Genomic DNA, 144,179 nt, shown 5'->3' with positions numbered 1-144,179 from the left:
GACTTACTAACTATAATGCATCTATCTAAAAAGATGATCAGTACTGGTCACTGCGGAGAGCTAACTATGCACTCATAAGAATGTGTTTATATGCTGTAGAAAGAAGTGAAGGTGATGATCACTTTTCGGAGACTGAGAGTGTGAATCAGTGGATGTTGACCAGCATCTGGGGTTGACCAAATGGAGTGGCTCAGCAATTGCTACAGTAAACCAGAGACACTAGAATACAATCAAATTGAAGTAGATTGCATTTCCTCCGTAGACTCATGAGCATTGTTGAGAAAGATGACAGGGGCAGTGTAAGCATGTGTTCCCAGGAAAGCTGAGGGAGTAACTTCTTGTAAGACAGGAACTTTGGGAAAATGGCGTAGGATATATACTCCAGTGAGTGCTGAGTCTATGGCAAGTTGCTCAGCAGCAGCAAGGCTGGCAGCAGCTAGACACACAGCATGTGGGCTTGCAGCAGGTGGTCCTGCAGCAGGTGGTGTGACAGCACGTTGGGCGGCAGCAGCAAGGCTGGCAGCAGCTGGACCCACAGCAGCTGGGCTGGCAGCAGCTGGACACACAGCATGTGGGCTTGCAGCACGTGGTCCTGCAGCAGGTGGTGTGACAGCACGTTGGGCGGCAGCAGCAAGGCTGGCAGCAGCTGGACCCGCAGCCACTGGACCCACAGCAGCTGGGCTGGCAGCAGCTGGACACACAGCATGTGGGCTTGCAGCATGTGGTCCTGCAGCAGGTGGTGTGACAGCACGTTGGGAGGCAGCAGCAAGGCTCACAGCAGCTGGATCCACAGCAGCTGGGCTCGCAGCAGGTGGTCCTGCAGCACGTGGTCCTGCAGCACGTGGGCTGGCAGCACGGGGAGCAGCACGATTCACTCATGGTGTCGCCGGGGGAGGCGTGGGCTTCTGTTCTGAGGTGACGTTCTCAGATTCTGACTGATGCCTCCTTCCATTCTGGGGCTTTTATACACTGGACCCCCTCAACCCCAACGTATGGACCAATGGGCAGGACTTCCCTTGTTTATACCGTTTTCCATAGTCACTGGCGGCTGGTAGAAGAGGAAGTTCCCTAAGTGTTAGGAATCCCTAGAGAATAGGTGCTTAACAGGTTTTAATTGAGAGTAACTCATAGGAACATTGTCAGAGGGAAGCAAGATGGTCACATTAGCAGCCTCGTTCTTGCTTCCGGGGCCATGGGATCACGTGATGCAGTTCCTGGGAAGTGGTTGGTGAGTCAGTTTCGTGGTCCTTGCCCAGTTAGTTTGGTTGCATGCAGACTGGGAATATCCCTGAGGTGAAGGGAGCTTGATGGTGATATGTTCATAGTGATGAATTGCAATTATGCTGGAGCCCGAGTCTGTTTCCCCAAAGTGCCTCATTCCAGACGCCCGCAGGCATCTGTCTCTTGGAGCACCCTACCTCGTTTGAATAGGGCAGTGCATTCAAAGACACTTGGGTGGAGGACATCTGGCATCATGTCTTCCATATGTCAAGGCCGAATCGAGCAGGTGGATAGAAACAGGACTAAACCAGCATCCATGAACATACTTCCTGAGTGACCAGCAGTCCTGCTCTGATTTACCCAGAAATGGGTGTTTTCCCAGGCCGTGGGCCGTTCAGTGGTATAAGTGGGGCAGTTTGGGATGAGTCGGTGACCCTCGTCCTAACCTTGTTAACCAGCAGAGTGAGTTATTTAATGACACTGACTCCACAGTTACTGTTTTCTCTTCCTCCCTCCCGCCCCCTCCCCCCGTGCCATCCCTTCTCCTCCTCTTTTCCCTCGTCTTTCTCCTCTGTCTTCCTTTTACACAAATTGTGCCTGCCTGCCTGCCTGCCTGCCATCGAGAAGGAGAAAATGTGGGGTCTGAGTTGAGAAAATCGTACTGTAGATGATGCTTACACATGCCAGCCATACATCTGAGATCTTCCTGTGTTCAGGACAATTTCTATGCAGCAGCAGATCTGCATCTCTATGCCTCAGGCTGGCTGTTTTCATGCAACAGCAGGATATCATGTTGCCTGGGTGTGTGCCGCACTGACTGAAACGCTCAACCAATGCTTCTGGAGAGTTGGTTTATGTGACTACAGGGCTGTCCTTGCTCCTGAAATAGGAGAATCCTGACATGGCTGTTTCTTTGTTTTTTCTGATATATTTCTCAGGATTGAGCCAGTTGAAAACTGTGACGCTGGCCTCCATCCTGTATCACTTCCCCACCTTCCAACCAGTGGGATCTGCCCTCCCTCCCGCAAGAAACCACATGCCTGAATGCCGTTCTTCAGAGTAGCTTCTGGGCAAAACCAAACTCAGACATTACCTATCTCTGTGCTGATTTCCTCACTTCTACCATGGGAACCTTAGGATGTAGTTTAAGAATTCCTTCAAGGATTAGGAGGGAGGAGTTAAGTGGCAGAGAAGGAGGGGGCCATGGGCTTTCCTGATCCCTCCAACACAGCTCTGTTGAGGTCAGGTCACTTGGAACACCCAGGAAATTGATAGGAAGGTGGGAAGAAGGATCTGTGTGTTTGGGGGCACATGGCCCCTGCAGGTATGAAGTGTGTTTAAGTGAATTGGGGGAGAGGAAAACTGTTGTGCCACAGAGGGGAGGGGGGCCGTTTCTGTGGGGAGAGAAAAGGGAGACAAAGAGAGAGGGGTTGAGAGAGTCCGGTGTTGGGTACACACAAGAGGAAAAGTCCCTGGGGCACGTGTGTGGCTCAGTTTGTTCAGAGTCTGACTTTGGCTCAGGTCATGATCTCTGGGTCCTGGGGCTGAGGCCAGCATCAGGCCCTCTCAGTGGGAGCTCAGTGGGAGTCCGCTAGTCTCCTCCTTCATTCTCTGTCCCAGACACCTCTAATGCTCGCTTTCTCCCTCTCTCTCTCTCTCTCCGTCCCTCTCTCTCTCTGTGTGTGAAAAAAAAAAAAAAAAGACGGATGACACGAAATGTAGGAGAAAGTTGCATGAGGGAGCGTAAATACAGCTTATATTTTGCCCAACACATGTAGCTGGTGAGTAGCAGAACAGGTATTTAAATAGTCTTCTAAACGATTCCAATTCTCATAACCAAGATCTATCGTCGTCTAGGATAGAGAACCTAGTGATTGAAGATAAAATTGCAGATGAAGAGTTGCACAATCACTGAAGGGGAGTAGTACAGAAAACGGATAATGCAAGCTCGCAGCATCCTCCGAAGTTGGCACAAACAGAAGTAGGCCCCATAATGGGGTGGGGGTGGAAGCTAGGAGCTCTGTAGAACCTTTCCCTAGATTTCTGTCTGGAAGTTTTGTAGTTTTGGGCTTTACATTTGGGGCTATAATCTATTTGAGTCGGATGTTCTCTATGAGATGAGGTATGGGTTGAAGTTTATTTTGAGGTGTGGGGGGACATGTCTGTTTAATTGTACCAACACCATCTGTTTAAAAGACTACACTTTCTCTGCCTATAAACTTGGCACCTTTCTGCAAAATTCAATGCCTAATCAACGTGTGTCTATTTGTGGACTCTCGGTTTTGTTGCACTGATTTCTATGTTCATCATTTCATGTGTAGCCCACCAAACAGCTCTGTTTTTGAAACCAAGATGGAGTTTCAGTGCACATGCTATTTTGAACAAGTTACTTTCGTCAACACTGGTTTCCTCAGCTCCAGTATGGAAGTAGTGATGCTCACTTTCCAGGATTGTATGACAAATAAAGACTGTGCAGGTAAAGCATCTCTCTGAGTGCCCAGTGTGTGGCAGGTCCTCAGGAAATGTCAGGAATTCTTCCCATACGTTCTCTGCCTTGGAAACGGAAGTACTCTGGCAGAGAATTCCAGATACGTCCTCTAGGAAGAGGATACTCTCTGTCACATGTAGTGTGTTAACTATTCCAAAGCATTTTTATATCTCTTGAGAAGGCGGCCATGATCAAAACCTCTTATTTTCTGCCCAGAGCCTTCCTAATCCTTGTCCTGCTGGGTGCCTTGGCAGTTGTCTTTATTATTCAGCTTTGCACCCAAAGATCCAGGTTTCCTCCTTTGGGGAGGTCACCTAACTAACATCCGTCTTGATTTGGAAGAGTGCATCCTTTCTGCTCCGTTTTTGTTTTCATTCTCCTTTATCCTCCTTTTCTTGAAAATTCGGATGTGAATTTCCTCTAGAAAATGTGTCTTTATCTGACAGAACACAGGAAGTTGGGGAAGCCTGGTGGCTCAGTGGTTGAGCATCTGCCTTCAGCTCAGGTGGTGATCCTGGAGTCCTTTAATGGAGTCCCACATCGGCCCCCTAACAGGGAGCCTGTTCTCCCTCTGCCTATGTCTCAGCCTCTCTCCCGGTGTCTCTCACGAAGAAAGAAAGAAAGGAAAGAAAGAAAGAAAGAAAGAAAGAAAGAAAGAAAGAAAGAAAGAAAGAAAGAAAGAAAGAGAAAGAGAGAAAGAATCTTAAAAGAAAAGAACACAGGAAATCGTTCTCTTTTTGTTTAGCGCCTAAAGACTGTGATCGGATCAAAGCAGTCTATGCCTACTGCATGGATACCTCAACTATCAGGACTCTACAAACTTCTCTTCTCTGAACAATGTCCAGGTCAGGAGATCAAATTGCCTCAAAGTTTGAGAGCCCAGGAATTGTGGCCTGAGCTTATGTGCTTGCAAGGCTGATTCTTCCCACCAATTTCTTTAAGAGAAATGAAATGAGGGGCACTGGGGTGGCGCATTCAGAGAAGCATCCACTCTTGGTTTTGGCTCAGATCATGATCTCATAGTTGTGAGACTGAGCCCTGGGCCAGGCTCTATGCTCATGGGGGGAGTCTGTTTGAGATTCTCTCTCCACCTCCATCTGCCACTCCCACTCATGCACTCTCTCAAGTGAATAAATAAATAAATAAATAAATAAATAAATAAATAAATAAATAACTCTTAAAAAAAAGAGATAAATGTAATGATACCAGCATGCCAATCCATGACAACAAAGAACAGGTTCTTCTCGTCAAGAATAGGGCCAGGAACACTATATGTGCCAATGAACCTCATGTCAGAGAAGATTTAAAGCCCCTTCTCATTAACCATAAACTCTTAAAGGCATATTGGTCATAAAGGTCGAAGAATATTTAGGAAGAGGTTTGTAGACTGAAATGGTTCTCTATAGGAAACATATAATACTTTCCTTTGTTATTGAATCAACTCAAAATGTCTACCTCCCTTATGCCCCATCACCAGGATTATTTCTATTTTTAGAAAGATGTAACTAAAAATGTCCTTGACCTGAAATCAAAGGACCTGCTTCTGTCAATTATTTGCTGTATGGTCAAACATTTCCTGCTCTCGGAGAATGAAAATGGAATGATAATCTTGGCTCTGCCTGATTTGTGGGACAATTGCGATAACTGAATGAGACAATAAATATATTGAAGCTTCCATTTACTTTTGGGCATCATGTCTACGGATGTATATACATGTACTTAAAGTAAAAGGTGAAGAAGGACTTCATAAAGGAAGTGCTGTAATAACACACACACACACACACACACACATACACACACACACAGACAGGAAAAACGACATGAACATACAAACATTGGATGCAGGATGACACAGATTTTATTAGGAAAGAACGGAAGGAAGAAAGTTCAAAGCCATTGCAAGGAGTTTAGTAACCTGGCAGGACTTACTAACTATAATGCATCTATCTAAAAAGATGATCAGTACTGGTCACTGCGGAGAGCTAACTATGCACTCATAAGAATGTGTTTATATGCTGTAGAAAGAAGTGAAGGTGATGATCACTTTTCGGAGACTGAGAGTGTGAATCAGTGGATGTTGACCAGCATCTGGGGTTGACCAAATGGAGTGGCTCAGCAATTGCTACAGTAAACCAGAGACACTAGAATACAATCAAATTGAAGTAGATTGCATTTCCTCCGTAGACTCATGAGCATTGTTGAGAAAGATGACAGGGGCAGTGTAAGCATGTGTTCCCAGGAAAGCTGAGGGAGTAACTTCTTGTAAGACAGGAACTTTGGGAAAATGGCGTAGGATATATACTCCAGTGAGTGCTGAGTCTATGGCAAGTTGCTCAGCAGCAGCAAGGCTGGCAGCAGCTAGACACACAGCATGTGGGCTTGCAGCAGGTGGTCCTGCAGCAGGTGGTGTGACAGCACGTTGGGCGGCAGCAGCAAGGCTGGCAGCAGCTGGACCCACAGCAGCTGGGCTGGCAGCAGCTGGACACACAGCATGTGGGCTTGCAGCACGTGGTCCTGCAGCAGGTGGTGTGACAGCACGTTGGGCGGCAGCAGCAAGGCTGGCAGCAGCTGGACCCGCAGCCACTGGACCCACAGCAGCTGGGCTGGCAGCAGCTGGACACACAGCATGTGGGCTTGCAGCATGTGGTCCTGCAGCAGGTGGTGTGACAGCACGTTGGGAGGCAGCAGCAAGGCTCACAGCAGCTGGATCCACAGCAGCTGGGCTCGCAGCAGGTGGTCCTGCAGCACGTGGTCCTGCAGCACGTGGGCTGGCAGCACGGGGAGCAGCACGATTCACTCATGGTGTCGCCAGGGGAGGCGTGGGCTTCTGTTCTGAGGTGACGTTCTCAGATTCTGACTGATGCCTCCTTCCATTCTGGGGCTTTTATACACTGGACCCCCTCAACCCCAACGTATGGACCAATGGGCAGGACTTCCCTTGTTTATACCGTTTTCCATAGTCACTGGCGGCTGGTAGAAGAGGAAGTTCCCTAAGTGTTAGGAATCCCTAGAGAATAGGTGCTTAACAGGTTTTAATTGAGAGTAACTCATAGGAACATTGTCAGAGGGAAGCAAGATGGTCACATTAGCAGCCTCGTTCTTGCTTCCGGGGCCATGGGATCACGTGATGCAGTTCCTGGGAAGTGGTTGGTGAGTCAGTTTCGTGGTCCTTGCCCAGTTAGTTTGGTTGCATGCAGACTGGGAATATCCCTGAGGTGAAGGGAGCTTGATGGTGATATGTTCATAGTGATGAATTGCAATCATGCTGGAGCCCGAGTCTGTTTCCCAAAAGTGCCTCATTCCAGACGCCCGCAGGCATCTGTCTCTTGGAGCACCCTACCCCGTTTGCATAGGGCAGTGCATTCAAAGACACTTGGGTGGAGGACATCTGGCATCATGTCTTCCATATGTCAAGGCCGAATCGAGCAGGTGGATAGAAACAGGACTAAACCAGCATCCATGAACATACTTCCTGAGTGACCAGCAGTCCTGCTCTGATTTACCCAGAAATGGGTGTTTTCCCAGGCCGTGGGCCGTTCAGTGGTATAAGTGGGGCAGTTTGGGATGAGTCGGTGACCCTCGTCCTAACCTTGTTAACCAGCAGAGTGAGTTATTTAATGACACTGACTCCACAGTTACTGTTTTCTCTTCCTCCCTGCCCCCCCCCGTGCCATCCCTTCTCCTCCTCTTTTCCCTCGTCTTTCTCCTCTGTCTTCCTTTTACACAAATTGTGCCTGCCTGCCTGCCTGCCTGCCATCGAGAAGGAGAAAATGTGGGGTCTGAGTTGAGAAAATCGTACTGTAGATGATGCTTACACATGCCAGCCATACATCTGAGATCTTCCGTGTTCAGGACAATTTCTATGCAGCAGCAAATCTGCATCTCTATGCCTCAGGGTGGCTGTTTTCATGCAACAGCAGGATATCATGTTGCCTGGGTGTGTGCCGCACTGACTGAAACGCTCAACCAATGCTTCTGGAGAGTTGGTTTATGTGACTACAGGGCTGTCCTTGCTCCTGAAATAGGAGAATCCCGACATGGCTGTTTCTTTGTTTTTTCTGATATATTTCTCAGGATTGAGCCAGTTGAAAACTGTGACGCTGGCCTCCATCCTGTATCACTTCCCCACCTTCCAACCAGTGGGATCTGCCCTCCCTCCCGCAAGAAACCACATGCCTGAATGCTGTTCTTCAGAGTAGCTTCTGGGCAAAACCAAACTCAGACATTACCTATCTCTGTGCTGATTTCCTCACTTCTACCATGGGAATCTTAGGATGTACTTTAAGAATTCCTTCAAGGATTAGGAGGGAGGAGTTAAGTGGCAGAGAAGGAGGGGGCCATAGGCTTTCCTGATCCCTCCAACACAGCTCTGTTGAGGTCAGGTCACTTGGAACACCCAGGAAATTGATAGGAAGGTGGGAAGAAGGATCTGTGTGTTTGGGGGCACATGGCCCCTGCAGGTATGAAGTGTGTTTAAGTGAATTGGGGGAGAGGAAAACTGTTGTGCCACAGAGGGGAGGGGGGCCGTTTCTGTGGGGAGAGAAAAGGGAGACAAAGAGAGAGGGGTTGAGAGAGTCCGGTGTTGGGTACACACAAGAGGAAAAGTCCCTGGGGCACGTGTGTGGCTCAGTTTGTTCAGAGTCTGACTTTGGCTCAGGTCATGATCTCTGGGTCCTGGGGCTGAGGCCAGCATCAGGCCCTCTCAGTGGGAGCTCAGTGGGAGTCCGCTAGTCCCCTCCTTCATTCTCTGTCCCAGACACCTCTAATGCTCGCTTTCTCCCTCTCTCTCTCTCTCTCTCCGTCCCTCTCTCTCTCTCTGTGTGAAAAAAAAAAAGACGGATGACACGAAATGTAGGAGAAAGTTGCATGAGGGAGCGTAAATACAGCTTATATTTTGCCCAACACATGTAGCTGGTGAGTAGCAGAACAGGTATTTAAATAGTCTTCTAAACGATTCCAATTCTCATAACCAAGATCTATCGTCGTCTAGGATAGAGAACCTAGTGATTGAAGATAAAATTGCAGATGAAGAGATGCACAATCACTGAAGGGGAGTAGTACAGAAAACGGATAATGCAAGCTCGCAGCATCCTCCGAAGTTGGCACAAACAGAAGTAGGCCCCATAATGGGGTGGGGGTGGAAGCTAGGAGCTCTGTAGAACCTTTCCCTAGATTTCTGTCTGGAAGTTTTGTAGTTTTGGGCTTTACATTTGGGGCTATAATCTATTTGAGTCGGATGTTCTCTATGAGATGAGGTATGGGTTGAAGTTTATTTTGAGGTGTGGGGGGACATGTCTGTTTAATTGTACCAACACCATCTGTTTAAAAGACTACACTTTCTCTGCCTATAAACTTGGCACCTTTCTGCAAAATTCAATGCCTAATCAACGTGTGTCTATTTGTGGACTCTCGGTTTTGTTGCACTGATTTCTATGTTCATCATTTCATGTGTAGCCCACCAAACAGCTCTGTTTTTGAAACCAAGATGGAGTTTCAGTGCACATGCTATTTTGAACAAGTTACTTTCGTCAACACTGGTTTCCTCAGCTCCAGTATGGAAGTAGTGATGCTCACTTTCCAGGATTGTATGACAAATAAAGACTGTGCAGGTAAAGCATCTCTCTGAGTGCCCAGTGTGTGGCAGGTCCTCAGGAAATGTCAGGAATTCTTCCCATACGTTCTCTGCCTTGGAAACGGAAGTACTCTGGCAGAGAATTCCAGATACGTCCTCTAGGAAGAGGATACTCTCTGTCACATGTAGTGTGTTAACTATTCCAAAGCATTTTTATATCTCTTGAGAAGGCGGCCATGATCAAAACCTCTTATTTTCTGCCCAGAGCCTTCCTAATCCTTGTCCTGCTGGGTGCCTTGGCAGTTGTCTTTATTATTCAGCTTTGCACCCAAAGATCCAGGTTTCCTCCTTTGGGGAGGTCACCTAACTAACATCCGTCTTGATTTGGAAGAGTGCATCCTTTCTACTCCGTTTTTGTTTTCATTCTCCTTTATCCTCCTTTTCTTGAAAATTCGGATGTGAATTTCCTCTAGAAAATGTGTCTTTATCTGACAGAACACAGGAAGTTGGGGAAGCCTGGTGGCTCAGTGGTTGAGCATCTGCCTTCAGCTCAGGTGGTGATCCTGGAGTCCTTTAATGGAGTCCCACATCGGCCCCCTAACAGGGAGCCTGTTCTCCCTCTGCCTATGTCTCAGCCTCTCTCCCGGTGTCTCTCACGAAGAAAGAAAGAAAGAAAGAAAGAAAGAAAGAAAGAAAGAAAGAAAGAAAGAAAGAAAGAAAGAAAGAAAGAAAGAAAGAAAGAGAAAGAAAGAATCTTAAAAGAAAAGAACACAGGAAATCGTTCTCTTTTTGTTTAGCGCCTAAAGACTGTGATCGGATTAAAGCAGTCTATGCCTACTGCATGGATACCTCAACTATCAGGACTCTACAAACTTCTCTTCTCTGAACAATGTCCAGGTCAGGAGATCAAATTGCCTCAAAGTTTGAGAGCCCAGGAATTGTGGCCTGAGCTTATGTGCTTGCAAGGCTGATTCTTCCCACCAATTTCTTTAAGAGAAATGAAATGAGGGGCACTGGGGTGGCGCATTCAGAGAAGCATCCACTCTTGGTTTTGGCTCAGATCATGATCTCATAGTTGTGAGACTGAGCCCTGGGTCAGGCTCTATGCTCATGGGGGGAGTCTGTTTGAGATTCTCTCTCCACCTCCATCTGCCACTCCCACTCATGCACTCTCTCAAGTGAATAAATAAATAAATAAATAAATAACTCTTAAAAAAAAGAGATAAATGTAATGATACCAGCATGCCAATCCATGACAACAAAGAACAGGTTCTTCTCGTCAAGAATAGGGCCAGGAACACTATATGTGCCAATGAACCTCATGTCAGAGAAGATTTAAAGCCCCTTCTCATTAACCATAAACTCTTAAAGGCATAAAGGTCATAAAGGTCGAAGAATATTTAGGAAGAGGTTTGTAGACTGAAATGGTTCTCTATAGGAAACATATAATACTTTCCTTTGTTATTGAATCAACTCAAAATGTCTACCTCCCTTATGCCCCATCACCAGGATTATTTCTATTTTTAGAAAGATGTAACTAAAAATGTCCTTGACCTGAAATCAAAGGACCTGCTTCTGTCAATTATTTGCTGTATGGTCAAACATTTCCTGCTCTCTGAGAATGAAAATGGAATGATAATCTTGGCTCTGCCTGATTTGTGGGACAATTGCGATAACTGAATGAGACAATAAATATATTGAAGCTTCCATTTACTTTTGGGCGTCATATCTACGGATGTATATACATGTACTTAAAGTAAAAGGTGAAGAAGGACTTCATAAAGGAAGTGCTGTAATAACACACACACACACACACACACATACACACACACACAGACAGGAAAAACGACATGAACATACAAACATTGGATGCAGGATGACACAGATTTTATTAGGAAAGAACGGAAGGAAGAAAGTTCAAAGCCATTGCAAGGAGTTTAGTAACCTGGCAGGACTTACTAACTATAATGCATCTATCTAAAAAGATGATCAGTACTGGTCACTGCGGAGAGCTAACTATGCACTCATAAGAATGTGTTTATATGCTGTAGAAAGAAGTGAAGGTGATGATCACTTTTCGGAGACTGAGAGTGTGAATCAGTGGATGTTGACCAGCATCTGGGGTTGACCAAATGGAGTGGCTCAGCAATTGCTACAGTAAACCAGAGACACTAGAATACAATCAAATTGAAGTAGATTGCATTTCCTCCGTAGACTCATGAGCATTGTTGAGAAAGATGACAGGGGCAGTGTAAGCATGTGTTCCCAGGAAAGCTGAGGGAGTAACTTCTTGTAAGACAGGAACTTTGGGAAAATGGCGTAGGATATATACTCCAGTGAGTGCTGAGTCTATGGCAAGTTGCTCAGCAGCAGCAAGGCTGGCAGCAGCTAGACACACAGCATGTGGGCTTGCAGCAGGTGGTCCTGCAGCAGGTGGTGTGACAGCACGTTGGGCGGCAGCAGCAAGGCTGGCAGCAGCTGGACCCACAGCAGCTGGGCTGGCAGCAGCTGGACACACAGCATGTGGGCTTGCAGCACGTGGTCCTGCAGCAGGTGGTGTGACAGCACGTTGGGCGGCAGCAGCAAGGCTGGCAGCAGCTGGACCCGCAGCCACTGGACCCACAGCAGCTGGGCTGGCAGCAGCTGGACACACAGCATGTGGGCTTGCAGCATGTGGTCCTGCAGCAGGTGGTGTGACAGCACGTTGGGAGGCAGCAGCAAGGCTCACAGCAGCTGGATCCACAGCAGCTGGGCTCGCAGCAGGTGGTCCTGCAGCACGTGGTCCTGCAGCACGTGGGCTGGCAGCACGGGGAGCAGCACGATTCACTCATGGTGTCGCCGGGGGAGGCGTGGGCTTCTGTTCTGAGGTGACGTTCTCAGATTCTGACTGATGCCTCCTTCCATTCTGGGGCTTTTATACACTGGACCCCCTCAACCCCAACGTATGGACCAATGGGCAGGACTTCCCTTGTTTATACCGTTTTCCATAGTCACTGGCGGCTGGTAGAAGAGGAAGTTCCCTAAGTGTTAGGAATCCCTAGAGAATAGGTGCTTAACAGGTTTTAATTGAGAGTAACTCATAGGAACATTGTCAGAGGGAAGCAAGATGGTCACATTAGCAGCCTCGTTCTTGCTTCCAGGGCCATGGGATCACGTGATGCAGTTCCTGGGAAGTGGTTGGTGAGTCAGTTTCATGGTCCTTGCCCAGTTAGTTTGGTTGCATGCAGACTGGGAATATCCCTGAGGTGAAGGGAGCTTGATGGTGATGTGTTCATAGTGATGAATTGCAATCATGCTGGAGCCCGAGTCTGTTTCCCCAAAGTGCCTCATTCCAGACGCCCTCAGGCATCTGTCTCTTGGAGCACCCTACCTCGTTTGCATAGGGCAGTGCATTCAAAGACACTTGGGTGGAGGACATCTGGCATCATGTCTTCCATATGTCAAGGCCGAATCGAGCAGGTGGATAGAAACAGGACTAAACCAGCATCCATGAACATACTTCCTGAGTGACCAGCAGTCCTGCTCTGATTTACCCAGAAATGGGTGTTTTCCCAGGCAGTGGGCCGTTCAGTGGTATAAGTGGGGCAGTTTGGGATGAGTCGGTGACCCTCGTCCTAACCTTGTTAACCAGCAGAGTGAGTTATTTAATGACACTGACTCCACAGTTACTGTTTTCTCTTCCTCCCTCCCGCCTCCCCCCCCCCGTGCCATGCCTTCTCCTCCTCTTTTCCCTCGTCTTTCTCCTCTGTCTTCCTTTTACACAAATTGTGCCTGTCTGCCTGCCTGCCTGCCATCGAGAAGGAGAAAATGTGGGGTCTGAGTTGAGAAAATCGTACTGTAGATGATGCTTACACATGCCAGCCATACATCTGAGATCTTCCTGTGTTCAGGACAATTTCTATGCAGCAGCAGATCTGCATCTCTATGCCTCAGGGTGGCTGTTTTCATGCAACAGCAGGATATCATGTTGCCTGGGTGTGTGCCGCACTGACTGAAACGCTCAACCAATGCTTCTGGACAGTTGGTTTATGTGACTACAGGGCTGTCCTTGCTCCTGAAATAGGAGAATCCCGACATGGCTGTTTCTTTGTTTTTTCGATTATATTTCTCAGGATTGAGCCAGTTGAAAACTGTGACACTGGCCTCCATCCTGTATCACTTCCCCACCTTCCAACCAGTGGGATCTGCCCTCCCTCCCGCAAGAAACCACATGCCTGAATGCTGTTCTTCAGAGTGGCTTCTGGGAAAAACCAAACTCTGACATTACCTATCTCTGTCCTGATTTCCTCACTTCTACCATGGGAACCTTAGGATGTACTTTAAGAATTCCTTCAAGGATTAGGAGGGAGGAGTTAAGTGGCAGAGAAGGAGGGGGCCATGGGCTTTCCTGATCCCTCCAACACAGCTCTGTTGAGGTCAGGTCACTTGGAACACCCAGGAAATTGATAGGAATGTGGGAAGAAGGACCTGTGTGGTTGGGGGCACATGGCCCCTGCAGGTGTGAGGTGTGTTTAAGTGAATTGGGGGAGAGGAAAACTGTTGTGCCACGGAGGGGAGGGGGGCCGTTTCTGTGGGGAGAGGAAAGGGAGAGAAAGAGAGAGGGGTTGAGAGAGTCCGGTGTTGGGTGCACACAAGAGGAAAAGTCCCTGGGGCACGTGTGTGGCTCAGTTCGTTCAGAGTCTGACTTTGGCTCAGGTCATGATCTCTGGGTCCTGGGGCTGAGGCCAGCATCAGGCTCTCTCAGTGGGAGCTCAGTGAGAGACCTCTCGTCCCTTCCTTCTTTGTCCCACACCCCTGCAATGCTCCCTTTCTCTCTCTTTCTCTGTCTCTCTGTCTCTCAAAAAAAATATAGATGGATGACACAAAATGTAGGAGAGATTTTCATGAGGCAACGTAAATACAGCTTATGTTTTGCCCAACACATGTAGCTAGTGAGTAGCAGAAGAGGAATTTGAATAGTGTTCTTAACGATTCCAATTCTCATAACCAAGATCTACCGTCTTCTCTGATAGAGAAACTAATGATTGAACATAAAATTGGAGATGAAGAGTTGCACAATTATTGAAGGAGAGTAGTACAGAAAACGGATAATGCAAGCTAGCATCATCCTCTGAAGTTGGCACAAACAGACGTAGGCCCCAAAATGGGGTGGGGGTGGAAGCTAGAAGCTCTATAGAACCTTTCCCTAGATTTCTGTCTGGAAGTTTTATAGGTTTAGGCTTTACATTTGGGGCTATAATCTATTTGAGTCGGATGTTGTATATGATATGAGGGTTGGGTTGAAGTTTATTTTGAGGAGTGGGGGGACATGTCTGTTTAATTGTTCCAACACCATCTGTTTAAAAGACTACACTTTCTCTGCCTATAAACTTGGCACCTTTCTGCAAAATTCAATGCCTAATCAACGTGTGTCTATTTGTGGACTCTCGGTTTTGTTGCACTGATTTCTATGTTCATCATTTCATGTGTAGCCCACCAAACAGCTCTGTTTTTGAAAGCAAGATGGAGTTTCAGTGCACATGCAATTTTGAACAAGTTACTTTCCTCAACACTGGTTTCCTCAGCTCCAATATGGAAGTAGTGATGCTCACTTTCCAGGATTGTATGACAAATAAAGACTGTGCAGGTAAAGCATCTCTCTGAGTGCCCAGTGTGTGGCAGGTCCTCAGGAAATGTCAGGAATTCTTCCCATACGTTCTCTGCCTTGGAAACGGAAGTACTCTGGCAGAGAATTCCAGATACGTCCTCTAGGAAGAGGATACTCTCTGTCACATGTAGTGTGTTAACTATTCCAAAGCATTTTTATATCTCTTGAGAAGGTGGCCATGATCAAAACCTCTTATTTTCTGCCCAGAGCCTTCCTAATCCTTGTCCTGCTGGGTGCCTTGGCAGTTGTCTTTATTATTCAGCTTTTCACCCAAAGATCAAGGTTTCAACCTTTGGGGAGGTCATCTAAATAACATCCGTCTTGATTTGGAAGAGTGCATCCTTTCTGCTCCGTTTTTGTTTTCATTCTCCTTTATCCTCCTTTTCTTGAAAATTCGGATGTGAATTTCCTGTAGCCTATGTGTCTTTATCTGACAGAACACAGGAAGTTGGGGAAGCCTGGTGGCTCAGTGGTTGAGCATCTGCCTTCAGCTCAGGTGGTGATCCTGGGGTCCTGGAATGGAGTCCCACATCGACCCCCCAACAGGGAGCCTGTGCTCCCTCTGCCTATGTCTCAGCCTCTCTCCCGGTGTCTCTCACGAAGAAAGACAGAAAATCTTAAAAGAAAGGAACACAGGAAATCGTTGTCTTTTTGTTTACAGCCTGAGGACTGTGATTGGTCAAAGCTGTCTATGCCTACTGCATAGGTACCTCAAGTATCAGGACTCTACAAACTTCTCTTCTCTGAACAATGTCCAGGTCAGGAGATCAAATTGCCTCAAAGTTTGAGAGCCTTGGATTGTGGCCTGAGCTTGTGTGCTTGCAAGGCCGATTCTTCCTACCAATTTCTTTAAGATGAATGAAATGAGGGGCACTTGGGTGGCGCAGTCAGTGAAGCATCCACTCTTGGTTTTGGCTCCGATCATGATCTCAGGGTTGTGAGACTGAGTCCTGGGTCAGGCTCTATGCTCATGGGGGGAGTCTGTTTGAGATTCTCTCTCCAGCTCCCTCTGCCTTTCCCACTCATGCTCTCTCTCAAAATATAAATGAATAAATGAATGAATGAATGAATTAATGAATAAATAAATAAATAAATAACTCTTAAAAAAAGAGATAAATGCAATGATACCAGTACGCCAATCCATGACAACAAAGAACAGGTTCCCCTCGGCAAGAATGGGGCCAGGAACACTATATGTGCCAATGAACCTCATGTCAGAGAAGATGCAAAGCCCCTTTTCATTAGCCAGAACTCTTAAAGGCATAGTGGTCATAAAGCTGAGAAGAATGTTTAGGAAGAGGTTTGTAGACTGAAATGGTTCTCTATAGGAAAGATATAATAATTTCCTTTGTTATTGAAACAACTCAAAATGTATGCCCCATCACCAGGATTATTTCTATTTTTAGAAAGATGTAACTAAAAATGTCCTTGACCTGAAATCAAAGGACCTGCTTCTGTCAATTATTTGCTGTATGGTCAAGCATTTCCTGCTCTCTAAGTGAGAATGAAAATGGAATGATAATCTTGGCTCTGCCTGATTTGTGGGACAATTGTGATGACTGAATGAGATAATAAATATATTGAAGCTACAATTTACTTTTGGGCGTCATATCTACGTATACATATATATATATACACATATATATGTATATATACATATATACATATACTTAAAGTAAAACTTCAAGAAGGACTTCATAAAGGAAGTGCTGTAATAACACACACACACGTACACACACACACACACACACACAGACAGGAAAAACGACATGAACATACAAACATTGGATGCAGGATGACACAGATTTTATTAGGAAAGAACGGAAGGAAGAAAGTTCAAAGCCATTGCAAAGGGCTTAGTAACCTGGCAGGACTTACTAACTATAATGCATCTATCTAAAAAGATGATCAGTACTGATCACTGCGGAGAGCTAACTATGCACTCATAAGAATGTGTTTCTATGCCGTAGAAGTGAAAGGTGATGATCACTTTTCGGAGACTGAGAGTGTGAATCAGTGGATGTTGACCAGCATCTGGGGTTGACCAAATGTTGTGGCTCAGCAATTGCTACAGTAAACCAGAGACACTAGAATACAATCAAATTGAAGTAGATTGCATTCCCTCCATAGACTCATAAGCATTGCTGAGAAAGATGACAGGGGCAGTGTAAGCATGTGTTCCCAGGAAAGCCGAGGGAGCAACTTCTTGTAAGACAGGAACTTTGGCAAAATGGCGTAGGATATATATTCCGGTGAGTGCTGAGTCCATAGCAAGTTGCTCAGCAGCAGCAAGGCTGGCAGCAGCTGGATCCACAGCCCTGGGCTAGGCACCCGGGCAGGCAGCAGCAGGTGGGCTGGTAGCAGGTTCTCCTGCAGATAACGGGGGTGCAGCAAGCTGGCTGGGAGCAGGGAGTGCAGCAGCAACTGGGGTGGCAGCAAGGCTGGCAGCAGCTGGACACACAGCATGTGGGCTTGCAGCAGGTGGTCCTACAGCAGGTGGTTTGACAGCAAGTTGGGCGGCAGCAGCAAGGCTGGCAGCAGCTGGACCCGCAGCCACTGGACCCACAGCAGCTGGGCTGGCAGCAGCTGGACACACAGCATGCGGGCTTGCAGCACGTGGTCCTACAGCAGGTGGTCTGACAGCACGTTGGGCGGCAGCAGCAAGGCTGGCAGCAGCTGGACACACAGCATGCGGGCTTGCAGCAGGTGGTCCTACAGCAGGTGGTCTGACAGCACGTTGGGCGGCAGCAGCAAGGCTGGCAGCAGCTGGCCCCGCAGCCGCTGGACCCACAGCAGCCGGGCTGGCAGCAGCTGGACACAGAGCATGCGGGCTTGCAGCACGTGGTCCTGCAGCAGGTGGTGTGACAGCACGTTGGGCGGCAGCAGCAAGGCTCGCAGCAGCTGGATCCACAGCAGCTGGGCTCGCAGCAGGTGGACCTGCAGCACGTGGGCTGGCAGCACGATTCACTCATGGTGTCGCAGGTGGAGGCGTGGGCTTCTGTTCTGAGGTTCGTTCTCAGATTCTGACTGATGCCTCCTTCCATTCTGGGGCTTTTATACACTGGACCCCCTCAACCCCAACGTATGGACCAATGGGCAGGACTTCCCTTGTTTATACCGTTTTCATAGTCACTGGCGGCTGGTAGAAGAGGAAGTTCCCTAAGTGTTAGGAATCCCTAGAGAATAGGTGCTTAACAGGTTTTAATTGAGAGTAACTCATAGGAAGATTGTCAGAGGGAAGCAAGGTGGTCACGTTAGCAGCCTCGTTCTTGCTTCCGGGGCCGTGGGATCACGTGATGCAGTTCCTGGGAAGTGGTTGGTGAGTCAGTTTCGTGCTCCTGCCCAGCATTGGTAGTTTGGTTGCATGCAGACTGGGAGTATCCCTGAGGTGAAGGGAGCTTGATGGTTATATGTTCATAGTGATGAATTGCAATCATGCTGGAGCCCGAGTCTGTTTCCCCAAAGTGCCTCATTCCAGACGCCCGCAGGCATCTGTCTCTTGGAGCACCCTACCCCGTTTGCATAGGGCAGTGCATTCAAAGACACTTGGGTGGAGGACATCTGGCATCATGTCTTCCATATGTCAAGGCCGAATCGAGCAGGTGGATAGAAACAGGACTAAACCAGCATCCATGAACATACTTCCTGAGTGACCAGCAGTCCTGCTCTGATTTACCCAGAAATGAGTGTTTTCCCAGGCTGTGGGTATAAGCGGGGCATTTTGGGGTGAGTCGGTGACCCTAGTCCTAACCTTGTTAACCAGCAGAGTGAGATATTTAATGGCACTGACTCCACAGTTACTGTTTTCTCTTCCTCCCTCCCCCCGTGCCATCCCTTCTCCTCCTCTTTTCCCTCGTCTTTCTCCTCTGTCTTCTTTAACACAAATTGTGCCCGCCTGCCTGCCTGCCATCGAGAAGGAGAAAATGTGGGGTCTGAGTGGAGAAAATCGTGGACTGTAGATGATGCCTTACACACGCCAGCCATAGAACTCAGATCTTCCTGTGTTCAGGACAATTTCTATGCAGCAGCAGATCCGCATCTCTATGCCTCGGGGCTGGCTGTTTTCATGCAACAGCAGGATGTCGTGTTGCCTGGGTGTGTGCCGCACTGACAGAAACGCTCAACCAATGCTTCTGCAGAGTTGGTTTATGTGACTACAGGGCTGTCCTTGCTCCTGAAATAGGAGAATCCTGACATGGCTGTTTCTTTTTTTTTTTTTTTTTTTTTTTCTGATATATTTCTCAGGATTGAGCCAGTTGAAAACTGTGACGCTGGCCTCCATCCTGTATCACTTCCCCACCTTCCAACCAGTGGGATCTGCCCTCCCTCCCGCAAGAAACCACATGCCTGAATGCTGTTCTTCAGAGTAGCTTCTGGGAAAAACCAAACTCTGACATTACCTATCTCTGTCCTGATTTCCTCACTTCTACCATGGGAACCTTAGGATGTACTTTAAGAATTCCTTCAAGGATTAGGAGGGAGGAGTTAAGTGGCAGAGAAGGAGGGGGCCATGGGCTTTCCTGATCCCTCCAACACAGCTCTGTTGAGGTCAGGTCACTTGGAACACCCAGGAAATTGATAGGAATGTGGGAAGAAGGACCTGTGTGGTTGGGGGCACATGGCCCCTGCAGGTATGAGGTGTGTTTAAGTGAATTGGGGGAGAGGAAAACTGTTGTGCCACGGAGGGGAGGGGTGCCGTTTCTGTGGGGAGAGAAAAGGGAGAGAAAGAGAGAGGGGTTGAGAGAGTCCGGTGTTGGGTGCACACAAGAGGAAAAGTCCCTGGGGCACGTGTGTGGCTCAGTTTGTTCAGAGTCTGACTTTGGCTCCGGTCATGATCTCTGGGTCCTGGGGCTGAGGCCAGCATCAGGCTCTCTCAGTGGGAGCTCAGTGAGAGACCTCTCGTCCCTTCCTTCTTTGTCCCACACCCCTGCAATGCTCGCTTTCTCTCTCTTTCTCTGTCTCTCTGTCTCTCAAAAAAAAAAAATAGATGGATGACACAAAATGTAGGAGAGATTTTCATGAGGCAACGTAAATACAGCTTATGTTTTGCCCAACACATGTAGCTAGTGAGTAGCAGAAGAGGAATTTGAATAGTGTTCTTAACGATTCCAATTCTCATAACCAAGATCTACCATCTTCTCTGATAGAGAAACTAATGATTGAACATAAAATTGGAGATGAAGAGTTGCACAATTATTGAAGGAGAGTAGTACAGAAAACGGATAATGCAAGCTAGCATCATCCTCTGAAGTTGGCACAAACAGACGTAGGCCCCAAAATGGGGTGGGGGTGGAAGCTAGAAGCTCTATAGAACCTTTCCCTAGATTTCTGTCTGGAAGTTTTATAGGTTTAGGCTTTACATTTGGGGCTATAATCTATTTGAGTCGGATGTTGTATATGATATGAGGGTTGGGTTGAAGTTTATTTTGAGGAGTGGGGGGACATGTCTGTTTAATTGTTCCAACACCATCTGTTTAAAAGACTACACTTTCTCTGCCTATAAACTTGGCACCTTTCTGCAAAATTCAATGCCTAATCAACGTGTGTCTATTTGTGGACTCTCGGTTTTGTTGCACTGATTTCTATGTTCATCATTTCATGTGTAGCCCACCAAACAGCTCTGTTTTTGAAAGCAAGATGGAGTTTCAGTGCACATGCAATTTTGAACAAGTTACTTTCCTCAACACTGGTTTCCTCAGCTCCAATATGGAAGTAGTGATGCTCACTTTCCAGGATTGTATGACAAATAAAGACTGTGCAGGTAAAGCATCTCTCTGAGTGCCCAGTGTGTGGCAGGTCCTCAGGAAATGTCAGGAATTCTTCCCATACGTTCTCTGCCTTGGAAACGGAAGTACTCTGGCAGAGAATTCCAGATACGTCCTCTAGGAAGAGGATACTCTCTGTCACATGTAGTGTGTTAACTATTCCAAAGCATTTTTATATCTCTTGAGAAGGTGGCCATGATCAAAACCTCTTATTTTCTGCCCAGAGCCTTCCTAATCCTTGTCCTGCTGGGTGCCTTGGCAGTTGTCTTTATTATTCAGCTTTTCACCCAAAGATCAAGGTTTCAACCTTTGGGGAGGTCACCTAAATAACATCCGTCTTGATTTGGAAGAGTGCATCCTTTCTGCTCCGTTTTTGTTTTCATTCTCCTTTATCCTCCTTTTCTTGAAAATTCGGATGTGAATTTCCTGTAGCCTATGTGTCTTTATCTGACAGAACACAGGAAGTTGGGGAAGCCTGGTGGCTCAGTGGTTGAGCATCTGCCTTCAGCTCAGGTGGTGATCCTGGGGTCCTGGAATGGAGTCCCACATCGACCCCCCAACAGGGAGCCTGTGCTCCCTCTGCCTATGTCTCAGCCTCTCTCCCGGTGTCTCTCACGAAGAAAGACAGAAAATCTTAAAAGAAAGGAACACAGGAAATCGTTCTCTTTTTGTTTACAGCCTGAGGACTGTGATTGGTCAAAGCTGTCTATGCCTACTGCATAGGTACCTCAACTATCAGGACTCTACAAACTTCTCTTCTTTGAACACTGTCCAGGTCAGGAGATCAAATTGCCTCAAATTTGAGAGCCTTGGATTGTGGCCTGAGCTTGTGTGCTTGCAAGGCCGATTCTTCCTACCAATTTCTTTAAGATGAATGAAATGAGGGGCACTTGGGTGGCGCAGTCAGTGAAGCATCCACTCTTGGTTTTGGCTCCGATCATGATCTCAGGGTTGTGAGACTGAGTCCTGGGTCAGGCTCTATGCTCATGGGGGGAGTCTGTTTGAGATTCTCTCTCCAGCTCCCTCTGCCTTTCCCACTCATGCTCTCTCTCAAAATATAAATGAATAAATGAATAAATGAATGAATGAATGAATGAATGAATGAATAAATAAATAAATAAATAAATAACTCTTAAAAAAAGAGATAAATGCAATGATACCAGTACGCCAATCCATGACAACAAAGAACAGGTTCCCCTCGGCAAGAATGGGGCCAGGAACACTATATGTGCCAATGAACCTCATGTCAGAGAAGATGCAAAGCCCCTTTTCATTAGCCAGAACTCTTAAAGGCATAGTGGTCATAAAGCTGAGAAGAATGTTTAGGAAGAGGTTTGTAGACTGAAATGGTTCTCTATAGGAAAGATATAATAATTTCCTTTGTTATTGAAACAACTCAAAATGTATGCCCCATCACCAGGATTATTTCTATTTTTAGAAAGATGTAACTAAAAATGTCCTTGACCTGAAATCAAAGGACCTGCTTCTGTCAATTATTTGCTGTATGGTCAAGCATTTCCTGCTCTCTAAGTGAGAATGAAAATGGAATGATAATCTTGGCTCTGCCTGATTTGTGGGACAATTGTGATGACTGAATGAGATAATAAATATATTGAAGCTACAATTTACTTTTGGGCGTCATATCTACGTATACATATATATATACACATATATATGTATATATACATATATACATATACTTAAAGTAAAACTTCAAGAAGGACTTCATAAAGGAAGTGCTGTAATAACACACACACACGTACACACACACACAGACAGGAAAAACGACATGAACATACAAACATTGGATGCAGGATGACACAGATTTTATTAGGAAAGAACGGAAGGAAGAAAGTTCAAAGCCATTGCAAAGGGCTTAGTAACCTGGCAGGACTTACTAACTATAATGCATCTATCTAAAAAGATGATCAGTACTGATCACTGCGGAGAGCTAACTATGCACTCATAAGAATGTGTTTCTATGCCGTAGAAGTGAAAGGTGATGATCACTTTTCGGAGACTGAGAGTGTGAATCAGTGGATGTTGACCAGCATCTGGGGTTGACCAAATGTTGTGGCTCAGCAATTGCTACAGTAAACCAGAGACACTAGAATACAATCAAATTGAAGTAGATTGCATTCCCTCCATAGACTCATAAGCATTGCTGAGAAAGATGACAGGGGCAGTGTAAGCATGTGTTCCCAGGAAAGCCGAGGGAGCAACTTCTTGTAAGACAGGAACTTTGGCAAAATGGCGTAGGATATATATTCCGGTGAGTGCTGAGTCTATAGCAAGTTGCTCAGCAGCAGCAAGGCTGGCAGCAGCTGGATCCACAGCCCTGGGCTAGGCACCCGGGCAGGCAGCAGCAGGTGGGCTGGTAGCAGGTTCTCCTGCAGATAACGGGGGTGCAGCAAGCTGGCTGGGAGCAGGGAGTGCAGCAGCAACTGGGGTGGCAGCAAGGCTGGCAGCAGCTGGACACACAGCATGTGGGCTTGCAGCAGGTGGTCCTACAGCAGGTGGTTTGACAGCAAGTTGGGCGGCAGCAGCAAGGCTGGCAGCAGCTGGACCCGCAGCCACTGGACCCACAGCAGCTGGGCTGGCAGCAGCTGGACACACAGCATGCGGGCTTGCAGCACGTGGTCCTACAGCAGGTGGTCTGACAGCACGTTGGGCGGCAGCAGCAAGGCTGGCAGCAGCTGGACACACAGCATGCGGGCTTGAAGCACGTGGTCCTACAGCAGGTGGTCTGACAGCACGTTGGGCGGCAGCAGCAAGGCTGGCAGCAGCTGGACCCGCAGCCGCTGGACCCACAGCAGCCGGGCTGGCAGCAGCTGGACACAGAGCATGCGGGCTTGCAGCACGTGGTCCTGCAGCAGGTGGTGTGACAGCACGTTGGGCGGCAGCAGCAAGGCTCGCAGCAGCTGGATCCACAGCAGCTGGGCTCACAGCAGGTGGTCCTGCAGCACGTGGGCTGGCAGCACGATTCACTCATGGTGTCGCAGGTGGAGGCGTGGGCTTCTGTTCTGAGGTTCGTTCTCAGATTCTGACTGATGCCTCCTTCCATTCTGGGGCTTTTATACACTGGACCCCCTCAACCCCAACGTATGGACCAATGGGCAGGACTTCCCTTGTTTATACCGTTTTCATAGTCACTGGCGGCTGGTAGAAGAGGAAGTTCCCTAAGTGTTAGGAATCCCTAGAGAATAGGTGCTTAACAGGTTTTAATTGAGAGTAACTCATAGGAAGATTGTCAGAGGGAAGCAAGGTGGTCACGTTAGCAGCCTCGTTCTTGCTTCCGGGGCCGTGGGATCACGTGATGCAGTTCCTGGGAAGTGGTTGGTGAGTCAGTTTCGTGCTCCTGCCCAGCATTGGTAGTTTGGTTGCATGCAGACTGGGAGTATCCCTGAGGTGAAGGGAGCTTGATGGTTATATGTTCATAGTGATGAATTGCAATCATGCTGGAGCCCGAGTCTGTTTCCCCAAAGTGCCTCATTCCAGACGCCCGCAGGCATCTGTCTCTTGGAGCACCCTACCCCGTTTGCATAGGGCAGTGCATTCAAAGACACTTGGGTGGAGGACATCTGGCATCATGTCTTCCATATGTCAAGGCCGAATCGAGCAGGTGGATAGAAACAGGACTAAACCAGCATCCATGAACATACTTCCTGAGTGACCAGCAGTCCTGCTCTGATTTACCCAGAAATGAGTGTTTTCCCAGGCTGTGGGTATAAGCGGGGCATTTTGGGGTGAGTCGGTGACCCTAGTCCTAACCTTGTTAACCAGCAGAGTGAGATATTTAATGGCACTGACTCCACAGTTACTGTTTTCTCTTCCTCCCTCCCCCCGTGCCATCCCTTCTCCTCCTCTTTTCCCTCGTCTTTCTCCTCTGTCTTCTTTAACACAAATTGTGCCCGCCTGCCTGCCTGCCATCGAGAAGGAGAAAATGTGGGGTCTGAGTGGAGAAAATCGTGGACTGTAGATGATGCCTTACACACGCCAGCCATAGAACTCAGATCTTCCTGTGTTCAGGACAATTTCTATGCAGCAGCAGATCCGCATCTCTATGCCTCGGGGCTGGCTGTTTTCATGCAACAGCAGGATGTCGTGTTGCCTGGGTGTGTGCCGCACTGACAGAAACGCTCAACCAATGCTTCTGCAGAGTTGGTTTATGTGACTACAGGGCTGTCCTTGCTCCTGAAATAGGAGAATCCTGACATGGCTGTTTCTTTTTTTTTTTTTTTTTTTTTTTCTGATATATTTCTCAGGATTGAGCCAGTTGAAAACTGTGACGCTGGCCTCCATCCTGTATCACTTCCCCACCTTCCAACCAGTGGGATCTGCCCTCCCTCCCGCAAGAAACCACATGCCTGAATGCTGTTCTTCAGAGTAGCTTCTGGGAAAAACCAAACTCTGACATTACCTATCTCTGTCCTGATTTCCTCACTTCTACCATGGGAACCTTAGGATGTACTTTAAGAATTCCTTCAAGGATTAGGAGGGAGGAGTTAAGTGGCAGAGAAGGAGGGGGCCATGGGCTTTCCTGATCCCTCCAACACAGCTCTGTTGAGGTCAGGTCACTTGGAACACCCAGGAAATTGATAGGAATGTGGGAAGAAGGACCTGTGTGGTTGGGGGCACATGGCCCCTGCAGGTATGAGGTGTGTTTAAGTGAATTGGGGGAGAGGAAAACTGTTGTGCCACGGAGGGGAGGGGTGCCGTTTCTGTGGGGAGAGAAAAGGGAGAGAAAGAGAGAGGGGTTGAGAGAGTCCGGTGTTGGGTGCACACAAGAGGAAAAGTCCCTGGGGCACGTGTGTGGCTCAGTTTGTTCAGAGTCTGACTTTGGCTCCGGTCATGATCTCTGGGTCCTGGGGCTGAGGCCAGCATCAGGCTCTCTCAGTGGGAGCTCAGTGAGAGACCTCTCGTCCCTTCCTTCTTTGTCCCACACCCCTGCAATGCTCGCTTTCTCTCTCTTTCTCTGTCTCTCTGTCTCTCAAAAAAAAAAAATAGATGGATGACACAAAATGTAGGAGAGATTTTCATGAGGCAACGTAAATACAGCTTATGTTTTGCCCAACACATGTAGCTAGTGAGTAGCAGAAGAGGAATTTGAATAGTGTTCTTAACGATTCCAATTCTCATAACCAAGATCTACCATCTTCTCTGATAGAGAAACTAATGATTGAACATAAAATTGGAGATGAAGAGTTGCACAATTATTGAAGGAGAGTAGTACAGAAAACGGATAATGCAAGCTAGCATCATCCTCTGAAGTTGGCACAAACAGACGTAGGCCCCAAAATGGGGTGGGGGTGGAAGCTAGAAGCTCTATAGAACCTTTCCCTAGATTTCTGTCTGGAAGTTTTATAGGTTTAGGCTTTACATTTGGGGCTATAATCTATTTGAGTCGGATGTTGTATATGATATGAGGGTTGGGTTGAAGTTTATTTTGAGGAGTGGGGGGACATGTCTGTTTAATTGTTCCAACACCATCTGTTTAAAAGACTACACTTTCTCTGCCTATAAACTTGGCACCTTTCTGCAAAATTCAATGCCTAATCAACGTGTGTCTATTTGTGGACTCTCGGTTTTGTTGCACTGATTTCTATGTTCATCATTTCATGTGTAGCCCACCAAACAGCTCTGTTTTTGAAAGCAAGATGGAGTTTCAGTGCACATGCAATTTTGAACAAGTTACTTTCCTCAACACTGGTTTCCTCAGCTCCAATATGGAAGTAGTGATGCTCACTTTCCAGGATTGTATGACAAATAAAGACTGTGCAGGTAAAGCATCTCTCTGAGTGCCCAGTGTGTGGCAGGTCCTCAGGAAATGTCAGAATTCTTCCCATACGTTCTCTGCCTTGGAAACTTAAGTACTCTGGCAGAGAATTCCAGATACGTCCTCTAGGAAGAGGATACTCTCTGTCACATGTAGTGTGTTAACTATTCCAAAGCATTTTTATATCTCTTGAGAAGGCGGCCATGATCAAAACCTCTTATTTTCTGCCCAGAGCCTTCCTAATCCTTGTCCTGCTGGGTGCCTTGGCAGTTGTCTTTATTATTCAGCTTTGCACCCAAAGATCCAGGTTTCCTCCTTTGGGGAGGTCACCTAACTAACATCCGTCTTGATTTGGAAGAGTGCATCCTTTCTGCTCCGTTTTTGTTTTCATTCTCCTTTATCCTCCTTTTCTTGAAAATTCGGATGTGAATTTCCTGTAGCCTATGTGTCTTTATCTGACAGAACACAGGAAGTTGGGGAAGCCTGGTGGCTCAGTGGTTGAGCATCTGCCTTCAGCTCAGGTGGTGATCCTGGGGTCCTGGAATGGAGTCCCACATCGACCCCCCAACAGGGAGCCTGTGCTCCCTCTGCCTATGTCTCAGCCTCTCTCCCAGTGTCTCTCACGAAGAAAGACAGAAAATCTTAAAAGAAAGGAACACAGGAAATCGTTGTCTTTTTGTTTACAGCCTGAGGACTGTGATTGGTCAAAGCTGTCTATGCCTACTGCATAGGTACCTCAAGTATCAGGACTCTACAAACTTCTCTTCTCTGAACAATGTCCAGGTCAGGAGATCAAATTGCCTCAAAGTTTGAGAGCCTTGGATTGTGGCCTGAGCTTGTGTGCTTGCAAGGCCGATTCTTCCTACCAATTTCTTTAAGATGAATGAAATGAGGGGCACTTGGGTGGTGCAGTCAGTGAAGCATCCACTCTTGGTTTTGGCTCCGATCATGATCTCAGGGTTGTGAGACTGAGTCCTGGGTCATGCTCTATGCTCATGGGGGGAGTCTGTTTGAGATTCTCTCTCCAGCTCCCTCTGCCTTTCCCACTCATGCTCTCTCTCAAAATATAAATGAATAAATGAATGAATGAATGAATGAATGAATAAATAAATAACTCTTAAAAAAAGAGATAAATGCAATGATACCAGTACGCCAATCCATGACAACAAAGAACAGGTTCCCCTCGGCAAGAATGGGGCCAGGAACACTATATGTGCCAATGAACCTCATGTCAGAGAAGATGCAAAGCCCCTTTTCATTAGCCAGAACTCTTAAAGGCATATTGGTCATAAAGCTGAGAAGAATGTTTAGGAAGAGGTTTGTAGACTGAAATGGTTCTCTATAGGAAAGATATAATAATTTCCTTTGTTATTGAAACAACTCAAAATGTATGCCCCATCACCAGGATTATTTCTATTTTTAGAAAGATGTAACTAAAAATGTCCTTGACCTGAAATCAAAGGACCTGCTTCTGTCAATTATTTGCTGTATGGTCAAGCATTTCCTGCTCTCTAAGTGAGAATGAAAATGGAATGATAATCTTGGCTCTGCCTGATTTGTGGGACAATTGTGATGACTGAATGAGATAATAAATATATTGAAGCTACAATTTACTTTTGGGCGTCATATCTACGTATACATATATATATACACATATATATGTATATATACATATATACATATACTTAAAGTAAAACTTCAAGAAGGACTTCATAAAGGAAGTGCTGTAATAACACACACACACGTACACACACACACACACACACACAGACAGGAAAAACGACATGAACATACAAACATTGGATGCAGGATGACACAGATTTTATTAGGAAAGAACGGAAGGAAGAAAGTTCAAAGCCATTGCAAAGGGCTTAGTAACCTGGCAGGACTTACTAACTATAATGCATCTATCTAAAAAGATGATCAGTACTGATCACTGCGGAGAGCTAACTATGCACTCATAAGAATGTGTTTCTATGCCGTAGAAGTGAAAGGTGATGATCACTTTTCGGAGACTGAGAGTGTGAATCAGTGGATGTTGACCAGCATCTGGGGTTGACCAAATGTTGTGGCTCAGCAATTGCTACAGTAAACCAGAGACACTAGAATACAATCAAATTGAAGTAGATTGCATTCCCTCCATAGACTCATAAGCATTGCTGAGAAAGATGACAGGGGCAGTGTAAGCATGTGTTCCCAGGAAAGCCGAGGGAGCAACTTCTTGTAAGACAGGAACTTTGGCAAAATGGCGTAGGATATATATTCCGGTGAGTGCTGAGTCTATAGCAAGTTGCTCAGCAGCAGCAAGGCTGGCAGCAGCTGGATCCACAGCCCTGGGCTAGGCACCCGGGCAGGCAGCAGCAGGTGGGCTGGTAGCAGGTTCTCCTGCAGTTAACGGGGGTGCAGCAAGCTGGCTGGGAGCAGGGAGTGCAGCAGCAACTGGGGTGGCAGCAAGGCTGGCAGCAGCTGGACACACAGCATGTGGGCTTGCAGCAGGTGGTCCTACAGCAGGTGGTTTGACAGCAAGTTGGGCGGCAGCAGCAAGGCTGGCAGCAGCTGGACCCGCAGCCACTGGACCCACAGCAGCTGGGCTGGCAGCAGCTGGACACACAGCATGCGGGCTTGCAGCACGTGGTCCTACAGCAGGTGGTCTGACAGCACGTTGGGCGGCAGCAGCAAGGCTGGCAGCAGCTGGACACACAGCATGCGGGCTTGAAGCACGTGGTCCTACAGCAGGTGGTCTGACAGCACGTTGGGCGGCAGCAGCAAGGCTGGCAGCAGCTGGACCCGCAGCCGCTGGACCCACAGCAGCCGGGCTGGCAGCAGCTGGACACAGAGCATGCGGGCTTGCAGCACGTGGTCCTGCAGCAGGTGGTGTGACAGCACGTTGGGCGGTAGCAGCAAGGCTCGCAGCAGCTGGATCCACAGCAGCTGGGCTCGCAGCAGGTGGTCCTGCAGCTCGTGGGCTGGCAGCACGATTCACTCATGGTGTCGCAGGTGGAGGCGTGGGCTTCTGTTCTGAGGTGACGTTCTCAGATTCTGACTGATGCCTCCTTCCATTCTGGGGCTTTTATACACTGGACCCCCTCAACCCCAACGTATGGACCAATGGGCAGGACTTCCCTTGTTTATACCGTTTTCCATAGTCACTGGCGGCTGGTAGAAGAGGAAGTTCCCTAAGTGTTAGGAATCCCTAGAGAATGGGTGCTTAACATGTTTTAATTGAGAGTAACTCATAGGAAGATTGTCAGAGGGAAGCAAGGTGGTCACGTTAGCAGCCTCGTTCTTGCTTCCGGGGCCGTGGGATCACGTGATGCAGTTCCTGGGAAGTGGTTGGTGAGTCAGTTTCGTGCTCCTTGCCCAGCATTGGTAGTTTGGTTGCATGCAGACTGGGAGTATCCCTGAGGTGAAGGGAGCTTGATGGTTATATGTTCATAGTGATGAATTGCAATCATGCTGGAGCCCGAGTCTGTTTCCCCAAAGTGCCTCATTCCAGACGCCCGCAGGCATCTGTCTCTTGGAGCACCCTACCCCGTTTGCATAGGGCAGTGCATTCAAAGACACTTGGGTGGAGGACATCTGGCATCATGTCTTCCATATGTCAAGGCCGAATCGAGCAGGTGGATAGAAACAGGACTAAACCAGCATCCATGAACATACTTCCTGAGTGACCAGCAGTCCTGCTCTGATTTACCCAGAAATGAGTGTTTTCCCAGGCTGTGGGTATAAGCGGGGCATTTTGGGGTGAGTCGGTGACCCTAGTCCTAACCTTGTTAACCAGCAGAGTGAGATATTTAATGGCATTGACTCCACAGTTACTGTTTTCTCTTCCTCCCTCCCCCCGTGCCATCCCTTCTCCTCCTCTTTTCCCTCGTCTTTCTCCTCTGTCTTCCTTTAACACAAATTGTGCCCGCCTGCCTGCCTGCCATCGTGAAGGAGAAAATGTGGGGTCTGAGTGGAGAAAATCGTGGACTGCAGATGATGCCTTACACACGCCAGCCATAGAACTCAGATCTTCCTGTGTTCAGGACAATTTCTATGCAGCAGCAGATCCGCATCTCTATGCCTCGGGGCTGGCTGTTTTCATGCAACAGCAGGATGTCGTGTTGCCTGGGTGTGTGCCGCACTGATAGAAACGCTCAACCAATGCTTCTGCAGAGTTGGTTTATGTGACTACAGGGCTGTCCTTGCTCCTGAAATAGGAGAATCCTGACATGGTTGTTTCTTTTTTTTTTTTTTTTTCTGATATATTTCTCAGGATTGAGCCAGTTGAAAACTGTGACGCTGGCCTCCATCCTGTATCACTTCCCCACCTTCCAACCAGTGGGATCTGCCCTCCCTCCCGCAAGAAACCACATGCCTGAATGCTGTTCTTCAGAGTAGCTTCTGGGAAAAACCAAACTCTGACATTACCTATCTCTGTCCTGATTTCCTCACTCCTACCATGGGAACCTTAGGATGTACTTTAAGAATTCCTTCAAGGATTAGGAGGGAGGAGTTAAGTGGCAGAGAAGGAGGGGGCCATGGGCTTTCCTGATCCCTCCAACACAGCTCTGTTGAGGTCAGGTCACTTGGAACACCCAGGAAATTGATAGGAATGTGGGAAGAAGGACCTGTGTGGTTGGGGGCACATGGCCCTGCAGGTATGAGGTGTGTTTAAGTGAATTGGGGGAGAGGAAAACTGTTGTGCCATGGAGGGTTGGGGGGCCATTTCTGTGGGGAGAGGAAAGGGAGAGAAAGAGAGAGGGGTTGAGAGAGTCCGGTGTTGGGTGCACACAAGAGGAAAAATCCCTGGGGCACGTGTGTGGCTCAGTTTGTTCAGAGTCTGACTTTGGCTCAGGTTATGTCTCTGGGGTCTGGGGCTGAGGCCAGCATCAGGCTCCCTCAGTGTTTGCTCTATGGGGAGTCTGCTATTGCCCTCCTCTCCCTCTGTCCCTTCTTCTTTCTTCTTTTACTCTGTGTCAAATAAATAAATAGGATTTAACTATAAAAAATGATGTAATCTTCGTGGACTCTCAACTTTCGGAACCAAGTTGTCTTTGTGTCACAGTGTTTTTCAGTTGTGCATCTCATTCTCCGATGTTATGGGAGTCTACTTTTGGATCTTTGTCATATCCTTTTGGGGAAAAGGAAGGCACCAGCCGTAGAGGCCTAAAGTGTTGTCGGGATCTCCCGAGTCTCAGTGGGCTTGTTTCCCTTCTGCAATACATGTGAAAGAGGCTATATTGCCTCTCTAAGGACAAATGATCCTGCAGGTGGTAGCTAGTAGCCTGTCTCTCACTGGTGATGAGATGTACACACAGGGTAGATAACCTGGTGATGCTTTTTCAGCTGCTACTCACAGATTTCACACACTGTGCAGGAATGCGACTGCTTTTCTGGCACCGAGGGAGCTAGATACAGCCTGGTAGGGAGCTCTTCTTCAGTGGAGGCAGTGGATCTATGCAGAGGAGATGTGAAGATTTGAATCCCTGCCACGTGCCAAAGAGAAAATGTAGGAGGCTGATGGTCCTTGGTTTTCTGTGAGGGCTTCCTGAACAGCATGGGATATGAGACACCCTGTCTAATGACAACAGAGTGGGGTGATCCCATATTCCCCTCACCACCAACAGGGTCAGACTTCAAAGAACAATGCAGTGGGCCCCAATGGAGGTAGCAGCTGCTTACTTCAAAGCCTGTCCTCATGCCCCGTGCTTCGCAAGTGCATATTCCCTGGTTAGCACTGATTGAGCCAGTACAATGGGCCTCTCCCTCAAACAGCAGCACAGATAGCACCCCACTTGCGCCAAGCCTACTGATCATACAGTGCTTCAAAGCATCATGTTCAGTTCTGTTGGAAATACCATCAGATGTTTGTTTTCTTTTCCTTCTTCTTTTTTTCCCCTTTAGAATCAGGCTTATAATTATTTGTTTGTTTCATTCCTTTTTCCATTTTCCTTCCAATAAAGCTTTTGTTTTTACTTTTTTTTTCTTTGAAATCAGGCTTATAGTCTTTGGGTTTTTTATCTTACCTTTTCCTTTTCTGTATCTTTTTTTGATCAGACGTTTTCTTTTCTTATTTCTTTTTTCTTAGGCTTATTTTAACAAATCAAAGCATACCTAGTTAAAGGCCCAAACTATCCCCACTGCAAGCAAGGAGGAACTCTGCAGAGGACAACTCATGGGAAATAAGACCCAAAATGCAACAGCAAAGTGCAAAGAGTATATACCAAAAGCATTTGCTGAAGTGCCAGGCCCTGGAAAGTATATGACCCCTTTTTAATATAGTATTACTCTCTGGTGCAGAAAATATAACAAGCTTCCATAATATGCAAAAGACAGAAACTTAGCCAAAATGACAAGATGGAAGAACTCTCCTCAAAAGAAAGTTAAAGAAGAAATCAGAGGCAGGGAACTTGCTCAAAACAGATATAAGCAATATATCTGAATAAGAATTTAGAACAGCAGCCATAAGAATATTAGATGTGCTTGAAAAAAGAGCACAGAAGACACCAGGGATTTCTCTGGTTTCTCTGGAAGCCCCTGCTACAGAGATAAAGGACCTAAAAATAGGCTGAAATTAAAAAATGCTATAACTGAGATGCAAAAACAACTGGATATAATCACGAGGACTGAAGAAGCAGAGAATAGGTGATATAGAAGATAAAATTATGGAAAATAATAAAGCTGAGAAGAGGGAAAGGAAACTATTATATCATGAAGGTAGACTTAGGGAACTCAGCAATTCCATAAACAAACAAAAAACTTGTATCATAGAAGTCCTAGAAGAAGAGGAGGAAAAAGGGGCCGAAGGTATATTTGAACAAATTATAGCTGAGGATTTCCCTAATCTGAGTAAGAAAATAGGCATTCAAGTCCAAGATGCATAAAGAACTCCCCTCAAAATCAACAAAAACAGGTCAACACCATAATATATTATAGTAAAACTTGCAAAACACAAAGATAGGGAATTCAGAAAGCCACTAGGGACAAAAGGTCCTTAACTTACAAGAATAGACACATAAAGTTAGCAGCTGACACGTCCACTGAGACCTGGCAGGCCATAAAGGAGTGGATGGAAGTATTCAAAGTGCTAAATGGGAACAATATGCAGCCAAGAATACTTTATCCAGCAAAGCTGTCATTCAAAATACAAGGAGAGATAAAGAGTTTCCAAGACAAGCAGAAACTATAAGAGTTTGTGAATGTTAAACCAGCTTTGCAAGAAATATTAAAGGGGACACTGGGAAAAAGAGAACAAAAGCAATACAGACTAAAAAGGAACACAGACAATCTACAGGAACAGTAACTTTATAGGTAATACAATAACACTAAATTCATATTTTTCAATAATTACTCTGAATATAAAAGGCCTAGATGCTCTAATAAAAAGACAAAGGGCATCAGAATGGGTAATAAAAGGACCCATCAATCTGCTGCTTACAAGAGATTCATTTTAGACCCAAAGACACCTCCACATTGAAAGTGACAGGGTGGAGAACCATTTAATGTCCATCTAATGGACATCAAAAGAAAGCTGGAATTACTATCTGAGAAGAAGATCTAACAATTGTAAATATTTATGGCCCTAACTTGGGATCAGCCAAATATATAAATCAATTAATAATAAACTTAAAGAAATTCATTGATAATAATGCAATAATATTAGGGGACTTTAACATCTCACTCACAGCAAGGGATGTATAATCTAAGCAGAAAATAAACAAGGAAACAAGGGCTCTGAATGACACACTAGACCAGATGGACTTAACAGATATATTCAGAGCTTTTCATCTTAAGACAGTAGAATCTTTCTTTTCAAGTGCACAGGGAAAATTATCCAGAATAGATCACAGACTGGGTCACAAATCAGGCCTCAACTGGTACAGAAAGATTGAAATCATACCATGCATACTTTCAGACCACAATGCTATGAAACATCAAGTCAATCACAAGAAAAAAATTGGAAAAGACCAAAATACATGGAGATTAAAGAACATTCAACTAAAGAATGAATGGGTTAACCAGGAAATTAAGAAGAATTTAAAAATGTATGGAAGTAAATGAAAATAAAAGCAAACAGTCCAAAATCTTTGGGATGTAACAAAGGCAGTCTTAAGAGGGAAGTAGATAGCAATACAGGCCTTCTGCAAGAGGCAAGAAAAGTTTCAAATAAAAACCTAACCTTACACCTAGGTGAGCTGGAAAAAGAATAGCAAATAGAGCCTAAGTCCAGCCAGAGAAGGGAAATAATAAAGATTAGAGCAGAAATCAATGATACAGAAATTAAAAATAAGAGAGAACAGATCAATGAAACCAGGAGTTGGTTCTTTGAAAGAATTAACAAAATGGGTAAATATCAGAAAGGGAGACAGAACGTAAAGACTGCTAACTCTTGGAAACGAACTAGGGGTGGTAGAAGGGGAGGAGGGTGGGGGTGGGAGTGAATGGGTGATGGGCACTGGGGGTTATTCTGTATGTTGGTAAATTGAACACCAATAAAAAATAAATTAAAAAAAATTAAAAAATGGGTAAATCCCTAGCCAGGCTTATCAAAAATAAAAGATAAAGGATCCAAATAAGTAAAATCATAAAGGAAAGAGGAGATTCCCACCAACAGTGCAAGAGCATTCCCCTTTCTCCACATCCACTCCAATATTTGTTATTTCTTGTCTTGTTAATTTTCCCCATTCTCACTGGTGTGAGGTGGTATCTCATTGTGGTTTTGATTTGTATTTCCCTGATGGCAAGTGATGCAGAGTATTTTCTCATGTGCTTGTTGGCCATACTATGCCTTCTTTGGTGAAATTTCTGTTCATGTCTTTTGCCCATTTCATTATTGGATTGTTTGTCTTGGGTGTTGAGTTTAATAAGTTCTTTATAGATCTTGGATACTAGCCCTTTATCTGATAGGTCATTTGCAAATATCTTCTCCCATTCTGTAGGTTGTCTTTTAGTTTTGTTGACTGTTTCTTTGCCATACAGAAGTCTTTTTAACTTGATCAAGTCCCAATAGTTCATTTTTGATTTTGTTTCCCTTGCCTTCATAGATGTATCTTGTAAGAAGTTGCTGTGGCCAAGATAAAAAAGGGTGTTGCCCTTGTTCTCCTCCACGATTTTGATGGATTCTTGTCTCACATTTAGATCTTTCATCCATTTTGAGTTTATCTTTGTGTATGGTGCAAGAGAGTGGTCTAGTATCCTTCTTCTGCATGTGGCTGTCCAATTTTCCCAGCACCATTTATTGAAGAGACTGTCTTTTTTCCAGTGGATAGTCTTATCTGCTTTGTTAAAGACAAGTTGACCATAGAGTTGAGGGCCCGTTTCTGAGTTCTCTATTCTGTTCCATTGATCTATGTGTCTGTTTTTGTGCCAGGACCACACTGTCTTGATGATCACAGCTTTGTAATACACCTTAAAATCCATCATTGTGATGCCCCTGGCATTAGTTTTCTTCTTCAATATTCCCCTGGCTATTCAAGGTCCTTTCTGATTCCACACAAATCTTAAGATGATTTGTTCCAACTCTGTGAAGAAATTCTGTGGTATTGGATGCCTGACTGGCTTAGCAGTTGAGTGTCTGCCTTTGGCTTGAGGTGTGATCCTTGCATCTTGGGATCAAGTCCTGCATTGGGCTCCCTGCATGGAGCCTGCTTCTCCCTCGGCCTGTGTCTCTGCCTCTCTCTCTCTCTCTTTCTCTTTCTCTCTCTCTCTCTGTCTCATGAATAAATAAATAAAATCTTAAAAAAAGGAAGTCCATGATATTTTGATAGGGATTGCATTGAACATGTAAATTTTCCTGGGTAGCATTGACATTTTCACAATATTGATTCTTCCAATCCATGAGCATGGAATATTTTTCCATCTCTTTGTGTCTTCCTCAATTTCTTTCAGAAGTGTTCTGTAGTTTTTAGGGTAGAGATCCTTTACCTCTTTGGTTAGGTTTATTCCTAGCTATCTTATGCTTTTGGGTGCAATTGTAAATGGAATTGACTCCTTAATTTCTCTTTCTTCAGTCTCATTGTTAGTGTATAGAAATGCCACTGAAATCTGGGCATTGATTTTGTATCCTGCCACACTGCCGAATTGCTGTATAAGTTCTAACAATCTTGGAGTGGAGTCTTTTGGGTTTCTATGTCATCTGCAAAGAGGGAGAGTTTGACTTCTCTGCCAATGTGAATGCCTTTTATTTCTTTTGTTGCCTTATTGCTGAGGCTAGGAATTCTAGTACTATGTTGAATAACAGTGGTGAGAGTGGACATCCCTGTTATGTTCCTGATCTTAAGGGAAAGGCTTTCAGAATGTGAACTGGTACAGCCACTCTGGAAAATTGTGGAGGTTCCTCAAAGAGTTCAAAGTAGAGCTACCCTACAACTCAGCAATTGTACTACTGGGGATTTACCCCAAATATATAGATGCAGTGAAATGCTGGGACACCTGCACCCCAATGTTTATAGTAGCAGTGTCCACAATAGCCAAAGTGTGTAAGGAGCCTCAATGTCCATTGACAGATGAATGAATAAAGAATATGTGGTCTATATATACAATCAAATATTACTCAGCCATTTGAAATGACAAATGCCCACCATTTGCTTAGATGTGGATGGAATCAGAGGATGTTATGCTGAGTGAAGTAAATCAATCAGAGAAGGACAATCATTATGTGGTTTCCCTCATATGGGGAATATAAGAAATAGTGAAAGGGATTATAAGGGAAAGGAGGGAAAATGAGTGGGAAAAATTAGGGTGACAAAACATGAGAGACTTCTAACTCTGGGAAACAAACAAGGGGTATTGGAAGGGGAGGTGGGCGGGGGCATGGGGTGACTGGGTGACAAGCACTGAGGGGGGCACTTTGTGGGATGAGCACTGGTGTTACACTATATGTTGGCAAATTGAACTCCAATAAATAATATACAAAAAATACATGTAACCAAAGAGGTAAAAGATTTATACTCTGAAAACTATATAACACTTAAGAATGAAATTGAGGGGAGGCAGGGCAAGATGGCAGAAGAGTCGGGTCCCCAAGTCACCTGTCCCCACCAAGTTACCTAAATAACTTTCAAATCATCTTGAAAACCTACGAATTCGGCCTGAGATTTAAAGAGAGAACAGCTGGAATGCTACAGTGAGAAGAGTTCACACTTCTATCAAGGTAGGAAGACGGAAAAAAATAAAGAAATAAAAATAGCATCCAAGGGAGAGGGGCCCCCGCGAGGAGTCGGGCTAAGGCAGAGAGGCGAGAGCCTCTGGGCAGGAAAGTCCAGGCCCAGAGAAGCGGGAAGATATTCTTCCTGGTCGGAAAGGCACTTGCAGGGAACTCGGGCAGGATCCCAGGAGGGGCAGTGGTGCCCCCGGCTCCCAGGGTCACTAACAGAGGGACTGTTCCCGGGGAAGAGCACGCCACACACGTGCTAAGCTCCCTAAAGGGCTGGAGCGTGTGTCTTGCGAGGCCCCGGGACCAGCTCAGGCGATGGCTCAGGTGGCAGCTCCACGCGGAGGGGGCTGCGCAGCGCCGGGAGCGCAATTCCAGTGGTGCAGGCCCCGGAACCCAAGGTGCTGGGGGACACAGCCCAGGATCCGGTGTTCCCCCCAGGACAGGCAGAGGCTGGGAGGTCACAGGACGGCAGGGACGCTCCTGCTGCCCGGCGGCCCCGAGCTGTGCAGAGCAGTGCCCCACGCCCGCCCCCAGAGGGTCAGGCCCCTGTGGACTGGGAGACTGTGGTAGTTACTGCGGGAGCTGACTCTAGAGCTGGACGGCTGGCCGCCGCCACTGTTGTTGTTCCTCCTGGTGTCACCTTGTGCCTGGGACTGAGCAGGGCCGCCAGGGAACAGGGGCCTCACAGGATAAATGGCTCCCACTGAACCGTGCACCTGGCAGGGGGCAGGGCAGCGCCCTCGGGGGCACACACCTGATAATCAGCACAGCAGCCCCTCCCCAAGAAGACCAGCTGGAAGGACAGGGGAAGAGCAAGTTCTTGACAGAGCAGCAATGGAAAGCTCCAGGGGAAGTCGAGGGACTTACAATATAGAATGAGAGGATACCCCTCCTTGTTTTTTAGTTTGCCCTCCTTTTTCTCTTTTTCCAGTACAACTTGTTTTTAGCCATTCTACACTGAGCAAAATGATTAGAAGGAAGAACTCACCACAAAAGAATCAGAAGCAGTAATCTCTCCCACAGAGTTACAGAATTTGGATTACAATTCAATGTCAGAAAGCCAATTCAGAAGCACAATTATAAAGCTACTGGTGGCTCTGGAAAAAAGCATAAAGGATTCAAGAGACTTTATGACTGCAGAATTTAGATCTAATCAGGCCGAAATTAAAAATCAATTAAATGAGATGCAATCCAAACTGGAGGTCCTAACCATGAGGGTTAATGAGTCAGAAGAAGAGTGAGTGACATAGAAGACAAGTCGATGGCAAGGAAGGAAACTGAGGAAAAAAGAGAAAAACAATTAAAAGATCATGAGGAAAGTTGAGGGAAATAAATGACAGCCTCAAAGGACAAATCTACGTTTAATTGCGGTTCCAGAGGGTGCTGAAAAGGAAGAAGGACCAGAAAGCGTATTTGAACAAATCATAGCTGAGAACTTCCCTAACTTGGGAAGGGAAACAGACATTCAGATCCAGGAGATAGAGAGATCCCCCTAAAATCAATAAAAAACATTCAACACCCCGACATTTAATAGTAAAACTTGCAAATTCCAAAGATAAAGTGAAAATCCTTAAAGCAGCAAGAGACAAGAGATCCCTAACCTTTATGGGGAGAAGTATTAGGTTAACAGCAGACCTCTCCACAGAGGCCTCGCAGGCCAGAAAGGGCTGGCAGGATATATTCAGGGTCCTAAATGAGAAGAATTTATCCAGCAAGGCTCTCATTCAGAATAGAAGGAGAGATAAAGAGCTTCCAACATAAGTAGAAACTGAAGGAATATGTGACCACCAAACCAGTACTGCAAGAAATATTAAGGGGGACTCTGTAAAAGAAGAGGAAGTCCAAAGAAATAATCCACAAAAAACAGGGACTGAATAGGTATTATGACGACACTAAACTCATATCTTTCAATAGTAACTCTGAATGTGAAGGGGCTTAATGACCCCATCAAAAGGTGCAGGGTTTCAGGCTGCATAAAAAAGCAAGACCTATCTATTTGCTGTCTACAAGAGACTCATTTTAGACCTAAGGACACCTACAGCCTGAAAATAAAAGGTTGGAAACCATTTACCATTCAAATGGTCCTCAAAGAAAGCAGGGGTAGCCATCCTCATATCAGATAAACTAAAGTTTATCCCAAAGATTGTTGTAAGAGATGAAGAGGGACACAATATCATACTTAAAGGATCTATCCAACAAGAGGACCTAACAATCATGAATATTTATGCCCCTAATGTGGGAGCTGCCAAGTATATCAATCAATTAATAACCAAAGTTAAGACATACTTAGATAATACTACACTTACACTGGGAGACTTGAACACAGTGCTTTCTTCAATAGATAGATCTTCTAAGCACAACATCTCCAAAGAAACAAGAGCTTTAAATGATACTCTGGACCAGATGGATTTCACAGATATTTACAGAAGCTTACATCCAAATGCAACTGAATACACATTCTTCTCAAGTGCACATGGAGCTGTCTCCAGAATAGACCACATACTGGGTCACAAATCAGTTCTTAACCGATACCAAAAGATTGGGATTGTTCCCTGCATTTTTTCAGAACATATGCTTTGAAACCAGAACTAAACTACAAGAAGAAGTTTGGAAGGAATTCAAACACGTGGAGATTAAATACCATCCTGCTAAATGATGAAAGAGTCGGGGATCCCTGGGTGGCTCAGCGGTTTAGCACCTGCCTTCGGCCCAGGGCATGATCCTGGAGACCCGGGATCGAGTCCCACATCGGGCTCCCTGCATGGAGCCTGCTTCTCCCTCTGCCTGTGTCTCTGCCTCTCTCTCTCTCTCTCTGTCTCTCTCTGTGTCTCTCAATAAATAAATAAATAAAATCTTTAAAAAAAATAAAAGATGAAAGTGTCAACCATGAAATCAGAGAAGAATTATAAGGATCATGGAAACTAATGAGAATGAAGATACAACAATTCAAAATATTTGGGATACAGCAAATGCAGGCCTAAGAGGGAAATACATCACAATACAAGCATCCCTCAAAAATTGGAAAAAACTCAAACACAAGCTAACCTAGCACCTAAAGAAATGGGAGAAAGAACAGCAGGTAAATCCTACACCAGTCATAAGAAGAGAGTTAATAAAGATTAGAGCAGAACTCAATGCAATAGGGACCAGAAGAACTATAGAACAGATCAACAAAACCAGGAGTTGGCTCTTGAAAGAATTAATAAGATAGATAAACCATTAGGCAGCCTTATTAAAAACAAAAGAGAAAAGACTCAAATTAATAAAATCATGAATGAAAAAGGAGAGATCATCACCAATACCAAGGAAATACAAACGATTTTAAAAACTTATTATGAGCAGCTATATGCCAATAAATTAGGCAATCTAGAAAAAATGAACATATTTCTGCAAGACTACAAACTACCAAAACTGGGACAGGAAGAAATAGAAAACCTGAACGGGCTGATAACCAGGGAGGAAACTGAAGCAATCATCAGAAACCTCCCAAGTCACAAAAGTCCAGGGCCAGATGGTTTCCCAGGGGAATTCTAACAAACGTTTAAAGAAGAAACAATACTATTCTACCAAAGCTATTCCGAAAGATAGAAAGAGATGGAATACTTCCAAACTTCTATGAGGCCAGCATTACCTTAATTCCAAAACCAGACAAAGACCCCACCAAAAAAGAGAATTATAGACCAATATCCCTGATGAACACAGAAGCAAACATTCTCTCTCTCTTTTTTTTTAAAGATTTTATTTATTTATTCATGACACACACACACACACACACACACACACGGGGAGAGAGAGAGAGAGAGAGAGAGAGAGAGAGAGAGAGAGAGATTGGCAGAGACACAGGGAGAGGGAGAAGCAGGCTCCATACAGAGAGCCCGATGTGGGACTCGATCCCGGGTCTCCAGGATCACAAACTGGGCTAAAGGTGGCGCTAAACTGCTGAGCCACCCGGGGCTGCCCAGGTGCAAAAATTCTCAACAAGATACTAGCCAATAGGATCCAACAGTATATTAAGAAGATTATTCACCATAATCAAGTGGGATTTATCCCCGGGATGCAAGGCTGGTTCAACACTCGTAAAACAATCAACGTGATAGATCTTATCAACAAGAGAAAAAACAAGAACTATAGATCCTATCAATAGATGCAGAGAAAGCATTTGACAAAATACAGCATCCATTCCTGATCAAAACTCTTCAGAGTGTAGGGATAGAGGGAATATAACTCAGTTTCTTAAAAGCCATCTACAAAATGCCCACCGCAAATATCATTCTCAATGAGGAAACACTGGGAGCCTTTCCCCTAAGAGCAGGAACATGACAAGGATGTCCACTCTCACGGCTGCTATTCAACATAGTACTAGAAGTCCTAGCCTCAGCAATCAGGCGACAAAAAGAAATAAAAGGCATTCAAATTGGCAAAGAAGAAGTCAAACTCTCCCTCTTCACAGATGGCATGATAGTGTACCTAGAAAACCCAAAAGACTCCACCCCAAGATTGTTAGAACTCAAACAGCAATTTGGTAGCATGGTAGGATACAAAATCAATGCCCAGAAGTCAGTGGCATTTCTATACACTAACAATGAAACTGAAGAAAGAGAAATTAAGGAGTCAATTCCATTTACAATTGCACCCAAAAGCATAAGATAGCTAGGAATAAACCTAACCAAAGAGGTAAAGGATCTCTACCCTAAAAACTACAGAACACTTCTGAAAGAAATTGAGGAAGACACAAAGAGATGGAAAAATATTCCATGCTCATGGATTGGAAGAACTAATATTGTGAAAATGTCAATGCTACCCAGGGCAATTTACACATTTAATGCAATCCCTATCAAAATACCATGGACTTTCTTCAAAGAGTTGGAACAAATCATCTTAAGATTTGTGTGGAATCAGAAAAGACCCCGAATAGCCAGGGGAATTTTAAAAAAGAAAACCATATCTGGGGGCATCACAATGCCAGATTTCAGGTTGTACTACAAAGCTGTGGTCATGAAGACGGTGTGGTACTGGCACAAAAACAGACACATAGATCAATGGAACAGAATAGAGAACTCAGAAATGGGCCCTGAACTCTATGGTCAACTGATATTCGACAAAGCAGGAAAGACTATCCACTGGAAAAAAGTCTCTTCAGTAAATGGTGCTGGGAAAATTGGACATCCACATGCAGAAGAATGAAACTGGACCATTCTTTACACCATACACAAAGATAAACTCAAGATGGATGAAAGATCTAAATGTGAGACAAGAATCCATCAAAATCCTAGAGGAGAACACAGGCAACACCCTTTTTGAACTTGGCCACAGAAACTTCTTGCAAGATACATCCATGAAGGCAAGGGAAACAAAAGCAAAAATAAATTATTGGGACTTAAGATAAAAAGCTTCTGCACAGCTAAAGAAACAGTGCACAAAACTGAAAGACAACCTACGTAATGGGAGAAGATAATTGCCAATGACGTATCAGATAAAAGGCTAGTATCCAAGATCTATAAAGAACTTATTAAACTCAACAGCAAACAAACAATCCAATCATGAAATGGGCAAAAGACATGGACAGAAATCTCACAGAGGAAGACATAGACACAGCCAACAAGCACATGAGGAAATTCTCCGCATCACCTGCCATCAAGGAAATACAAATCAAAACCACAATGAGATACCACCTCACACCAGTGAAAATTAACAAGACAGGAAACAACAACTGTTGGAGAGGTTGTGGAGAAAGGGGAACCCTCCTGCACTGTTGTTAGGAATGTGAACTGGTACAGCTACTCTAGAAAACACATGTGTGGAGGTTCCTCAAAAAGCTAAAAATAGATCTGCCCTAAGACCCAGTAATTGCACTGCTCGGGATTTACCCCAAAGATACAGATGCAGTGAGACACCGGAACACCTGCACCCCAATGTTTATAGCAGCAATGTCCACAATAGCCAAACTGTGGAAGGAGCTTTGTTGTCCATCAAAGATGAATGGATAAAGAAGATGTGGTCTATGTATACAATGGAATATTACTCAGCCATTAGAAATGACAAATACCCACCATTTGCTTCGACATGGGTGGAACTGGAGTATATTATGCTGAGTGAAATACCTCACTTTGGAGAAGGACAAAGATTATATGGTCTCATTCATTTGGGGAATATAAAGAATAATGAAAGGGAATAAAGGGAAAGGAGAGAAAATGAGTGAAAGTATCAGCGAGGGTGATATAACATGAGAGACACCTAACTCTGGGAAGCAAACATGGGGTAATGGAAAGGGAGGTGGGCGATGGGTTCTGTGACTTTTCATGGGCACTGAGGGGGGCACTTCGTGGGATGAGCACTGGGTGTTATGCTATATGTTGTCAAATTTAACTCCAATAAGAAAATATATTTTTATAAAAGGAATGAAATTGAGGAAGACACAAAGAATTGGAGAATACTCCATGCTCATGTATTGGAAGAACAAATATTGTTAAAATGTCTACATTTCCCAGAGCAATCTACATATTCAATTCAATGTCTATCAAAATAACACAGAACTAGAACAAACAATTCTAATTTTTTCTATGGAGCCAATAAAATCCCAAATAGTCAGATTAATGTTGAAAAAGAAAAGTGAAGCAGGAGCCATCACAATTCCAGACTTCAAGCTATATTACAAAGCCATAATCATCAAGACAGTATGATACTGGCACAAAACAGACACAAAGATCAATGGAACAGAACAGAAAACCCAGAAGTGGACCATCAACTCTATGGTCAACTAATCTTCAAAAAGCAGGAAAAAATATACAATGGAAAAAAGACAATCTCTTAAAGAAATAGTGTTGGGAAACTGAACAGCAACATGCAGAATAATGAAACAGGACTGGTTTCTTACACCATACATAAAAATAAACTCAAAATGGATGAAGGACCTAAATGTGCCACAGGAATCCATCAAAATCCTAGAGCAGCAAGCTCTTTGACCTTCGACATAGCAACTTCTTACCTGATGTCTCTGGAGAAAAAAGAAACAAAAGCAAAAAATAACTATTGGGATGGAACGGGAGAAGTTATTTGCAAATGACATATGGATAAAGGGTTAGTATCCAAAATCTGTAAAGAACTTATCAAATTCAACACCCGAAAAACAAAGAAGCTCATCAAGAAATGTGCAGAAGACATGAACAGACATTTCTCCAAAGAAGACATACAAATGGCCAACAGAAATATGAATAAATGTTCAACATTACTCAGAAATCAGGGAAATACAAATCAAAAAAACAATGAGATACCATCTCACACTTGCCAGAACGGCTAAAATTAACAACTTAGGAAACAACAGATGTTGGAGAGGATGCAGAAAAAAAAGAACCCTCTTACATTGTTGGTGGGAACATAAACTGTTGTGGCCACTCTAGAAAAGGGAGTTCCTCAATAAGTTAAAAATAGAACTACCTTGGGACCCATCAATTGCACTATTAGATATTTATCCAAAGGATACAAAAATAGTGATTTGAAGAGCAAATACACCCAAATGTTAATAGCAGCATGATCCACAATAGCCAAAACCTGGAAAGAGCCCAAATGTCTAGCAACTGACGAATGGATATATATATATATATATTTTGGTGGCTGAGTTTTATATATATATTATATATATATATATATTATATATTTAATATATATATTTAATTCAAAAAGAATTGAATCTTGCCATTTGCAATGACATGGATGGAACTAGAGTGTATTATGCTAAGTGAGGTAAGTCAGTCAGGGAAAGACAAATACCATATTATTTCACTCATATGTGGAATTTAAGAAACAAAACATATGAACATAGGGGAAGAGAGAGGAAAATAAAATAAGATGAAGACAGAGAGGGAGGCAAGCCATAAGAGACTCAAGTATAGGGAATAAACTGAAGGTTGCTGGAGGGGAGGTGGATGGGTAGATGGGGTAACTGGGTGATGGGCATTAAGGAGGGCACATGATGGAATAAGCACTGGGTATTATATGCAACTGATAAATCACTAAATTCTGCCCCTGAAACTAATACTACACTGTTTGTGAACTAACTTGAATTAATTTTATTTTATTTATTTCTTTATTTTACTGAAGTTCAATTTGCCAACATATAGTATCATACCCAGTGTTCATCCCATCAAGTGCCCTCCTCAGTGCCCATCACCCAGTTACCCCATCCCTCCACCTGTCTCCCCTACCACTACACTTGAATTTAAATAAAATCTTGAAAGAAAAAGAAATTGCTTCAAGAATGAAAGAAAATGTATATGAAGCATTAAGTCAACATCCAGCAAATGGTAGAAAACATAGGTCATGTAGTTTTTCATCTGGTCATCCAAACATGCTTGACAGTCTGTCTGGTCTCGGCAGTCTGTCCAGAGCCTCCTGGAGAGCAAGTCTCCAATGTTGGAGTGTGCCTGGGGCAGGAGCCTTCCTAGCTCTACAAAGGTCCCTCTAGGGCTCCCAGGAGGTGACCCAGGGCCTAGGTCTCCTCTTCCTCTCAAAGCCTGAATCAAACCTCAGATACCTTAGTATCAAGGCAGCACCATTAGTTCAGGAGCAGAAGTGCCAGCCCTTTGTCTATCATGACTCCTATGAATGCCCACATTCTTTTCTCTTTCTTCTTCCTCATATTTGTCCCATCCCCCTAGAACAGGCAGCTTTCTTTCCCTCCAATGCTTCACAGTTCCTGCACCAAATGCCAGAGATTGTTTTGTTCCCTTCTATGATTCAGAGGTCCTGCATTACTCCAAGTCATCATACATGCCCACTGCACAGGCACTTGGTCCGAGATCTTCCCCTTCCTTCCTTTTCTTGGGGACATGTTGATCATAATGCCAAATTACATTCCAGCTGGGGAGCAGGATGTGTTTGGCAGAAAGTTGCCTGATGCCTCTGGACAATGCCAAGAGGTCCTGAGCACCAGGAAGGCATACCAGAAGGGGTCTTCCATGTCCCTCAATGTGTGTGTTCATCTGCAGCCCTCAGTCATGAGGACACCGTAGGCTCACCTATCTTTGATGCGGAGGGGTGCATGAGGGACTGGATGGGGCCCAAGGCAACCAAAGGGCTCCTGTGCACAGGAACTCTACAAGGAAGGGCCCACTGCCCTCACACAGGGATTCTGGTCACTGAGGTGTAGGACACAATGTCTACAACTTTGTCCCAGATGTTCCCCACATATGTAGGGGAGACCAGTTCCATGGTCAATGAAGACACTCAACTGAATAGCTTGCTGGAGCTCAGGGCCAGGGTGTTTCCTAACTGGTCTGCAGATGGGAATGTGAGCGCCCTTCAGCCATGGCAGGAGATACAGCCTGGCATCTGATTCTGCCCCTGTCAGCTCTGTGACATGATGTCATGGGATTTTATCATCTCCAAGTGGAGATACAAATTTGTGGGGGATTATAGGAGGCTCTAAATGGATAATGCACGTGGTATGGAACTTGTGTATACATCGTGATGTTGTGAGCACTGAAGAAGACATGGACACCATATGGGATGCAGAATGATACACGGTTTATTAAAAGGTATAGGTGAGACCTCCCCCCTGCATGGAGGGAGCCCTTTGATGTGTTCATGCAAGGATGAGAAAAGGATACAAGGACTGTGAGGACACGGAAAGAGAAAACATGATGCCAAGACTTTCATTAGTGGCAGACCTCTGTACAATAGGCATAAGGACTTGTGTCTCTAATTTAGTGATACAGATAGGATGAAGATCTTGACTATGAAGGAGTCAAGGCAAAGGTCGTGATTCCAAATCAGGATGCATGAGTGGCACATGATCCATAAGATGAAAGAAGAAGAGAATAATAATCCATAAGATTAAGGAAGAAGGGATAAATGGTCCACATTTCATCAAGCTTACTCATTAGCTTGTAAATAGGCAGATGAGTGACAAAAACATTGGCAATTGTATGCTGGCTTTGAGAAACGTTTGACAGTAACTTTGTTTCCCAAACAGCAATTTTTTTTTTCCGATGATGGCTCTAGGCATGGCAATCAACAGCAGGAAGGCTGGCAGCAGGGGTCCTACAATAGGTAGGTGTTGCAGTATGGTGGAGGAAGCAAGGATGGCAGCAGCTGGATCTGCAGCCCTGGGCTAGGCATCCAGGCAGGTAAAAGCAGGTAGGCTGTAAGAGGTTCTACTATAGTACACAGGTGCACAGCAAGCTGGCTGGCAACAGCTGGACCCACAGTACATTGGTTCATAGCTACTGGACTCACAGCAGCTGAGAGCAGGTAGACCTTCAGCAAGTGGTTTGACTTCATGTTGGAGGTAAGCAAGGCTGATAATAGCTGGACCCATAGCATGTTTGTCCACAGCTACTGGTTCCAAAGCAGGTAGGCTGGCAGCAGATGGTCCCATGACACATAAGCTGGTACCAAGGAAAGCAACAGAGTGGCTCATGGTCTCAGGTATAGGGCATTGAGTTTCTGTGGAGAGTCCATTTTTATAAAGATTTTATTTATTTATTCATGAGAGACACAAAGAGAGAGAGGAGAGAGAGACAGAGAGAGAGAGAGAGAGAGAGAGAGAGAGAGGCAGAGACACAGACAGAGGGAGAAGCAGGCTCCATGCTGGGAACTCAATGTGGGACTCAATCTCAGGACCCCAGGATCACGCCCTGGGCCAAAGGCAGGTGCTAAACCGCTGAGCCACCCAGGGATTCCCAAACTTGAAGATTTGAAATCATCTTCTCCACTAGGCCTTTCATACACTGGTTGTGAAATATGGGACCAATGATTAAAATTTTCCTGGTATTATTTATGATTTTTTTCTTTTAGATCCATGGAGAATTATCCAAGGAGAAAGAATTCCTTAAAGAATATGAACTTTGGAACATAAATGATAGGATTGTTCTACTAGTTAATAGATAACTCTTAGGTACTTATTTCCAGAATGCAAGAGGTAATGGACAGTAATAGCATCATTTAGGGAAGTCTGGATGGCTCAGTGGTTGAGCATCTGCCTTTGGCTCAGGTTGTGATCCTGAGGTCCTGGGATTGAGTCCTGCATCAGGCTCCCTGCATCAGGCTCCCTGTCTCTCCTGTCTCTGCCTCTCTCTCTGTGTCTCTCATGAATAAACAAAATCTTTTTTAAAAAGCATCATTTAACTATGAATCATCATTTTCAAGATAGAATACATCCTCTAGTTACCTGACAATTCAAGCAAATTTGGAGAAGTCAGAACCACTATCACCATCTACTTTTTTCTTTGACACTACTTATTTTATTTTTAAAATATTTTATTTATTTATTTGAGAGAGATAGAGGGTAAGCAAGAGAGAGTGAGCACAAGCAGGGTGAGGGGCAGAGAGTGAAGCAGACTCCCTGCTGGCAGGGAGCCCAATGTGGGGCTTAATCCTGGAACTCTGGGATCATGACCTGAGCCAAAGGCAGATGCTTTAATCAACTGAGCTACCCAGGTGCCCTGGCATTACCTATTATACTACACTTCTGATGATAGATGAAACAAAGGTGATTAATTCAAAACATATTTTAACACATTTGTAACTAAAGCCATATGTTCACAACGTGTTCCTATGTGTCACAAAATTCAATAATCAATAAAGATATTTGCAATAACAAGATATGGTAGCATCCCAAGTGTCCATCATTAGATGGATGGACAAGAAGCTGTGGTATATATATATATATAAAATCGAGTATTACTCAGCCATAAAAAAGAGCAAGATCTTGCCATTTGCAGCAATATGAATGGACCTAGAAGGTATAATGTTAAGGAAAGTAAGTCAGATAAAGACAAATACCATATGGTTTCACTGATATATGGAATAAAAGAAACAAAACAAATGAACAAACAAAGAAACAAATGACAAAACAGACTCTAAAATATAGAGAACAAACTGGTGGTTACTGGGGTGGGGGGGAGGGAACGGATGAAACAGATGAAGTGTATTAAGAGCACATTTACTATGATTAGCACTGGATAATGTATAGAATTGTTGAATCATTATATTGTACACTTGAAACTAATATAACACTGTATGTTAATCATGCTTCAATTAAAAAAATAAAATAAACATACAAACATATTCATGCAGGAACAAAAGGGACAATTATTTCATCTTGTGTATCAATGGAGCAAAGCAGAGCAAGTGCATAATATTTTGGATACTTAGCAATTACTACATTTGTAAGCTTTGAAAGAAAGAGCCTTTTCCTTTCAGTGGCAAGCAATAATGAGGCTCCTAATGCAGCTTCATTTACTCTGACTTAACTGTGGCTAGTGTTTCTGGTGACTCTGCTGCTGAAGTGTCCTGATCTGGGCACTGGATGGGTAAATACTCTGTTTGCAGACCCAGCATATGGGTAATGGCTTTACCAATTCATCCTATCAAACAATCAGCTACTGTTCATTGAATCAAAATGGAGTCATAGTAGCAAAAGGATGGGATGGATATTATTTGTTTCTGTGTCTGCATCCTGAGAATGGCTCTCGCACAGAGTAAGAATCAATACACAATCATTTGAATAAAGGAGAACTTGAAGTTTATTAGCTTGAAAACTTGGACTAACAATAATTTGTATTGGACTGGATAATTGGGGTTTGGTTTAGATAAGTGACAGAATGACCAATTCAATTTTGAACAAGGTAAATTTGAAGTCGCACACCTTAAATACAATTATATTTCTTAGCTTCTTCATTCAGTTTTAAATGTGTTGTGCTGGGGATCCCTGAGTGGCTCAGCGGTTTAGCGCCTGCCTTTGGCCCAGGGCACGATCCTGGAGTCCCGGGATAGAGTCCCATGTCGGGCTCCCGGCATGGAGCCTGCTTCTCCCTCCTCCTATGTCTCTGCCTCTCTCTTTCTCTGTCTATCGTAAATAAATAATCTTTAAAAAAAATAAAATAAATGTGTTGTGCTGATTTTATCGCTAGCCATGGTGCTATAGTGGATTGAGGTCTGATTTTTTGTGCAATAGCATACCCATGCTTGTGTCTATATTAAGAGTTGTTCCAATAGGAGGAAATGTAGCTCTATGTCTCTTTTGGATGCAAGAGGCTAAATGGTTGGAAGGCCAAAGAATGACTCTAACTATGTTCAGAATATCAAATGACATTTATGAAAAGTAGACAAACAAATGAGACAATGGGACAATATTTTTCAAATGAAAGGAAAGGGAAATGATGCTTTTAGGGATAAAGAAACACTTTTATGGAAATTGTGTAAGCAGAGGTGCCTGGATGGCTCAGTTGATTGAGCGTCCAACTCTTGGTTTTGGCTCAGGTCATGGTCTTAGGGCCCTGGGGTAGAGCCCTGCACTGGGTTCTATGCTCAGTGCAGAGCCTGCTGAAGATGATCTCTCCCTCTCCCTCTTCTCCTCTCCTGCTTACTCTCTGTCTCTCTCTCTCTCTCTCTAAAATAAATAAGTAAAATATTAAGAAAAAAACTGTAAGCATCCATTTTAAATGTGAAGATGACCTCTGCATCTGAATCATGCCACAATCACAATATCTGATAAGTTCTCTTTAAACATGACAAACAATACAAAGAAAATAATCTTGGACATCAGAATTCTCATCAGAATTTGGGAGACTTTTACTCGAGAATCCCAATCTCCTGGAAACCTACCCAGAACCCCCACTCTTTTGCACTATGGTCACCTCCTTTTGTGGCTCTTTCTGCTCTGACCATGGCCTCTGATAGAATTGCTGCTGCCTCAGCTGCTATGTGTCCAGCTGCTGCCACCTTTCTTGCTATGGCTCCAGCTGCTTCTGCCCAGCATGCTATCATATCCCCTGCTGCCATACCACCTTCTGTTGCCAAATATGCTGTGGATCCTCTTATTGTTGAACTTTGCTCTTCACCACCAGCCCTGAGTTAAACACCATCATGCCAATATATTGGTATTGTTCTCATTTCTTTTGTCCACAGCATCTGGCCCTGTTCTGATTTGTCACTATATTTATTTATCCCATTGGTTATGCCACCAACCAACTATTTAAAGAGCAACAATCTAAACTAAATACCACACAGACCCTCCAAGTTCTATGCCTATTTCTTTGGCATTCAGTCAAATGTCTACACTACTTCATGGGGACAGGCTCCTAATCTTATGATTGCTGTGCATGGCTTGGCCTTTACAATGAATCATGTGTGACAGAATAACTATGTCTCAATAAATACTTACTCTCTTGGTGTCAGAAACATTTGTGGTCCTTAATTATTTTTTAATGTTGGTTATGAACTGGAGATAAGTTTGAGCTTCTCTCAGGCAAACAAAGAAAACTAATTTTGCACATATCAATCAAAGCCTATGTTAAAGAAAATGCAAATAATTAAATTTCCCCCAAAATCATATTATCCACCTTGCCTGTCAACAAGTTTATGGAGAGAAAACAAGAATGTCTTTTTATTAGAAATTGAATTATAGACCACCTAGCAAGGTTTTTGTGTGCTATTGGGCTCTGGGAAGTACACATGCTATATGAGATCCAGTTCCCATCCCTCATGTAGTTCACAATGGAATCTTGAATTTAACAGGAAGAGAAATGTCAGGTACAGTGTGTTGATAATACTGGAGAAGAGTAACAGTTAAGGACTGATTCCTAGAAATGAAATGTGTCAGGTTTGAAAACTCAGGGGTAGGTATTCAGCTAACAGACACATAAGACAAAGTGAAGGAGAGAATTGGGTAAAGTGGAGTGTTTATATTTTTGTGAAGGCAATCTTTATTTAAAAAGTACCAAGAAAACATAATAACCAGTTAAGGAGTAGAAGTACATCAATAATTAATTCACAGATTGGAACAATGAGAAGACAAGAGCCAGAGATTCTCAGTTGAAACTACAGATGCAGTAGGAGATAAGTTAGTACGGTGGGTGACACATGTTTATGGGAAGGAAAGTTAGTTGGAGATTATGGTTGCGTTTCATTTTTGCAGAGCACCATCTCGGCTGAGTGCAAAAGGGACAATATGGAAGGAGATAGCCAAACTCAGGAACTCATTCATCTGGAAACCTACCCAGAACTTCCACCATCTGACCCCATGGTCAGCTCCTGTCCTTGTTCCATCTACTCTGAACAGGGCTGTGGCACAGCCTCTGCTGGGAGATGTGTTGGTGCCCCAGCTGCTACCAGCCCAGATGTGATATGTCCAGTTGCTGCCACACTAGCTGCTGAGTACCCAGCTGTTGCAGCCCCACCTGCCACCAGATCACTTGTTTCTGTACTACCTGCTGCTATCTGCTGAGATCAAGCCTCAACTGCGATGAATCTTCTTGTTGTTGAGTGCCTCATCCCACACTTCCATCTTCCCCATCAACGTTCTTACAGAATCAAGAGTTTATTTTCTTTAAGGCACCGTGACAGAGTCCTCGGTGATGTTTATTCAAATCAGTCCCAATGGTTGTGTGTCTAGTCCCTGATTTCTCTCCCACATTGGTCCTAAGACTCTGTCTGAGTCACTCTGTAAGTGACAAATAAGAGTCCCAGATTGTTGCCTTCCTCCCAGGCATTTGACATCGTCTCCCATTACTCGTCTCCCATTACTCAATAAGAAAGAAGTCATTGGCCAGGCTTATATGACTATGGGTATCTCATCTGAATTCTGTTTTTATTGATAACATTTTCTCAGATTGTTCCCTTCTACTGATTATCCCATTTTTCAAATTTTATGTTCACTTTTTTCACTATAGAAATAAAATAGATGTACTTATTCATTCCTTCTCCTGCGTTTATAACTCGTTCCTGAATAAATGATTTTATATACAGATACAGACAGGAATTTAGACCTGTGCCACTACATAACAGAATTTACAACTTATTTTGATAACAAAAAGGCACCAGATAACACAAACCAAACTCATCTCTTTGATTCTCTAGTGAACCAGCAATGCTCCATTTTTTTACTCTTCCTAGCTTCAAGAGAATGGCAACCAGAAGGACAAGAGCTGTAGAAAATTTTTTGCAAGAGTTATTCTCCGTTCATTTACCAAAAGCAGATTTAATTCACATTTCATGATTCAAGTAAAGAGAAAAATCTACATCTCCTGCCCCATCAGTGTTGCTCTGTGACATCTCCCAAAGCATAGATCACTTGGGGCAAAAAGAAAACTCACTTGTCTTCCATTACTCTTGATAATGAAGTTTTTGCTGGGCTCAACTCTTTCCACCTTGCCCATTCCCACCACAGGCGTTTTCTCTCATAGAGATCATCCAACCCAAGATATTGCACTTCACAAAGGCAATCCTTCCTCAGAACAGTATATGTGGGGAACTGATATTCATCAAACTAACTTACTGGCACTTCTTTTTTCACAGAAACATGGAATAAAGGCTCACATAAATTACTGTACCCAGTAATTTACTATGCCTAGCTCTTTTGGCTAGAACAGTAGCTTTCCAAATGAGCTACCTGGATTTTGTCAGAAGTGTCTCATATAGTGACAGACTGTGGGCTGAGAGATGGACTGTCTCCGTCAAACTGAAGTGGCTCCATTTTATCAGATTTATAGTTAGTGAACTTCCAGGTAAGAAAGCATCTTTTAAAAAACTTTAAAGGAAAAAAAAAACTTTAAAGGTTTGAAAATAATTGGGGTGCCTGGGTGGCTCAGCAGGTTAAGTGTCTGACTTGATTTCAGCTCAGGTCATGATCTCAAGGTCCTGGGATCAAGCCCTGTGTTGGGGACTCTTAGGTCAGCAGGGAGCCTACTTGAGGTTCTCTCTCCCTCCTTCCTCCCACTACACAAGCACATGATCATACATACTCTCTCATAAATAAATCAATCTTTTGGGATGCCTGGGTGCCTCAGTGGTTGAGCATCTGCCTTCGGCTCAGGGTGTGATCCTGGGATCCAGGGATCGAGTCCTGCATTGGGCTCCCTACAAGGAGCCTGTTTCACTCTCTGCCTATGTCTCTGCCTCTCTCTGTGTGTCTCTCATGAGTAAATAAATAAAATATTTAAAAAAATAAATCAATCTTTTTAAAAAAAAAAGGTTTGAAAATCATTAGATTAAAACAAGAAATTCATACCAGTATGAATAACATGAATAAAATAGTAAGAAATCAGCATAAGTGGGAAAAAGTAGATCAGAAATGTTATATTTAAAGTACTAGGGATGCCTGGATGGCTCAGTGGTTGAGCGTCTGCCTTTGGCTCAAGGTGTGATCCCGGAGTACTGGCATGGAGTCCCACAGCGGCCTCCCTGCATGAAGCCTGCTTCTCCCTCTGCCTGTGTCTCTGCCTCTCTATCTGTGTGTCTCTCATGAATAAATAAATTAAATCTCAGAAAAAAAATTAAGTACTAGAACACTGAACTGGCAAATTCTCGAATTCTTCCTTAATTTATGGATTTTCATTTAATTCTACTGAAGTGAGCATTAAAACTCATTGTAATCTGATTTTTCTGATACCACTTTATTATCTAGATCCTAAATGATGAATGTCCAGGGACCACCTGTTATCAGAATGATCTGGAATTGTTCACTTAAGATGCAAATCCTGTGGCCTAATATTTTCTACATCTTTGAGGGGGGGGCAGGGTAGAAATATAGCATGATTATCAAGTTTCTAAGGTGATTTTGAAATACAGGAATGCTAGAGAACCTCTGTAAACTCTAGCCCTCCAAAATCACTTCCCTCTCCATAAACACACCATGTTCTCCCATGCCTTTATGCCTTTGTACATGTCAGCATTTCTGGCTCAGATTCATTCTCCATGTATCCTCCTTTTCACCTTAAGGTCCATGTCTAATGTCCCTTTTCTGGATCACTCTTAAACAATTATTACTCCTTCTACTATTAGAGAGTCTATAGCACTTGGTTCTCCATAAGGAAATTTTCTTTGTACAATAACTATCTGTTTATGCATCTCTTTCTCTAACAACACTGGTTTATCAAAGGTGGGGACTATATGATTTATTTAACAAACATGTATATGGAGCTAGCTCTTGGCCATGCTGTGAGCTAGGCATGGGAGTTATAAAAAAGGACCCATTAGTATCTTAAGAAGCTTAAGAAAAGTGCTGATAAAACAATGTAAAACACACAAGGAATATACTCCAGAATATTAGAAGAGGGAGAGGTAGTTTGGGTGGAGACTATCAGGAAGGGTTTGTTGGAGGAGGTATTAACACCAGAGTCTTAAAGAACAAGTACTATGGAGGTTCATGCATAGAGCCTGCAAGAGAATAGGGAAGCTTTCAACTGCTGTTTGAAAATATAACAATGAGTGACAATCTACAACTCTATAGGACTCTAGTTTTATGATTCTATCAAACCCAATAAAGACCTTTCAAGAAGAATATTTCTAACTAACATGTAGCTTATCTGCAAACATGGGCCTATTAATTGTGATCCCAACTGTGAATCACTTGGGGGCTTTTAAGGCTGCAACACAATCCCTACATGATATTGTGCATATTCTAAACATTTAAGACTGTGAAATCAGTGACTCACTTTCACTCCCAGGACAGTAATTCAATTCTAAGGACATTATACATTCCTGGGAGTGTCATGTATTGGGGCAATAATCCATCAGTTGGCTGACACATTACCTGAACCATCCCTCAGAAAAGGATTAGGACAATGTCCTGAATGTCTCCTACATCCTTTAGATCTCTTGCTATGACATTTGCACAATAAAATATCATTAATTTGGACACATTCCATCAGGGACATGTGTAGGGTAATTTTTCCTGGCCTGCACCCACATGAAATCTGGCATCTTCAATAAAATTATTGTTTGTAAGGCAAATTGAGATGGTGAATATAATTACAGAAGTTATATTTAACTAAAAGTGGACCTACTTAACGCTAATTGCAAGTGAATCAGGTATTATTCTGTACCTATGCCTTGAAGTTATCACTTAGAAGCATTCTTTAGTTATGATTCTTAATTATGCTTTAAATGTGTTGGAAAGAAGCTAAAAGGCAATATTTTTAAAAGGCGTAGCCAAACAAATTAGGCCAGTTCACCTTCTTGTTTTTGAATTAGTGAAATTTCATTATATTTTTTTCTATGGAGACATTTTATAACTTAGTATCATAATATACTTTTAAATCTTTTAAAGATTTCTAACATTATTTAAACATTTTCTTAAGCTCCAGACACTTTTATTGAGTATCTACTATGTGCCAAGGACTTTGCCAGATGTGGAGGATTCAAAGAACAACATGGTTGTAGCTTCATAGCCCAGATGTATGGTGCTCTATGGGAATGCAGGGGACTAACATCAAATAACTGTTTGAAGGAATAAGAGAAGGTATCAGAGAGTGGCATCTGATCTAGGTTCTTGCTAGGTAGAAAATAAAGAGTAGGTTTTCCAGGGCGTTGGATAGAACTGCAAAGGGTGGAATCTGAAAACTGTGGACTAGAGCTTAGGGCAATGAGGACAATGATAGAGTGACTAGAGATGGGGTTGGAGAAGTAGGTATGTGAAGGGTGTTGAAGCCATGTTAAGAAGTTTGCCATACATCCTAAGGGTACCAGGGAGTCAACAGCCTTTTATTGTGAGGCCTTGCCCCAAGCCTGGCAGTGTCATACAAAATCTGGCAGAGGTCATAACAATATACCATAGTTCATAAGCTATGTTTCTTGGCTAAGCCAAATCTCCTGTTTGTTTTAAAACTTGATTTTATTTGAAACATATTAGGAAGAAGACAAAAGTATCTACAATAACCCCAACATTCAAAAATATTATAAAGTACTAAGTAAAAGTCTCCCTAATGACTTTCCTCCTATCCCTAAATTAAATTAATAGATATTGTTCCTGACCTTTTCCCATGTTTACACGAATATTTCTATGTCTGAATATGTATACAAACATACCATGGCCCCATTCCCATGTAATCATGTGCTAAATTTATTCATTCACTCAATAAGTACTTACTGAAGGCTTACTATATACCATGTACTGTTCAAACAAATGAGCATGTAACACCAAGAGCTGACATTCTAAAAGGATAACACAATATGCACAAGAATGAACATGGTGATTTCAAATAAAAATAAGTGATAGGAAGACAATTAAAAAACAAAGAGTACAGTATGGTAAGAGAGAAGAGATTGGGACATTCTTGAGACTGTGAGGTTGGGGGTGGCTTCTGTGGAGGAGATGATTTGAGCTGAGACTTGGACAATGCTGAGAAGTACAGATGCTAAGGGTCAGCTGCCCCAAAATGGGCCATTTTGGCATGAACATTAGTTTCAGTTAAAGGCAATCAAAACCCAGCAAATTTGGGAAAAGTTCTTTATCTTCCTTTCAATTGTCTGCTTGTACCAGAAAGAAAGCTTTTAATGGTGATTCCTCTTCACCTAAGAAATTTATCTACATAATAGGGCAACCTTTGTTTTCTAAACATCTCCTCTCACCTTCCTGCTAGTGGTCTGTCTCTCCTTATGGTCTTCAGACCCCCACCCTTCTCCTTAGCTCACATAAACATCACGTTGTTTTATGGTCTTTGGAATTTCAATGTGTGTGTGGATTCCCCCAATGTATGCTACTAAAATTTATTTTCTTCTGTTAATCTGTTTCACATCAATTTGTTTCCAATTCCAGCTAGAAGGACCTTAAAGGGAAAAGGAAATTCTTTCTCACTGACAGCGCCATCCTGGTCTGCTACCTTCCAGCCCCCAGCCCCAAAGGGTCACATTTAGAGATTTCTAAATAGTGGTATAGTTATATGACAAAGTTTTCGTTATTTCTTTTTTTGTTTGTTTACAAAAGAAAAACAAGTCATCAAGAAAGAGAAGATAAAAGTGTTAAAAAGAAAAATAACAGTTTATATAAGTTCATCAAACAGAAATAATTATTATTAATATGTCAATATTTTTAATTTTTATAATTAAATGTCAATATAATATTTGTAATTATTTCATTTTTAAAAGATTTTATTTATTTATTCATTAGGGACACAGAGAGAGGCAGAGACAAGGCAGAGGGAGAAGCAGGCTTCATGTAGGGAACTTGATGTAAGACTCGATTCTAGGTCTCCAGGATCAGGCTCTGGGCTGAAGGTGGCGCTAAACTGCCGGGCTGCCCTATTTCATTTTTTTTTTACATAATTGGGGCTACACTGTATATTCTTTTTGTATATAAGTATAAATTTTTTACATGTAAAGCTCTGTTATCAATTCCAGTGGTGATTCCTGAAGGTCTATATCCATTCCAGATATATGTTTGTTCTTTAAAAACAGGAAATCTACCAATATTTTCAAGTCCAGGTAATGGGATGAGAACACAGTCTGAGTGTCTTGAGGATTCCGTCTGTGCCCACAATCATTTTTGCCAACAACTGATCATAATTCCCAGGTTAAGATTCCATTCTTCTGAGATTTTTGTGTATCTGAACTACCCAAGCACCCATTGTGTGGAACTTCTTGAGATTCCCAAATAAAACTTTTTAGCATTGGAAGGTGCTAATATTGCTCATCTCTCATTATTTCTTATTAATGAAATGTTCAATGCATATTGCTGTCTTTTTCATGCAACACATTAGTACATGTTCTCAGGGAACCCTACAACAGAAAAATTAAATTGGCACTTACCAATGAGATTTTTATCTAGACCATAATTCAGTCTCAGCAGAAACAAGAAAAGGCTTAAAGGGAGGTATTTCTGACCCTAAAATGTATAATATGAGAGTTATAGATTACAGCTGCTACCAAAAAAGAGAGCCCTTAGTAAACTATAATCCAATTGAATTGACTTAAACCAATTTATTTTATTTTTTTAAAAAAATTTAAAAAGATTTTATTTATTTATTCATGAGAGACACAGAGACAGAGACACAGGCAGAGGGAGAAGCAGGCTCCATGCAGGGAGCTGGACGTGGGACTCGATCCTGGGTCTCCAGGATCACACCCTGGGCTGAAGGTGGCACTAAACTGCTGAGCCACTGGGACTGCCCTTAAACCAATTTAAATAAAGGGAGTTCAGTGTAGAGGATAGCCCATAAACTTAAGAATTAGACTTAGGTCTGAATTCTGACTGTACCACCCACATACCAGCTGTGATCTTGGACTTGTTACTTAAACTCACAACCGAGGATTGTTTTTCTCTAAAGAAAGGATCACAATATACACCTATTAAAATTGACATACACTATTAATCATCAGGGAAATGCAAATCAAAATCATAATGAGATATCACCTGATACTTAATTAGTATGGCTGTTATTTTAAAAAAAGACTAATGTTGATGGGCATGTTGAGAAAAGGGAACTCTGGTATATTGTTGGTGGGAATGTTAAATTGGTACAGCTATAATGGAAAACAATATTAAGGTTCCTCAAACATTAAAGATAGAACTACCATAGCATCCGTTTCTGGGTATTTATCCAAAGTAATTGAAATCAGGATCTCAAAGGATACCTGCACTCCCACGTTTATGGCAACATTACTAATAGCCCAGATACAGAAACAAAGTGTTTATTGCCAGATGAATGGATAAAGAAAATGTGGTATATATATACAATGGAATATGATAGACTTTAAAAAGAAAGATTCTGCCATTTGCATTATGGATGGACTTGGAGGACCTTAAGTGAAATAAGCCAGACACAGAAAAACGAATACTGCATGATCTTACTTACATGTAGAATCTAAAATAATCAAACTCATAGAAACAGGGAGTGGAATGATGATGCCAGGAGTTAAGGGAAGGAGGAAACAGGAAGATATTGGTCAAAGAGTACAGTTTCAGTCATGCAAGATAAATAAGTTCTGGAGATCTAATATATAGTGTAGTATTTGGAGCTAACAATACTGTTTTATATACTTTAAATTTCCTAAGAAAGTATATCTTATGTTAAATGTTCTTACACTTTACAAAAAAATAAAAATACATTTTTAAAACTTGTATGTGTCTGACTTCAACGCAACAGACTAGAATCTTCCAATTTTACCTCATATCTACAATGATCTCTTCATTTCTCAAATACAAATTTGATTGAAGTGGAAAATAAAGTTGTGATAATGATTCATTGAGATAAAGGTGCATGGTAAACAAATAAAAGCATGTTTCCCTTTACCTCCAGTTGGCCTTATTTTATATTTTATTTTGAAATAACTATAGATTCACGGGAAGTTGAAAAAAGAGTACAGCAAAGTCCTGGATACCTTCCACCCAATTTCCTCCAATGGTCATTTCTAATATAATTACAATACATGTTGGGCAGCCCCGGTGGCTCCGCAGTTTAGCGCCGCAATCAGCCTGGGGCGTGATCCTGGAGACCCCGAGGTTGAGTCCCACGTCGGGCTCCCTGCTTGGAACCTGCTTCTCCCTCTGCCTGTGTCTCTGTCTCTCTCTCCTTCTATGTCTCTCATGAATAAATAAATAAATAAATAAATAATCTTTAAAAATTACTGTACATATCAAAACTCAGAAATGGACAGTAGTACAACCTATGGAACTTGTTCAGATTTTACCAATATTTTGTGTACTTGTGTATGTGTGTAGTTCTATGCATTTTTATCATGAGTATAGATTTGTGTTACCAGCATTGCTGTCAAGAAGCAAAACTGTTCTGTCTTCATAAACGTTCTTCATATTACCCCCCCCCCTTTTTTTTTTTACATATTATGCCTTTATAGCCACACTCACTCCCTCTAACTCAGCCTCCAGAACCCATGGCAACCACTATTCTGTTCTCCAGCTCTATAATTTTATTTCAAGTATTTCAACAAATGGAATCTTACAGTGTATAACCTTTGGTGATTGGCTTTTTACACTCATCATCATTCTCTTGAAATCATGCGAGTTGTTCAGTGTATCAATAACTGATTCTTTTTATTGCTGAGTAGTATTCCACAGTATGGATGTATCACAGGTTGATTGGTTCAGTTACTCACCTGTTGAAGGACATTGCGATGTTTCAAGTTCAGATGTACGTATCCATGTATTTGAAGAAATTTATTGAGGTTTCCTGCTTGCAGGCAAACACTGCCACTTTTCAGTTGTAAGACATACTAATTCTAATACTCTTGGATTTAGTAAATTTGTCTTTATTTATTTTCTTTATCTCTCATTCCTTATATGTTTTAAAACTTGCATCATATACCCATTTTCTAGGACTAAAGGGTTCTGATATTCTAGTGTTTTTGCAAGAGAATCACTCTTCTGAGAATTTCAACATCATCTTTTTTGGACAGTTTATGTCTCAGTTGAAAGGAAAAGATCCTTCTTTTGGTATAGGACAGCTAGTCAATTTCTGAATAAAGAAAGAATAAGAGAAAAAGATACAACTTCATTTTTTTTAAAAAAGGTTTTATTTATTTATTCATGAGAGACACAGAGAGAGACAGAGAGAAGCAGAGACGCAGGCAGAGGAAGAAGCAGGTTCCATGCAGGGAGCCCGATGTGGGACTCTATCCCGGGTCTCCAGGATCATGCCCTGGGCTGAAGGTGGTGCTAAACCGCTGAGCCACTCAGGCTGCCCACAACTTCATTTATTAAACTAAAATTTCATTTGAATGAAAAACTCAGTATAAGGAAACTGTTAAAGTACTAGAGGGATTTTCAGTGAGGGATTTTTCAAACATAAGTTTAAGCTTATGCTAAGAACACACACAATAAAGGGAAAAAATAAACCAATTTATATAAATAAAAATGATCTCTACTGAGTTATCAGTAGGCCCCAGTCATCAGAGTTTCTCAGGGACATTCTTTTCCCAAAATACAAGCTCTTATGGAAATCCTAGGGTTCTTCTCATACTCCACAACGAAACCCTCTAGGGCCTTTGCCTCCACAACAACTTGGAAACTGCTTGTGTTCCCTCACCTTCCTGTGAAGAAAGAAAAGGCTAAGGATCTTTCCAATAGAAGATTGTGTCTGGGATCATCTGAGTTATATAAGATGTTGACTCAGAACACCACTCAAACCTTTAAGTAGAGGTTGAATCAGGAGCCTAGGCTCTTATCTTGGCTGTGTCAACCTGGAAATTAGGGCCAGAACATAATGGCTAGGAACAAAGAAGCATTATAAGGAATCTGATCAGATTTATAAGTCCTTTATGGTAGAAAGGAATCCTTGAAATCATTTCATCCAACTTCTTCCATTTGGTTCATGAGTCTTCCTCTACAATACCAGCTTACACTTAAGTCTCTCCACTATGTATGGAGGAAGCCATTCCATAAAACTTGATGGTGAGTAAAAAAAATTTTTTTTCCCTATGAGCCATACACTTATCCTGTATCAGGCCATGACATCCATTTGGGGCAAATCCAATCTCTGACATACAGCTTCTCCATGTTGCATAGCCATGGCTTTGCTCAATTTTCCTTTAGGTTAATTTTCTCAAGTTTTTTCATCTGTTCTTCATTGATCAGGATGTCACCATCCTAGCAGTTTTGCTTTTAATATACTGCAGCTTGTCTATATTCTTCTAATGTAGTCCAGAATTGAACACATTTTGAGATGTGTTCTGAATGCTCAGAGAAGAGTGAAATGGTGTCTTCTTCCTTTTTATTTGTTTAATTTTTATTTATTTTTTTATAAATTTGTTTTTTATTGGTGTTCAATTTGCCAACATATAGAATAACATCCAGTGCTGTCTTCTTCCTTTTTAAATACCATACTTGTGTTAATGTATCAATGTTTGCACTCAGAAATTAATGGCACTAAGTGTGGACTTGTACTGAGGTTACTATTATGTAAACTCCTACGTCTTTTTCATTACAAACTGCTTCAATCTATTCTTATAGCTGTCTGGTGGCTATCTGTAAACCAGCAGTTCTTAATCTCTTTTACTGCCAAACACCAGGAGTAACATAGCTCATTTTGGTAATAATATTATACCCAGGGAAGAGGTACTGAGGGTAAATACAACCTTAGGATGCGTAGATAGTTCAAATAAATCTCTCAAGAAGTTTAGCTATACCTACTCCTCCCCAATCTCATGTGCCATGTTGCATTGGTACCTACTCTTTGAGATCTAAGAAAAGTTCTGAGATTTCACCTTGTTAGATTAGTTTCTTGTGAAAGGATGTCTAAATCATTTGGAACCATGATTCTAGCATTAAATATATACAATCTTCCCCAAATAGGCTCCCAATGTTTTGATGAACATACTATATGTAAAGACTCTCAACAAAGTTGACATGTCCATGGTTCTGTTTTCAGAAAGACTAGTCCAAGGAAAGTAATGACTACTCAAAAACCATCCTAAAGTTGAAAATGACACATATTTGGAAGAACATAATTCAAAAATAGGATTTTCCAGGGTTCTCATCCTTCCCTGGGCTCCCATGATCCCCAAGGGGAAAATGTATTTAAAGAGTCAATTGGTGAATTGGCAGTACCAGCTCATTTTTTTTGAAACACTAGTTGGCTAATCTTTTGGTTGAGAAATTTTTACTCTTTCAAGTTTTACTCCAACTCCACTATATAAAGGCTGATGTTGTTTAACCTGTATATTCATCTTCTGTCTCCTTTCTTGGAAATAAAGACCTAGAGAGTGAAATCTGATCAACAACTTGAATAATGAAGCAGAAGAACATCCGGCATCTTCAGAGCCCAACAATTTAAAGAGACAGCAAGATGGTAAGGTGTAAACTAGAATAAAACGCAAAGACACTAGGCAATTTAACTTGGGTTGACAGGTAAATATTGGAAATAAAAATGAGTCAATATGCCCTGATAAAGCCAGAAAGACAAGAACTCAAAGTGAGAAGGAAAGTCAGCCCAACAGAGCAGACATGAGGGACCTAAACCTTATGATACAGCTGGATAGAGAGTTTCTAACTATCTCTGCAGCCAACTTCCCCCCAAAAGCCCTAAAGCTGAGTTCTGGAGGTTTGTTTCTGGAGAAAAATGAAATACCACCTCACATCAATAAAATCCCACAAAACAGCAAGTACTGGCAAGGATGTGGAGAAATTACAATGCTTGTACACTGTTGGCAGAGGTGTAAAATGATGCAGCTACAATGGAAAACAGTAGGAAAGTCCCTAAAAAATGAAAAATAGACCTACTGTATAAGCCAGCAATCCTATTTTGTGTATATAGCTAAAAGAAATGAAATCCACGTTGAAGCAAATGGTGGGTATTTGTCATTTCTAATAGCTGAGTAATATTCCATTGTATACATAAACCACATCTTTTTTATCCATTCATCTTTCGTTGGACACCGAGGCTCCTTCCACAGTTTGGCTATCGTGGCCATTGCTGCTATAAACATCGGGGTGCAGGTGTCCCGGCGTTTGGTCTCATTCATTTGGGGAATATAAAAAATAGTGGAAGGGAATAAGTGGAAAGGAAAAAAATGAGTGGGAAATGTCAGAGAGGGAGACAGAACATGAGAGGCTCCTAACTCTGGGAAACGAACTAGGGGTGGTGGAAGGGGAGGTGGGCAAGGAGTGGGGGTGACTGGGTGACGGGCACTGAGGGGGGCACTTGATGGGATGAGCACTGGGGGTTATTCTATATGGTGGCAAATTGAACACCAGTAAAAATTAAATTCATTAAAAAATAAAAATAAAAAATAAATTACACTACTGTGAGCTCCTTTGATGATTCTTTCCATAGCATGTTGCCATTGTTTGTATATCTGTGTGTGTGGCACGGGTGCTTCCAGTAACCTGAAAGAACATGGAGGAACTTGACAGAGGCAGTTCCTCAAAGCTTGAATGAACAGAATAAAGGAGCAGGTCTCTAAGCCTTGGGCCTTCAGTATCAACATCATCAGGATACTTGCTAGAAATGCCAAACCTCAGGCTCCTCATGTAATCAGAACCTCTAGGATTTGTCCCAAACATATTTAACAAGCCCTTTGGATGATTTGCTGAATGCTTAACTTGCACTATCATGAGTGGAGAATGTGGAGAAATGGCAACTAAAAGAACTTATATTGACTAAGAGCCATTCACATTTCAAAGGGATCAAAAAACAGAAATAAAAGGCATTCAAATTGGCAAAGAAGAAGTCAAACTCTCCCTCTTCACCGATGACATGATACTCTATATAGAAAACCCTAAAGACTCCACCCCAAGATTGCTAGAACTCATACAGCAATTTGGCAGTGTGGCAGAACACAAAAAATCAATGCCCAGAAGTCAGTGTCAGTCTATACACTAACAATGAGACTGAAGAAAGAGAAATTAAGGAGTCAATCCCATTTACAATTACACCCAAAAGCATAAGATACTTAAGAATAAACCTAACCAAAGAGGTAAAGGATCTATACCCTAAAAACTACAGAACACTTCTTAAAGAATTTGAGAAAGACACAAAGAGATGGAAAAATATTCCATGCTCATGGATTGGAAGAATTAATATAGTGAAAATGTCAATGCTACCCAGGGCAATTTACACGTTTAATGCAATCCTTATCAAAAAACCATGGACTTTCTTCAGAGAGTTGGAACAAATTATTTTACTGGTGCAGCCACTCTGGAAAACTGTGTGGAGGTTCCTCAAACAGTTAAAAATATACCTGCCCTACGACCCAGCAATTGCACTGTTGGGGATTTACCCCAAAGATACAAATGCAATGAAACGCCGGGACACCTGCACCCCGATGTTTCTAGCAGCAATGGCCACGATAGCAAAACTGTGGAAGGAGCCTCGGTGTCCAACGAAAGATGAATGGATAAAGAAGATGTGGTTTGGGATCCCTGGGTGGCGCAGCGGTTTAGCGCCTGCCTTTGGCCCAGGGCGCGATCCTGGAGACCCGGGATCGAATCCCACGTCGGGCTCCCGGTGCATGGAGCCTGCTTCTCCCTCTGCCTGTGTCTCTGACTCTCTCTCTCTCTCTCTGTGTGTGTGACTATCATAAATAAATAAAAAATAAAATAAAATTTAAAAAAAAAAAAAAAAAGAAGATGTGGTTTATGTATACAATGGAATATTACTCAGCTATTAGAAATGACAAATACCCACCATTTGCTTCAACGTGGATGGAACTGGAGGGTATTATGCTGAGTGAAGTAAGTCAGTCGGAGAAGGACAAACATTATATGTTCTCATTCATTTGGGGAATATAAATAATAGTGAAAGGGAATATAAGGGAAGGGAGAAGAAATGTGTGGGAAATATCAGAAAGGGAGACAGAACGTAAAGACTGCTAACTCTGGGAAACGAACTAGGGGTGGTAGAAGGGGAGGAGGGCGGGGGGTGGGAGTGAATGGGTGACGGGCACTGGGTGTTATTCTGTATGTTAGTAAATTGAACACCAATAAAAAATAAATTAAAAAAAAAGAAGATTTGTATGGAATCAGAAAAGAACCTGAATAGCCAGATTTTAAAACACAAACCCCGAATTTTAAAACACAAAACCATAGCGGGGACATCACAATGCCAGATTTCAGGTTGTACCACAAAGCTGTGGTCATCAAGACAGTGTGGTACTGGCACAAAAACAGACACATACATCAATGGAACAGAATAGAGAATCCAGAAGTGGACGCCCAACTTTATGGTCAACTAATATTCGACAAAGCAGGAAAGACTATCCACTGGGAAAAAGTCTCTTCAATAAATGGTGCTGGGAAAATTGGACATCCACATGCAGAAGAATGAAACTAGATCACTCTCTTGCACCATACACAAAGATAAACTCAAAATGGATGAAAGATCTAAATGTGAGACAAGAATCCATCAAAATTCTAGAGGAGAACAAAGCCAACACCCTTTTTGAACTTGGCCACAGTAACTTCTTGCAAGATACATCCATGAAGGCAAAAGAAACAAAAGCAAAAATGAACTATTGAGACTTCATCAAGATAAGAAGCTTTTGCACAGCAAAAGATACCATCAACAAAACTAAAAGACAACCTACAGAATGGGAGAAGATATTTGCAAATGACGTATCAGATAAAAGGCTAGTTTCCAAATCTATAAAGAACTTATTACACTCAACACCAAAGAAACAAACAATCCAATCATGAAATGGGCAAAAGACATGAACAGAAATCTCACAGAGGAAGACATAGACATGGCCAACATGCATATGAGAAAATGCTCCGCATCACTTGCCATCAGGGAAATACAAATCAAAACCACAATGAGATACCACCTCACACCAGTGAGAATGGGGAAAATTAACAAAGCAGGAAACCACAAATGTTGGAGAGGATGTGGAGAAAGGGGACCCCTCCTGCGCAGTTGGTGGGAATGTGAAATGGTGCAGCCACTCTGGAAATCTGTGTGGAGGTTCCTCAAAGAGTTAAAAATAGACCTTCCCTATAACCCAGCAGTTGCACTGCTTGGGAATTACCCCAAAGATACAGATGCAATGAAATGCCGGGACACCTGCACCCCGATGTTTCTAGCAGCAATGTCCACAATAGCCAAACTGTGGAAGGAGCCTCGGTGTCCATCAAAAGATGAATGGATAAAGAAGATGTGGTTTATGTATACAATGGAATATTACTCAGCCATTACAAATGACAAATACCCACCATTTGCTTCAACGTGGATGGAACTGGAGGGTATTATGCTGAGTGAAATAAGTCAATCAGAGAAGGACAAACATTATATGGTCTCATTCATTTGGGGAACATAAAAAATAGTGAAAGGGAATAAAGGGGAAAGGAGAAAAATACTCTATTGAAGAGTATTTTTAATTAAGAATGAGGCAAGAAAAAAAAGAAAGAGACTAAAATTTTTGGGATCAAAAGGCCATCCAGAGACATGCAATACAAAAATATATGACAGCAAAACTAACAGCCACTAAACCCTAAATCAGCACAGTGACAGGAACCATATAGGTAATATGCCTGCCACGGTTCAAGGGTAGAGAACATGACCGGGGGTTAGAAACATTGAGGAAAACCCATTCCAGTGGCAGAGATGAGCAGCATCGCATCACACACACACACACACACACACACACACACACACAACTGTCTCCTTCCCCATTGCCCAACAATGACCCACAATATAGGGTCTTTTCCTCTTGTCTCCTGCCACTTCCCACATGCCACACTATGCACATGGGATGTCCTCCCCACTGGTCATTGGAAGAAATGCATGACCAGAAATCTGTTGGCCCTAATCCCATCCTGCTATAGGATACAGGAGGGGACGGAAAGAAATAAATTGCAAATGCCACCTATCACTTGACAGCCCTCTGTGGAGGAAGACGAGAGTGGTTCAGAAGATGCCAAGGGTGTGAGTCAGGGGGAAAAGTAGACCAGTTTAATGTATCACATCTAGAAAAGAAAATTAGTTTCCATGAATACAACAAATGCAGACAAACATTATTGTATAATCTGACAATTACTTAAATAGTAGGAAAACAAAAATAAGGAAGACGTGTTGGCAAGTCACTGTCTTCAGGCGGTATATAAGAGGCCATGGCAGAATGAGACTCCCAAACTTAACACCTTCACTCCCCTGGAAAACACACCCAGAACCTCCACTCTCTGACACCATGGTCAACTCCTGTTGTGGCTCCGTCTGCTCTGAGCAGGGCTGTGGCCAGGAGACCTGCTGCCGCCCCACCTGCTGCCAGACCACCTGCTGCAGGACCACCTGCTGCCGCCCAAGCTGCTGTGTGTCCAGCTGCTGCCGCCCCTCCTGCTGTGGTTCCAGTGGCTGTGGCTCCAGCTGCTGCAGGCCCAGCTGCTGCATCTCTAGCTGCTGCCGCCCCACCTGCTGCCAGACCACCTGCTGCAGGACCACCTGCTGCCGCCCCAGCTGCTGTGTGTCTAGCTGCTGCCGCCCCTCCTGCTCCAGTTCCAGCTGCTGTGGCTCCAGCTGTTGCCGCCCCTCCTGCTGCATCTCTAGCTGCTGCCGCCCCTCCTGCTCTAGTTCCAGCTGCTGTGGCTCTAGCTGCTGCAGGCCCAGCTGCTGTGTGTCCAGCTGCTGCCGCCCCACCTGCTGCCAGACCACCTGCTGCAGGACCACCTGCTGCCGCCCCAGCTGCTGTGTGTCCAGCTGCTGCCGCCCCTCCTGCTGTGGTTCCAGTGGCTGTGGCTCCAGCTGCTGCAGGCCCAGCTGCTGCATCTCTAGCTGCTGCCGCCCCACCTGCTGCCAGACCACCTGCTGCAGGACCACCTGCTGCCGCCCCAGCTGCTGCGTGTCCAGCTGCTGCCGCCCCAGCTGTTACTAGACCACCTGCTGCTGCCCAACCTACTCTGGGGGTTCTTGCTGCTGAGTATCTTGGCCAGCATCCCACTGTCTTTCATCAACCAGTCTTCTTGATATAGTCCAACTAAGAGCTGAAGCATGAGAGGCCAACCCTCAATCCTCCGTTCCGAGGGACTTTTCAACTGAGTTGGCCTCCAAATATACTCACTCCCCCATCACCAATGCCCTCCTCCTCACCTCCCTTCTTACTAGCTCCCTCCCAAAGGAATACAAAGCTTGAGTTTTCTCTGAAATCTGTCAACCAACATGTCATCCCAATCACATTTTTGTTTCTGGCCAGATTGTCTCATATGGAGATGTTCCTATATCTTGAATAAATCTTAATTTTCCAGGCATACACATCAAAAGCCTTCGCGTCTCATTATTTTTCCTTCCTGAATTGTTATCCTTAGCTGTCAACTGTTCTGGTGTTCCCTGCAGGAAGAGGGGTCCACGGCAGTTGACTTTAGGATTTCTACCTCTATCCCCTCAGGACTCTCCATGAGGACATTGGAAGGAGGTTATTTACAGCAAGTACCTGGAACTCTCTGCTGAGGGCTTTGTCTAGATGAAGGAGCAAGCTCTCAGCAGGCCAGAGGTAGGCAAAGCAAGTGTCTAAGAGAAGTCCTCAACCAATGGGCAGCAGTTGGCTAGGCGCTCTAGCCTCTTTCCTCTAAGTGGAGCATAGGAGACCACATGTCCTCGGTGGGACTGAACCCCAGCCACCTCTGGGTGTCATCTGCTCTTGAAACCATTCTGGATTGACATCCATCTCTTTCCTGGTCACTTCTCAGATTCCCTGTGACACTTACTGAGATGCTCTCCCAAACAAACTACTTGTCCTCAAACCTCTGTGTCGGAGTCTGCTCCTGAGGTCACCCTAACACCAGTGGTCCCAATCTCAGTAGCAGTCCCTTCAAAACATTTCCATACCATATGAGTGGTACCAATGGCGACAGTCAACTCCTGAACTAATTTTTCACTGAAGCATGAAAGCTTTTCATGGTGGGCTGCTTCTTCTGACAGTTTTTTGTACACTTGTTTTTAGACTATTAGTCTCCAACGTTTTAAATGTTATCATATATGCTGAGGGATAGGACACACTCCCATGAGTGATACAGCTCACCATCTTCACAACCTTCTCCCTAAAGGAGGCTTCTTTAGGGGGAACTGTCCCAAGCTGTGATTATGACATGGCATTACAATAAACAGAGGCTGAAAAAGAGAATCTTGCACGACTGGTGTATAAGGAAGAGTTCCAGGAGGAATCAGTAAGAAACTGAGGGAAACAAAATAGGAGTCTAAAAGAATCTAATGCAAAATGTGGTTCCAGTTCAATTCTACCCTCATATTGTGACCCCAGAGAGGAGGGGTGTGGACTGTTTACAAACCTGCTTCTCTTAGGAGCAAGGGAGTTGGGACCTTGTAGTCCTCCATCACTTATTACTACCTTTGGACAACCCTTGGTGGGTGGAAAAGATGGAGGGGGTAGACTTCCGGGTGGGTCACCTCTACCCTCAGACAATTACTTGCAGAAGAGTGTGGGTAAATGTTGTGATCCACTAGTGCTCCATACTCACACTAGATTGTGGATCAGGGCATTAATGGCAAAAGGCATCTGAATGAATACCACCTGTCTACACCTAGTTCTGCTCATGTCCGTGGATTTTTCTCATTAACCTCCCTCCATGTAGTTTGTGTCAAGTTTTTAGATAACCTGCAAGATGTGAGTTAATGGGTGGCTCCTCTGCTCTTTAGCTGACTTGCCTAGAATGCTGACCCAGGTTCCCATCCTTGAGAGTCGGGAGTCCATGATGGCTATGTCCTCCTCAGGTTATACTACTTGCTCATCACCAGTTAGTTCTGGGAATAGGAATAGCAAGAGTGCCCCTGTAAGTCACCTCCATGCTAAACAAATCCTTTTGGCTCCCTTAGCTCCTTTCTTGGCTTGCTGATTTCCTGGCACTAGAAGCCCAAAGGGATAAGATGACAGCTGGATTTTTAATACCATTCTGAACTTTTCCATGTTCCCTCGAGGTAGTTTTCCTCTCTAGAGCCAGATCTCTAGGTGCACAGAACTATAACCAGGATAGAATTCTCCCAAATGGATCAGTGGGATGAAGATAATGGAGAAACTTCTCCTTTAACTCTAACATCTAGATCAATGAATTCAAATAGGGGCCATTAAAGATTCTGAATATCCTGCAGTCAGTTCAACTCAGATCCCATGTCCAACAGCCTGCAAACGTATGAGTGTTCCAACTGCCATGGCATCAATGGCTATAGATTTCTTGGGCGAGGCCTAAAAAAATTCTATGGCATACACTTGTTGTGGTCCTTCATCCAAGGGGATTGGTCTCTCCACTGATGAGTTAATGGGTCTGAGAACCACCTGAGGTAGAGTTTGCCAGGGATCATGACCTTCTATTGGGATTAATGACTTCAGCCTTTGTTCTTCTATTCTTTTTTAAAAACTTTTATTTATTTATGATAGTCACACACACACAGAGAGAGAGAGAGGCAGAGACATAGGCAGAGGGAGAAGCAGGCTCCATGCACCAGGAGCCCAACGTGGGATCCGATCCCGGGTCTCCAGGATCGCACCCTGGGCCAAAGGCAGGCGCTAAACCGCTGCGCCACCCAGGGATCCCTTGTTCTTCTATTCTTAAGCTCTTTTAATACATGCATGTGTGTGCATGCACTTGTACACACACACACACACACACACACACACACACAAAAGTGCACCCTATTTGGCTGCCCGTATCCTATCATGAGGGACATCATGCTCTATTATCCACATTGTTAGGTCCCTGACAATTACACATCATTCTGCCCCCCTGTCCATTCCAATCTTGTTGGCCATCACATCATTATACCCACATTACTTCCTAGAGTTAAATGCTGCCACCTGCACTCTGTCGTTCAGGGATATTTTCATCCCCATTATTCCCAGGGAGCACAGTTTGGACACAGCAATCCCATCACAACCTCCGACTTTAGGCAATAGGCACTACTATCTCACTGACCCTGCTGACACTGGTACCTGATGATCCCTTAAACTTTAGTTAAGAGAGTGCCCTAGATCTCTCCTAGGGAAATAGGCAGTTTGGGCTTTCTGGCCTTATGACTACAACTATTTTAGCACTTTTACTTCTCTGCACCTTTTGGTTCCTCCTTTCTCACCTGTGTGTGCGTAAATCTGTACTGCTTATCTGCTCTTATGCAAAATTTAGCAGCTTAAAGTGACACTCATTTATTACCTCAGTTTCTGTGGATCCAAAATCCAAGTATGGCCCACCTAGACTCTCCATTTCACAGCGTGTTCCAACTGCACAAAAGCTATGGAGAAAAACATTTTGAACAGAAATTGTCCCTATGACTATGGGGACTTTTCAAAGACAAGTGGGGACTCTCTTCTATACTAAAAATGCTCTATCTTGATCAATGTGGGTATTACAGGATGTGCTTCTGTCTATCAAAAACAGAATGGATGTTTACATATCCACTTACACCTTTATGGATGATCATGCTTAGGACTTTTGAATTTCAAGGTGTAAATTCCACGTAAGAGTAAAAAAAAGTCACAAATTGTAAACAAGAAACAGTGACTAAGTAACTTATTTATGAAAAAAATCTTTGTCTTTACCAAATTGCCATTGAGGCCGAGGTGCCATAAACACAATTCTTTTGGTTAAATTACACTACCATGAGCTCCTTTGATGATTCTTTCCATAGCATGTTGCCATTGTTTGTATATCTGTGTGTGTGGCACGGGTGCTTCCAGTAACCTGAAAGAACACGGAGGAACTTGACAGAGGCAGTTCCTCAAAGCTTGAATGAACAGAATAAAGGAGCAGGTCTCTAAGGGTAGTCCTTGGGCCTTCAGTATCAACATCATTAGGGTACTTGCTACAAATGCCAAACTTCAGGCTCCTCATGTAATCAGAACTTCTAGGATTTGTCCCAAACATATTTAACAAGCCCTTTGGATGATTTGCCGCATGCTCAACTTGTACTATCATGAGTGGAGAATGTGGAGAAATAGCAACTAAAAGAAGTTACATTGACTAAGAGCCATTCACATTTCAAAGGGATCAAAAAACAAACATGTGCTATTTATTTCCCAGCTCTGGAAGGAAATTCTAAGGAGAGGCACATTCTGATTATTCGACATTTTCTTTTTGCTCTATTGAAGAGTATTTTTAATTAAGAATGAGGCAAGAAAAAAAAGAAAGAGACTAAAATTTTTGGGATCAAAAGGCCATCCAGAGACATGCAATACAAAAATATATGACAGCAAAACTAACAGCCACTAAACCCTAAATCAGCACAGTGACAGGAACCATATAGGTAATATGCCTGCCACGGTTCAAGGGTAGAGAACATGACCGGGGGTTAGAAACATTGAGGAAAACCCATTCCAGTGGCAGAGATGAGCAGCATCGCATCACACACACACACACACACACACACACACACACACACACACAACTGTCTCCTTCCCCATTGCCCAACAATGACCCACAATATAGGGTCTTTTCCTCTTGTCTCCTGCCACTTCCCACATGCCACACTATGCACATGGGATGTCCTCCCCACTGGTCATTGGAAGAAATGCATGACCAGAAATCTGTTGGCCCTAATCCCATCCTGCTATAGGATACAGGAGGGGACGGAAAGAAATAAATTGCAAATGCCACCTATCACTTGACAGCCCTCTGTGGAGGAAGACGAGAGTGGTTCAGAAGATGCCAAGGGTGTGAGTCAGGGGGAAAAGTAGACCAGTTTAATGTATCACATCTAGAAAAGAAAATTAGTTTCCATGAATACAACAAATGCAGACAAACATTATTGTATAATCTGACAATTACTTAAATAGTAGGAAAACAAAAATAAGGAAGACGTGTTGGCAAGTCACTGTCTTCAGGCGGTATATAAGAGGCCATGGCAGAATGAGACTCCCAAACTTAACACCTTCACTCCCCTGGAAAACACACCCAGAACCTCCACTCTCTGACACCATGGTCAACTCCTGTTGTGGCTCCGTCTGCTCTGAGCAGGGCTGTGGCCAGGAGACCTGCTGCCGCCCCACCTGCTGCCAGACCACCTGCTGCAGGACCACCTGCTGCCGCCCAAGCTGCTGTGTGTCCAGCTGCTGCCGCCCCTCCTGCTGTGGTTCCAGTGGCTGTGGCTCCAGCTGCTGCAGGCCCAGCTGCTGCATCTCTAGCTGCTGCCGCCCCACCTGCTGCCAGACCACCTGCTGCAGGACCACCTGCTGCCGCCCCAGCTGCTGTGTGTCTAGCTGCTGCCGCCCCTCCTGCTCCAGTTCCAGCTGCTGTGGCTCCAGCTGTTGCCGCCCCTCCTGCTGCATCTCTAGCTGCTGCCGCCCCTCCTGCTCTAGTTCCAGCTGCTGTGGCTCTAGCTGCTGCAGGCCCAGCTGCTGTGTGTCCAGCTGCTGCCGCCCCACCTGCTGCCAGACCACCTGCTGCAGGACCACCTGCTGCCGCCCCAGCTGCTGTGTGTCCAGCTGCTGCCGCCCCTCCTGCTGTGGTTCCAGTGGCTGTGGCTCCAGCTGCTGCAGGCCCAGCTGCTGCATCTCTAGCTGCTGCCGCCCCACCTGCTGCCAGACCACCTGCTGCAGGACCACCTGCTGCCGCCCCAGCTGCTGCGTGTCCAGCTGCTGCCGCCCCAGCTGTTACTAGACCACCTGCTGCTGCCCAACCTACTCTGGGGGTTCTTGCTGCTGAGTATCTTGGCCAGCATCCCACTGTCTTTCATCAACCAGTCTTCTTGATATAGTCCAACTAAGAGCTGAAGCATGAGAGGCCAACCCTCAATCCTCCGTTCCGAGGGACTTTTCAACTGAGTTGGCCTCCAAATATACTCACTCCCCCATCACCAATGCCCTCCTCCTCACCTCCCTTCTTACTAGCTCCCTCCCAAAGGAATACAAAGCTTGAGTTTTCTCTGAAATCTGTCAACCAACATGTCATCCCAATCACATTTTTGTTTCTGGCCAGATTGTCTCATATGGAGATGTTCCTATATCTTGAATAAATCTTAATTTTCCAGGCATACACATCAAAAGCCTTCGCGTCTCATTATTTTTCCTTCCTGAATTGTTATCCTTAGCTGTCAACTGTTCTGGTGTTCCCTGCAGGAAGAGGGGTCCACGGCAGTTGACTTTAGGATTTCTACCTCTATCCCCTCAGGACTCTCCATGAGGACATTGGAAGGAGGTTATTTACAGCAAGTACCTGGAACTCTCTGCTGAGGGCTTTGTCTAGATGAAGGAGCAAGCTCTCAGCAGGCCAGAGGTAGGCAAAGCAAGTGTCTAAGAGAAGTCCTCAACCAATGGGCAGCAGTTGGCTAGGCACTCTAGCCTCTTTCCTCTAAGTGGAGCATAGGAGACCACATGTCCTCGGTGGGACTGAACCCCAGCCACCTCTGGGTGTCATCTGCTCTTGAAACCATTCTGGATTGACATCCATCTCTTTCCTGGTCACTTCTCAGATTCCCTGTGACACTTACTGAGATGCTCTCCCAAACAAACTACTTGTCCTCAAACCTCTGTGTCGGAGTCTGCTCCTGAGGTCACCCTAACACCAGTGGTCCCAATCTCAGTAGCAGTCCCTTCAAAACATTTCCATACCATATGAGTGGTACCAATGGCGACAGTCAACTCCTGAACTAATTTTTCACTGAAGCATGAAAGCTTTTCATGGTGGGCTGCTTCTTCTGACAGTTTTTTGTACACTTGTTTTTAGACTATTAGTCTCCAACGTTTTAAATGTTATCATATATGCTGAGGGATAGGACACACTCCCATGAGTGATACAGCTCACCATCTTCACAACCTTCTCCCTAAAGGAGGCTTCTTTAGGGGGAACTGTCCCAAGCTGTGATTATGACATGGCATTACAATAAACAGAGGCTGAAAAAGAGAATCTTGCACGACTGGTGTATAAGGAAGAGTTCCAGGAGGAATCAGTAAGAAACTGAGGGAAACAAAATAGGAGTCTAAAAGAATCTAATGCAAAATGTGGTTCCAGTTCAATTCTACCCTCATATTGTGACCCCAGAGAGGAGGGGTGTGGACTGTTTACAAACCTGCTTCTCTTAGGAGCAAGGGAGTTGGGACCTTGTAGTCCTCCAACACTTATTACTACCTTTGATCAACTTTTGAAGTAGAGAAAGGAGAGAGGAGGCTGACTTTCAGTGGCTGTTTGACCTAGTTTAACATTTATACCTACAGAAGAGTGTGGGTAAATAGTGTGTGCCTATAGTATTCTATACTGGCAGTATCTTGTGGTTCAGGGCATTTTTGGAAGGAATCTTATGGGATATTATGTATCTACCTCTAGGTCCGCTCATGTCTATGAATTTCTTTCATTAATCTCACTTCTTGTGGTTTGTGTCAATTTTGAGAAAAACCTGGAAGAGGAGAGTGAAGTATGTGGTTCCTCTGCTCCTTTAGCTGACTTGTCCAGGGAATTGACCTAGATCCCCATCCCTGAGAACCCTGAGTCCCTTGTTCCTATATCTTCTTCAGGCTACATTACTTGCACATCTATAGTTAATCCTGGAAATATGTATACCAAGGATTTACTTTTAGATCACCTCCTGGTCTCCATAGCTCCTTTCTCTGCTTGCTGATCTCCTGGCACTAGAAACCCAAGGGGATAAGGTGACATCCAGAATTTTTATTCCAATAAGAACTTTACCATGTCCCCTGGAGATAGCACTCTTCTCTTATAGCTGAGACCCGTTGGTGCACAAAGCCTATAATTATGGGATAATGAGGTACAATTCCACAAATGAGTACTGGGAGTGAAGATGAGTAGGTAACTCCTATATCCCGGTATGGATTATTGTATTCTAGTGGGGGTATATTGGCATTTTGTATATTTAGCACTCATGGTCATCTCATATCCCATATCCCACAGCATCCAGATATATGAATACTGCAGCTTCCCCTGTATATGGTTATATATTTATTTGGAAAGTTTTAAAGAAATTTCTACTATAAATACTTGTTGTTGTTCTTTAGCCTGGGTGACTGGCCTCTATTGATGGGTCAATGCATTCTAGGTCTGAGAACTGGCTCAGGTCTGAAAACTGCATGAGGGATCACATGTTTTGGGGGACCACTGACATCAGCTTTTTGTTCATGTACTCCCTAGTTCTATAGAGGTTAAGCTAAAAAACTTAAGGTATAGAGCTTAAGGTACAGTATACCTATAACCTATTTGGTTGCCTATATCCTATTCTGGGGACACCATGTTCTATTATCCATATTGATAGGTAGATCCTTGAGGTTCACATATCATTCTGTCCCCTTTGTCATTCCAACCTTGTTGGCCATTACATCATTATACTCCTGTTACTTCCTAGAGTTAAATGCTGCCACCTGACCTCCACTATTCCGAGATATATCATGCCCATTATTCCTAGGGAGATCAGTTCTCTGATAGTATTCCCTACTACAACCTCTGAATTCAGAATAATAGACACTATTTTCTCAGTGATGCCACTGACTCCCATGCCTGATAATTCCTTATTACCTCAGTAAAGAGAGTGCCTTTGAGACCTACTAGGGATCATATTCAGCCAGTTGCCCTTTCTGAGCTTGTGACTACTGTATTCTAACATATCCACCTCTCTGCACCTTTTGATCCCTTTTCCTCATCTGTGTGTGGTGTGTGCTAGATAAATCTGTACTGGATATGCATTGTTATGTAACATTATCTCACTTTTTAGCCTCTTAAAATGACACAAACTTATTACCTCACAGTTTCTGTGGATCAGGAATTCCCTGTTGTTCATTTGGGTTCTCACAAGGGTTCCTCAACTGATTACCTGGCATTAAGTCTCATCTGAGGTCTCGATTGGGGAAGAATCCACTTCCAGTTTCACTCATGTGATCCTTGGTGGGATTCAGTTCCTTGAGGGCCACTGGAGCAAGGACCTCTCTTCCTTGCTGGTTGGTGAATGGAGACTGTGCTCAGTTCTTGGCTACAAGGATCTCTCCCACATAGCGCTTGGCTTCAACTAAGCTAGTGAGAGAGAGAAAGAGTTGTCTTTCAGATGAAAGTCACAGTCTTTCATAACTCAGTCTTTTAATGTTGCCATATGATGTTTAGAAGCAAATTATTTAAGGGGAAGGAAATATGTAAAACCATGAACACCAAGAGGTGGAAAGCTTTGAGCCTTCCTGGAGTCTACCTCAGAGCTGGCACATAATATTGAAAGAATCAAAAGACATATAAGATTCCTTTATACAAAATTTGAAAACATGTAAAGCTAAACTATATCGTTTAGGGATGTATAACCAGGTGGTAAAATCATGAAGAAAATTAATGAAAAGATCATTAAAAATCTAGTTAGTGATAATCTATATAGTGGAAAGAGGGGGATGTGGTCCAGAAGTCATATCATGGGCTATTTTGGTGAAGACAACATTTTATTTCATGACTTGGGAATTGGGTATATAGTATTTGTGCCAAAATTATTATATTACACATGTATATTTTATACACTATGCAGTATATGTGTTTTTCATAAGAGTTTTTATAAATTCAGTGTAGACTGAAATAGTTGCTCTATTTACAATTAAAAAGGAATATTCAATTACGCACTGATTGAACCTACAGTTGACCATTGAATGATATAGGTTTGAACTGCCTGAACCCATTTATAGGTGGATTTTTAAAATAAATACAGTGCAGTAGTCTAATATATTTTCTCTTCCTTATGACTTTCTTAATAACATTTTCTTCTCACTAGCTTACTTTATTATAAGAGTTCAGGGATCCCTGGGTGGCGCAGTGGTTTAGCGCCTGCCTTTGGCCCAGGGCACGATCCTGGAGACCTGGGATCGAATCCCACGTCGGGCTCCCGGTGCATGGAGCCTGCTTCTCCCTCTGCCTATGTTTCTGCCTCTCTCTCTCTCTCTCTCTCTCTCTTTGTGTGACTATCATAAATAAATAAAAATTTTAAAAAAAGATTTATAAAAAAAAAGAGTTCAGTATACAAGACACATAACACACAAAATGTGTGTTATTTGACTATGTTATTGGTAAACTTACGGTCAAGAGTAGGCCATTAATAGTTCTGATTTTAGGGAGTCAAAAGTTAAGTGGGGATTTTCAACTCCACAAGGGATGGCACCTCTAACCCCTGTGTTGGTCAAGGGTCAACTGTCATTAAAGAACTGAAGGAAAGTTCACCAGTGGTATATGGGCATTTATATGGCTTAAAATATTGCTTTAATTATATATACTACTACTATCAAAACTGATAATATTGTTAATGTGTATCTTTATATATTTTAATAGAGCTCAAGAGGCGGGGCAAGATGGTGGAGGAGTAGGGGCTCACCTGGCCCCACCAACTTACCTAGATAATTTTCAAACTGAACACCTACAAATTTGACCTGAGATTTAAAGAGAGAACTGTCAGAACGCTACAGAGAGAAGGGTTTTCACTTCTAACAAGGTAGAAAGGTGGAAAAAAATAAAATAAAAGAATCAAGTAGGGAGGGGCTCCGCAAGAGCAGGGCTAAGGCCAGCGCAAAAGCCTCAGCTCCAGAGAAGCAAGAACTTTAAAAAATTGGCACCACATTCTTCCCAGATGGAAAAGCGCTTAGCAGGGAAATTGGGCAGAATCATAGGAGGGGCAGTGAGGCCTCCAATTTTCCAGAGTCACTAATAGAGGAGGTATGCCCTGGGGAAAGCCCACCACAAACTGTGGGTCGATCTTGGTAAAGGACTGGAGCGCTCGCCCTTGGGGCATCTGGGAGAAGCTGGTGGGTCAGACAGCCGTGCCCCCCAGGCACTCTTCAGAGTGTAGGGATAGAGGGAACATAACTCAGTTTCTTAAAAGCCATCTACAAAATGCCCACCGCAAATATCATTCTCAATGAGGAAACACTGGGAGCCTTTCCCCTAAGAGCAGGAACATGACAAGATGTCCACTCTCACCGCTGCTATTCAACATAGTACTAGAAGTCCTAGCCTCAGCAATCAGGTGACAAAAAGAAATAAAAGGCATTCAAATTGGCAAAGAAGAAGTCAAACTCTCCCTCTTCTCAGATGGCATGATACTGTACCTAGAAAACCCAAAAGACTCCACCCCAAGATTGTTAGAACTCAAACAGCAATTTGGCAGCGTGGTAGGATACAAAATCAATGCCCAGAAGTCAGTGGCATTTCTATACACTAACAATGAAACTGAAGAAAGAGAAATTAAGGAGTCAATTCCATTTACAATTACACCCAAAAGCATAAGCTAGGAATAAACCTAACCAAAGAGGTAAAGGATCTCTACGCTAAAAACTATAGAACATTTCTGAAAGAAATTGATGAAGACACAAAGAGATGGAGAAATATTCCATGCTCATGGATTGGAAGAATAAATATTGTGAAAATGTCCATGGTACTCAGGACAATTAACACGTTGAATGCAATCTCTATCAAAACACCATGGACTTTCTTCAGAGAGTTGGAACAAATAATCTTGATTTGTGTGGAATCAGAAAAGATCCCGAATAGAGGAATATTGAAAAGAAAACCAGAACCGGAGCATCACAATGCTGAATTTCAAGTTGTACTACAAAGCAGTGATCATCAAGACAGTGTAGTACTGGCACTAAAACAGACACATAGGTCAATGGAACAGAATAAAGAACCCAGAAATGCGCCCTCAACTCTATGGTCAACTAATATTTGTCAAAGGAGGAAAGACTATCCACTGGAAAAAGGATAGCCTTTTCAATAAATGGTGCTGGCAAAATTGAACAACAATGTGCAGAGGAATGAAACTAGACCATTCTCTTACACCATACACAAAGATAAACTCAAAATGGATGAAAGATCTAAATGTGAGACAAGAATCGATCAAAATCCTAGAGGAGAATATGGGCAACATCCTTTTTGAACTTGGCCACACCAACTTCTTGTAAGATATCACATATGAAGGCAAGGGAAACAAAAACAAAAATGAATTATTGGGACTTCATCAGGTTAAAAAGCTTCTGCACAGCTAAAGAAACAGTCAACAAAACTGAAAGACATCCTACAGAATGGAAGAAGATATTTGCAAATGACCTATCAGATAAAGGGCTAGTATCCAAGATCTATAAAGAACTTATTAAACTCAACACCCAAGAAACAAAGAATCCACTCATGAAATGGGCAAAAGACATGAACAGAAATTTCAGCAAAGGAGACATAGACATGGCCAACAAGCACATGAGAAAATGCTCCGCATCACTTGCCCTCAGGGAAATACCAATCAAAACCATAATGAGATACTATCTCACACCAGTGAGAATGGTGAAAATTAACAAGACAGGAAACAACAAATTTTGGAGAGGATGTAGAGAAAGGGGAACCCTCCTGCACTGTTGGTGGGAATGTGAACTGGTACAGCCACTCTGGAAATCTGTGTGGAGGTTCCTCAAACAGTTAAAAATAGAGCTACCCTATGACCCAGCAATTGCACTACTGGGGATTTACCCCAAAGGTACAGATGCAGTGAAAAGCCGAGACACCTGCACCCCAATGTTTATAGATAGCAGCAATGTCCACAATAACCAAACTGTGGAAGGAGCTTCAATGTCTATCGAAAGATGAATGGATAAAGAAGATGTGGTCTATATATGTAATGGAATATTACTCAGCCATTAGAAACGAGGAATACCCACCATTTGCTTCTACATAGATAGAACTGGAGGGTATTATGCTGAGTGAAGTAAGTCAATCAGAGAAGACAAATATATGGTTTCATTCATTCAGGGAATATTAAAAATAGTGAAAGGGATTATAGGGGAAAGGAGAGAAAATGAGTGGGAGATATCAGTGAGGGTGACAGAACATGAGAGACTCCTAACTCTGGGAAACGAACAAGGGGTAGTGGAAGAGGAGGTGGGCGGGGGGACGGGGTGACTTGTTGAAGGGCACTGAGGAGGGCACTTGACAGGATGAGCATTGGTTGTTCAGTATATGTTTGCAAATGGAACTCCAATTAAAAAAAACCTAAAATAAATAAATAAACATTTTAATAGTGCTTAATTTTTATTGTGAAATAACTTAATTGACTTGAAATATATTAATTTCCTTATCATTTAGCAATGCCTAGTGTAGGGGGTCTCTATTTAGATAATAATTCTACAAATTAAGTCTCTATAGTTACCTAATAGTAGCACATTTTAGCTACAGACTAAGTATATCCCAGATATTTTTTAAAATAATGAGTACTAACATAACATATGTCTTACCTGATAAGGGAAAAAATTTTTTTGCATGCCATTCTATAAAGGTTATATTAACATGGTATGTTCAGTTTCCCTGAGAAACACAACACAGGTTCCTCAATGGTGTTGCAAACATCAGTTAGGTCCACTTTGTTCAACTTTCCTTGATGTTTACCTAACTAATGTATATTGTTGTCAAATTCTAAAAAGAAAACAAAAAAATTTTTAAGTATTTTTTATATTCTGTATGGCCACATATATAACATTTAACATATATAATATATTATATAACACATATTAACATTTTTTTAAAGTACACAAAAGAAAAAAATTGCACTCCATCTAATCTATTGTAATAAAAGAGTTACAGTTTAGGTAGACCATACATAATTTATGGGTATGGTCCTGAAATTAATTATTATCAATTCTACTTCTCCAGACAATGGGTAAAAATTTTAGCAAGGAGTACATAGGGTGTTGTCTCTGTTGGTTTTGTTTTTCATTTTTTAAAAATCCAGTGTGCTATCACTAGCAATTTCCCGTGCCCCATTGTCCTATTCTCATCCATGTAAAACTTTTGTTTGGAATGAGAGATCTAAAAGAGTAAAGAGAATTATCAAGATTTCAGTCTGAAATTGCTCAAAGTTTAGTGGTTCAAAATCAGTATCATTTTTTTCTATTAATTAGATGTTACCAATTTTAATATTGCATCTACTTCTGTTCCCAATTGTCTAATATTACACAAATTAATGTCATATAGACAGTTTAAGGAGCTGGATCTAAAACAGTTTAAGGAGCTGGATCTAAAACCATGCATTAAGATTACCTCAGGAGTGAAAAAAAAAATTCACATGCCCAGGCCATACACCAGATCAGTTAAAAATCAGAATTTTTCAGGGCAGAAGTCAGGCATCAAGACTTTTCATCTCTCCTCGGTGATCCCAATATGTAGGCAACTTTGTGAACCACTGGCCTAGGGATGGATTCTCTGCATATTTCTCTATAATGAGAATGTACTCTGCCTTTGCAACTATTGCAAAACAGGCTTTCTTAGTCTCCCTCTATTTACATGGAAAACTCTCCCCTGGTAATAAGAACATTTTTTTAATGATTTTTCTTCCCTCAGCATCTCCTATACAGCAAATCAAGTGAAAATCTCTCCCCTTGGGACATGTTGCCTCACAATAGAATTGTTTAATGCCTCAGGTTCTCTAGCTCTGAAAATCAAGTGTTTGCTAAGAAAGTTATTGTGACAAAAATATGGCAAGGGGCTTGGTCTTCAAATGGTCCTAATTAAGGTATTTAAGAATCTCATCCAATGGTAATCAATGCCTCTCTGTTTTCACCCAGTCTTGAGTTCTGGGACCCCCTCAGTCCCAGGCAAACAGGAATGGCTGATAGTAGTTACAATAAGCCTTTGTACTTTGTTCCTACAGCTTCTTCATTCAGAACTAGTGATACATGGATCAACATTAGCAATTCTCACAGGCATATGCCAAGCTAATGGTCCCAAAGACAGAAAAGAAATTATGCTATATATCATCTTTTTGAAGCTCTAGATCAAAACAAACCTACAGTGAAAAAAATATTAAAACAATGGCTGCCCCTATGATGGTGGGGAGTTTTACTGAAGTTCCATGTGGGAATTTTCTGGTATAATGGAAAATATTCTCTATCTGGATAGGTATGGTGGTTATATTGTTGTGCATCTGTTAATCAAAACTCATCAAATAGTATGCTTAAGATATGTACATTTCACAGTATGTAAAATTTACCTAAAACGTAAAACAAATCATAAAAAGTAAATAAGAAACAGTAACTAGAATTATTTATTTAAAAATAAATCTATGTCTTTACCAAATTGTAATCTTGGCTAATTTGTCTTAGACACCATTCTTTTAGTTAAATTATACTACTATGAGCTCCTTTGATGTTGCACAATTGTGTGTGTGTGTGTTAGCATATGCACACACACATGCGTGTATGTGATCCTCACAGTAATCTGTAAATTCCTGGGGAGGAAACTCTGTAACTGCTCAATAACTGGCAACATGTGTATCTCAGATTATCCACTCAACAATCTGCTTTATAAACAGGCAGGAACCTGATAGAGGTACTTCCTCAAAGCTTGAATGAACAGAAATTTAAGGAGCAGGTCTGTAAGTGTGGTCCTTGGGCCTTCAGCATCAACATCATCTGGATACGTGTCAGAAATGCCAAACCTTGGGGCATCTAAGGTGGCTCAGTGGTTGAGCTTCTTTGCCTTTGGTTCAGGTTGTTATCCCAGGGGTCCTGGGATCAAGTCCCACATCAGGCTCCACACAGGGAGCCTGCTTCTCCCTCTGTCTATGTCTCTGCCTCTCTCTTTCTGTCTCTCCTGGATAAATAAATAGAATCTTTATTTTTTATATACATATTTTTAATTGAAGTTCAATTTGCCAACATATAGTATAACACCCAGTGCTCATCCCATCAAGTGCCTTCCTCAGTGCCCGTCACCCAGTCACCCCATCCCCCCCGCCCACCTCCCCTTCCACTACTCCTTGTTTGTTTCCCAGAGTTAGCAGTCTCTCATGTTTTGTCACCGTCTCTAATTTTTTCCACTCATTTTCCTTCCTTTCCCTTATAATTCCTTCCACTATTTCTTATATTCCCCATATGAATGAAACCATATGATGATAAAGAAGATGTGGTCTATATATACAATGGAATATTACTCAGCCATTAGAAAGGACAAATACCCACCATTTGCTTCAACGTGGATAGAACTGGAGGGTATTATGCTGAGTGAAGTAAGTTAATTGGAGAAGGATAAACAAAATTTTTTTTTAAAAAAACCCAAATCTCAGACTCCACTCTGCAGTCAAAACCTCTGAGGATTGTCCCAATCATATTTAATAAGCCCTTTGGATGATTTAATGCCTGCTCACATTAGATTATCACTAAATAAACGAAAAGTAAAAATAGTAACTAAATGAAGTTAAATTGACTAAAATCCATTCACATTTCAAATGGATCCAAAAAACATGTGCTACAGATTTCCCAGCTATGGCGGTAAGTTCTGAGGAGAGGTATATTCTGATTATTCAACATTTATTTTTGCTCCGTTGAAGAATATTTTAAATTAAGAATCAGATGAGGGATAAAAATGAAGCTATGCCTTCCAGAACCTAATGACAAGCTGGAGAAAACAACATAAATATATGATATTAAAGCAACAACTTAATGAGCAATTGAACATGGTAGTGACAGGAACTATACAGATAATTGCCTGACATGCTTTTAGAGTAGAGAACATGATCCAAAGTTTGAAACATCCAAGAAAACCCATTCCAGTGCCGTAGAAATCAGCAATGTCATATCATATAGAGCTGTCTCCTTCCTCATTGCTCAATAATAACCCACAAAAAGGGCCTTTTCTTCTTGTCTCATGCCACATGCCACACTATGCAGATGGAATTTCTTCTCCACTGATCATTGGAAGAAATGCATGACCAGAAATATAACTGCCCTAATCCCATCCTGCTAGGAGATGTAGAAGGGGACAGGAAAAAAAATGCAATTGCAAATGTCACCTATCACATGACAGCCCTCTGTGGAGGAACATGAGGAGAGACTGGTCCAGAAAATGCCAGGGGGTGTGAGTCAGGAGGAAAAGCAGACCAGATAAAATCACATCTAGAAAAGAAAATTAGTTCCATGAGTTTAAACCATTACATAAACAAATATTATTGTATAATCTGGCAATTACTTAACCATTAGTAAAACAAAAATAAGGAAGACGTGTTGGCAAGTTACCATGTTTGGGCAGTATATAAGAAGCCATGGCATGATGAGACTTCCAAACTCAAGACCTTCAATCTCCTAGAAACACACCAGAAACCTCCACCCTCTGACACCATGGTCAACTCCTGTTGTGGCTCCATCTGCTCTGAGCAGGGCTGTGGCCAGGAGACCTGCTGCCGCCCCACCTGCTGCCAGACCACCTGCTGCAGGACCACCTGCTGCCGCCCCAGCTGCTGTGTGTCCAGCTGCTGCCGCCCCTCCTGCTGTGGTTCCAGCTCCTGTGGCTCCAGCTGCTGCAGGCCCAGCTGCTGCATCTCTAGCTGCTGCCGCCCCTCCTGCTCTAGTTCCAGCTGCTGTGGCTCCAGCTGCTGCCGCCCCACCTGCTGCCAACCCACCTGCTGCCAGACCACCTGCTGCAGGACCACCTGCTGCCGCCCCAGCTGCTGTGTGTCCAGCTGCTGCCACCCCTCCTGCTGTGGTTCCAGCGGCTGTGGCTCCAGCTGCTGCAGGCCCAGCTGCTGCATCTCTAGCTGCTGCCGCCCCTCCTGCTGTGACTCCAGCTCCTGTGGCTCTAGCTGCTGCCGCCCCTTCTGCTGCTGCCCCTCCTGCTGTCTGCGCCCAGTCTGTGGCCGGGTCTCCTGCCACACCACTTGCTATCGCCCCACCTGTGTTATCTCCACCTGCCCCCGCCCCATGTGCTGTGCCTCTTCCTGCTGCTGAGTATCTCTGACTATAATCTTTTTGACATATGGATGTCTTCACAAGTCACATAAAATGCGTTAAAGCCAGCCAGTGACTGTGGAATGGACTCTTAGCTGCCAACTCCTCATCTTCTGATTTGGGCATTCAGAGTTGGTGTTGAGTTCTAGGAAATGACAGGTTTAATAAAACAACTGTCAAATGATTTTTAACCCAGGCCCAAATGTATCTATTTTCAGGCCAGCAATATCTTCATCCTATGTATACACTGACTGTGATGATCTTACGTGACATTGTTTTCATATATTCTCAATAAAGAGCCATTCCCCCTGATATTAAAATCTCCTGATTTGTTAATGATTTGCATGAACATATGTGTGTGTGTGTGCACGCACTCCTGTCTTTACTGTGTCTTTACGTGTGTCTGTCACCTCATACCAAAGGCCATCTTGCTTCAAATGCAAGTGAACATGTTCAAGAGTATGTTCCACTTATATTGGAATCAAGACTCCACTAGGCATTCATTGTATGACATGGACAAAATGGCTTAACCTCTCCAAGCCTCAGTCTGCTTTCTCTGAGAAATGGGGACAATACACCATGTTCTTCAAAGGTTCAAAGACATAATCTGTGTAATATAATGTAATATAGTTAGCACAGGATGGGGTACGTAATGTAAGCTCTCAAGAAATATCTTTTCTTTTTTTCTTTCGTTCTTTCTTTTCTTTTTTTATTTTTATTTTTATTTTTTTTGGTTATTTGTCTTGGAACACTACTCTGGACTAGAATAGTTAGTATCTTAGCATAGTTTTGTCTTTGCTAGAACAGCAAAGAAAGTTTACATTATTGTTTCACTGTCCTCTATAACTCAAAATTAAGTTTTAGTATATGTCTCAAAAGTCCCTTTTAAAAACACTAGTGAGTTGAACACCATAAAGTCATCTAAATTTCACTTGATATATTTCTACTTCAAGTATGTTCCATTATTGGTTGTGCAAATATCAGGTATTCTTTGTAGCTCAAGTACTTTCTCCTCCTTCCTTCCTCCCTCTTTCTCCTTCCTTTACTAAGGATAAAAACTCTCTTTTAGAATACTAAGTATACCTTCTAACCCAGATTTCTGGAAATCTATGAACTCCATGGCAACTTTTCAATACAAAATGTAAAACTTTTCATTAATAGATGCTCAAAATTTTAGTATTTCTAGACTGAAACTTCTTATTTTTTCATCTCATGAAAACCCTCATGTTACTGAAGTTTCTCATCCTCTTGATTTTTTTTCACTTTGGGCTTTTGTCACCTTGCCTGGTTTTACCTAAGAGAATATGCACAGGATATTTCTTTGAGACTCAGTTTTCTCAGCAGCCAGACTGAGGTAAGAATAATCTTCCTCAGCTGAGAAAATGTGTCACAATATACATAATATTATGATGCTTATACAAATATAAAGGTCTGTATGTTTTGATTCATAATCTGTATAGTAAAAACATTTTAAATTCAAATTGTGCATACATCAGTTTTATCAATTAGCTGTGTTATATTTCCCCAAAATTTAACAAATGTAATTAAGGGTTATTTCTAAAAAATTTTTTAAAAAAGTTATAAGGTATAAGAGACAAACCAGATAGGAGTTGATATAAAAGGGGGTTCATTTCAACACAGGTTGGATACCATATTCTTAGCATATCAGAGAAATATCTGGTAGACATTTCCAGCTTCACCTTTTCAACTTACCCTGAAATGTTCTGCAGAATATAGCCCTGCCTATTCACACACTAGAATTAACATATCTTTCATCCTCTCATATGTTCCTCTTTAATAACTACTAATTATAGGATGCAGATTCCCGTTTCAACGTTATGCTTTATTAGCTAGAGCTGAATCAAAGAATGTAGGTTTTATACTATTTTTTTTCAGTATTGAAGTATATGAGGCTTGTAATTTCCTATTTTTATAACAAGAACTGAATCACAGTAGGAATAAGATAGAACTCTGAATCTGTGAATTAAAAGGACTATTTATAAAAGTGTGGACAGAGCTTAGGGAAAGCAACAAGGAATAGCTCTATATCTATGGCTCATAATAGCAAGGAGCAGTTACCCAATGCCTGAAGATCTATGCAAAGATTTGGGTGAAGTAGTCAAAGGGCAGCATGCCAAACTTCTTAGGATTACTACATACAAGCACTCAGTGTACAGTAATTTCCATCAGAGAAAGTTACAGTGCTCCAAAAGATTCAAAAGTGATACCAGAGATATTGTGGCAGAGAAAACCAAGGTATAAACAATTATGAATGGGAAAATATGGCTGAGTGATTATTCTGTGATCCCACTGAGTATACCTAAACACAGAATTGGGATGATTTTCAGTGAATAGAGAATGGATTAAGTCTACCCTTCATCCAGTTTTATTTAGCCTTACTAAATAGGTACCACTGAAATTGCTCAAGCCTTCCTAGGTAGTAAGCTCTAAGCAATATAGAATTCCAGAAGAACAATAAGAAATGACTGTTCTGATGAAGGAGACAGCTGAAGGGAGACTTGTAATCCCCACAAATACTTTTAACAGTCCTGTCTGGCTGGTATGTGGGGAGACAGTTCCTGGAGGTTAACAGCAGAATCCTGATGATTAAATAGCTTTTTCCTCTGGTTGCTTCAGTTATAACTAATATATAAGAACTTTATAGGAGGCACAACAAGCCTAGCAGGACTGGTATGCCATCCCAGACTTGTCTAACGCGTTCTTTTCTGTGCCAGTTTCAGGGTTCTCTCAGGCGTAATTTATATCCTCATGGCAGGGAAACAAGTATATATTTACTGTTTGGCTACATGGATATTTGAGTTCATTATCATATTGCCATTATCTAGTGAGGTTGGCTCGGACTTGATAACCATTAAAAACAAGTTAATACTATACATTGATAATCGTGGCATTCAAGAGTGGAAAATCATCAATGAATTTGAAAAAGCAAGTCCAGAAATAGACTCGAATACATAAGAAAATTTAGTATATGAAAAGGCGGCATCTTAAATCAGTAGGGAGGAATGTATTGTTAGGGTCACATCAGATTCAAAAGCATTTAAACCTCACATCTTGTAATCCTGATTGATTAAATATTTGAAATATTGAAAATATAAAACTTGAAACTCTGAACAGAAGAAATTCTGAAACAATGTTTATGCAAAATCACAACTGGAAAGGACTGGAAAGGTCTTTCAAAGTATGATACCAACCCAGAAGTCATAAAAGAAAAGATTAATAAATTTGGCTATATTAAACATTTGTATGAGAAAAAAATCACATAAGTGAAGTCAAAGAAGAAAGAGAAACTAGGAAAAATATCTGAAATTCATATTACATAAAAAGGCTAACTTTTAGTCTATTATGTTTATATAAAGAGTTCCTGCAAAAAACAACATATAAAGGCTGAACATAGTAGAAAAACATGAATTATAGACAATATAGAAAATTTTCTATAATTTTTTTTCTATATAATTCCTATAACTTTACTTATAGAAAAGGAAATACCAATAGCCTTAAACATCTGAAGAGCTGCTCAATCTGACTTATAATAAGGGAAATGCAAATTAAAATCACAAAGAGTGAGGTGATGGATGCAGGGTGGGCTAAAATAGGTGATGGGTATTTAGGAGGGCACTTATTGTGATGAGCACTGAGTTTTATATGTAAGTGATGAATCACTAAAGTCTATTCCTGAAACCAATATTAACTATATATTAGCTAACTGGAATTTTAATAAAAATTTGAAAAAGAAAAAAATTGACCTAGAGAAACTTTTTCACCTATCATACGGACCAAGTTGATGAGAGATAGACAGATGTCCACATACATAAATATAGATCTCTCTATATATGTATCTATGTATTTGTGTATCTTATGTATCATTGTATTAATAAAAATGGGTAAAGACAAAACATTCACACATTGCTGGTAGATGTGTGAATTGGTAAATCTCTATGAAAAGTGTAGTTGGCATTATCTAACAAATATTATAAACAAGTGTATACTCTTTGATCCACTATTCTATTTCCCTAGGAATTTATTCTACATAAAACACCCACACATGTGAAATTATGTAAGAGCAGGCTTATTCACTGCAGCATTGTACATAATCTCAAAAGACTGAAAAGCAAACTAAATATCCAATAGCAGAAGACTGGTTCAATAAATTATGATACCTTCATAAATGGAATACAATGCTACTGTAGAAGAAAAAGAATGGCAAAGTGGTGTATATACTATCTGAATGCTTCATATGAAAAAGCAAAGCAGGAGAACCAAGACTGGTGCACTACCATTTATATAAATGAAATAAATAAATGAATAAATATTCTTATTTGTTTCTTATGTGTTAAATATTTTCAGAATGAGTAACAAAAACTGGAAGCTCTGGTTTCCTTCAAGTGGGGAATCTAATGACTATGAAGAAAGTTGGGAGGAATACATGTAAAAAAAATGTATCCAAAATGTTTAAATTAAACTTTAAAATATAAAAACGTTCACCAGAGACTTTTATTTTGTTTTCACCCTCGACTTCTTCCATATCCAAGGCAATGCTAGGCAACATTTAACTTTTCCTACACTCTTTCCAAAGGAGAAATGTGGGGTTTTTTTCATGTCTTAGTAATGCTGGTCTTGTCAAAGCTCATATGGATAGAGGGGTGGATGCAGAGCTGCAACCCACAGCCCAGCTCAGTGGGTATGACTAGAGGACTGATTCAAACAGTGGGAAGACCTGGGGATAGGGAAGTTTTCCAGCCCCTTGGTGAAAATGGTAAGTACCACAGTGGCATCAAATCATAGTTCAGCTACCTTGTTTGAGGCAGCTTTCCTGGGTATGCACTTTTCTACTGTCTAAAAGAATAATTAAATAATAAGCAAGCATGTTTGGGGCATAAAGGTAAATTCTAAGAGAATTGTTTAAGTATTATATGTTCACCTTTATTACAATATAAATAACATCACTTGGAAGGAACTACAGATTTTAGTTTGATTATTTAAGAAAAATATACAATGGTCATAGCTAACTCCAAAAACAAATAGAAAAATATTATATGAATAGTGAACATCAGGGAGCTCTTAGGACCATGAAAAGAAATTTGGAATTCCCCAAAATACATGTCCCTAGATATTTGCTGACAATGGGGTTTCGAATGATTCTATCTATGTTTCATGCTTATTTATATGTTATAATGCAGAGTGCATTAATAACCTAGAGCAACATGAGGGTAAGACAATTTCTTTCCCATCTGACTTTTCAGAGAGACAGTCAGTATGTACAATGTAGACTCCAGTGCTGGGTTGGCTGAAAACAAATCACTGCTTCCTATTTATTGGTTTTAATTCTCCCTGTGTCTTAGTCTCCTCATCTATAAGGGGGAGATTATAATGAAACTTATTGCACTGGGTTGTTGGGACTGGCAAATGTGCTTATCTATGTAAAGCACTGGAAAAACTGCATGACATGCTTGTTGTTATTGGAGTATCCAGCAAAGTGCTCAGCAGGCAATACTCAGAGCTTGGAGGAGGAAGGAAGGAAGCACAGGAATTTCATAATCTATGGTGTTTTCATTTTGTGTAGGGTGCTGAAAAGAACAGGTATATTTAGTGCATAATTATGCCAAATATCTCTTCTTTATTTCTAAATGGCTTCAGTTCTTCTTTTATCTAGCACATAAATCCTTTCTGATTTACTTATCTCTTAAAACTTTATATTACTGGCTTTTAGGAGGAAAGGGCATAAATTATATACAAGGAGAATTATAAAATACATAAATATGGAAGGAGTATGTTTTATAGATTTTATGAAAAATCTCCCTTATACCTCTATTTTCAATTTGGTTCAAGCATTTGTGGATTCTTTCTTTGAAGTAACTCTGTTATACTCATTACCATCACGTGATGCTATGAAGACATCTATCACCTTGCTCCACTTCAACATTGAAACAGTGTCTCTCTCGAGAAAGCCAAGTGTATTTTGGCATTTCTAAAGGCAAATCAAAAGTTAAAATAAATTATATATGGCATATATATTACATTCCTGCCTAATAGCTTTTAATAGATCCCACCATTTCTTCTGAAGTTTAAGGATATACACAACCTCTCTCTCATTCTAGCAATTTCAATTTATCTCTCATTTCTTTTTTTTTTTTAAGATTTTACTTATTTATTCGTGAGAGACACAGAGAGAGAGAGACATGGGCAGAGGGAGAAGCAGGCTCCCTGCTGGTAGCCTGATGTAGAACTCGATCCCAGGACCCCAGGATCACAACCTGAGCCAAAGGCAGACAGACATTCAACTGCTGAGCCACCCAGGCATCCCTATCTTTCACTACTTCTTAAAGTAAACCTTCCAGACATTTCCCATTCATCATCACAAGCCATAGTTATGCCCAATCTCAACTGTTGTCCTTTCTCTTGAACAACAAAAGGTCAATGTGTCTTCTTTGATGGCTGAGGCAACATCTGCACTCATTAAACATAGATCTCCTTTATCAAAAATCATTCAATTGCAGGTCCTAGGGATGCAAAGATGAGTAAAGCATAGTCCTTGCCCTAATGGGGTTTATATTCTAGAGGGAACCAGATTCATAAATGCATTTCTGGTAGAAAATGATATGATGGAACCAATGCATGTACAAAGCATAAATGGAAGTGTAATGGAGAAAAGACTTTACTTGGTGTTGTGCCAAGGAAGATATAGGAGGAAGGTAGCATTTGAACTCAATGTGAAAAGATATCTTGTCCAAATATCTATGGATAAGATAACTCAATGGGAAAAAAAGGAGAACCTTGAGCTCATCAGAGACTTTGCAGGAAGAGAGACTATCATGAATGTAACTTGTTTTTGCCTTGAATATTCTTTTTCTCTGAACACCTGTGGCTCTGAAGAATACCCCTTACTTAGGATCATAACCAGATGTGGCCTTGATTATAAAACTCTTTGTGGATATAATTACTATGTAAGTACATATAAGGTCATAAATATCATTTATATTCCCCATAATGCTTCCACGAAAATCTTTTTTTTTTGCTTCCAAGAAAATCTTAAACATAAATCATAACCACAAAAAAAAACTGGCAAATATTTCAGCTTAGAATATTTGAAAAAAAATTTAATAAAATGGCCATAAAGTATAACCACGGTATATTATGATATTTCAAAAGACAGATCAAAAACTATCAGCCCGTTTAGCCCAACCCAGAGGACATTTCTAAAGATCAATAGCGATCAGTCCCAGATGACTCTTTGCTATTTAAAAACTCTGAGTTGCTACTAACTGTTTCAAAGTACAACAGAGTGATGAGAAATAGCACAGCTTGGAATGCTGTAGGAATTTCATTAACCCAATGACCATCACAATACACACAATGAATCATAAGTCTCCTCACTTCTTAAACTCAAAAAGAAGGAGCTTACTTTCTTTTTTTCCTACCAGCATTCCATCTATTGAAACATGAATTTTCCATGAGAGATCCTACTCCGTCAGAAGCTCTTCCAGAATCATGTCAGGGTGAGAAACAGAAGAGACAGGGATTCGCTTGTGTCACATGATACGCTGAGATTTAAAGTCTTGTGACACTGCAAACAAAGGAAGAAATAAGAAGTGATTCACATGAGAACCCTGGGGAACTTGAGAAAGAGGAAATAACTATTTTCTATACATTGGGAGTTTTTATTAGAAAAACATAATGATTTACTAATTGCATTTGTAGTCATATAAACAAAAAGAAGGAAACAGAAATCCTTCAGCAGGGTATAAAGGGGCCATTGTGGCAAGGAGACTTCCAAACTCAAGACCCTCACTCTCTTGGAAACCCATCCACGACTTCCACTCTCTGACACCATGGTTAGTTCTTGTGGCTCTGTCTGCTCTGACCAGGGCTGCGGCCATGGCCTCTGCCAGGAGACCTGCTGCTGCCCCTCCTGCTCTGGCTCCAGCTGTTGCCGCCCCAGCTGCTGCCAGACCACCTGCTGCCGTCCCAGCTGCTGCATCTCCAGTTGCTGCCACCCCTCCTGCTCTAGTTCCAGCTGCTGTGGCTCTAGCTGCTGCAGGCCCAGCTGCTGTGTGTCCAGCTGCTGCCGCCCCACTTGCTGCCAGACCACCTGCTGCAGGACCACTTGCTGCCGCCCCAGCTTCTGTGTGTCCAGCTGCTGCCGCCCCTCCTGCTCTAGTTCCAGCTGCTATGGCTCCAGCTGCTGCAGGCCCAGCTGCTGCATCTCTAGCTGCTGCCGCCCTTCCTGCTGTGGCTCCAGCTCCTGTGGCTCTAGCTGCTGCCGCCCCTCCTGCTGCTGCCCCTCCTGCTGTCTGCGCCCAATCTGTGGCCAGGTCTCCTGCCACACCACTTGCTATCGCCCCACCTGTGTTATCTCCACCTGCCCCCGTCCCATGTGCTGTGCTTCTTCCTGCTGCTGAGACCTTTCCCTGAACCCACCCTCTCCCCTTCATTGGGTTCATCATAGCAGCAGACTCTATATACCATGTGGATGCCTTAGGGGTAGCCATTCCCAACAACTGTATGCCCACACCCCAGCCTCAGGCCAAACTCTCACCTTTGTTGACCATTTCCTCAGGTGGACTCAGAGTATGAAATTAGATGATATTCATAGAAGAAATTACTAGAATTGCCCAAATTCTACATCTGACCTTTTGATTTCTGGGTGCCAAGTCACTCTGTCCCAAACACAGAAATTCCTGCAGGGCCCACAGGGACACTGCTGTTACAGCCTCAGATCCAAAAGTCTGTATTTCCTGTTACAGGAATGTTTCTGAATCTTGTTGCTGCTTCTGAATAAAGTTCCACGTTCCTGGCCTAGAAATACCATGCTCTTGTGTCTGCTGCTTTGCAGTGATTGTCCTCATTTCCTGAGAAAGTATAGCCAAAATGCCACTGAATCAGGCTTTCAAGTCCCTGCTCTCACATTCAGAAAAATCCCAATATGGAGTATGACATTAAAAGCAAACCAGCCGGGATCCCTGGGTGACGCAGCAGTTTGGCGCCTGCCTTTGGCCCAGGGCGCGATCCTGGAGACCCGGGATCGAATCCCACATCGGGCTCCCGGTGCATGGAGCCTGCTTCTCCCTCTGCCTGTGTCTCTGCCTCTCTCTCTCTCTCTGTGACTATCATAAATAAAAATTAAAAAATAAATAAATAAAAAATAAAAAAAAGAAAAACAAACCAGCCAACCCAGAAATAACAATATTTAGGATGTCCAAAAGACTGAAGAATCATAAAGATTTTTATGTAAAAAATTTAGGGCCATGGAGAAGGGTTATATGCCACAGCAAGCCTTTCTTCAATATTTCTGAGAACCTACTTTGCCCTACAATTCCACTCCTCTGAGATGTCTCCTCCCTCTGTTCCTTTCTTCTCTCTTCCTCCCTTCCTTGCCCCATCTCCAGTGTTCTTCCCTTGTCTGGTTTTCATAAAAAACCAGGGGGTCCTCCTTATGGTCTATCCATCTGCCATGTAATCCAAGTTATTGCCTTCTCAGCTTCTCTAACTTCATCTTCATCCATTAATAACAAAACAATGATCTTTTGGGAAAATCAATCTCCCTGAGTAACTGGGGGATAACTCCTAACTCTGGGAAACGAACTAGGGGTGGTGGAAGGGGAGGAGGGCGGGGGGTGGGGGTGAATGGGTGACGGGCACTGAGGGGGGCACTTGACGGGATGAGCACTGGGTGTTATTCTGTATGTTGGCAAATTGAACACCAATAAAAAATAAATTTATTATTAAAAAAAAGAAAATGGAAAGTACTCAAATTTTAATATTTCTCTATCTTAATGATTTTTTCTGGGATGTATACTTACAGCCATGTTTAGGAGCACTTTGTCAACAAATTCTATGAGGAGTGTGGGACTGACAAGAAACCAATTAATGCACTAGTTTGGTTCTTAGTAAGCCCAGAATACTCCCAAGTCCCTATGGATTCTCTCCCAGTAAAAAAGTACAAATAAATTTCTGATGAATTCATGCTAGTGAAAGTAGGAGAAACATTTAGCAAGCTTTTTACTAAATGCATATTCTGAGAGTTGCAGAACTAATAGGTAATACAGTGGTACTGACTCATGATTGTATTTAACTCCATCAATTAATTTAACTTGCCTAGGGACATTATTTCTCAACCCCAGTTAAAGCACACAACTCCTAATAGATCTAAGATGGTAGATAAAAATTAGTTGCACCCTCAGTTGGCTTGAGTATAAAAACTTTTGGGTTTTTTTTTTTTTTTTTGAGGGGGAGAAGCTCTATCAGTACCTTTTCTTTCATAATAAAAATTTAAAGAAAAAGAATATAAGTGGAAGAATTGGAAAGAAAGCAATAACAACAACAAAACAATCCTGTCATTATTTGCAAATGATTGTCTTTAAGGAAAATCTAGGAGAATTTCATACACATGGAATTGGTATGCATATTATCTACACTTGTTGTGTAACAAGTTATCCCAAAATTTGGCAGCTTAAAACAACAACCATTTATTATCTCACACACCTTCTGAGGGTTAGCAATCCAAAAGTGGCAAGTCAGGGTCTCTCCTGAGATTGCCTGTAAGTCTGTTGACAAGGCTACATTCATGTGAGGGTATAAAAAGCCACTTCCAAGTTCACTCACGTGGCTGCTGGCAGGAAGCTTCAGTTTCTTACCATATGGGCTATTCATGCAACACGCCATCTGGCTCCCTTCAGACCAAGTAATATAAGAAGGTGAGAGAAGTAGAAAGAAAACACATGATGAAAGCCACATCTTATAATAACCTAATCTTGAAAGTGACATATTCTCAGTACTACTGTATTTTATTATTTTCCAAATGAATCACCATGTATGGCTCATACTCAAGGGACAGGAATTACATAAGGACATGAGTGCCAGGAGGCAGAGATCACCAGCAGTCATCATAGAGGCTGCCAAATCCAGTATGTATTCTTTTTTTTTTTTAAGATTTTATTTATTTGTTCATGAGAGACAGAGAGAGAGAGAGAGAGAGAAAGAGAGAGAGAGAGAAAGAGGGATAAGCAGGCTCCATGCAGGGAGCCTGATGTGGGATTTGATCCTGGGACTCCAGGATCACGCCCTGAGCTGAAGGCAGATGCTAAACCACTGAGCCACCCAGGGATCCCCAACTACAGTATGTAAAACAGGTGCTTACAAATCCAAAATGGGTTTCAATGCTGTAGAGCTGTAGGTGTTTTCCTGAGTCATAGGAAGTTAAGTATCTACATAGAAGACATCTATGACCTGAGCTATGGGAAATTTCAAGGAAGAGCAAGAGCAAGCGCAGGCACTAGCACAGGCACTAGCAAGGAATAGTCAGAGAAGAGGCAAGGAACAGAGTGCAGTGTCCAAAAGAGAGTGGCAACTTGAAACAAAGTTGAAAAAAATCAAAGGGCAGAATTCCACATCCAGCTATGACAAAGTAGCTGGTATCAGACCAACCTCTCAAGGGGGATAACGGTAAGGACTTGATAAAATTAAGAGAACAATTGATTTTAAGCACTGGGAATTGATCTATGAATCAGGATTGAGTGTCCCATAGTCTAAGAAGAAAATTAAAACATTTAAGGTGGAAGATAAAATCACCTCGAGCTTCCCTAGTTTTTTTAATATATAATGTATGATATTCAATTTACAAAATTACAGGATACACCAGAAGAAAAAGAAGGACCAAATCACTAAAAACAAGGAAAAGACTGTAGAAATTGATTCAAAGATGTTCCATATAAAAGTATTGAAACTAACTTTATTTTTTTAAAGATTTTATTTATTTATTCATGAGAGATACAAAGAGAGAGAGGCAGAGACACAGGCAGAGAGAGAGGCAGGCTCCATGCAGGGAGCCCGATGTGGGACTCCATCCCGGGACTCCAGGACCACGCCCTGGGCCGAAGGCAGGCACTAAACCGCTGAGCCATCCAGGGATCCCCCAAACTTTAAAATAACTACTATTAATTATGTTTAAAGTAATCGATGAAAAATGGCAAATTTCATCAGAGAACCAGAATATGTAAAAACAAAAATGAAAACAGAAGTCTAGTGAAGATCCTAGAACTGAAAAACTCAAAACCTGAAATTCAGAACTCAATAAATGGGTTTAGCGGATTGGACAGAAGATAGAAAGAGCACATTGGAAGTAGAAAATAGCCACAAAGTTAAAAAAAAAATATATATATATAGACAAGAGCGTGACACACACATGGAACAAACTGAAAGATCAAATGTTGGGGCGCCTGGGTGGCTCAGTCAGATGAGCCTCTGCCTTCAGCTCAGGTAATGATCCCAGGGTCCTGGGATCAAGCCCCACATCCAGGGAGCCTGCTTCACCCTCTGCCTGACACTCTCCCTGCTTGTGCTCACACACTGTCTCTCTCTGTCAAATAAATAAATCTTAAAAAAAAAAGATGAAATGTACATAAAATTTGAGTCCCAGGAAAAGAGAACATGGCAGGAGCTATAAACAAAGAGATACCTGGGATGCCTGGGTGGCTCAGGGGTTGAGCATCTGCCTTTGGCTCAGGGCATGATCCTGGGGTTCCAGGATTGAGTCCTGCATTGGGCTCCCTGTGAGGAGCCTGTTTCTCCTTCTGCCTATGTCTTTGCCTCTCTCTCTGCCTCTCATGAATAAATAAATAAAATCTTAAAAAAAAAAAAAAGAGAGAGAGATACTTGATGGGCAATTTAAACAAAAGTGATGGAAATTTCAAGCCACAGATTCAAGAGCCTCTTTGAACTCCAACTTGTTTATAATCTTCAGAATTTTCTATTACCTCAGTTCTTGAGGTTACATTTTCTTTTCTTGTATCTACTCTGCCACTCATGGTAGATTATTCTCTCATTTATTTTATAGCATTTTCCCCTGTGGACATCCCCCGTAGCCTATGTGTGGTTTATTTTCCTTGTTGCTAGTGCTTCTTTGAGTTTTTCTTTTATAGGAGTTATTTCTGTATACTCTGATTTTTGCTTTTGTCTCTGATGATTCCAAGGACATTCGCTATTTTCTAATGCTTTCACACCTTGAAATTCCTTCAGTATGCATATAGCATAAATTTTAGAAGGAAATTTTAGAAAGCTTACCAGTGTTGCTGTGGCTTATTTGCTCCCAGGAGCCTTGATTATCATGTACAATCCCTTAGGGGCAGACTGAGGTTTGCCTTATTGGCACCTTATTGGGTGCCAATTTAGACATGCAAACTCTTTTAAAAACTTCTCCCTTCTTGGATCCTGCATTGTGACAGCTTGAGGTTCCATTTCTTGCACCTGTCTGGGTTTTAACTACCAGTGTCCAATTCCGAGAGCCTATAACTAGACACCAACAAACTCCAAAGGCCCTAGAACATCAGCTACTGTTAACAATTTGAGTTCTCTCTTCATTTCTAGAAAATGAGAGTTTTTCTTTTCTTTTTTCAAGCTCAGCCAGGTCGTTAAAATATTTTTCAATTATTTCTATTTGTTTGTACCACTCTATCAGCCATGTCGCCAAAAGTTACATATTTTCAGGTCCCCGAGAAAATGAAAGATTTACTACAATAGTTAGAAATATGCATGAATGACTCCCTTTTAATATACTATCACTGCTGATAGATTCTTTCAATCCTAATCCTTTCTGGTATTTTTTAACTTTTATTTTTGAAAAAAATGTCAAACTTACAGAATAGTAATATGAAGAACTCACTTATACCATATAGCCTTCATCTAGATTCAATATTTTGCCACATTTTGTTTCTCTCCAATAGACAGGTATAGGTAGGTAGGTCAGTAGATATGACAAAATACAGATAGAGACACAAAAATTTAAATATAGATACATAAACTTAGACTAAGGACATTTTCCTGCATAACTAGAGTAAGTACACATACCAATTAAATTAAATGTTGATGCATTACTATCCTCTAACATACAATTAATATCTGCATGTTTCCATTCATATCAAGACAGTCTGATAGAGAAATTTTTATCCATATTCATGAATTGTATTTAGATATTATGTCTCTTTAGTCTCCTTAAATCTGAAACACTTCCTTGGTTTGTCTTTATATTTGTTGATTTTGACATTTTTAAAGAGAAGTCATAACGTAGTATATTCCTTAGTATTTGTTTGTCTAAATTCCCTCATAATTTGATTTGGGTGATGCATGTTGACAGGAATACTACATAAGTGATGTGTCCTTTCAGTGTGTCACTTAGGGAGATACATGTCCATTGGTCCCATTATTAATGATGCTAACTTTGATCTCATGGTTAAGGTTTTGTTCTCAAGTTTCTTCAGAGTAAAGTTAGCATTTTTCCCTTTGAAATAAATAACTGATTAGAAAATATTTTAAAAGTGTGCAAATATCCTGCCCCCCAACAAACTTTCACCTATTAGTTGTAGCATCCATTGATGATATTTACTTGAATGTAAGTTTTTTTTTTTAAATGTTTATTTATTTATTTATGATAGTCACAGAGAGAGAAACAGAGAGAGGCAGAGACACAGGCAGAGGGAGAAGCAGGCTCCATGCACCGGAAGCCCGATGTGGGATTCGATCCCGGGTCTCCAGGATCGCACCCTGGGCCAAAGGCAGGCGCCAAACCCCTGCGCCACCCAGGGATCCCTTGAATGTAAGTTTTATTATGAGGTTTGTAAATGGTGATTTTGAAACTCAGTTTTCCTTCTACATTAATTGGTTGACATTCTACTACCATAGATAACTTTCTCATCTTTCTTTTTCATTTCTTTAATTAGTCTCAATATGGACTCATGGATTCTTTTTTTTAATGGGTTAAAATCCATCACTACCATTATTTGTTTTGCTATTCAAGTTGTCCCATGTGGGGCCAGTGAGAATCCCTTCAAAGAGGCACCAGATCCCTTTCAATATTTACAAACAATGAGTCATTGGTAACGGTTCCAAACTGAACACAGGAAGTGATACTTAGCACATACTTTGAGACAGCCAGATTGTATTCCCTAATGAGTATTTGTGACTCACACATAGGGTCTGTCTTCCTCATAGCCCACAGGTAACTCATAAAAATGAACTTTTCTCTATTCCCTACTATAATTATACCTCTCTTTTGACATCAAAAGAGACTTTGATATCATGTGAATAATGTGTCCAAACAACATCATGGTAGGATATACAGATCATAGGAAAACATCAATGATTGAACCCATGTGATGGGTCCTTTTGATAAAGAAAATAGAAAAGACAATTCTGAGAAAGGCCAAATTGGAAATCTTAACACACCAGAAAAAGGAAATCTCATTTTTCTTTATTTAAAAATAATTAACTAGAAAAACACAGTGATCTAATTTAATGACTAATATTTCTTTAGGAAAAGGAAAAAACAACAAGTAGGAAATGGCCCAGAATAAGGACATAATAGCCTCAACAGAGTATAAAAGAGGACAAGCCATAGAGGGATTTTCAAATTCACTAAGCTCACTCTCTTACTAGTATAAGAACCTCCACCCTCTGACACCATGGTCAACTCCTGTTGTGGCTCCGTCTGCTCTGACCAGGGCTGTGGCGAGGAGACCTGCTGCCCCCCCTCCTGCTGCCAGACCACCTGCTTCAGGACCACCTGCTGCCGCCCCAGCTGCTGTGTGTCCAGCTGCTGCCGCCCCTCCTGCTCTAGTTCCAGCTGCTGTGGTTCCAGCTGCTGCAGGCCCAGCTGCTGCATCTCTAGCTGCTGCCGCCCCACCTGCTGCCAGACCACCTGCTGCAGGACCACCTGCTGCCGCCCCAGCTGCTGTGTGTCCAGCTGCTGCCGCCCCTCCTGCTCCAGTTCCAGCTGCTGTGGCTCCAGCTGCTGCAGGCCCAGCTGCTGCATCTCTAGCTGCTGCCGCCCCTCCTGCTCCAGTTCCAGCTGCTGTGGCTCCAGCTGCTGCAGGCCCAGCTGCTGCATCTCTAGCTGCTGCCGCCCCTCCTGCTGTGGCTCCAGCTCCTGTGGCTCTAGCTGCTGCCGCCCCTCCTGCTGCCCCTCCTGCTGCCTGCGCCCAGTCTGTGGCCGGGTCTCCTGCCACACTACCTGCTATCGCCCCACCTGTGTCATCTCCACCTGCCCCCGTCCCATGTGCTGTGCCTCCTCTTGCTGCTGAGCCCCCTGCCCTGTGACCACCACCTCTGTTTACCTCTGCCCCACAGATGTAGACCATTCTTTTGTGCTATTAGGACACATGGAGCAGAAAAGATGTTCCTCAACTGAATTGAGCCCTGATTCCATTGAGGAACCAGTCATGCTGTCAAACAAGATGGATATGGTCCAGAGCACTTATCCAGAAACAGATTTTACCCTTCAACCTGACAATTGGTGAACTCATTCTCCCAACTTCCCTTTCCTAGGCCTTTTCTGTAACCTGATATATTTTTGTACCAAAATAAAGTTACACTTCCTTGCATTAACCATTCAGTGTGATTGTTGCTCCCTTAAGATTTTGTCTTCAGCTTGTAGGCAAGTATATTTAACTTACACCTGCAGGATATACACATGTCACTTCTCAATAAAAGTCAGGTTCTATTATTCACTGCCTGATTCTTTCCTACATGCCTTCTTATTTCATGGGCTAATCACCTAACACTATGAACCCGTTCTTGGAAAAGAAACAAAAAAGTGAAAACTAGAAGTTTGGAAGACTGTAGGTATATAAAGAACACAATATATGTTTCATGCATCACACCAGCCACTGTATCTATGCAATGTATTGTTCAGCACAGTCTGCAAGTTTGTATTCAGACTTGTACTCAATGACACTGGTGTCATCCTTGTAGCAAATCAAATGTGCACTAATTCTGACTCTATTTGCAATAGGACCTCAGTCATGTCTCATTTTTTTTCTTTTGATAGAGAAGTTTCAGATCTTCATGCATTCAAGGGACAGGCAAGTAGCCTGGATAAGTAAAGCATGCCCTTGATAAGATGATGCATTTGGTGGAAACTGGTGCAAACTGCAGACTGCATGACCAGATAAGAGAGTATTCCTAAGTTTCTATCAATTGCTTCCATGGGGAAATGGGGAGCCAGTGTTTTCACTGTAAAGTGGGTCTTCTTTCATTGACTCTCCCAAATGCCAATTTCTTCAAACATTCATCCAAATAGTATTTACTGAACATTTACTAAATGGGAGGCACTGTTAAAGGTACTGAAGAAATGGCAGAGACCAATACAGAGAAAGTTCTCTACAGTAATGGAGCAGATATTCTAGTAGAGTTGAAGTATTTACTTTTAAGTATTTTTCTATACATTTGTCCACTCAGGTTTCTACACAGTGTTTTTTTCTCCGTGCTTTAACTTGTGTAAGACTGAGCTTTGAAGCCCCTCTTTAGATTAAAGTATCTATGATATAAATAGGGACATGGTTCCCAGAAGTTCAGTTTTACTAATGATGTACCCCACCCTTCAACCCTAGAGCCACACTAAAGTTGCTGAGTTAGGAAAGGGAGGTAGAGGGACATGTTCACTGATGAGGAACAGAATGGAGCTAAGTTGTCAGTTACTCACTTGGGGTAGAAACTAACAGAATCCTGGGCTCCTACACTACAACTCCTAAAACTAGTAAGCGAACTTGACAAGGACTTGAGATTTATATCAGTATAAATTAATTTTATTTATTAATTGTATTTTCTATACTATCAAAAATTATGTAATTCAGTCAGAGAAGGACAAACATTATATGTTCTCATTCATGTGGGGAATATAAATAATAGTGAAAGGGAATATAAGGGAAGGGAGAAGAAATGTGTGGGAAATATCAGAAAGGGAGACATAATGTAAAGACTGCTAACTCTGGGAAACGAACTAGGGGTGGTAGAAGGGGAGGAGGGCGGGGGGTGGGAGTGATTGGGTGACGGGCACTGAGGGTTATTCTGTATGTTGGTAAATTGAACACCAATAAAAAAAAAGATATTAAAAAAATAAATAAAAGCAGTGCAGTTTTCAAAAGCACCAAAAACAGAAGATGCTGAAGAAAAAAGTAACAAAAACGTGAAAGAGTTCTGCCCCTACAGCTGCAAAACTTTACAGAGAAATTAGAGAAGGTCTAGATAAATGGAGATATATGCTATGTCTCTGGATTGGAAGGAGGTTTAATGTGGTTAAAATGTCAGTTCTCCTGCAGTCTATCTAAAAATTCAATGCACCCCAATCAAAAATCTTAGAATACTTTTTTAGTAGATGCTTAGCAGCAAAGAACCCAGAATTGCTAGAACAATCTTAAAAAAAGAAACAAAGAAAGATATAAAAGGGTTCTGCAGGAAAAAGTGACATAGAAAATAGGTAGAGAGTATATGTAATAGATATCTCAAAGGGAAAAACTAATCAATGAAACATACTAAGAACCATAATTCAAATAAAGGGACAGTTATAAACACCTGGAAAAATCAGCCCATGGTGGTCCATCAAAAGATGAATGCATAAAGAAGTTGTGGTTTATGTATACAGTGGAATATTACTCAGCCATTAGAAACGACAAATACCCACCATTTACTTCGGTGTGGGTGGAACTGGAGGGTATTATGCTGAGTGAAATAAGTCAATTGGAGAAGGACAAACATTATATGGTCTCATTCATTTGGGGAATATAAAAAATAGTGAAAGGGAATAAAGGGGAAAGGTGAAAAAATAAGTGGGAAATATCAGAAAGGGAGACAGAACATGAGAGACTCCTAACTCTGGGAAACGAACTAGGGGTGGTGGAAGGGGAGGTGGGAGGGGAGTGGGGGTGACTGGGTGGCGAGTACTGAGGTGGGCACTTGACGGGATGAGCACTGGGTGTTATTCTGTATGTTGACAAACTGAACACAAATAAAATATAAATTTATTTAAAAAACAAATAAAAACTGAGAACATGTATAATATATATTACATTATATCATGATAATATAAAACAACTGAATTTTAAAGAAAAAGAAAAAATCATTTGAATATCTAGGCAAAATATTCATGTCAGTTAAAAGGAAAGGAAACAGGACACTGTTCACACTTTTTAATGGTGACACTTCATGTCAGAAAAAAGTAAAGTAACATTCTTGAGACATTCAAGGAAAGAAAATGTGATTCCAGAATTTTATATCCAGCCAAACCAAACTCCATGCCACAAATAAATTACTGTGAACATGAGAGACCTCAGGGAATATTCTCCTTGTGGGCTATCCTAAAGAATTTATTAGTGAATGAGCTTCAAACAACCAAGATGACTAAAGATATTGGAGGGACATCTACATAAGGACTAGCAGAAGGAGATATATAAATATATTATGGGCTGAATATACATAAGAAATACATTATTATTATCTGTAGAACTAAGAATGAATGATGAACAGGCAAGAGGCAGTATGGTATGTGATGACTACACATTGACCATGTAGATATAGTACAATTTACAAAAAAAACAGAGGAAAAGGAAAGAGAATAAAGTAGAAAAATTTTGCTAATTGCCTACAAGTATTAAAAGATCTGATGTTGAAGCAGTGGGGAATGAAGAAGTAACTAAGGAATTTCAATATTCCATAAAATAGGGAATCAAGTGACAGTTGCCAGAAAATCAGTCTCGTGAAGTATCATATATGAATGTTTATTTAAAGGTAGCTGTTAGTACAAAATATAAACCTTCCTAAATATCAAAGATGTACTGAGAAAGAGAGAATAAAGCAATGAAGGATTATAAAGACAGAAAAATAGAGGTAAAGATGTAGGTATTTAACATATATATTACATATGCATAACTCACTATATGTTGTATGTCAGTCTTCATTATATATTATTCATCACTATTCCCTATGAGATATATATATGTATATATCTCATATATATGTATAAAATATACATATATATATACACCAAACTACATATATAGGGATGCCTGGGTGGCTTAGCAGTTGAGTGTCTGCCTTTGGCTCAGGGCGTGATCCTGGGATCTGGGATTGAGTCCTACATTGGGCTCCCTGCAAGGAGCCTGTTTCTCTCTCTGCCTATGTCTCTGCCTCTCTGTGTGTGTGTCTCTAATGAATAAATAAATAAATCTGTAAAAAAAACCAAACTACATATATAATAAAAACTACATACCTAAAGCCAAACATATTGATCATATCAGTACATGTAATAGGCTCAACCCACCTATAAAAAGAAAAGTATTTTCAGATTGGCTAAAATATAAAAACCCCAACACTGCTGTATACAATAGATACTATAAAACAACATGTTCCAGAAGGTTAAAAGTAAAAGAATAAAGACAGAAAGGGAGACAGAACATGAAAGACTCCTAACTCTGGGAAACAAACTAGGGGTGATGGAAGGGGAGGTGGGCGGGGGGTGGGGGTGACTGGGTGATGGGCACTGAGGTGGGCACTTGACGGGATGAGCACTGGGTGTTATTCTATATGTTGGCAAATTGAACACCAATAAAAAATAAATTTATAAAAAAAGAATAAAGACATATCATAGAAAATGTAAATAAAAGAAAGCAGAAGTCACAATTTTTACACCAAACAGATTAGATTTATGCTGAAAGACATTACAGGACACAAAGTGGTACACTTTATTATGGTAAAGGCTACAGTGAAAATACAGCTACAAAGCTAAACTTCAGAAACAGAAGGTGATGCAAGAATAAAAATACACAAGCCAAAATTAAAGACTAACACATTGTACTTACAGAACCTGTGAAAAAAATTAATAATAATATGAAATAACTACACATAAGGTAGATCTTATAGATATGCATCAAATTCACAATCCCCAAGATAAAAAATATACTTCTTGTTTTCAAGTGCATGATATTATTTTAACAGTGAAAGTCTGAAAACAACCCAAATGTCCATCAATAGGGGGCTGACTAACTAAAGCATATTATGGCAACAGAATAGGACATTTTGTGGCTGAAAATGAAATGAAGAATACCTGAACTATACTACTGTGAAATAACATAACTCTGGTATAAATTGTTAAGTGAAGCAAAGCAAGTTGGAGCAAATTATATCTAGTGTAAAATCATTATCTAAGAAACAAAGGAGACACGCTATGCAAATGCAAACACACTTATATTTTTAAAAGCAATGAAAGGGAAAACCTTAGATATAAAAATGATTCTCTGTGGGGGACAGAAGGAATAGAAATAGCAAGACTTCCTTAAATATGCCTCACTTTGTAGAATTTACTTTGGAACCATAAATAATTTGCATAATTGTGAAACAACATTTAAATTTAAAAGGTGATTCCCAGAAATTATTTTTTTAAAAAGCCCCTGGTGATATGCTCTATCCCATGCATGATGAAAATACTGTAAGTTTCAAATGTTTACTTCAGGTGTCTCCATCCAGCTGGAGACAATCACATTCAGGTCACAGTAGATGTGCAGAGTTTGAGTGTTTCACAATGTGATATCAAATCTAAAGGAGTAGGGATCCCTGGGTGGCGCAGCAGTTTGGCGCCTGCCTTTGGCCCAGGGCGCGATCCTGGAGACCCGGGATCGAATCCCACGTCGGGCTCCCAGTGCATGGAGCCTGCTTCTCCCTCTGCCTGTGTCTCTGCCTCTCTCTCTCTCTGTGTGTGTGACTATCATGAATAAATAAAAAAAATTAAAAAAAATCTAAAGGAGTAGAGATGAGGCTTTAAAAAAAGAAGAAGAAATGTCAAGGAAAACATAAGGGAGGAGGGAGCCATCTGGGCTGGAACTTAGAGAATAAAGAATTGCTGAGTTGATGTGGGAGGATGAACTTTCTAAGGAGATGTAACAGTACAATCAAAGGTATGCACTTCATAGGATTTAGCAACCGAATACACCTCTATGTGAACTGTTCAAGAATAGTAAGTACCTCATGTGCTTTTTGAGGGAAAAAATCAACACAGTAATTACAAAGCATTCAGCAGACTATTTGGCACATGGCAAGCACTCACAAACTCAAAACAGGTATTACAGAAGTGAGAACCTCTGCAATACCTCGCTTTTCATTGTAAGTACATGAACCTTAAATACATAATGCTTATTTTGGACACCAATTCTTTGATGCTTTGAATATTTTCCAGAATCTTGCCTTTCAATATACTATATTTAAGTGCCTATACAAACAGCAAGACTTATCTGTTTACATCTTCTTAAGCAGAATGACTTGAATTTGAATTATTGAAAGAGCACAAGAAACAGATGCTTTAAATAAAACCTTCCATGTAATGCAGAATCTATTACATATGTTGGCCAGCCAAAAGAAAGGTCAAACCCATTCATCTTTAGCATACTATATGTGGAGAAGGTTCCTGAAGGAAAAAAATCATTTCTGAAAATGGTTCTTTCATTGAAAAAGAATGAGTCAAAGCTATATCTTGAGGCACAGTCATTACAATGAGTTTGGAATGCCTTTTGTGCCCCCTAACTCTGCAATCATCCAGGAAACACAGTCCAGTCCTCCCCATCCATTGTACACAAGTAACCCCAGTGATGAATCCTTCTATTTCCTTATCAGCACTTCACCTGACAGTAGCATGCATTTTCCTACTTTGACAAAAAAAGAGAGAGAGTTGGCACTGAGATAGCCATCCTAAAAATACGATTATGGAAAAAAAGAATGAAATCCATGATCATATTTTGAGGATGGTTATCACAATGTCAAACTCTTTCTCTTTTTTTGTCAAAGTAGAAAAATGCATGCTACTGTCAGGTGGAGTGCTGATAAGGAAATAGGAGGGGTGCCTTGGTGGCTCAGTCAGTTATGCATCTGCCTTTGGCTCAGGTCATGATCCCAGGGTCCTGCTTCTCCCTCTCCCTCTGCCACTCCACTCCCCCTGCTTTCTCTCTCTCTCTTCCCTGTCAAATAAATACGATACTTTTTTTTTTTTTTTTTTTTACAAAAAAGGAAATAGGAGGAAAGACTCATCACTGGGTGAAATAGGTGATGGGGATTAAGGAGTGCACTGCCTTGATGAGTACTGGGTGATGTATGGAATTGTTGAATTGCTACATTGTACACCTGAAACTAATATGATACTGTATATTAACTATAATGGAATTAAAATAAAATAAAATATGATCATGGAGTAGTACACAAAAGTGGGACACATGGAAAAACCCAGTAACTGAATATCATGTGACAGCTCCAACTTAGAAAATACATTAGAGAAAAATTCGAAAGTGGTTCAATGAATCTTAACACTGCAGAAAAGGGTAAATTATGCTTTACTTAGATATTGGCATATTTAACCTGATAAACACGATTATTAGTAACACTAATTGTTTCCTGGTAGGAAAAACAACAAGAATGTTGCTCATAGTAACATCAACTACTCAGCAGAGTATAAAAGGGGACAGAGGTAAGGAAACATTCAAAGTCAAGAAACCACCCTAGTGGAAACCCACTCAAATCCACCTGTGGAACCCAACTCCTTTCACTGACACCATGGTCAACTCCTGTTGTGGCTCCGTCTGCTCTGACCAGAGCTGTGGCCAAGAGACCTGCTGCCGTCCCACATGCTGTGGTTCCAGCGGCTGTGGCTCCAGCTGCTGCAGGCCCAGCTGCTGCATCTCTAGCTGCTGCCGCCCCTCCTGCTGCCAGACCACCTGCTGCAGGACCACCTGCTGCCGCCCCAGCTGCTGTGTGTCCAGCTGCTGCCGCCCCTCCTGCTCTAGTTCCAGCTGCTGTGGTTCCAGCTGCTGCAGGCCCAGCTGCTGCATCTCTAGCTGCTGCCGCCCCACCTGCTGCCAGACCACCTGCTGCAGGACCACCTGCTGCCGCCCCAGCTGCTGTGTGTCCAGCTGCTGCCGCCCCTCCTGCTCCAGTTCCAGCTGCTGTGGCTCCAGCTGCTGCAGGCCCAGCTGCTGCATCTCTAGCTGCTGCCGCCCCTCCTGCTCCAGTTCCAGCTGCTGTGGCTCCAGCTGCTGCAGGCCCAGCTGCTGCATCTCTAGCTGCTGCCGCCCCTCCTGCTGTGGCTCCAGCTCCTGTGGCTCTAGCTGCTGCCGCCCCTCCTGCTGCCCCTCCTGCTGCCTGCGCCCAGTCTGTGGCCGGGTCTCCTGCCACACTACCTGCTATCGCCCCACCTGTGTCATCTCCACCTGCCCCCGTCCCATGTGCTGTGCCTCCTCTTGCTGCTGAGCCCCCTGCCCTGTGACCACCACCTCTGTTTACCTCTGCCCCACAGACGTAGACTCTTTTTGGTGCTCACCATTAGGACACATGAAGTGGGGTTAGTAATGCTTCACTGAGTTGGGTCTCACGATTCCAACGAGCCCATCACTGTCCCACTGACTCTGTAAGCATATTCTGGCCTCAGTCCAAATTCTACTTCTGGATCTTTCCCTTTCATTCAAGTATGAATTTCCTTACAATATACCAACTGTTGTATTGACTAATTCTTCCTAAATTCTCCTTAACTGTGGGGCACCAACTCATCAAGTTCAAGGAGCTAAAGTTTAATTTCAGTATTTCTACATTACAGATATTTATAGCCTCTCTCTTAATTGTCCAATGGATTCTTTTTTATAATTCTTATTCTCCAAATTGTCCTATGTTATAACTCTATGTCAAAATAAACCACCACTTTCCTGTATGAAAATTCAGTGTGACAGTACTCTTCTTTAAGATTTTCAATACAGTCTGGACAACTATATTTTACCTACACATGGACAGACAAAATGGTTTTGTCAATTTTACAATAGAGGGAGAGTCCACCTTAGTCATAGCTTCAGTTTCACTGGCAGTCTCTTGAGTTCTTAGATAAAACAGATATTCTTGGGAATCCACATATAAAAATCAGAAAAAATCTTTTTTGGAAAACCTGCAAGCAATTAATGCTCCCTGGGGCATTTTTTTCCATATTATGTATCTGTGAAAGCAGCTAATAGTAGTTATAAGGAAAATAAAATTGAATCTAGCTGGGAACAACTGATGATTTGGGAAAACATAATGAAAAGCTAAGGGTCATAAATCAGAGTTTAAAGGACAGCTCTAAAAGCCAAAGGTTTCACTGGCAACATATAAATTGACTCTCATAGAGGGCAAATAGAGCTGAGGACCAAGGCTAGGACTTCATCAGGGGAGGAGCAGAGCTCCTGAGGTGATTGATCATTCAACCTAGCCATGCCAAGATCTGGGCCCTACCTGGAGAGACAGGGACCCTGAGATATGAGATGGCGACATCTGAAGTGGTGCACTTGTAGATCTTGAGTCCCCTAAATTCCCTTAAACACTCTGTGCTTGCAGAAGTGATCCAATTTCTTTCTTGTCATATAGCGCCACCTCCATTCTTAAGGATGATGCAGAAACTTCAGTCTTGAAAGACAAATAACACAAGCTCCCCTCACTACTTTCTCCCACCTCTCTTTGTCATAGACCAATAACTACAATTAAGTTACACAACTCACCCAGAGAATGGCTGAGCTTGTTTTTTTTAATATTTTATTTTATTTTATTTTTTATTGGAGTTCAATTTGCCAACATATAGCATAACACCCAGTGCTCATCCCATCAAGTGCCCCCTCAGTGCCCGTCACCCAGTCACCCCCACCCCCACCCACCTCCCTTTCCACCACTCCTTGTTCGTTTCCCAGAGTTAGGAGTCTCTCATGTTCTGTCTGCCTCTCTGATATTTCCCACTCATTTTCTCTCCTTTCCCCTTTATTCCCTTTCACTATTTTTTATATTCCCCAAATGAATGAGACCATATAATGTTTGTCCTTCTCTGATTGACTTATTTCACTTAGCATAATACCCTCCAGTTCTACTCACATCGAAGCAAATGGTGGGTATTTGTCGTTTCTAATGGCTGAGTAATATTCCATTGTATACATAAACCACATTTTCTTTATCCATTCATCTTTCAATGGACACCGAGGCTCCTTCCAAAGTTTGGCTATTGTGGACATTGCTGCTATAAACATCAGGGGTGCAGGTGTCCTGGCGTTTCAGTGCATCTGTATCTTTGGGGTAAATCCCCAGCAGTGCAATTGCTGGGTAGTAGGGCAGGTCTATTTTTAACACTTTGAGGAACTTCAGTTCCTCAGTTTTCCAGAGTGGCTGCACCAGTTCACATTCCCACCAACAGTGCAAGAGGGTCCCCCTTTCTCCACATCCTCTCCAACATTTGTTGTTTCCTGTCTTGTTAATTTTCACCATTCTCACTGGTGTGAGGTGGTGTCTCATTATGGTTTTGATTTGTATTTCCCTGATGGCCAGCGATGTGGAGCATTTTCTCATGTGCTTGTTGGCCATGTCTATGTCTTCCTCTGTGAGATTTCTGTTCATGTCTTTTGCCCATTTCATGATTGGATTGTTTGTTTCTTGGGTGTTGAGTTTAATAAGTTCTTTATAGATCTTGGAAACTAGCCCTTTATCTGATATGTCATTTGAAAATATCTTCTCCCATTCTGTAGGTTGTCTTTTAGTTTTGCTGACTGTTTCTTTTGCTGTGCAGAAGCCTCTTATCTTGATGAAGTCCCAATAATTCATTTTTGCTTTTGTTTCTCTTGCCTTCATGGATGTATCTTGCAAGAAGTTGCTGTGGCCAGTTCAAAAAGGGTGTTGTCTGTGTTCTCCTTTAGGATTTTGATGGAGTCTTGTCTCACATATAGATCTTTCATCCATTTTGAGTTTATCTTTGTGTATGGTGTAAGAAAATGGTCTAGTTTCATTCTTCTGCATGTGGATGTCCAATTTTCCCAGCACCATTTATTGAAGAGACTGTCTTTTTTTTTCCAGTGGATAGTCTTTCCTGCTTTGCCGAATATTAGCTGACCATAAAGTTGAGGGTCCACTTCTGGATTCTCTATTCTGTTCCATTGATCTATGTGTCTGTTTTTGTGCCAGTACCACACTGTCTTGATGACCACAGCTTTACAGTACAACCTGAAATCCGGCATTGTGATGCTCCCAGCTATGGTTTTCTTTTTTAAAATCCCCCTGGCTATTCGGGGTCTTTTCTGATTCCACACAAATCTTAAAATAATTTGTTCCAACTCTCTGAAGAAAGTCCATGGTATTTTGATAGGGATTGCATTAAATGTGTAAATTACCCTGGGTAGCATTGACATTTTCACAATATTAGTTCTTCCAATCCATGAGCATGGAATATTTTTCCATTCTTTGTGTCTTCCTCAATTTCTTTCAGAAGTGTTCTGTAGTTTTTAGGGTAGAGATCCTTTACCTCTTTGGTTAGGTTTATTCCTAGGTATCTTATGCTTTTGGGTGCAATTGTAAATGGGATTGACTCCTTAATTTCTCTTTCTTCTCAGTGTTATTGTTAGTGTATAGAAATGCCCTGAAATCTGGGCATTGATTTTGTATCCTGCCACACTGCCAAATTGCTGTATGAGTTCTAGCAATCTTGGGGTGGAGTCTTTTGGGTTTTCTATGTAGAGTATCATGTCATCTGCAAAGAGGAAGGGTTTGACTTCTTTTTTGCCAATTTGAATGCCTTTTATTTCTTTCATAAAGGAATATGTTTATTGTTGCCTGATTGCTGAGCTAGGACTTCTAGTACTATATTGATTAGCAGTGGTGAGAGTGGACATCCCTTTCGTGTTCCTGATCTTAGGGAAAAGGCTCCTAGTGTTTCCCCATTGAGAATGATATTTGCTGTGGGCTTTTCGTAGATGGCTTTTAAGATGCTGAGGAATGTTCTTTCTATTCCGACACTCTGAAGAGTTTTAATCAGGAATGGATGCTGTATTTTGTTCAATGCTTTCTCTGCATCTGTTGAGAGGATCATATGGATCTTGTTTTTTCTCTTGCTGATATGATGAATCACATTGATTGTTTTACAAGTGTTGAAGTAGCCTTGCATCCCAGGGATAAATCCCACTTGGTCATGGTGAATAATCTTCTTTTTTTTTTTTTTGAATAATCTTCTTCATGTATTGTTGGATCCTATTGGCTAGTATCTTGTTGAGAATGTTTGCCTCTGTATTCATCAGGGATATTGGTCTATAATTCTCCTTTTTGGTGGGGACTTTGTCTGGTTTTGGAATTAAGGTGATGCTGGACTCATAGAATGAGTTTGGAAGTATTCCATCTCTTTCTATCTTTCCGAACAGCTTTAGGTGAATAGGTATGGTTTCTTTTATAAACGTTTGATAGAATTCCCCTGGGAATCCATCTGGCCCTGAACTGAGCTCAATGGGAGACTATATCCCAAAAGATCTGTAGGACCCAAAGACTGCTTCATAGCTTGTGATGTGCTTTTCCATCAAGAGGCTCATAGTGTCCAGTTGTTTCCCCTTTTTTGATGTTATCAGCTATTGATGATCATTGCCTAGAACCATTATTTCATTTAGGCATAGCAAAATCATGATATTGCAATTCTATTATTCCTCTGCCTGCCACTTATTAGCTGGGATAATTCCATAAGGCAAAACTTCTCCTCATCAGCATTTAGTAATCCAGAGGAATAGTATATACAGGAAAAGCAAAATATATGTTTTATTCTTTCCTTTTATTTACCAGTTTGCATCCTCCAAGGGTGATGAGTTTTTTTTTAAATTTGCATTAATATGAACTCATGGATTTCAATACACTTGATTGTGAAACAATCCATTGAAGCTCATATCCCTCCATTGATGCTCAAATAAGCAATTTCAAGTTGGCCTCCAAGTCCTTTCAACATGAATCTAGTAATCTTTGAAAATTCCTTGGTTTTTCATATAACCGGATATTGCAGACTTGTCTGTACATTTCCTTTCCCAGACTTCTAATCAACCATTTCTCCAAGGAGCTCCAGTTCCTTTCCGGAGGATACAGTATATGAGACCATGAATTGAAATATGTGGATGTTCATTACTACTAAATCACTTTCTTTTAGCTTTTTAACATTCACAACTAGAAAATATATATTTATATGGTAAACCATGTCATGAGTTTTTACTGATTAAATCAATACCACCATCAAAGTAATGAACATCTATCACCCACATTGTAATTTCTTCCCATCCCCTGTTCCCAGGCAACTACCAATCCACTGTCACCATAAATTTGTTTTCATTTTCTAGAATTTTATGGAATACTACCATTGTGTACTCTATCTTGCCTGGCTTTTCATTCAGCATAATAATATTAAAATTCATGTTGTGTGTATCACTAGTTCATGTCTTTTTTTTCAGTTTATTTTTTTTGTATTTTCCAAGTTCATGTTTTACTTTAGTCCATTCCTCTGTGTCCATCTCTCTCCCATGCATGTGAGTGTGTGCTCTTTCAAAAATATGAAACGCTTCATGAATTTGCATGTCATCCTTGCACAGGAGCCACACTAATCTTCTCTGTGCTGTTCCAATTTTAGTATATGTGCTACCCAAGTGAGCACTAGTTCATTTCTTTTTATGACTGAGAAGATTTTCATAGTATAGAGACATGACATTTGTTTATCTACCTACCTGTTGGTGAACATGTGGGTTGTTCTCAGACTTTTTGGATTCAAATAAAGTCTCCATGAATATTTGTGAACAAATCTTTATAGTGACGTAACGTTTTATCTTTATTTTTAAAATTTTAATTCCAGTGTAGTTAACATACAGTATTGTATCAGCATCAGGTATATAATACGTAACTCAGCAATTCCATATATTACTCAGTGCTCATCAAGATAAGTGTACTCTTAATCCCCTTCACTTATTTCACCCATCCACCTACCACCTCTTCTCTGGTAACTATCTGTTCTCTATAGTTAAGTCTTTTTTTGTTTGTTTGTTTGTTTGTTTCTATGTTTCTCTGCCTCCCTCTTTGTTCTTATGATTTTTTTTTATCTCAGCTAAATACTTTGGGGTGGAATGGCTAAGTCATATAGTAGATATATCTTTAACTCTTTTAAAAAAACATCAAACTGTTTTTACAAAGTGTGACATTTTATGTTCCTTCATTGTATGAAAGTTCCAATGGCTTCATATCATCACCAATACTCCATAAGATCAGTCTTGTTAATGTCAACCACTCTAGAGTATATATGGTGTTAATCTTATTATGGTTTTAAGGGGAATTTTCCTACGGATTAATGATGTTAAACATCTTTTCATTGGTTGACTTTCCATCTACATATTTTCTCTGGTAAGGGTCTATTCAAACCTTTTGCTCATTTTTTGTCGAGTTGTTTTACTTCTTATTTCTGAGTGGTAACAGTTCTTTATATGTTCTGCATACAAATCCCTTGTGGGATATATGTTCTGTTAAGCATTTTCTCCAGTGCGTGGCTTACCTTTAATTTCCTAAACTGTATCTTTCTTAAAGTTATTATTTTAATTCCAGGTGGTTAACATAGTGTTATATTAGCTTCAGGTATACAATAGTGATTTAAAATTCTATACACCATCCTGTGCTCATCACAACAAGTGCATTCCTTAATCCTCTTCACCTATTTCATCCATCCTCTACCCTCTGGTAACCATCAGTTTGTTCTCTATAATTAAGAGTCTACTTTTTTATTGGTTTCTCTCTCCCTCTTTTTCTTCCCTTTGCTTATTTGTTTTGCTTCTTAAATTCCAGTTATGAGTGAAATCACATGGTATTCGTTTTTCTCTGATGACTTATTTCACTTAGCATTAAACTCTTGAGCTCCATCCATGTGTCATTGCCAATGGCAAGGTTTCATTCTTTTTTGTGGCTGAATACTTTTCCATTGGAGATATATACCACATCTGCTTTATCCGTTCATCTATCAATGTACACTTGGGCTGCTACCATATTTTGGCTACTGTCAATAGCACTGCTATAAACATAGGGGTGCATGTATCACTTTGAATTAATGTTTTAGTATTTTTGGGGAAATACCCAGTAATGCAATTACTTGATGGTAGAGTAATTCTATTTTTAACTTTTTAAGGAAACTCCATAGAGTTTTCCACAATGGATACACCAGTTTGCATTCCCATCAATAACATGGGAGCCTTCCCCTTTCTCTCCTTCCTCACCAACACCTGTTGTTTCTTCTGTTGTTGATGGTAGCCATTCTGACAGATGTGAGTGAGGTGCTCTCTCATTATAATTTTGACTTGCATTTCCCTGATGGTAAGTAATAATGAACACCTTTTCATGTGTCTGTTGGCTGTCTTCTTTGGAGAAATATCTGTTCATATCCTCTGCCCATTTTAATTAGTTTATTTGCTTTTTGGGTGTTGAGTTTTATAAGCTCTTCATATATTTTGGATACCAATTCTATATCAGACATTATCATTTGCAAATATCTTCTCCTATCCAGGAAATTGCTTTTTAGTTTTGTTGATTATTTCCTTTACTGTGCACAAGCTTTTTATTTTGATGTAATCTCAATAGTTCCATAGTTGCTTTTGTTTCCCTTGCCTCAGGAGACAAATCTATGGGAAAAAAAGCTGTTATAACCAATATCAAAGAGGTTACTGCCTAAACATTCTCTCCTGAAAAGAATTTTTTTTATTTTGATGGAATCCAATTAATTGATTGTTCTGGGATGCAATTAGGTTGATTTAACAGTTTGAGCCTTTCAAAACTTGCTTATAAGCTGTGTGAGGATCAGAACAGCTTTTATTCTAAGGAAAAGTGTGTCCCACTCCTGAGGCAATATTATTCTAAATACTCTAACCAATGACCCATGAATTACAAGGTTTTTCACTCTGGTTCATGGGACCATGTACTGTTTCAGGCCTTGTGTCACCTCCAAGGATTGTTCCCTTTGTCTTTATCAAGATAGAGTGGGGCAGAGGGCCTCTTTTTCTGCCCTTGGGTAGTTTCTTCATGCATATGCACTTATAAGTACTCAGCTGAAGATGCAGGTGGACTTCCTGCAGATCTCTGGGGTTCTCTGTGCAGTTCTTTTTTTTCTTCTGGTACTCTACCATGTGAATTGCAGCTTTCTTGACCTTACCTTCATCCTGGCTCTGTCTCCTCAAGTCAGGAGGACCACTAGGCTCTACCTGGTCCTCTCTCCCAGAGCTGCATCCCCAGAAACTCTCTTCAAGAAATAAACTGAGGCAACTCTAGCGATCTCCTCATTTGTTTCCCCTCTCTAAGGCAACAGTGTTCTGACTTGACTACCAATGTCTAAAAGCCATCGTTTCATTTGTCTGTTTTTTTAGTTGCTTCAGGCGAAAGGATAAATCCAGTCCCTACGATTCCTTCTCAGCAGGAAATGTAAGTCCCTTTTTAGTTTTGTTTTCTCTCCTCTTTCTCTATACTTCCAGTATTTAAAAATTTAATGTAATATAAGCAAATATATTTCCTATACGTATTCCCTTATTTTTTTTCTATCCATCATAGTGTCTTTATTTTTCCAAATTTTCATTTAAATTCTAGTCAGTTAACATATAGTATAATATTAGTTTCAGGAGTACAATTTAGTGATTCATCACTTACATATAATACTCAGTGCTAATCATAACAAGTGCCCTCCTTAATCCCCATCACCCATCTAGCCCATCCCACACCCACATCCCTCCTTTATTTGTTTTGACACATTGTAGAACACTATAGGCACTTTATTCCATCTGTTTTATCATCTTTTAATAATATATCCTGGTGATTACTTCATAGTGGCAATATAGAGATATTCCTTATTCCTTTTTATAGCTGAATAGAACTCCATCATGGGGATGTACCATAGCTTATTCACCACTATCCTACTGAAGGACACCTAGGTTGTGTCTAGCTCTTGTTGTTGTATTTACAAATAGCACTGCCATGAATAATTTTGCATAACATCTTTTCATAATTTTGTCCGAGTTCCTTGGTTAATTTATAGAATTGGGATAGCAGAGTCAAAGAATAATGCCACTAATTATTGTCAAATCTTCATAGGAAAGATATGAGCATGACTATTTCCACATAATCTCACTATTAAAGAATGTAGTCAAATTATGAGTTTTTCACAGTCTCACAGGTGAGAAGTGGTATCCTGTATAACTTCATTTCTATTCCTATGTGGGAGACTGGACATCTTTATATGATGAAGAAAGATGTGCATCTTATTTTTCCATTAGGTTTTCTTCTTCTCCAGTCTAATTTTAGAAGTGCTTTATATATTAAAGTCATTGACTCTTTGGTATAAATTACAAGGTTTTTTGCAGTCATTTGTCTTTTTACTTTGTTTCTGGTGATATTTTAAAATACATTTTTTATTACAAATAATTATCTTTTTACTATCAGAATTTAATTGCAAAATGTATTTGTATACAGTTGAAAAAATATTAAATTATGAGTCCTCTCTAACAACAAGATCTCCTGTTACCTCTCCTGCCCATTTTGTAAGTGATCTTGGTTGACTCTCTTTGAAGTGCTATTGCATCACTATCCTTACTGCTCCCATTGCCACCAACCTAGACATGCATTCTTCTCTCATCCCTAGCCTACAACCACTTTCTAAACTTTCTTCCTGCTTCCTGTCACTCTACCCACCGCCAGGCAAATAATATTTTAAAAGCCTATTCTCTCACACCTTTATCCCAATTATGTGATGATACAGTATCTACTTTCTTTGCATAAATTCAAGAATATCATTTTAGCAGTAGACTATTATTTTTCTTTACCCTCCTACACATACCATCCGAACAAGTCATTTACTCCATCAGAGGCCAAAAATAAACCCCCATTCAATCATATCACCATTGTCTGAATATTCTTTTTTCTTTTCTCCATCCATATATATTATCTATAGTATGATAAAGGGTGAGTAAATGCACTATGTTTTCAATAAATCCCACATTCATTTAATTAACATTCATTCAGAGTAATTGCTAGGCACCATGTTTGTATATATGAATAAGACAGTCTGGCCTCATGGAGTATATAGAAGGACTGGAGGGAAAAAGATATAAGCCAATTATGTTAGAGTGTGATACCTTATATCACAGGTATCTTGGAGCAAAAGGGAAAGAAAGATTCATTTTGAATGGGGTAGATGTCAAGAAAGACATTAGAAATGAGTTGATATCCAGACTAGACATTTATATATGAGCAAGAGTTAGTTAAATTGACAAGGGAGAAAGCACATTAACACAAATGAAACAGTATGAGGAAGGACATGGGATTATTACTCCTCATAACTCTTTGAATATTCTAGGAAAAAACCATCTTCCTTATTGACTACATGATTTCAATCTATCTAAGCCTCAGTTACCTCATGTCTGAAGAATTAAGAAAAATCCTGACCACCTCTTAGAAGCCCCTGTGAAGTATTAATAAGGTAACAATTACAGAAGACTCAGAAAATTCCTGACACACAACAGGCACTCAAAAACAGTAATTTTAGCATTATCTCATATTTCATAAGTGTATACATTTAAATACATAATTGTTATTTATCACACAATGTTCTACATGCTTTCCAAACCCCTACATATGTGTTCTTTGTCTTATTGAAGTGCCTATAGGACACAAATTAAAGCTTAACTCCTTAGATCTCATTTACATCAAGCAAAATACCTCAAACATAACTTTTTGAGAGACAAAAGCTCAGAATATAAATATTCAACACACATATTCAATTGGGTATATTCATCTACCAAAATAAGAGAGAAAACACTCCTTTATGATACCCTCTCTGAAGAACATGTTCATAATAATTTAATAATTTTTAAAAGAACCTATTCATGCCAATGAGTTTTTTTACTGTGTAAAAGTAGTGAATCATTACATTATAACTTTCAAATCGAATAGATTCAGTAAGACAAAAGAGATAGGTACTTTGCTAGGATTTTTTATACCTCATTGACCATCATAAAATCCAAAGGAATCACAGTATTCCCCACTGAACATAAGTGATTGCCCGCCCCCGCCCCCCAAGATGGCTCTTTCACCCTATTTTCCTACCAGCCTTTCATATGACTTGTTAACCTCTTGGCTAGAAGATTTAGTTGACATAAAATCCATTCTCAACATATTATCCTGGAGTTAAATACATAAATGAAGATTTAACACTTGTAAAATCCAAAGAAATAATGTCATAGGAGAGTGTACTTTGGAAGACACATCAGACAAGGAAAGAAATATGGAAGCTGATTCACTTGGTTTTAACCAAATCAGATAGCTCACAATACAACAGGAGAAGGAAATGGAGCCTTTTCTATATATAGGTATATTTACCAGATAAACATAATTATCTAATTTACTAAAACTACATGATTTTCTATTAGGATAAACAACAAGAAGAGTTGTCCTGCACATGGTCCTAGTGGCCCTCAGCAGGGTATAAAAGTGACAGATGGCAGGGGAGATCACACTTGAGAACTTCATTCTTCTGGAAACCCACCCAGAGCCCCCACCCTCTGACACCATGGTCAACTCCTGTTGTGGATCGGTCTGCTCTGACCAGGGCTGTGGCCAGGAGACCTGCTGCCGCCCCACCTGCTGCCAGACCACCTGCTGCAGGACCACCTGCTGCCGCCCCAGCTGCTGTGTGTCCAACTGCTGCCGCCCCTCCTGCTCCGGTTCCAGCTGCTGTGGCTCCAGCTGCTGCAGGCCCAGCTGCTGCATCTCTAGCTGCTGCCGCCCCACCTGTTGCCAGACCACCTGCTGCCGCCCCAGCTGCTGTGTGTCCAGCTGCTGCCGCCCCTCCTGCTCCAGTTCCAGCTGCTGTGGCTCCAGCTGCTGCAGGCCCAGCTGCTGCATCTCTAGCTGCTGCCGCCCCTCCTGCTCCAGTTCCAGCTGCTGTGGCTCCAGCTGCTGCAGGCCCAGCTGCTGCATCTCTAGCTGCTGCCGCCCCTCCTGCTGTGGCTCCAGCTCCTGTGGCTCCAGCTGCTGCCGCCCCTCCTGCTGCTGCCCCTCCTGCTGCCTGCGCCCAGTCTGTGGCCGGGTCTCCTGCCACACTACCTGCTATCACCCCACCTGTGTCATCTCCACCTGCCCCCGCCCCATGTGCTGTGCTTCCTCTTGCTGCTGAGCCCCCTGTCCTGTGACCACTATTTCCATTTACCTCTGCCCCACAGATAAAGACCCTTCTTTTGTGCTGAGTGTTAGGACACATGGAGTCTGGTTAACATCATTGAACTGTTGAGCCTCATGATTCCAGGGATCCCACCACCATCCCATTGACTCAGTACATTCTGGTTTATATTAAGCTCCTTCCATTATTATCTTTTCCTTTCAGTATTGGCACCAAATACGTATATTAATTTGTAACCTATCAGCTAAAAAATTATCCCATTCCTCTAAATTTGTCATTCTTCCTTATCACTTTGGGGCTCTAGATTATCCTTCCTAACAAAATGATTATCTGCAACTCCTGTGCCATACTGATTTGACACTCTCTGATCTGAGGTTCAGTTATACCCTAAGACCTGGGGGTCCAATTATGTATTTTCTGAAGGAGTGAATTTCTTATGTCTTGTTGCTTCTCTGCTTTTAATAAACTTTTCTACACATAAAAATTCACTGGCCTTGTTCTCTATTGTTTTCATGATCATTTTTCTCAATAACTAGACAACTATATTTACATGATGATACAACTCATGTTGAAATCACTTCAAGGGGCACTGGGTGGCTCAGTGATTGAGCATCTACCTTTGGCTCAAGTCGTGATCCCAGGATCCTGGGATCGAGTCCCGCATTAGGCTCCCTGCAGGGAGCCTGCTTCTCCTTCTGCCTATGTCTCTGCCTCTCTCTGTGTGTCTCTCATGAATAAATAAATAATAAAATATTTTTAAAAAACAAAAAAAGAAATCACTTCGAGACTAAGTGCTTTATCAAATATAGATAATTTAGGATATTGGAACAAAGCAGCACATGTATATGTGTATGTGTACATGCATATGTCTTAATATCCTAAACTGGGACAGACTTAATTCATGTCTTTAGCTCTATTTATTATTCAATTTTAATTTTTACTGAGATATAATTGACATATAACATTATATTAGTTTCAAGTGTACACCATAATAATTTGATATTTTTACATTTGAATGACCACACTAAGTCTAGTTACTGTCACCATAGAAAGTTATAAAAATTCTTTTTCTTGTAATGAAAACTTTTAAGATTTACTCTTTTAGCAACTTTCAAGCATGTGATACAATAGTATTGACTATACTAACATCATGCTAACATTGCAACCCATTACTTATTTATTTTATAACTGGAAGTATACATCTCTTGGCCATCTTCACCCAGCCCACCCTCTAACCCCACTCCCCTCTGGCAACTGCCAATCTGTTCTCTATATCTATAAGTTTTGTTTTGTTCATTTGTTTGTTTGCTCAGATTCCACATGTGAAATGATACAGTATTTTTCTTTGACTTATTTCACTTAGCATAATGTCCTCAAGATCCATTCATGTTGTTGCAAATGGCAAGATTTCATTCTTTTTTATGGCTGAGTAAAATTTTATTATATATATTTATATGTAAATAAATATATAAATATATTATATATATATATATAGCACATCTTTTTTTATCTATTCATCCAGTGATGGATATTTAGGTTGTTTCTGTATCGACTATTGTAAATAATCCTGCAATGAACATAGGGATGCATATGCATATATCTTTTTAAATTAATGTTTTCATTTTATTTGGATGAATACCCAGAAGTAGAATTGCTGGATAATATAATATAGCAGTACTATTTTTAATTTTTTGAGGAATCTCCATATTCTCTTCCTGAATGGCTGCAGCAATTTACATCCCCATCAACAATGCACAGGGTTCTTCTTGAAGCTATGCTTTGGAATCACACTTTTGGGAAATCCCTCCTTCTATTACATTCCCATAAACCCTATGTAGAAAAGTTATAATGACAGATTTAAACATTAATAACATATTTTTAAGTGAAAATCTTAACAAAATTACATAAATACAATAAAAACAAGAAGTTTAATAAAAGCAATTATATAAACAAAGATTTAAAAACTAATGAAATAGAAAGTCTCGTAAAACTAATCAAAGAGAGAGAGAGAAAAAGAAGAATGAACTTAAAGAATGACAAATAACATTATATTTAAAGGGGAAATAATCAGCTCCTAAAAGAGTAGAAACTTTTAAAGAACATATTAGAACATTATGTATAAGTTTATTCCAATATGTATGAAAATTATGATTGAATTGACTGTAAGATATAAATTAATAAATGAATTCCAGAGGATATACAAAACATAAATAAGCCAATAACCATTAAAGAAACTATACCTATGACACAAAATCTATCCTTTATATATACTGATATTAAAAAGCCAGACCCATGTTGATTTATGAGTAAGTTTACTAAACTTTAAAGCTCTCTCCCATTCCAACTGGGAAAAAGAACAGAAGAAAGGAAAATCTTTCCAGTTCATTTTTAGTAAAACAATAATATTAAAAATATAGAAGAACAGTGTGATAAAAGAAAACTATAAGCCTATATTATTGAAGGTCATAGATACAAAATTCCCATAAATACTAGTAAGTGAAATTCAGCAATGTATAAAAGGAATAACACATCACAACCAACTAGAGTTTGTCCCAGATATTCAGGAATGCTTCAAAATTAGAAAATATTTAAATAAGCTTGTTGGTACTAGCACATTAAAGGTGAATAACTACAGGATTATATCAATAGCTGTGGGAACATAATTCAATAATATATATTAGTCAGGGTTCTCCAGAGAAACAGAACAGGAAATAGATATAAATATAAACACACATTCATATACATAAAGAGAGAGAGAGACACATTTATTTTAAGGAATTGGCTTATGTGATTACAGAATTTGAGAAGTCCCAAGATCTGCACTCAATAGCTAAAGATCCGGAAGAGTTGACAGTCTAAATTCCAGTTCAAAAGCCAGCAGGCTCAAGACCCAAGAAGACCCAAAGTTTCAGGAGAAGACTGATGTTAAGAGAGTCAGACAGGAGTTCCTTTTTAAGCAAGGTTGGGGACACCAGCCTTTTTTGTTCTGTTCAGACTTTTGATTGATTAGAAGAGGCCTACCCACATTGGAGACAGCAATCTGCTTTATTCAGCTTACCTATTTGAATGTTAATCTTACCCTGAAACACTTTCACAGACATACCCAGAATAATGTTTGTCCAAATGCCTGGGCATTCTATGGCCCAGTCAAATTGACACATAAAATTGCCCATCACAACAGCCATTTACTATTAAGATTTGTGTGGAATCAGAAAAGACCCCGAATAGCCAGGGGAATTTTAAAAAAGAAAACCATAGCCGGGGGCATCACAATGCCAGATTTCAGGTTGTACTACAAAGCTGTGGTCATCAAGACAGTGTGGTACTGGCACAAAAATAGACACATACATCAATGGAACAGAATAGAGAATCCAGAAGTGGACCCTCAACTTTATGGTCAACTAATATTCAATAAAGGAGGAAAGACTATCCACTGGAAGAAAGACAGTCTCTTCAATAAATGGTGCTGGGAAAATTGGACATCCACATGCAGAAGAATGAAACTAGACCACTCTCTTTCACCATACACAAAGATAAACTCAAAATGGATGAAAGATCTAAATGTGAGACAAGATTCCATCAAAATCCTAGAGGAGAAGACAGGCAACACCTTTTTTGAACTTCGCCACAGTAACTTCTTGCAAGATACATCCACGAAGACAAAAGAAACAAAAGCAAAAATGAACTATTGGGACTCCATCAAGATAAGAAGCTTTTGCACAGCAAAGGATACAGTCAACAAAACTAAAAGACAACCTACAGAATGGGAGAAGATATTTTCAAATGACATATCAGATAAAGGGCTAGTTTCCAAGATCTATAAAGAACTTATTAAACTCAACAGAAAAGAAACAAACAATCCAATCATGAAATGGGCAAAAGACATGAAGAGAACTCTCACAGAGGAAGACATAGACATGGCCAACATGCACATGAGAAAATGCTCTGCATCACTTGCCATCAGGGAAATACAAATCAAAACCACAATGAGATACCACCTCACACCAGTGAGAACGGGGAAAATTAACAAGGCAGGAAACCACAAATGTTGGAGAGGATGTGGAGAAAGGGGAACCCTCTTGCACTGTCGGTGAGAATGTGAACTGGTGCAGCCACTCTGGAAAACTGAGGAACTGAGGTTCCTCAAAGTGTTAAAAATATACCTGCCCTACGACCCAGCAATTGCACTGTTGGGAATTTACCCCAAAGATACAGATGCACTGAAACACCGGAACATCTGCATCCCAATGTTTATAGCAGCAATGTCCACAATAGCCAAACTGTGGAAAGAACCTCGGTGTCCATCGAAAGATGAATGGATAAAGAAGATGTGGTTTATGTATACAATGGAATATTACTCAGCCATTAGAAATGACAAATACCCACCATTTGCTTCGACGTGGATGGACCTGGAGGGTATTATGCTGAGTGAAATAAGTCAATCGGGGGATCCCTGGGTGGCGCAGCGGTTTGGCGCCTGCCTTTGGCCCAGGGCGCGATCCTGGAGACCCGGGATCGAATCCCACGTCGGGCTCCCAGTGCATGGAGCCTGCTTCTCCCTCTGCCTGTGTCTCTGCCTCTCTCTCTCTCTCTCTCTCTCTGTGGGACTATCATAAATAAATAAAAAATTAAAAAAAAAAAGAAATAAGTCAATCGGAGAAAGACAAACATTATATGTTCTCCTTCATTTGGGGAATATAAATAATAGTGAAAGGGAATAGAAGGGAAGGGAGAAGAAATGGGTAGGAAATATCAGAAAGGGAGACAGAACATAAAGACTCCTAACTCTGGGAAACGAACTAGGGGTGGTGGAAGGGGAGGAGGGTGGGGGTGGGGGTGAATGGGTGACGAGCACTGAGGGGGGCACTTGACGGGATGAGCATTGAGTGTTATTCTGTATGTTGGCAAATTGAACACCAGTAAAAAATAAATTTATTATTAAAAAAATAAAAAAATAAGAAATAAAACATTCTAAGCAAAATAGGGCTAAAAGAGGACATCCTGGGATCCCTGGGTGGCGCAGCGGTTTGGTGCCTGCCTTTGGCCCAGGGCGCGATCCTGGAGACCCAGGATCGAATCCCACATCGGGCTCCCGGTGCATGGAGCCTACTTCTCCCTCTGCCTGTGTCTCTGCCTCTCTCTTTCTCTCTCTGTGACTATCATAAATAAATAAATTAAAAAAAAGAGGACATCCTAATGAATGCTATTTATTAAAACTTCATAGCAAACATAATACTTAACAAACTTTAGAAGTATGCCTACTAAACTTTGGACTAAGACAAGAATAACTGATATTACTCCCTGTTGTTCATTGTTATATTTGAGATCCTAGCCAATGTAATCTGATAAGAAAAAAGTGTTACAGAAAAAAACCCCAAAATTGCTGATATTTGTAGACAATATAGTTGTCAAAACAGGAAATCCAAGAAAACCCGCAAACTTGTGCTGAAAAGGGGGTTTAGAGAAGTCACTATATAGAGTACTGACAAACAAAAAACCCAGTAACCATCCTTATAACCTGTAAGAGTCAATTAGCAATTCTAATTTACTAGAAAGGAAGATTTCATTCAGAGTAGGTACAAATATTATAAAGTGCTTCAAAATAACTGCAATATTTATGAAGAAAAGCTCCAAATATTATTTGGAAATCTGTATTTAAATAAAGAGTTAATGTCAGGTTTATTACTGGGAAGATTTACTATCACAAATATGTCAATTCTTCCTAGTTGAATCAATAAATTTAATGCCATTCTCATCAAAATTCCATTGATATTTTTTAAGAGTATGATTAACTGTTTCTAAAATGCATTTAGGAAAGAAAAAGTCCAAAATTAGCCAAAGGAATGCTGAATAATTAGAAGGGATTTTTCTCTATCAGACATTAAAACTTACAGAGCTATAACATTTGAGGCAGTTATATTGGTGCAGTAATGCACAAATAGATCAGTGCAATATGACAAAGAGATCTGAAACAGACCCAAAGTTATATGGAACCTTAGAATTTGTGATAGGAGGCATTAAAAATCAGTGGAAAGATTATAGAAAATTGAACAAATAGCACTGGGTATGGTATTCAATATGGAAAAAAATCTGTCCCCTCTTATCATGTTTAAAAAATCCAAATGGGTCAAATATTTAGTTGTTAAATAAGAACTTAAAGCTATTAAAAATACATATGAACAAAATCTATTAACTTCAGTATTAAGGGTACTTTAAGACACATGAAAAAAAAAAAGACACATGAAAGAGAAAACCATAAAAGAAAAGATCTATAGATTGGATTTCAATAAAATTCAAAATGTCTGTAATACCCTGTGCTAAATTGGAGAGCTTGTATGGCATATAAAACAGATAAATCAATATTACCCATAATAAACATAAAAATCCTAAAATTCAATAAGAAAAGATAAAAAATATATATGGGCAAAGCATGCATAAGACAATTCACAAAGAAGGAAACACAAAAGGCCAAAAAGTTTATGAAATGTACTTAACCTCATTAATGAACAGGGAAATTCTATTTAAAACAATAATGAAACAAATTCACACCTATTAGGCTGGTAAAAATTTAATATTTTTTTTTAATTTTTATTTATTTATGATAGTCACAGAGAGAGAGAGAGAGAGAGAGAGAGGCAGAGACACAGGCAGATGGAGAAGCAGGCTCCATGCACCGGGAGCCGGAGGTGGGATTCGATCCCAGGTCTTCAGGATCGCGCCCTGGGCCAAAGACAGGCGCCAAACCGCTGCGCCACCCAGGGATCCCTAAAAATTTAATATTAATAAAACCAAATATTAGTGAACATGCAAAGAAAAAAGATATCTCATTTATGGCTTGTATGAATGTTTAAGTTGGTATAACTGTTGTTACAGGTTGAATTGTGTCTCTCAAAATTCTTGCTGTTGAAAGTCTAAATCCCAAGGTCTCAAAACGTGACCTTATTTGGAGATAAGGTCTTTACAGAGGTAATCAAGTTAAAATGAGGTCATTAGTATGGGCCTTAATCCAATATGAGTGGTGTCATAATAAGGGGAAATTTGGAGATAGGCATGCACACAAGAAACTGCAGCATTAGCTCACAAATGGAAAAATCTGCTCTTTTTAAAATATTTTATTTATTTATTCATGAGAGACAGAGAGAGAGGCAGAGACATAGGTAGAGGGAGAAGCAGGCTCACCACGGGAAGCCTGATATGGGACTTGATCCCAGGACCCCGGGATCACCACCTGAGTCAAAGGCAGGCGCTCAACCACTGAGCCACCCAGGCACCCCGAACAATCTGATCTTGAGTTTCTTCTTCATTCTATACCTTCAGGTTTTTATTGTCTTTCTTTTGAGCTCAGAAATTTATTACTTTAAAAATTGTATTCAGAATCCCTATATATATGTAATAAGAGGAAGAATTCATATTAGCTTAGTATCTGTGTTGCTGAAGCCTCTTAATTTAATTTTTTCAAAGATAAAATTTCACCTATTAGGCATTGGAATAATTATAGTAGGCAGTGAAATGTAATATCTAATGAAATGTTTGATTAAATCAATAGCTACTTTCATAAAATCAGTGCTATTCCTAGATTCTTTTGAATATTTTCTTTTGCTTTTGAATATCTAATAAGATATCAACAACGTAAATTTATAATAGAGAAATCAGGCAGTCTCATTTTATTTTTTAACTTTTTATTTTAATTCTAGTTAGTTAACATACAGTGTTATACTAGTTTCAGGTGTATGATATAGGGATTCAACACTTCCATACATCACCCAGTGCACATTGTGACAAGTTCATTCCTTAACCTCCATTACCTAGTTCACCTATCCCTCCATCCCCACACCCTCTGATAACCATCAGTTTGTTCTCTATAATTAAGAGTTTATTTCTTGATTTATCTCTCTCTCACTATTTTTGCCTTTTGCTCATTTGTTTTGTTTTTAAATTCCACATATGGCATTTGTCTTTCTCTGACTCACTTATTTCACTTAGCATTACACTCTGTAACTCCATCCATGTCATTGTCAATGGCAAGGTTTCATTCTTTTTTGTGGCTGAATACTTTTCCATTGGAGATATATACCACATCTTTATCCAATCATCAATCCATGGACACTTGGGCTGCTTCCACATCTAATATTATAGCATGTACCCCTTTGAATTATTGTTCTTGTATTTATTGGGTAAATACTCAATAGTCCAAATCCTGGATCATAAGATATCTTTATTTTTAACTTTCTGAGGAACTTCCATAATGTTTTCCATAGTGGTTGCACAAGTTTGCAAAGTGTCCCTTTTTCTCCGTATCCTCACCAACACCTATTGTTTTTTCTACTGTTGATTGTAGCCTTTCTGATAGGTGTGAGGTGATCTCATTATAATTTTAATTTGCATTTCCTTGGTGATAAGTGCTGATGAACATTTTTTTATATGTCTGTTGGCTACCTGTATGTTTTCTTTGGAGAAATGTCTGTTTGGTTCTTCTACCCATTTATTAATTGGGTTATTTGTTTTTGGAGTGTTAAACTTCATAAGTTCTTCCTATATTTTGGATACTAACCTTTAGAGGATATGTAACTTGCAAATATCTTCTATTCTGTAGGTTGCCTTTTAATTTTTTGTTTCCTTGGCTATGCAGACACTTTTTATTTTGATGTAGTCCTGATAGATTATTTTTGCTTTATTGCACCTACCTCATGAGACCTATCTAGAAAAAATTTGCTATAGCAAATGTGATATTACTCCCTGTGCTGTCTTCTAGGATTTTTATGGTTTCAAGTCTCACATTTAGGTCTTATATCCATTTTGAATTTATTTTTGTTTTTGGTATAAGAAAGTGGCCTAGTTTTATTGTTTTGCATGTTGCTGTCCAGTTTTTCCAACACCATTTGTTGAAGAGACTGTCTTTTCCCCATTGGTTATTCCTTCCTGTTTTTTTGAAGATTAATTGGCCATATAGGTGTGGATATATTTCTGGATTTTCTTTTCTGTTCCATTGACTGATGTGTCTATTGTACACCAGTACCATTGTGTATTAATTACTGTAGCTTTGTGATATAACTTGAAGTCTGGAATTGTGTTGTCTCCAGATTTGCTTTTCTTTTTTAAGACTGCTTTTGGCTATTTGAGGTCTCTTGTGGTTCCAAACAAATTTTGGGATTGTTTGTTCTAGTTCTGTAAAAAATGCTGTCGGTATTTTGATAGGGATTGCTTTAAATGTGTAGATCAGGAAGTCCCTTTTTAAATCAATGACATTCCCTGGTTGACCAGGAAGAGAAGGAAGAAGAGAAATAAAAGTTATGCAAATGAATGGAAATGCAGTGAACTTCTAATTTGACTTTTTAGAAGTCTTCGTCCAAGCTTCACAACAAAGATTCCTAAAATAATTGATGCATTGCTCTGGTAGATTAGATTATTCTTCATTAGTGGTTACTCTCTTCCCCTTCCCACCCCTCTAGAAGTATCCTCACCCACTCTCCCACCCTGTGACTTTGACTTCACCATGTGACTTGCTTTGGCCAATGGGATGTTAGAGGACATGATCCATTAAAGACTTGAAACATGTCTGCATGACTGCATTGCTGCCTCATGCTATGCCATCAGAACCAAGGCTCTGTCAATTAAAATACAGGACACCTCACTAAATATTAATTTCAGATAAATAACAAATAAAATTGTGATAAAAGTATGACCCTTGCATATTCAAACTTATACTAAAGATTTATTTGTTTATCTGAAATCCAATTTTAACTGGGCACCTGTATTTTTATTTACTAAATCTGGTAACTCTAATTCAGAAGTAAGTCCCAAACCAACCCACTACCAGAAGCCAGACCAGCCTTAATCAACCAAAACCCAAATGACCTGCAGACACATGACCAAGAAAAAATATCTGTTATTGTATATTCTGAGAGTTTGTGGTTGCTTGTTATGCATTACAGCTGACTAAGTCAACCATGGCGGCAAAGAGAAACTAGCCTGCATGTATTTCTAGCCATATTATCTCAGACAATTATTTAGTCTACACACTAAAAATCAACTAATTTTGTAGAAGAAGAAAAGAGAGAATTGTGGGATGAAGAGATTAGAGAATGAATTTGATATAATTCACATCTATGATATCTTCCATGATATCAATGAAGCAGAAATAAAATTAATTCCTCCATGAAAACAATAAAAAGTCTCTCCATTTAAACTCAAGGTAGTAATTTTAGGACATTTGATTGATGGTTTGTAAGCTCCAGGTCCTTTCTTTCATTACAGAAAGTAAGTGGGGTTGATGAAACTTTTTCCCTTCAAATCCAAAGGAAAAATATATCTCTATTTTATAAGTAAGAATTAAATTTCTGGAACTCATCACAAAGGGTAAGGTATGGGGTGAAGTATAAATAAAAACAATTAAAGGAATTAGACAAGCACATTATCTCACAGTGCCACAAAAGTGTTATCAACCTGAACCGGACTACACTTTGAACATTCCATAACAGGCAACCCCACACCTCCATCCACTAATAAATCAAGCTCTGTTGATCACGCCCCAGAAAGAAACCTCTGCACTGGCGCATAGATCTGACCCAGCAGACAAGTCCTGAGGCCCTTTCAGATTATCTCTCATTGGAAGAAGACATTTCTCTGACTTTCTCACCATCACTTTTAATGATGCTTACTTAAAGACTTGAGATAAAAATGGGGGGAATACTTGAGATGTTCTCTTTCCTGCCTGAAGAGTATGGTCTACTGAACCTGATAAACATAAAGCTCATAGTAGAGGCTGCTTACTAAGGAGTGAGGAGACCTAGACCCCTTTGTGTAACTGTGGTGAACCCACATGACGTCTCCTGTAAGATGAGGGGATAAGCCTATATATTCTCTATAGTCCTTTCCTAAAATCTACACATGTGATATTAATCCTGAATAAATTACAAAGATAAAAATTGCAACAGATCCTTGATGAAAATTTTACAGTCTAGGTAGAGGTTGAGTTTGGTTTGGAAGGAAGAGGAGGGCATTCCAGATGAATGGGGAGACAACAACCAGGCCCCACTGGGGAAAAGTGACTAAACCAAGGTGGCAGGAGTCTAGGATATCATGTGGTCCCGCCTCATCTGAAAACCACAAATCTGCCTCTTAGTGAGTCGTGGAAGGAGACATCTGGGAAGCAGAAGTCTACTGGCCTGCACGAGAGTGTTGCTATTAACCTGTTACTATTAGGGGCATGGGTGTAAATAAGGCAAGTCACTGTTTGGGTGGTAATTATGTGAGTCTTTGAAGTCCAGGAATAAAATGCTGACTTCAAAGCCAAAGGTCAGAGTGATTAGATACTATCCTGGTTTAGAAACACATTCTTTTCTCTTGCATGAGTTAGGAATATTTCAATAAAAATTCATCAGAATTGAATCCAATGTGTAGATTTGGTTAGAATAAACAATATAGAAGACAATGGAATGTTTGTGGTTGTATGCATGGATGTGTACAAGGTAAAGAGTTAAAAAATATCATTTGCTCAATGCTAACTCCTCACTTAATTGGATAGAAGATTAAGAAATGATCATGTGTCCAGAGGGGGTCATCAGCACCTGGGCAGGGTATATAAAGGGCCCAAAGCAGGACAAAGACATTCACACCTGACAACACCCAAATCCTCTCACCAGTCCAGACCTAAACAGCCCCACACATCACCATGTCTGGCTCCTGTTGTGGTTCCATCTGCTCCTCCCAGGGCTGTGGCACAGAATGCTGCCAGCCCTCCTGCTGCCAGCCCTCCTGCCAGCCCTCCTGCTGCCAGCCCTGCTGCTGCCGCGACCCCTGCTGCTGCCGCCCCGTGAGCTGCCAGACCACCGTGTGCCGCCCCGTGACCTGCACCTGCCGCTGCACGCGCCCCATCTGTGAGCCCTGCCGCCGCCCTGTGTGCTGTGACCCCTGCTCCCTGCAGGAGGGCTGCTGCCGCCCCATCAGCTGCTGCCCCACGTCCTGCACTGCAGTGGTCTGCCGCCCCTGCTGCTGGGCCTCCACTTGCTGCCTGCCCATCTCTGTGCAGGCACCCTGCTGCCGCCCCTCCTGCTGCCAGCCTGCCCCCTGCCGCACCACCTGCAGGACCTCCCCCTGCTGCTGAAACCCCCACCATCTCCAAAGAGCAACTCACTGGAGCCTAAGCACCTATTCTGCATTTTAAGAAAGTGGAAAGAAAAATAGATATTTTTCATAAAGCAACAATAGTCATTTTTACATCCCACCATTTGGATACACAAGCAGATATCCATTGCCACCCTCAGCCAAATTACCAAGTGCCTCCATAAGCAGAAAACACCATGGATGGTAAATCTTTCTTCAGAAGTCCTCAGAGTGGACTTTGCAAACCCATCCTGAATTCCGAAGGCAGCTCAAACCCTCCCTGCCACCTTTTGCAATGTGCTGTTTGCTTGTTTTCAATAAATTAATTTTTCCTGTAAACTTCCCTGCTCTCTGATTCATTCAGCAGTGCATGTTTATTAGTGTACATGGCTGAGCAGACAAGGAATAGGAAGAAGGATGACATGACAGAGAAGATGAGGAAAACAGGAGAGGAAAGGGAGAGGTGCTAAGAATAGTGGTATGAGTCTTGGAAGGTGGTACAGGATGGCCAGGCTAGTCCTCTGACTGCTTACATGGGTAGAAAATCTGTCATATGGGGTTCTTCGGTCTCTTCCCTTCATCCACATGTCCAGGTTCATATCTCAGCATGCCCCACTAAGTCACTGCAAATAACACAGCTCACAGTAACTGGCACATGCCCTGCAGTCCCATATATCCTTGCTCTTATCATGTTCTTTCATTTATCTGGAGTCTTTTTTTCACCTACCACTTCCCTCCACTAACACCGAGTCATTTCAAAGATTCAGCTCAGCCTTCTGTAATTGTCCTATCCTAACCCCTGTATCACATAAACACATGAACATGTGTGTGCATGTGTACATGCATGTGCACACACACAGAGGTTAGGTGGCCCTAATATGTGCCAATAGCATCCTATGTTTACCTCCCTCCCCATAAGGCATTATCTTGAGATGATCTATTTCTCTGTCTCCAATGAAGGGGCTACAATTTATTTATTCTGACTTTCAGTACTGAGCTCAATGTTTAGAATATGGTTGGTACCTGATTTCTATTTGTTATGTCAAACAAAACAAGAAAGTAATTATCTTCTTTACAAGAATTATAAAAGGTAAATATTTTACTTAAAACAGAATCTTGAGCATCATTAGCATAACTTAACTTCTTTGACATTCAGGTTTCCTCATTTGCCAAATGGGAAAGTTAATACTTACCAATGTAGATTGCTGGGAAAGTTAAATGACCTTATGTATGTAAAGTGCCTGGCACACAGTATTCACCCAGTACCATTCACTGATATTCCTTGCTACACATTTGAACATCACTGTATCAAAGGGGCTCAAAAGATGTTCTATTCATTACATATTATGTCACCGAGAATGGGAGAAGGCTGAGGGGAAGGCTTTTTGTTTTTTCAAGATAGTCCACATCCACTGGCAGAAACAGATTTCCTAATATAACAAAGCATATTCCTAAGATTTCCTAAGTATAAGAAAGGAGGAAAAAAAATTCATCATCATATTGAGGCCAACTCAGACTGAAAGTGTCCTTTAAAAGTTGTTAGGTGGGATCCCTGGGTGGCTCAGCTGTTGAGCACCTGCCTCTGGCCCAGGGTGTGATCCTGGAGTCCCGGGATCAAGTCCCACGTTGGGCTCCCTGCATGAAGCCTGCTTCTCCCTCTGCCTGTGTCTCTGCCTCTCTCTCTCTCTCTCTCTCTCTCTCTCTCTGTGTGTGTGTGTGTGTCTCATTAATAAATAAATAAAATCTTTAAAATAAATAAAATAAAAGTTGCTATGCTAATCCATAGGAAAGAGCCCTAGGTTACAAGATTTATGAATAAGGGTTTAGTGTCGGGAACAAAGAGAGCTGGGAAATAATACATGCATCTGATGGACTTTTCTTTCTACTCTGAACCACCCAAAGGAATTAAACAACTCAAACTGTAAGAAACTCTGAAAGATTACTTGGGTTAGTCTTCCCTGGGCTTCAGGCAAATGGTACTTATTAGGCAGAAAAGATCTTTTTTTTTAAGTAAGCTCCACACCCAGTGTGGAGCCCGACATGGGGCTTGAATTCATGACCCTGAGATCAAGACTCAGACACTTGACTGACTGAGCCACCCAGGTGACCCTAAGCAGAATGGATATTGATTTGTTAAATTCCAGGGGGAAAAAAAAATCCCACCCACTCCCGAATCATCTAGAATTTTTCTATCTAAAACATTCTCTTTTAAATGAATGATATCCATTTCTTTTGTCTTCCGCATTGTACAGATTTCATGATAAACCTGGCCTGTGAACAACATCAGGAACAGAAGACTCTTCCCCTTTTACACAACTGAGGACACATGCTGGCAGGGGACAGGGATCAGCTGTAAGCCACACACAACTTCGAGGTAAGACAGGAAGGATCTGAAGCCCTCCTTGTTTTCCCAATCCTTCTTCTGCCCTTTCTCCCTCATTCTTCCCCATATCCATCTCTGCCTCCTATGATTGGAGGATATTTCAAAGATCATTTTGGAGAACAGGGAATGCATATTCTGTTATCAGAATTTAAAAATCTTCCTAACATCTAGTGGTTTTCAAACTAGTTCCTAACAAAACACAAGTCATGAAACTATGAAGAAGGGGGCATGGTTCACCATCAGAAGGTCACCAACATTCCATACTTTTTCAATCCAACCACAAAAATTCCACAATATATTGCCATCATGGTTAACATTTACTTGTTCCCACTCTGGTGATTATGCTCTTGCAGAACATCTGGAATTCAAATAATAGGACTAAAAAAAGCCAAATGGTAAAGAATGGGGACAATCTCTTGTCCAAAAAGCTTAGGCTTATTCATGTGCTACAGCAAAGAAGACTGTACAGGAAAGGACCAGGGGCATCCCACCCAAAAAAGGAAAAGTTTTTTTTTTATAGGATTTTGAAGAATGGTAGATTTATCTAAAATTACACAAAATGGTTTTTTAATGGGTTCAAAGCAAAAGAGGGGCTTGCGCCAAGGAATTAACATCAGGACTGGGTTGTGATAGGACTTAGGTCTCCTTTCTTTGAAAACTGCATAGTTAAGATAAATGAGCAATGCTGTATCTGAAAATCTCTTTTCTGAAACTCTGCCTTTGGGTTGGAATATTGAGGCTACCATTCTGTGTTAAGGCGACTCAGATCTTTTCCTAGAAATAGTGGGTTCTTCCATTCTTACTGATATGGCTTGAAAGAGCAAAGTTTCTGACAGTCTATGATTTCAGGACCCAGAATTTCTTAGTATTCAGTCTTTTCTGTTAGTTAACAAATGCAGTTAGTTTATAGACATCTATCTATTCCTAATATTTGAATTGCTGTATATATTCTAATAAAAAAAACAGTACACTAAACTGTAAATCAAGCAAGTTTCCATTTTATTTCAATAGATCAGAAACTTGATTTGATAACTATGATTACCTGTTCACTAGTCTGAAGTAACTGAGAGTTGGAAAAGTCTAGAGGTCATTCATCGGTGTTTATAGTCAAGAGAAGACCACACTGTCGTCAACTATTTACCATGCTTTTATCTGCATGATTTTAGAGAAATCATTTCACAAATCAAGCCCCTCAGAACCTGTGAAGGACTATTATGGGTCACAAACTCAAAGACCTTCAAGGACCTGGCCTGTGGCAGACGAATGAATGTATATATATGTGGTCATATCAAATAAAACATTTTGTGGAGGCAAATTTGGTCTGAGAGTCAATCAGCAAGACTTGGACAATGTCATCCTTAATCTACCTTCTAACTCTACATTTATTATCTATACTCCCACTTTCTTTAGCTGTGTTTGAGACAGACAAAAGCTATTTTATCAGTCATCAGTACACCTGGTTACCCTTGTTTTCTCTGAAGCCAATTTCGCACTTCATAAGCAACCAAACCCTTAGCCAACAGACTGAAGCATCTACTAGAGAAAGATAATTGATTTCTTTATAAATATTTTCAATATGTTTTGAAGAACTCAGTAGAAGTGTTTATGGTCACACCTGTAAAGAAAGAGCAACCTCAATTTCAATTATATTTCTAAGACCATACTCAGGGAGGGGCATTCAAAATGCATAATATGAATAAAGTTCTCACTTAGTTTGACTTTATTGTTCCATGAAAAGCCTTCTCCTTCAATCACTTAATTTACCCTTGTCTTGCCATCCTAACATTTGTAATTACCGTGTGATAAGAAACTTCTTAGAACTTAATTTTCTTCCTTTCCCTCTTCACTCCCAAATAATGTGGTGCTGTTTATACAGTAAGAGTCTCAGAAGTGACTGTGATTTATAGGCCAACTATGGTTACTAAAAAATATCACTCCAGCGGCTCTGGTAATTATTTCCTTATAAACAAGGTGAAGCACTATGTTGTTTTCCAGAAGCACTGGGCAATTCTTCCCTTAGCAGTATCAGTACACGTCTCCTTCTATGAGTAATTTTGGCTTTTTTTTTTTTTTTTTTTTAGAAATTCTTGCTTCATTTCAATGTCATTCAGAAACCAGGCCTGTGACCTCATGAACTTACAATCTCACACTTAGTCATGGATGGTGAACAAGACGAACAAGAGGAAAGTATGATGGTAGCAACACTGGGATCGTCAAACTTTCAACTTGTCATGTGACATGGTCTGGAAGGGCTGGTTATTCCACGAGTAATTTTTTGGATGATATAAATCATCAAGTATTCATTTCAAGGAGGAAGAAAGCAGACAGGCAGAAAGGAAAGCATCCTTCCATGATGTTGGAGTTGCTGCTTCAGCAATTGAATCCACCAATCTAGAGGTCAATGGGCAACCACAACTCCAGGAAATGATCATGTGTCCTGGGGGGGTCATCAGCACCTGGGCAGGATATATAAAGGGCCCATAGCAGGACAAAGACATTCACACCTGACAACACCCAAATCCTCTCACCAGTCCAAACCTAAACAGCCCCACATATCACCATGTCCGGCTCCTGTTGTGGTTCCATCTGCTCCTCCCAGGGCTGTGGCACAGAATGCTGCCAGCCCTCCTGCTGCCAGCCCTGCTGCTGCCGCGACCCCTGCTGCTGCCGCCCCGTGAGCTGCCAGACCACTGTGTGCCGCCCCGTGACCTGCACCTGCCGCTGCACGCGCCCCATCTGTGAGCCCTGCCGCCGCCCTGTGTGCTGTGACCCCTGCTCCCTGCAGGAGGGCTGCTGCCGCCCCATCAGCTGCTGCCCCACGTCCTGCACTGCCGTGGTCTGCCGCCCCTGCTGCTGGGCCTCCACCTGCTGCCAGCCCATCTCTGTGCAGGCACCCTGCTGCCGCCCCTCCTGCTGCCAGCCTGCCCCCTGCCGCACCACCTGCAGGACCTCCCCCTGCTGCTGAACTGCCCATTGAGAAATATTCCCAGTGTTCAGAAACATGCAAAAACACTTCCCACCCCAGAGGATCCTATGAGAGATACCTCCTTTGCAACTTACCTGCTCTTCAGTAACTAATTCAACAGTATCTGTCTATCCACTTTCCCACATAATTACCCAGTTAATATCGGCCTCTTCTATAACCTTTAGAAACATCCCAACTTTCATCATTTGAATTCCTGGCTTGAAAAAATGAGTGAACAAAGATCAAAATTCCTCTTGAATGGAGCTCTATCCTGCTGACTCATCATCACATCTCTGCTGTTACATGACGGGACATATTTTGAGGATATCATTATATTTATGCTAGGTTTTTACATGGCAAAATAATAAAAATTTTATTTCTGGTTATCAAAAATGTTTCTCTTTATTGTTTATTAATCTTCAAAAGCTTATTTTTAGTTTATGGTATGATAGGCAGAATCAGAAAAACCAGAGAAAAAAGGATTTTTCAAGGGCCATTTTTTTTTCAAGGGCCATTTTTAAGCTTTAGGAACAAATCAGGTTCAAGGTCTATAATTTTAATGGCAGTCAAATAATGCAAAACATCTCATGTGAGGCACCTCATAGTTCAAGCCATAGGTTTTATGGTAAAGCTGAGGAAATGGAGAGACTACAGCAGGTTTCTCTGAGCATGCACCTGACCCATGAACCATCCCCACACATGTGAAAAGAGGAAGAAGCCTAAGTTAGACCTGCGTTTATATCCTGATTTAGAAAACTGTGCTACGATTAATATAATTGGTACCTGGGAATCCCGAACCACTGAAGGCGTAGGCTGGAAGAACCACTATCATATCTTTTCCATGACTCTCCTCCCCCACCACTGTGGCTGATTCTAATGGAGTCACTGCTGCTGGGAAAAGGAGATTTGTAGTTTGGCTGGAACCATTCTAATTTAGAACCCCAAATGATTATTTTACCATTAAAACAATGCCAATATGTTGAAATAGTAAAACACTAATCCACACTGGATATGATTTTGTGGTTGTTAAACATTTTTAAGCTGACTAGGAAACTAACTACTATTGTTTTCTGAGAAATATGCATTGAGTTCCCAACATATGCTCTAAAAGAGTTTTTTGGAATGTGCTGCTTGTCTGCTTGGGCATCTACCTACCCAGAGAGAGGAGGCAGGCCAGGTAAGCTTTGTGAAGGGTTGGAACTTGATTGACTTTGTTCACTGCTGGACTCCTACTGATCTGCACCATATTTGGCACATAGGATATAATCAGAATTTGGTGAATGAGGGAATGAATAAGTTCTACAGCATTGGAGGAGAGAGAAACATCTTTATCCCTCACTGATTCTCTCCTCATGCTGGATATGTGCATTCTTACAATAAAATAAATTAGCCACCTCTCGATGGAAAGCATTTTTCTTGAAATATGGTAAAAACTTCTCAACAGGAAGTCCATTAGAATCAAAACATTTACATACACAATGGAGTTTTCTCTTTAGTAAGAGTTTAATGGTTTACTGTAGACAGGATGACAAGTCCAGTTTCTTTCTACATATTTTGAACACCATTTTAAAAGTTCTCTAACTACAGTTTTCTCCTCTCAGGATTTTTCCTTGTTAGCCTTCTAGGGAATTCCTTGTCTTAATATTTTCTCAGATGTAGAATTCTTTGTGTACTCCCAAGCTCATTGTTATTTTTGGATTGTGTTTGTTTCCACAGTAAATCCATGCCATGGTGAGCAACAGTGGTTGGTGTGATTCTGAGTAAACCTGCCAGAGGCTATGCAAGCAGAATGATCAGAAAGGAGGCTGACACCACAGTCCTCAGCCACAGATCTAGAACAGACTTAGTTATAAAGCAAAAGGTCAGAACCAGCAAATCCAGAGTCTACAAAATGGCTGTGTGAAATGATTTTCCTACAGTCCCAAACAATTGAGAATCACAATTGGCTCTGTAAGCAGGAATATGCTCAAGCATAGTGCATGGGGAGACACTGGAGCAAGACAGAGGTATGGGCAAAGCAGGCCTGGAGACCACCTTTGGTGGGGATCACTACCTGGGAGCTCTGTTGTGCTGGCAGACTGCAGCCTTCATCTAGATGGCAGTGTAGGGGCGAAGGACAGGCTGCCCCCAAATGGGCCACCTAGGCATGAACATTTTTTTGAATTAAAAGCATTCAAACCCAGCAGATTCAGGAAATGCTCTTTACCTCTCCCTCAACTACCTGCTTTTACCAGGAAGAAAGCTATTAATAAGATTCCTTTTTATCTAAGACACTTATCTGCATAATAGGGCAACTTGTTTTCCAAACATCTCTTCTTATCTTTCTGCTGATGGTCTCTCTCCCCTCTGTATCCTCAGAAGCCTACCCCTCTCCTTAGCTCATATAAATATCAAGTTGCTTTCACTGTCTTCGGAATTTCCATGGCTTTGTGGATTCCCCATAAGTATGCTATTAAATTTTATTTTCTCCTATTGATCTGTCTCATATCAATTTGCATCTTAGTCCAGCTAGAAGGACCTTGGAGGTAGAGGAAATTCTTTCTTCTCATCAATGGCTTTGTTCATAGTGCCCTGTAACCCTTTAGTGATGTCCAACTTTGATGCTATCTCCTTAGGATATGTTTGGAATTTTAGAAAGCTTTGTGGGAGATAATTATTTGAATTGTTGAGAATATTGGGAAGACAGAGTCCTTTCAGATAGCTCTAAAAATTAGACATTTTATGAATACCAACTATTTTAAAAATATATTCACTGTTAAAATTCCTACATAAAAGACATTCCTTAATGCCAGGGAATACAGTAACCACATTCCATTCTTCAGCAACTTGGCCTTATGAATTATGTTCCCACAGATGTTTTTGCAATAAGTCCTGGCTCCAACACTAGTAGGCATATGACCTTAGACAAAGTCATACATGTGTAAAATGAGGAATCCAATACTTACCTCATAGGATTATTATGAAGAATAAATTAATACATTTATTTCTTTTAGCACAATATTTAGAATACAGTTACTAGAAGTCAATGATACTAGCTATCATGAAGATTAAAAAATGAAATTCACCATGGTTTGGAAAACCACAACTATGGAAAATAATGAGCACATATTTAAGACCAAAAAAAAAAAAACCAAACAAACAAAAAAAACAGCCAAACTCACAGTAACAGAGAGTAGAACAGTGGTTACCAGAGGCTGGGTTTATATTCTACATTCTGAACATAAAGAACCAGATATGACTTGCCTAAAGTCTTACACCGAGTAGTGTTGGAGGCAATATTTATGGGGTATGGGGGGAAAGGAGATAAATAAGAAAAAAAAACTGCAGTGGTCGTTGCCAGGGGCTGGGGAGAGGGGTTCAATTGGGAGTTAGTGTTTAATGGGCACAGAATTTCAGTGTTGCAAGATGAAGAGTTCTAGGGTTATCTGGGTGGCTAAGTTGGTTGAGCATCTGACTCTTGATTTCATCTCTGATCATGATCTCAGGGTCCTGTATGATCCAGTCAGTC

At 41.4% G+C, this 144,179-nt stretch overlaps 9 protein-coding genes and 1 non-coding gene across 10 annotated transcripts; 6 read left to right on the top strand and 4 right to left on the bottom strand.

Moving 5' to 3' along the window:
• Positions 1-16,712: 16,712 nt before the first annotated feature.
• Positions 16,713-17,932, bottom strand: LOC144286582 (uncharacterized). Its single transcript, XM_077853178.1, has one exon. The coding sequence runs from the start codon at positions 17,898-17,900 to the stop codon at positions 17,208-17,210; it is 693 nt and encodes a 230-aa protein (XP_077709304.1). The 5' UTR covers positions 17,901-17,932; the 3' UTR covers positions 16,713-17,207.
• Positions 17,933-22,497: 4,565 nt separating this feature from the next.
• On the bottom strand, positions 22,498-23,717 carry LOC144286580 (uncharacterized). Its single transcript, XM_077853175.1, has one exon. It carries the CDS (start codon positions 23,683-23,685, stop codon positions 22,993-22,995), a length of 693 nt encoding a protein of 230 aa, XP_077709301.1. The 5' UTR covers positions 23,686-23,717; the 3' UTR covers positions 22,498-22,992.
• Positions 23,718-28,268: 4,551 nt separating this feature from the next.
• Positions 28,269-29,767, bottom strand: LOC144286581 (uncharacterized). The gene has a single exon (XM_077853177.1). It carries the CDS (start codon positions 29,454-29,456, stop codon positions 28,764-28,766), a length of 693 nt encoding a protein of 230 aa, XP_077709303.1. The 5' UTR covers positions 29,457-29,767; the 3' UTR covers positions 28,269-28,763.
• Positions 29,768-68,917: 39,150 nt separating this feature from the next.
• Positions 68,918-70,019, top strand: LOC144285346 (uncharacterized). The gene has a single exon (XM_077850460.1). It carries the CDS (start codon positions 68,960-68,962, stop codon positions 69,638-69,640), a length of 681 nt encoding a protein of 226 aa, XP_077706586.1. The 5' UTR covers positions 68,918-68,959; the 3' UTR covers positions 69,641-70,019.
• A 4,620-nt stretch (positions 70,020-74,639) lies between these two features.
• Positions 74,640-75,741, top strand: LOC144285345 (uncharacterized). Its single transcript, XM_077850458.1, has one exon. The coding sequence runs from the start codon at positions 74,682-74,684 to the stop codon at positions 75,360-75,362; it is 681 nt and encodes a 226-aa protein (XP_077706584.1). The 5' UTR covers positions 74,640-74,681; the 3' UTR covers positions 75,363-75,741.
• Positions 75,742-86,774: 11,033 nt separating this feature from the next.
• LOC144285344 (uncharacterized) lies at positions 86,775-87,725 on the top strand. The gene has a single exon (XM_077850457.1). It carries the CDS (start codon positions 86,816-86,818, stop codon positions 87,419-87,421), a length of 606 nt encoding a protein of 201 aa, XP_077706583.1. The 5' UTR covers positions 86,775-86,815; the 3' UTR covers positions 87,422-87,725.
• Positions 87,726-102,853: 15,128 nt separating this feature from the next.
• LOC144285343 (uncharacterized) lies at positions 102,854-103,814 on the top strand. Its single transcript, XM_077850456.1, has one exon. It carries the CDS (start codon positions 102,892-102,894, stop codon positions 103,507-103,509), a length of 618 nt encoding a protein of 205 aa, XP_077706582.1. The 5' UTR covers positions 102,854-102,891; the 3' UTR covers positions 103,510-103,814.
• Positions 103,815-110,735: 6,921 nt separating this feature from the next.
• LOC144285342 (uncharacterized) lies at positions 110,736-111,933 on the top strand. The gene has a single exon (XM_077850454.1). The coding sequence runs from the start codon at positions 110,795-110,797 to the stop codon at positions 111,485-111,487; it is 693 nt and encodes a 230-aa protein (XP_077706580.1). The 5' UTR covers positions 110,736-110,794; the 3' UTR covers positions 111,488-111,933.
• A 4,644-nt stretch (positions 111,934-116,577) lies between these two features.
• On the bottom strand, positions 116,578-116,684 carry LOC144287273 (U6 spliceosomal RNA). Its single transcript, XR_013355117.1, has one exon. It is a non-coding gene; the product is annotated as a U6 spliceosomal RNA (small nuclear RNA).
• Positions 116,685-122,572: 5,888 nt separating this feature from the next.
• LOC144285341 (uncharacterized) lies at positions 122,573-123,705 on the top strand. The gene has a single exon (XM_077850453.1). The coding sequence runs from the start codon at positions 122,613-122,615 to the stop codon at positions 123,216-123,218; it is 606 nt and encodes a 201-aa protein (XP_077706579.1). The 5' UTR covers positions 122,573-122,612; the 3' UTR covers positions 123,219-123,705.
• The last annotated feature ends 20,474 nt before the right edge of the window (positions 123,706-144,179 follow it).

The sequence above is a fragment of the Canis aureus genome, chromosome 16 (genome assembly GCF_053574225.1).
Source record: "Canis aureus isolate CA01 chromosome 16, VMU_Caureus_v.1.0, whole genome shotgun sequence".
Taxonomy (NCBI): Eukaryota; Metazoa; Chordata; class Mammalia; order Carnivora; family Canidae; genus Canis; species Canis aureus.
Note: the sequence above shows the minus strand (reverse complement) of the source record. Positions and strands in the feature narration are given on the sequence as shown.

Excerpts from the sequence above, each read along its gene's own strand:
- LOC144285344 (XM_077850457.1), top strand. The coding sequence starts at position 86,816 with ATGGTCAACTCCTGTTGTGGCTCCATCTGCTCTGAGCAGGGCTGTGGC.
- LOC144285341 (XM_077850453.1), top strand. The coding sequence starts at position 122,613 with ATGGTCAACTCCTGTTGTGGATCGGTCTGCTCTGACCAGGGCTGTGGC.
- LOC144285345 (XM_077850458.1), top strand. The coding sequence starts at position 74,682 with ATGGTCAACTCCTGTTGTGGCTCCGTCTGCTCTGAGCAGGGCTGTGGC.
- LOC144285342 (XM_077850454.1), top strand. The coding sequence starts at position 110,795 with ATGGTCAACTCCTGTTGTGGCTCCGTCTGCTCTGACCAGAGCTGTGGC.
- LOC144286581 (XM_077853177.1), bottom strand. The coding sequence starts at position 29,456 with ATGAGTGAATCGTGCTGCCAGCCCACGAGCTGCAGGACCACCTGCTGC.
- LOC144285346 (XM_077850460.1), top strand. The coding sequence starts at position 68,960 with ATGGTCAACTCCTGTTGTGGCTCCGTCTGCTCTGAGCAGGGCTGTGGC.
- LOC144286582 (XM_077853178.1), bottom strand. The coding sequence starts at position 17,900 with ATGAGTGAATCGTGCTGCCAGCCCACGTGCTGCAGGTCCACCTGCTGC.
- LOC144285343 (XM_077850456.1), top strand. The coding sequence starts at position 102,892 with ATGGTCAACTCCTGTTGTGGCTCCGTCTGCTCTGACCAGGGCTGTGGC.
- LOC144286580 (XM_077853175.1), bottom strand. The coding sequence starts at position 23,685 with ATGAGTGAATCGTGCTGCCAGCCCACGTGCTGCAGGACCACCTGCTGT.